This window comes from Seriola dumerili, unplaced genomic scaffold, assembly GCF_002260705.1.
Source record: "Seriola dumerili isolate Sdu_G_001 unplaced genomic scaffold, Sdu_1.0 BDQW01000998.1, whole genome shotgun sequence".
Classification (NCBI taxonomy): Eukaryota; Metazoa; Chordata; class Actinopteri; order Carangiformes; family Carangidae; genus Seriola; species Seriola dumerili.
Window position 1 is genome coordinate 144,927 of NW_019175253.1, and position 144,179 is coordinate 289,105.

Genomic DNA, 144,179 nt, shown 5'->3' on the forward strand with positions numbered 1-144,179 from the left:
TTCCTTTTACGTACCAGGTCACAGAAACATCTGAAAGTACCGGAGGGGTTCGGCAAATAGCCTGCGGTCAAATCTAGCCCTCCACTAAAACCATTTTCCTTTGCTCTAAAACATTAGCTGGACAGATGTAGCAGTGTAAATCACCGCAGTGTGGACAGCTCCTGGTGCTGAAATGAAATCTAGTAGGAGATGAAGAAGATAAATAAAATCACACAGCTTTTATTAAAAACACAGCATCATGTTAATTCAAAGACATCTGATTCAGCACTAGAGATCTCACACACATATGGTGGTAAGATTATAAGGTTAATCTTCATAATAAATAAATTCAATAAATTCACTTCACATACAAAAAATATGTAATAAAATATAGTTATATATATTTAATAGTTGTAGAGCCTTCTTCTTTCTGAGCTACATCATGCTTTCAACAAACACAGGGGTGTGTGTGCTATATACGGTGTGTGTGTGTGTGTGTGTGTGTGTGTCTGGCAAACGTCTGTGTACGTAGGCGTGTGCCTCCATTCATAACACAGTCGGTACAGCACTCAGACAGAGCGAGCCCTGTGATGTCTACATCCACAAAGATGAGAAGGAGGAGGAGTGGCAGAGGGGATAAATGTTAGCCACGTGAGTCATGAGACACACACACACTTTCTGTATGAGAATGAATGAGTTACTGTGGAGCCTTTTCAAAAGATGCTGCACCATGAATCATGGTAACATTCAAGCACCACATCACAATCAGCACCTTATGCTCGACATAACTGATGCATGCTAACGTCTACCTCGCTCATGTCGTTTTAATATTTTACAGAAGGTCTCTCCTAATACAACCCACCACTTCTGTGTGTTTACCTGTGCTGCGAGTTGTTGCTCCAGCTCGAACACACCTGATCCAATTAAGAGCCACGTTTTCCTGACAGTGTAATTGGACAGGGCGTGCAGGTGGTTGAGGAACACCGTGGCGTTCCTGACGCGCTGTGATTGGAGTCAGACTGACTGCTTTGATTGAGAGTGTCTGGGCTGGAGGACATCCTTTCATACCGCCTCTCTTACCACACGCCTCACTCTTTTTTGTTTTCATGTTCCAACACTTTTCTTTCCACTCCTCCTCCTCCCTCTTCCTCTTCTTCTTCTTCCTCTCCTCTCTGAACTTCCTTTCTTTAGAATGATTTGTTTACCCACAATTCCCCTGGGTAATTAGCGCTGTGATAATAACTGGTGTTGGAAACAAACACACCCACTCACTGAGCAGTGCACACAAACAGACACGCACGAACACACACACACACACACACACACACACACACACACACACGCACAGGGATGAAAAACAACCTCCTTGAGCTTCGTCGCTATAAGTAATGTTACAAGTAGAGCGACTGCACCAACATGTTTCATGAGGAGGAATAAATCCGAACGACACCTCTCCATATTTATGAATAATAAAACGTTGTCATTTTCAATACTCAAACACATCTTTATGTCGTTTTAACCTTAATTAAACGAACAGGAACGAACATAGTTGATCTTATTAAATATGAATTAAATATTAATATTGTTATGTTGATTTGATCCACATCACACAACCTTATAAAGATAAAACACTGCTTCAACACTGCAGATCTGATGATGAACTTCTTTGTAGAATGGCCCGCATCAAAAAACACAACTTCTGTCCAGGTTTAAAGCTGCAGCACCGATTGACATTATTTCAGGATTTTCACCAAAAAGAAATGTGATAAATATTCCATAAAGAATATAGATAAGGGGCGCCTTGTGGCTCAAATGGTAGAGCGCGTATTAGGACTCAGTCCTTACCACAGAGGCCTGACCCGTGGACCCTTCACCCCCAACCTACCTGTCTCTCTCTAACAACAGCATAAAAAGGCCAAAAAAATAAAATAAAAAAATGTATATATAGATAAATAATATGCCAAAAACATTATTATTTTGGCAGATATTGTGATATGCGATTTCACTTGGAATCGTTTTTGCATTTTCATTTTCACTGAAAAGCAATATAAAGATGATGATGTGACATGTTCCTTCACATCTGGAGAACAGGATTTGTAGGCTCTGTAGCACCACAACACTTATGGTGCAAACAATGCACAACAATGATGCGACACATTTTACCTTTATCAAAAAAAAATGGCAGCTCCTGCAGTTTGGATGTTGCACTTGGCCATATTGCGATTTTGATTATATTTCAAATAATTGTGCAGCCCTACTTATACACTGACTACTGGTGGTTTTGGACCATAGGCAGCAGCAGATGATGTGTTTTGTCATTAGGTTGTGAAGATTTTTGGGATCTTGTGATGCTGACCTTGTGGTTTCCATAGCCCTGTTGTGTAGCGACATTTTTTGAGGAGGTGCATGTCAGCAGTTAAGTATCAGTGTAGTTTGAGTCAGTCAGTTTAGCGCGTGAACCTGTGGAGTCAGACCTGTGGCATCAGTCATTCGGCAGCTGCCCCAGTCACCGGGTCACCATCCTGAACTCTCTGTCCTGACTTCACAGGATATTTGATGCCACTAATCCAGCTCCCTTTAACAAGACATGCTGCTGATTGCCTGTGGATTAAAGGCTTTGGTAAACTACAAAGACCCTGGAAACAGTTATTATTCACAATAGGTTATTGGTGCGCTGTGGATGGGATTTTACTGGGAAGCTCCCAGTGGCCAGCAGTCAAGTTGTGGCAGCACTGGGCAGCTGGTTGCCAAGTTTTGTTATTAGTGCAGCCGTGTGTTGTGCCAAGAGTTGAGATTGCTTTTCCCACTGTGTTTTTGAGTTCCATATTTTTAGGTCTTCAATGGACGAAAGACAAAGTGCCGCCTGTATCAACTGAGTCTGTTTTGGAGCAGGATATTTTACAAGCTCTTGTCCGTCTGATTACAGCCGTCTGAAAAGCTGCACCGATTCAGCGTGTATGTATGTGTGTGCAATTCGAAAAAGCACAAGCAACGCGCATGCATGTGTGCAGCGTGTTCACTTCCACGAAATCTCTGCAGAGCACAGAGAAATGACAGAGGGAGGGAAAAGAGGAGAGCGATGAGAGAAACACAAAGATAAGAGAAGGAAGAGAGGGAGAGAGAGAGAGAGAATCCCCTGCTGTTTTTCCAATCAGGAGGCGTCGTCCTCCTCACTGGGTGATTTATTCTCCCTTCTCTCCTTCGTGTCCCAATTTCTAAACCCCCTCCACCCCACCCTCCAATTCTTTCATTCATTCTTTCTCCCCGTCTTCTTTCTGTGGGCAGCTTGTGAACATGGCTGTTTAGATATGACGACAGAAACACATTCGGGCGGGGAGCGCCGTTAAAATGACTCACCTGTTAAAGGCTGTGAGATTTTCAACTAAAGTAACTCTCGGTTCACTTTTTCTCTCGGGGATAAACACTGCTTCTCCAGATGAGACATGAAGCATCTTTTTTATTTTAAAGGCAGCATTAAATGATGTATGACCTCGCTGACCAACATTAATAAGCCACGTCTGGCACCGGCCTCTGCACACCAGCAAAAATCATCCCCCTTAACAAATGAATAATGAATCTGGGGTGCAGGGTCAAGACTAAATATATGTATTATAAATTAATTTAAGCCGGGAATGAAAAATATTAAAACTCCACAGAGGAGAACGGTGCTGTTAATACAAATCGAAGCCATGGTTGCCAAAGGAGAAAATTTGATTTGCGGTGGTGTGTTTGTTTTCGTGTCACCGACATCGCCAATAAATAGAGCATTCATTCATTATCACCTGTCTTGTTTTGTTGCCAACCAATCATTTAGTCACATTTCATATCCCAGCAAGCCCTCCTGCACCTCCCTCCATTCATCCCCTGGAGCCACAAGTGTGTGTGTGTGTGTGTGTCCTACCTTTATTAAATGTCTTCCTATGTTAGCATGAGTGGATGTGGTGGAGCATGAGATATAGCACATTATGTTAAATAACCAATGCAAGTGTTTGCACTCCTCACTCCTCACACACACTCCTCACACACACACAGACATACGCACACACACACACACTGACCCCTCCCTCTCAGCGCTGGTTGGTTGCCACGGCTACAGTGTCGCCTCTCTTCCTCATGTTGCTATGAGACTCGGACCGACAGACCTGAGCTGAATGACAATGTGTCTGTGGCTCTGGCAAGAGGCCCTCAACAACCAATAAGAGACGGTCTAGACAAACACTTCCCAATCTGGGGTCTGGGGACCTTGGGGGTGATTGTTTGGGTTGGCAGGAGCCTCCGCAGCCATATGAGGACTGGTTTATTAACACTAGTGCTTTTCATTTCCTCAGCAGATGCCTCAATGAGGAAATGTGCACGTTATTGTATGCTAAAAGATTACAAGAGTTCCTTTATGAAATCTGTTCGATAAACATATTTCCCTACAGACAGGAAGATGCGGATACAGTAAATGCTCTGATTAGAACATTATAGCAGAAATCACAACAGGGTTACTTACAGTAAAGCCGCATTAATCAATATGTGTATATTACCAATCAATCAATTAGTGTCTGTAATGGGCAAGGTGTGAGGAATCCACAGAGATGCAGAGATTTCTGCCAAGCACCAATTCAAAGTGAAGACAAGATGAACCGATGAAAGAGAAGCTAAAAAGAAAAAAATGAATCATCCGGTTGAATGTTGCTCCGTTTCTGCCAGATGTGGAGGTTGCCATAACAACTTCATAAAGGTGATAATATGTTGAGAGATGTGTTTTCATCATGTTCTGTTGCCCCCGAAATGGTAAAAAAAAAAAAGAAAAAAAAAGGCAATCGATGTAGCTTTAAATAATGTTGAATCTTAACTATGTTTGGTGTCTTTGGGGACTGAGAACCCTGAGAACCCTGAGAACCCTAAGAACCCTGAGAACCCTGAGAACCCAGACCACGGTTTGAAAACCAGTGAACAAAGACAAAGTGCAGACGTAGATTTTCTGCAGTCATCTATTGCATATATACAAAGCTGTTTTACTTCACTCGTTATTGTGGTATAATGGCTGAAAAAGAATCCCATTTCCCTACAAGGCTTATTTAAGTTTAATTTAACTTGATCCAAATATTAAGAGAAAATAATAATGTACTGCACGTACTGTAAAAAGGGAAACTGCCTAATGAAGACACTTAAATGCTTAAAAGCTTAGGAAAAAAAAGTGCTCCCTTAACTGATTAGCTGAGAGACAGAAAATTAATCAACAACTACTATGATACTATGATAAGCAAAATATTTCCTTTTGTTCGGATTAAAATAAGATATTTTAATATGTCACCTCAAACAGTGGGAGATTTTTCTGATAATTTACTGACGGAAAGTGATGATGAAAAATAGTCGTTAGTTGCAGCCCGCATGAGAAAGCTTTTAGACGCGACTGTTGCTTGAGAAGCTGCGGCCGGAGTCCGACCTCCTCAAACGAAGAATGCTTTCTGTCAGATTGTACTTGCTGTGGCTCAGGAGTGCGAGCGGACACCGGGGGGAGAGACCGTTTTTTTTCTCCCAGTAAGAATAACACCTTGTTGTCAGGGTTTGAGGGGTAAGGCGGGACCCAAAATGCAGCCAACACTTGGGAGACGGTGCAAAAGGTTTATTTAACCGAAAGAGCTTACACAACACTGGTGAAGCACAGGGAAACACAGGAACTTAAACAAGAAACAGGAACAGGCAACATGAACAGACCGAGGACAACCAGACATGAACAGGCAACGTGAACCGATGCGGACAAACCTAGAAACCAACAGACAAAGGGGAGCACAAAGACTATATAGACACAAGGGAGGCCAGGGTGATTGAACACAGGTGAAACACATTAGGGCGGGGCAGACAATCACCACACAGAAACAGGACCAAGACGAGAAGCAAAAACACAGAGACACAAGGAAACCAATTACAAAACAATACAGGAAGTGAGAAAAGTCCAAACAAAACTAACAAAAAGTGTCTGCCATGGGAAAACCATGACACTTGTTTCTGTGCTGAAATATGCTCCGCTGGAGGCGCTGGGCTTCTGACACATAACAGCAGAGCAGATGTGGGTGGGAGGGTGAGATCGTCGGGGCTTTGTGTCACCAGAATCAATCAGATTTTTTTTTTTTTTTTGGTTTGTTATTGGTGTGTATACAGAGAGAGTGAAGGGGCCACCCCCCCTACATCATCCAATCAGAGTGATGCTGCTCCTCCTGGTCTGTAGCTGCTCAATATGCTTTCATTATTTTATTTATTTTTTATATCAGACCAGAGAAATTGCTCCAGTTCTACAGGTTTAATGGGTCAACTTCAATTATTTCAATAATATGACTGATTTCTTTTTGTCTCTGTGTGTGTCTCTCTCTCTCTCTCTCTCTCCCTCTCCAGGAACTGTTTACAGCAGAGTGTAAGTTTAAGGAGTCGGTGTTTGAGAACTACTATGTGATCTACAGCTCTATGCTCTACAGACAGAAGGAGTCGGGCCGGGCCTGGTTTCTGGGCCTCAATAAAGAGGGACAGGCCATGAAGGGCAACAGGGTTAAAAAGACCAAACCAGCTGCACACTTCCTGCCTAAACCTATAGAAGGTAACACACTCTACATGCATATACATATATATATGTATAAATACACAAACCAGGGTTTTATTTATGTATATTTTCAAATCATTTTCCCTCTTGTCTCCCTCCCTTCCTCCAGTTGCGATGTACCGAGAGCCTTCGTTGCACGATGTAGGGGAGGCGGTGCCCAAACTCGCGGGGGGCCCGCCGTCCAAAAGCACAACCAGCGAACCGGTGGTCATGAACGGCGGCAAACCAGTCAGCAAACCCGACAAGGAGGAGACATAACCCCCCCACCCCCACCCCTTTCTCCGCCCTCCTCTGGCCTGACCAGAGGCCAGGAAAAGTCAGAGACCCGCCCCACTGCTGCGCTCTCAAATAACAAATCTACAACTAAAAAAAAGGTAACAAAAACAAACAACAGCTCAAGTTCTGACTGGTCAGCAGTGGGGCCGCACGTCCCCGCCTCACCTCTCTCCCTATTGGACGGATCGGGTGTTGAGGGGCAGGGCCAGAGGGACAGAGCGCTGCAGCTGGCGGCTGGCGGTGGCGGGAGAAGAGAGGAGGAAGAAGAAGACGGGCCAGTGCCAGCCAGATGTTTTGAAACAGGGACAGTGGCATGCCCTCATATTGGAGACAAAATGACTTCTTAACAATATAAACAAAAAAAAACCAAAAAAAACAAAAAAAATGTCGTCTTCACCGGTATTTTTCTGTGACAATCTGTAAGAATGAGGCCCTTTTTTTTTCCCCCCTTCCTGTTTTCTGTTGTCAGGTATGCTTGCTCGCTAGTGGCCCCACACACACACACACACACACACACACACACACACACACACACACACACACACACACACACACACACGAAATCGACCACTTCAAAAAAAAAAAAACAGATTACAAACATCTGCAAACATCAGGCTGAAGAACACTCGAAACAGCAAACACTGATGGTTCAGCGGGATGCTTAGTCATTGATCAGTTCATTAAGATTTGGCATTGGACCGTCTGCACTAAGCGTACAATTTTCAGTGAATGAACACACCCACTGATCTGTCTCTAATTCTGATCATAAACTATATATCCGTTCTGAGACCACATAGCTTAGAGCATGTTTGTCTTTTCAGTATTCCTTTATTATCTATTCATTAGGTGTTTTATTATCCTGCACACACAAAGCACTAGTGATTATCCAGCTACGTTTGTTGTACAGACACAGAACAGATTTTTTCTTTTTCTACCTCTCCGTCTGACAATTTGTTTTTGTTTTTTTTTCTTTCCCCTTTATTACTGCTACGATTTCCACAGTCCGCGTGTCAAAACGAAGAGCTTTGGCATTTATATTAGCGTGTAGCCTAAACCAGAAAGACTTTCGCACATTCCCCGTTTGTAGCAGCATGGAAGAGAGCATGGGGAGGCATGCTGGCGTCCGAGCAGCATGGTAGCAGTCAGTGTTTACATGGAGCAGCAGATACTGTAGACGGAGGTGCATCAAACCTCAAGAAGGGTCAGAAACGCAGTGGGGCTTTCAGCTTCCGTTCCCTGCCGACTACTTGAAATGAAAAGGTGGGAATGAGGGTATTGGTTAACAGGGTAAATGGTTTTAAAGCCACTATGTGTAGGATTTCTGACTTTACTACGCAGTGGTGCTTTATATCTTTAAAAAAAAAAAAGCAACTGTGGTAGAAACATAGATCCGGCACTGGAGGGCTTCACTGGTCCAATTAGTTCCCAGGAAGCAAGACCCGGTCTAATCAGGTCGGGTAAGGTCCTGTTGTATTGCTGCAGGTCTAAGGCAGTGGTGGAAGAAGTATTTAGATCCTTTACTAAAGCAAAAGTACTTATACCACATTGTAAAACCACTCCCCTCCCTCTATCAGCTAAATATACTTCAAGTATCAAAAGTAAGAAGAGAGAAACAGCCCCTGAGACTGATATATTATCATATATGACTTTATTAGAGTTTAAAACTGATGCATCAATGTGCATGGACCATTTTAGTGCTGTAGCTGTTTGAGGTGGAGCCAGTTTTAACTCCTTTATATACACTGGGTAGTTTATTCCACTGGTTCCAAATCTATGGGCCCCTCCAAAGAGTCACAGGATCCGTCTGAGAGGTCAAAAACGTGACCTTATTGGGCCTCAGACAGTATTTAAATAAATGGTTAAGTCTTTAATAATGCATATTTGACAAGCTTATCATGTTTTTTTATGTAAAAAAGATTTCCCTCTGAAATGTAGACGTAGAAATATAAAAATCCGTCAGTAAAGTGCCTCAGAACGCCCTTGAGTGGGTATTTTCCACCGCTGGTCTCAGGTCTCTGTGGGTCAATACGTCTGATACTCGAGTAGATCCAGGCAGACTTGTTATCAGCTATCATAATCATCACAGGGTGTAAAATGTGAGAAGTGTGAAGTGCTGGGAAAATGACATGTATTTTTACACTGTTCGGCTGCGGCTGGATGGTCCATCACGCTGCTGCCAGTACTGCAGTTAACAGCGTTTGGGATTGGGTTTAATTATTCTTGGGTCTAAATGGATCAGGTTTTTTTTTTTTTATTAATTTATGCACAGTTTTCCGCAGGACAATGATTTGAATAATGCTGTAATCACATAAAAAGTCCTCACATAGTGGCTTTAAACTAGTCTGCACAATGGCCTATAGAATCACTCTAGGCTGCTTAAAAAAGTATTAGATGTGGTTCGCGTAGAAACTGGTGAAAACCACAAAAAAAAATAAATGGCACACATTGATTACAGTGTTACATGAAGCTGTCATCGAGTCAAACACACTGGGATATGGCTTTGTGCGAAACGGGAAGCGACGAGGCAGAAAATGAAATGAAATGAAACCAAACAGATTCCCACGCCTCGTGCTCTCAGTGTGACAGTCAACAACGACACCGATCCGTTACCAGACTCCACACCCAGGCCGTTCTGTTTCCGGTGTTTCCGGTCGAGACGCCAATTAACTCATAAAAAAAAATAAATAAAAAGTTAGAGCAGTGGTCGGTCATATCTCTGAGGAGATGTTAACACTGTGATCCCTCACTTCAGTGACAATGAGGCACTTTGAGTCGCTTCGAATCCCAATTTTTTTGGGCAAAATGACCTCTTTGCATTTTAACGAGATCTTTGAAACACTGTCTCGTTTGCTGGAGATGAATGATCTCCACTGACGACAGCAGAACTACAAAAACACCCGACAAAAAAAATCAAGGTTGTACAATTAAGTGTTCTGACATCAAACAAGCACCAGCCCAGATTGGCCTCAGTAACAGGCACCGTATGTGTGTGTGTGTGTGTGTGTCGCAGGTGAAACCCTGCACCGGAGCCACTCTGACGTGTTAAATGTTGTCCCGCTGTGCGGTACTCCAGGAGGATACAGAGACCGTGAAAAATACTAGACAGCTCGCGGCGTCTCTAATTGGCATTTCTCAGATTTCTTTCCTCACATCACGCTGCATTTTTTCCCCTCCTGTGATCTCGTTAGCCGTTAACTCGCCTCCGTCTTCAAATGCGTGTGGCCGACCGGCTCGCATTACACGAAACCTGCCCGGTCCAATGTGCTCACGCTGGTGTCATCTCCTGGCCTTTTCAACACTGATATGAAAGCGATTACAAGAGCTGTTTATTAATGTGGGGAAAAGATTCAAGAGGGATCAGAGTTTAACATTTTAAAATTTCGGTGACGCCGAAGTTTAATGTTGATCTAAAATCTACAAGTGCGTGTGAAATGTGTTGCTGCTGTTGGTTCATCGGAGAAGTGTTCTGTTTGCTGGATAGTAGTAGCTACTGTATGTGAGTGCCTCTCATCCCCAAGATGTGAGATCCTCAGCCTTCCTGGATTTCAGCAGAGTTTACACAAGATTTCTAAATTCTCAAAAGGTGTTTTAGCTTCAGCTTCTGTCTGATGTGACTTAAAGAGTGAAGTGAGATGGTGGTGGTGGAGAAGAAGATGTCTTTGGACCGGTGTTGTACTTGTCTTGCGTCAAAGAAATGTAGATGTAACATTTATCGACTATTTGTTGTGTTATTAGCAAAAAAAGAAAGAAAGAAAGAAAGAACCCTGACAATCAGGTCTGTAAACTTCTTTTTCATTTAACGCATCCTGTGTCGTCCCGACTGCCTGTGTCCAAGCAGGAGCTTCACGAGAAGCGGCTTTAACGACAGTATGGAGGAGGATGTTGTTGTGCTTGGCTGAGCAACCATTTCCAAACACAATGGGTAACAAGGACTCCAGGACGGCGGCTGCTTTTCCCTGAATGATTGTCAAGCAGCTCATTTGTGCCACACTGGCGGCGAGAGGAATAGGAACCCAAATCTTCCGTTGTGTTCAGAGCGACCCGGCTTGTTAGGTTGGCAGAGGGGTTCAAATCCTGTGAAAGCAGCTATTGAAGATCTGTGCTACATACTCAAGAATTAATTATGGCTGAGGCCAGTGGGGGGGTGGGGGGTGGGGGGGGTTTGGTGGCCTGGTTTCCTGGATACTGACCAAAGACACTGCAACAATAGTGTTTCCAGGCTTGTAATCACAGCTCCCGGTTCAAACAACGAAAGCGCAATTACTGTCAGCGTCTCCTGAGAGATTTCTATCCACCGGTGGTCAGCCAGGTAGCAAGGCTACAATTATGAGCCACGTAACAGCGGGCGCCCTGCACAGGAAGAGACCGGCTGATTTAATTAGAAGTGAGTAATCACGACAAAACACGGGTCACTTTGAATTCCCACATACAAGTACCACTCGTGTTTTTCTTGCGGCAGGTACACATGTAGCCGTCTTACTTTGTCCTGCATGAACTGTAGCTCTGAAATCAGACGGCACAAAATGGACATGAGACCAGACCTAATAGGACAAAAAAAAAAGGCTTTTGTGTCCTGAGAACAGCCGTGCAGGTGCACTTTAGAGACATGTAGTGGTGAGCGCTGTTCTCATGATGTAGCTCGTCTCCCTCAGGTTTTTCTTTGTCGTTTCTTTTTCCCGCTCCACTTTATTCCTCTTACAAAAGACTGCCTTATTACATCTGAATCTGAAAGGAGACAGTAAACGCGCTCTCCTCCCAGCTGTTTCTTTCTTTCTCCGAACACTCTCATCCCACACACACACACACACACACTCTCTCTCTCTCTCTTCATCCTATTTTACTTTTCAATTATCCTTTGATCCACAATCTTCTGTTCACTGTAACTATGCTAGCTTTCGCTCTCTGCTCGTTTTGTAATCATGCAGCCAGAGAACTTACTCCCACCTCCTCTTTTCTCTTCTGAAACCCCCCCCTCCCCACCCCCCACCCATCCACACCACCTCCACGCACCTCCTCCCCCTCCTCCTCCCCATCCTCCTCCTCCTCTCTCTGTTTGGACTGTTTCCCACTTGTTGCATGGTTTTTAAAAAGAGGAAAGATTGCGGGGGGCTAATGCATGTGGTAATGTAGGAAATGTGTTATCAAAAACAAAACAAACATATACAGCCTAGCACCAGTAAAACTTTGCCTCTGGCTCATTCCTCCTCACTGGTTCGTCACTGCCACAGACGCCAAAGCAGCTTTGGACATTTTATTATTCATGCATTTGTTTTCCATGTGGCACCAGAGACAACTCCCTAAGACATATTGTTTTTAAAGCATAATCCATCATTGTTATGACGGAGCAAAGGGAGAAGGAATCAAAATGACTTCATGTCACTAACATTGTTACGCTGATGCACGTGCAGAGCATCAGTGCGTCACTCTGGAGGCAGGAAAATGGACAATTATAAAAAAAAGAAATAAAAAAAAACACAGCAACATGTAATTGCTTGATAGTCTTTGCTTCTTCTTCTTTTAACAATGATGGATCAGAGCTGAGGAAGTTGTTCAGGGTGGAGTTATGTGCAGGTCAGTCATGTAACAGCCTTGGAAATATTACTTCACCGGATCGGGTGGCAATTTTCTTTGTGACATTTAAAGTGGAAGAAAAACAGTGTCAGGTCGACGTGAAGGAACAAAGAAGAAAGGTCTCGAGTCTCAAGCGTTAAAGACAATACAAAGATGGTGCAGACTTTCTTCGTCTTTTAAATGGAGTGCAGCTGGAGGTTCACTCCAGGAACAAATCAAGCACCATCTTTGGTTTTACACAGTTTCTTCGCTCAGAATAAATCATGTTTTTTTCTTTTTGTGTTTGTTTTTTCTGTTACTCTGCTGGACCTGACCTGATGACCACATACCATCCAGTCCAGTCGTTCCTGGAACAGAGCAAGTAGCAAACTCGCAGCCTGTTGCTCGTGCAAAACCGTGCGAGCTATGAGCCAAAGGCAAAACGGGACTGGCGCTAACTTTAAAAAGGAGATTTCTCTGTCTGTCAGTTAAATGTACAGTTACCTTTACGTACATATTATGCAAACAGTTTGTCTGCACTGTACAGTTTGTGTCCAATCCATTGTATACACACAGAAAACGATGATATTGAATAAAGGATTTATAGAAAGGAACTGTGGACTGGACTCATTCACTCTCATCCATTTATGTTCACATTAACTAAACATTATCTTTTTTTTTGCATTCATTGTACACTAGTATTCTCTTATTCCTAGCAATATCACACACACACACACACACACACACCTGATGGTCACTTCAATAAAGTCCATTCATCCTGGGTGTTGACTGAAGGGCAGGCTGCATTATGAGCCATCTCAGCAGCAGGGAAGCAGCACTAAGTGACCGACTTTGCCCAGACAAAAGGGACGGTAACTGTTCAGCTCCTTGTGCATTTGCATCAGCAACTGGTGCTACGTGCGTGACCCTATTCACCCCACAAGTCATCAATAAAGAACACGCAAAGCGCTGCGGTAGGTGAGAGTAAGGATATGAGAGAACGTCAGATATCATGGAAAATCAGAATACTTGAACGTACAGGATTATAATAACTAGAAATAATATGCAAGCGATACAAAGGTTATAAGCTCATTAGAGAAAAGTATTGCACAGAATGAATTCCTAGCATAGATAACATGCTCGTATATCATATGTAAACAATAGTGAAAAGATATTTTATAAGGATGGTATGTAAGGACTCTACGGATGTTGTCATGGTCTCATGCAGCTTAATTTCACACCACACGACCCAGAAGAGAGAGAGACAGACAGGATGGATTAACCAGCTAAAAGTCCCTGGGTAGAAATGAGCACTGTCTCCCCCATTCCAACTACCCTCAGTCCATTGTGTATGCATGCTGTTGCCTAGTATTAATCAGGTAGAGTGTGGCCTACCCAGCAGACTACACTCAAGGAGCCTTATTATATTTTGCCCAGAAACCAAACAGTGTGCTGCAATGCTAACCGCCCCCAGATGTTAGTTTTATTTTGAAATTCACAGCATAAAAGCATAACATCGACTGAATTAACAGAGGTAATGAAAGTGTACCAAGATGAAAGTGTGCATGTGTGTGTGTGTGTGTGCGCATGTGTGCATGCACTTCTCAATGTTTTATTCTCTTATTGTTTTCTTTTAAAACACAGCCTCCAGCACTGATGGTGGTGATCACCAGCTGGCAGTGTGTTTAAGGTAGACTCCGACCGTTTTCTCTTCCTGCCATTCGCCTTCATCCGAGGGCTTTTGTTGTGGCGGGTGACCCCAGCTAGCTTGATAATTGGGTGGATTGCAATTTCGTTTCACTCGATTCATCAGTTTGAAATCAGTGAACAAATTTGGAAATGTGGGCAGCTGTGCTCATGCCTCAGATGACTCACAAAATAAGAAAGGTGCAAAGCTGAGAAACGATGCCACGCTCGAGCTTCTGGGGGCTTCCCCCCCCTCGATCTGAAAATCTAAAAACCAAAACAAGTTTCACTGATCCAAATGCTCACGATCTAAGAGAAACAGAAGCACAGTTTTCATTATTTTATAATGAATCAAATAACCTCAAACTAACTGCTACACAATAAACAGAGGGCCTTCGGGGGCCCTTGGAGGTAGAGCCACAGGGAGAGAGAGAGAGAGAGAGAGAGAGAGAGAGTAACTGCAGCACCATAGAGGAGAGTATGATGAGGGATCAACAGACAGGTGGATCGGCAGGAAGAAACACACACACAAACACACACACACTGCATCGTCACCTGGCTACCTTTAAACGACAGATGAATCATCAAATACTGTAATTAGGTGAATGTAATTAAAATTCACATATGTAAATGTCATGTAAATGAGGTGTACTTTGAAGGGCAACATGGTGTTTAATTAGCAGGAAGTGTAACTTTAGTTATATCCAGTGAAATCCTGCATGATCCACCTTTTTTTTTTATTCTTGATAATGTATTAAGATTATAGGCTTGATTTATGAGTTATTTCTCCTTTGTCATCTTGATTGTGCGGCACAGTGACTACCAGACTTTGTCGTTTCTGTCGTGGTGAGATCAGAGGCCTCCTGCATAAATCTGGATTTTAACTTTCATACTTTGTCATTATACTGCACTTGCGTAATTCATCACTCCGCAGGCAAATCCAATTAGACGACTTTAATATGAGCAGAGTGATGTTCAGAACAGCTTCGGCTGCTCATCTGCAGTTCATCTATGTTCATGGAACTGATACAATTTAGATGCTGCATGTGCAGGATTTATTATGGAGATATTAGAAGCCATTATCCTACATTTCACTGTGTCTTTAACTCATGTGATCTCTCAGAACCATGTAACTGATCATGGATCAAGTCAGTGACAGGGTCTAGATCTGTGTCATCCTTCTATCCGCAGTTTCTATCCTTTATCCTCGGTTTCAGTAAATTGTACTGACAAAACAATCCCAACTCAAGGTCCATTTACCAGCTTTTTCGAAAGCTTTCAACTGTATCACATGGTCTTCATCAACAGACGGAGCTCCAAGTTTGCAGTAAAGGTGCATTAAAGTTCACTCTTGAATTTGGAAACAGTGAATCCATATGACATCTGAGCAAATTCCATCCTCCGATGGAAGACCACGTGATTTGATCAAAAGGCAACTTTTGAGTAGAGATTGTTTTGTCAAATTATATTTTTGCTCTCACAAGATGAAAAAAAATCCATCTTTGGGAACTGTTCTTCATATCTTATCGCCATGGAGATGTTTTCTACCACTGGAGAAAATAATTTATTTAAAGATTTTGACCAAAGATTCTTCATAAATTTGTTGTTGGTCTTGAATCCACCATGTTGCCTTTCTTTGTTTCTTTACCTTTGGACACCACTGAAGACACTGAGCTCATGTCCTTCATAATATATCTGGGAATTTCGGGGCTTTGATGACATAAGGAAGACTTCACCTTCTACATTACACATGTAGAGTAAGTCTTTACATCCCCAAGGGTAAATTTGGTTTGCAGGCAGTAGTTGACATTCATCAGACATCCTCACATTGACTCAGTGTATGAATATAAACATATAACCACAGAATAAAATCATAAATATGCACTTGAGAACTAATGATGTTGTGTTTTTAATGCTGATTCGGATCAATTTTATAACAGAAGCAAAATACTGAAAGGCCCATCTACTTTGCAGTGTAGACTTCAACATTAAGTGAATAAATGAAATGTGACTGTTGTTGTTGGAGCTCCAACAAGTGTAGCTCGACTCAACCAATGAGATCACTTTGGCCACCAGCTAAACTAAAACTCCATTATGCACAAAGCAAAATGGCTGAACAGTAATCTCTTATTAAAAAGCAGCCAATTATAGCCGGAGAGCAAAATGACATTTTGTTATCACGTAGCACGAAATGTTTCGATTTCCCGTCTTTTTGATTAATTTCATTAAAACAGCACCGAGTTGGGGTTTTTGGTCTCTTATCTGCCATAAATACACGCACACAGACACACACACACACACAAACAGACACACACAAACGCAGAGTACGCCCATGTTGAAGCAATGTGTTTGAGGTGGCACTGAGAGCTCACTTGAGAGCCACTTTCTATCTGCCTCATTATCATCAAAGACAACAGGCGCTCCAGTACATATACACACACACATACACACACACACACACACACGCTATCTTATATGCACTTACACACAAAAGGCGTGCGTCATGGAGCATGGCTTCCATGCTCATTACAGCCACTTCAAGCCCCAGCGTCCCTCACCTTGTATTTCCCGTGTTGCTTCCAGTTTGTCTACTGGTGTTTTTAAAACACTTTCAGGAACCAACATGTGACGGGAATTTCTCGAAAAAAGGAGCCGCTAAATTGAACAAACATGAAAATGGGCAATAACACGAGGTTGTTTTCACGCAACAATGACATGATGTGTCTGTGGTGTCATCATATTGCCATGGCAACCAGGCTGCTGTCAATCTCTCTGAAAGGTTAAGATCAAACCCCCTACTTTTTTATAATTACTGCTTTTTATGTCTCATTATCACCGTTTGACTGATGCAGAAAATCATTCAGTGTTTCTCCAGGATTTTTTTTTTCTTGTGAGGCTGTGAAACAAGATCTAGTTTATCACAGGCCATGAAGATGAAAAAAAATGATGTACTGCTGTCTGTTTGTCTGCAATGTGCTCCAAATGTCTCATTAGAATTCTAAATCAGGTCTCCAATGGCAACTTAAACTGCCACTGCCTTCACAGTAAAGGTCAGAGGTCAGACGTACATCACACTGTCGCCGTCTCTCATTCTTCTTCATCTTTTCTCTCTGCTAGCCATTCCCCTTTGACCCCCCCCACTCTCGCTTTCATTTGCTTCCCTTTTCCCCTCCTCATCCCTTCACTCTCTTCTTCTTCTTCTCATCTGTCATCACTACCCTCCCATCCACCCATCACTCCTCCCTCTCTCCTCCTCTTCTTCTTCTCCATGACGACAAGAAACGGGATGAGGATGAAAGAGAAACATGAAGGCAGGAGGAGAGAAAGGAATAATTCATCTCTCAGGTGATAAGTGACATTTGATGGACACACACATATACACTCTCTCTCTCTCTCTGTCTCTCTCACACACACACACACACACACACACACACACACACACACACTGAGGAGGGCAGAGCAGCACCCAGTCAAGCAAACACGCAGTCTGAATACTGATTAACCAATCAGAGCCCATTTCTGCCCGGCACCAGAGATACTCGTTGGCTGCCATGGTAACCAAGAAAGCATCATAGCTGAAACGAGAGGGAGAAAGTACTTTGGTGTGTGTGTGCATGTGTGTTTGTGTGTGTGCACTGATGTGGGATTGAGAGGCAACAAATCTGTCTCCTCCAGCTTGGAGAGAGGAAAATGACAAAACAGATCATATGTATTGTTGAATGTGTAACTAACACGGTTGCTATGGAAATCGAAAAGGCCTTATTAACCCGTTTGTTCGGCAGCCATCTTTCACACCAACTTAAAGCTGCACCAATCAATATTTTCCATTAGCAACTGATCAGATGACTGCGTGTGCTATGTGAAAGGTGTCACTTAGGAGGATTACAAACAATAATGTTGTTCTACCTGCAGGATGCGCGAGCTGGTAACTGTTTGCCAACACGTTCACCACTTTAACTTTATATGGTGATCATGTCAGTACTGGTGCTTATTTCTTATTGACATTTTCCTCCAGAGGCCTGTGATGATGATTCAGTGAAGCACTCCCTGCACAATTTTATGTTCCAAACAATTTTCGTTTTACCGTCTTTAAATGTCGCGTTTGATGCTTCTTTGGTTCATTCAGTTGAATTTAAAACCACTTGAATCTGTAATGTTGCTAACGCTGCTGTTTTTCTCAAATTTGGATTATTCACTCTCCGTGCAGCTTAATGGTGATGAACCAAAACTGCACATGCTGCTGTAAAACCAAAACAATGAGCCAAAACATGCTCAAATACAGGAGAGTTCACCGTCAGTGAACGCGGATGCACTCCAACAAGCTCTAAGTCGAAATGTGATCAAGCCTGTTGCTGCTTTTCCTCTGGACAGAGCTCCGGCAAACACTTTGAGGACTGTCAGATGTGTTATTATCAGAGAGGCACTGAAAGAGAGAAAAGAGAGCAAAATTAAAGAGAGAGAGAGAGAGAGAGCGCCTTTGTCTCGCCGCTTTGGTAATATTGTTCTCGACTGTCATGCAAATGAGGCGCACTGGACTGAGAAACGCAGAGAGAGGGATGGCGAGAACAGAAAGAGTCAATGAAAATCTGCTTTATTATTCCATATGGAGCCGAGAGCAAAGAGCGTTTCCTCAAATTCAACGTCCCGTTCCGCACGTGAAATCTCGACTTTCAGAAAATAAAGCTGAATTAGGTGACGTGCATCCACACTGCCCTGCATATATGAGACAATATGAGCAGAGACACTTTTCTCTGCATTAAGATGTCACATCCAGAGCATAGTGCAGCACAGAACTGCTTCACGTCAACCACACCAACACTTCTATTTACTCATATGATCCCCATGATTTAGGTTTCACCGAGCATCCCAACCCTGCTGCCAGTTCACACACACACACACACACACACACACACACACACACGCACGGCGCGCTCACAAAGCCATGACTCATAGGGTGGTTTTCACATAATCACGTCCACTTCAAAGCGCTGCGTCACTTATCGTCTCTGGAGCAGCGTTGTGCTCAGCTTGACCGCTGCACACAGGGATCAAACGGCAGGTTATTGAGCGCCATGACAACATCAGTGTGTGTGTCATCCCAGGTTTAACTATGAGCTGCAACGCGCCTTTATTTAAACTTTTGAATCAGCAATAAACGAAGGAGTGCCCTCACCGAAGAGACCGTGGCATCCATCCATATTATTTATTTACGGCTCGTACGGAAACAGGAAATTTTCTTTTAAATGACTAAACTGAGAGACCGGCTTTGCGTTTCAATATCTCTGTGGAAGTGATATTATTAGACAAATGAATGGGGAGAGCATGCGAAAAGGAGGAGTGGATTATTACAAGATTTTGAAGGGCACCTCAGCAGGTTTAATATTGAAGTTAGGAAGAAGCCTTCAATATCAGAATTCATAAATATTGCATTTCATATGAATATGATTTCCCCGGCTGGCTCTCATCTGACAAACACACACCAACAGCCCATAATAATTTGGGAGATTCAAGTCTTCCATTATTGAGCTGCCTCATCAGCGTCCAATAAGAGACTCAAACTAATTCGAGAGCGAGTGTGTTTCAGTCACGTTCTGCTCTTCATTTATGCATCTATAACATCTGGAACATGTGGATGTTCATGTCGTGATCCAGCAGGGAAGTTCTCAGCACACACTGCTTCTAGTTTTCAAAAAGTTGTAAATCAGGAACTTGGAGTTAAAATTAACAGCTAAACATCTGGGAACAGTTCATGTTTGATTGCGCTATAAATAGAGGATCATGGGTGTGAATGGAAAAGAAGAAGAAAAAGCCACAAATGGGTGAAAAGAACCGGCTCTCTGGGTCTAACAGGTAACCCAGCATGTTGGTTCATTCACAAAAACAGCCTCCACCATGCCAGGTAGGAGTCATATCAAGCCGTTTTTTATCCCCCCCACCCCCCCACCCCCCTCTCTCCATTTTTAGAGAGTGGCTTTGAAGTCACGGTGCTGCAGTTTGGGAGAAAGCGAGAGAGCACTTCCTTTGGAGAGTTCTGAGAATAGGCCGCTTTATTTCAGCCTGCCTCTTTGTGGGTATGGAAGGGGAAAAATGGACTGGAGCAGAGAGAAGGAGAAAAGTCGTGGCACACGGAGAGATCAATGCCCGACTGCGGCACAAAGAGCAAGAAAAAATAAAGTGTTTTTCTTTGCTTTTAGGCAGCACTAGGTGTGCAGGCTCGGTGACCTTGGCAACTGGCAATGGAGCAGAACATTTGGTTGGTGTGTGTGCATGTGAGTGTGTGTCACATGCAGGGGGAGGTCAAGATGTTCAAATGGAAAATCAATATGTTCTTTACTTACAGATGCACACTTAAGGAAAGGCAGTTTTTTTTTCAGAATAAAAGCTGCTTTGTCATCCTTATCAGCAGTTCGTTTATTCACACAATCAACCTTTTTGAGTAGAAGCTTTTTAGCCTGATGACTCAGACAGTTTTGTCAGTTGATCATAGTGTGAGACACGTCTGGCCTCCTAGCAATTTCACCCGTGGGTGCCGCTGCCACTCAGCCATTTTAGCCATTTCAGCCATTTCAGCGCTTGCAGCAGGTAATTGCCCAGGTGTGTGCCAGCAGCTGTTATGGCAATTACCCTAAATGGTGTGGGTGGGGTGGGGGGAATAAACTTTGTTAACCTGCTCTGGATGATGAGCAGACCTCGCTGTCATGACCGTGGAGATGAATCAGGACTACAGTGTGTGTCAGTGCACAAAAGCAGATGGGAGGCAATACATTAGGAGGCACATTTATCACATTACGACTCTCATTTTAATTTAGTTCTCTCATTTTTGTCTCTAGTCTGCAGCAGTCTTAGCGGAGCTACATGTGGCACTTTAACATCAATAAATGATCTTATTAATTTGAGGACATTGGTGTAATTACGGTTAACAAATGAAGCCACTGGAGAGACACGCAGCAGCCTCTGCTGGCCCGTACTGCAGATCTGGATGACTTGACTTGCACTTCTGCTTTTATTTTGTGTTCATGTCATTCTGGAAAAAGATCTGGCCCAAACAACTGAGTTCACTACGCTCCTGCCCTGCATTTTCTTGGTATTAAAACTCCTGAACTTCGTGAACTATACGACATCTTACCAAAACTATACGACACGAGTGCAGCAGAGATGCTAGCAGGCTGTCACAATGACGTGCTGGTTTGCAAGTAATGTTTGCACCGGTCCCCATCTTAGCTTAGCATTTGCTAATTAGCACTAAATAGAAAGTATTGCAGAGGCCGATGGGATTGTCATAAATGTGTTTGCAATGGAGACAAATGTGCCGATGCTTTGGTTCATGTTTATTATAACCCTACAGAGTGATGCAGCGCTCATTTTCTACTGCATGATAATGCACACACCTTTCTGAGTAAACTAATTACAAACCAAATTAATGCATATGCTTATTCCCAGAGAAAGTGCATTATTTAAAATGACGTGTTGCATTCTTTTTAATAATGTAATCTATATATAGACTGCAGTGGACTAGACAGTAGAGAAATAATGATGACATGCCGCCTTGTTTTCCTTTACCTAAAGTAAGAAAACGCTGCAATATTTCAATCAAACATTAGCAACACAAACAAGCACAAACAAACAAACCCACCCCTGTTTCCTCCCACGTCCCTCTGTCTGTCGATCTGGCTCCCCCCTCTGTTTTTGCTGTCTGTCAATAGAGGAGAGACGGTGGCATTTCCAGCCTGCAGACAGCTTCTCCCATCAGGCCTCATGACTGACGGCGGAACTCTTGTGCATGCGTATGAATACAAGTGTGCTAATAAACTATTCCTTGCTCGTCCTTTAATGTGTCCATCAATCCATTTGACCGTCTAAGCTGAATAAATATCTTTAAAAGAAGCCGGGGGGGGGGGGCTATGATGCAAAGACGTCACACTCAATAACTGAAATCACCCTGGTTTAACGGCGCGTCTACGGATGATGCGGATGAGCTGTTTGTTCCAGAGGAAGACAACTCGACAACCACTTCACAACACTGTCGTGAACATCGGTTTGGATTAGATAAGATGTTTATTCCAACTGAAACTGAATTATCTCATCATGAGACGCTGAGGCTTGTTTGTTTGGTGTGTTGTACCTGACACAGTGGGAACAAATTCTTCACACTTTCCCTGATTGTGCAGTGTGTTGCACAAAAAAACTGAAACTGAATATGTGTGGGTATTACACCTGGAGAGTTCAGAAGATGATTCGCCTCATGCACTTTTACTCTGGAATATTTAAACGGCAAAAACTGCACCGCTCCCATATGGGCACATGCACGAGGGGTGACAAACCGCAGGCAGGAAAAAGGGCGGCTACGCAGCTATGGAGGCCGCGGCAGTGAAAATGTCACACAGTGCGATTCCAGAGGAGGAAGAGGATTTGAAAAGGAAAAACAGAATTACCTGCTGACAAAGTCCAGTATCTGTAAACGCGTCAAGACATGTACTGAGGCAGGAGAGTGTCACTGTAATATCTCTAGACTTTTGAATCAATAAACTGATAAAACTGAAGATTTAACTATTACAAATTGGCTAATTGCTTTTTTTTAATGAGTTAATCAACAACATGTTGATATAGGTGCATATCATCTGTGCACAGAATTACAAAGCATGTCCTCTAAATTAAAAAAAACAACAAACAAAAGGAAGACAGACAGTATGAAGCGGAATAAACAGCCAGTTCTTCAAGATATACTGTAGTAGCTTGAATTTGAATCAGTAACAGCAGAGAAAAACAGTTCTCAGATCAGATTTGAATCTAGGATGTCAGGTTACTGGTACTGCATCTGTAATACTGGGATTAGATGACATGACATTTCTATCTTCCTGGATGGTGCTTTTACTGAGTATGTCATGCACGTTAGAAAACTTTGCAGAAACACTTCAAAAAAATATCACAACCAGCTGTAAAGTGTGTGTGTAACAGGATGTAAGATCCTTCTGACGTGATGTTTTAGGGATTTTATTCTGCTGACATGTTAGTCTGTTCCATTGGGACCAACTAACGCTCAGATGGAGACTACAGCCTATAGCCAAACCTCGCAGAGACACTCCACTGTAGCCATGAGCGTAATTAGAGACAACTTCCAGCCAAGACTGCGCCGTCATGTCCCTCTGCAGCACGTTGACGGGCAGCTCTGCGGTCCTGTGGACACCGAGGAGCTGCGGCACCACCCGCGCCTGAAAATCATTTGATCAGAGAGTGACGGCATGCTCAGCCAGACCTGTCGACATGTTGCCCGTCCCTCGTGTCGAATGCTCCCTCCCGCCTTGCACGCTGACCACCGTACTGACTTTTTCACCCCAATTTGAATGTGAGGGGGCAGCTGCCATTAAAGCTGAAAATGTGAAAGTTCTCCTACTGTGATATGAGAAAGATGATGTTGTAGTTAGAAGTAAAAATGCCAGATTTTCCTAATTCTGCACAAAGTGGTGTCCAGCTTTTCCATCCATGTCTACTGGCCTTACTAGTGTTATATTTACACAACACATTCTGGCTGAAAATAGCAAGAATCAGACAATGTTTCACTGATTCTTCCAAGTGACAGAGAGGTGGCTGAGACAGCCGAGACACCCATGTCTCAAAGAAGCCAGGAGTGCCAGTGGATGGTACGGGTGTGAGACTTGCTTAAAATTCAAAATAGGGAACTACAGAGCGAAGCTGTCAAGATGTAGATGTGCGGAGGAGTCAGGTAATGCAGGGGGAGAGAAGCAGAGAGGAGCCCGGAAAGAAAGAAGTAACCCTGCTGCAACATCAAGAAATCCAGACGAGCTGAAGTGAGCTCACCTGCCCACGTTTTTGAAGGCGGGAAGCGGCTGAGACGAGACTGAAGGATGGGGAGATCGGGACGTGCCGGCGAAGGACTTCTTTAAGACCTGACCCTCTCGTTGCGAGTTGTGTCTGTTGAGCTCCCCCCCCCCACTCTGTTTCCCCGTTTTCTCTCGAGTCATCCTTTCATGTTTTGTCTTTCAGTGTCTGTTCTCTAAAATGTCAATGTCATTCTTAATAGTTTCAGTTGTCAACAACTGCAAGAGTTGAGCTTACTGAGATGAAATCACTCAGATCCTGGGTGCTATCTATGTCTTAAGGTTAGTGGCCTGGTTACATATTCTATTCACCATATAATCTTTTCTTTCAGTTCACAAACTGCATACAGTAACTCTCATACAATTTTACAGTTTAAGTTTTAAAGATACACTGCCACGCAAGGAGAACATCCATCAGACATCTGGCCGACATTTATAGTGTCTAGGACAGTACATAATTATCACTTATCAAAAGTGTCTCTCACTTCTCAAAGCAATCAACCTGAAGATAAAAATAGAGTCCACAGAGAAGCCGTTCATTTCTAATAAAGACCTTTTTCCATCATCAATATATCATCAACATGTCCAAGAAGCAGCGCAAGTACAAATCTAAAGTATAAAGACATGCTCACATTCAAGAAATCGACATATTACAAACCAAATAAGTTGCACCTGACATGACAATTATCTGAACTTATTATTTCTGATCATATTTCACCCTCCTCTTACAGAACACATATCCAAATCTGACCCTAGTCCCTTTGCAGCTCAGGGTCAGCACCTTGAACTGCTAGGCCCTCCAGAGTGTGAGATTTAGTGATACATGGACAACATGTTTCATCTGCTCTCATTTTGGAAGACAAAACAGGATAATCAGAGGAAGACCGACAAGAAAAACTGCTCCCAGCGCCTCGGCTCATCTCATAACTAATTGGATGGACACAATAAATGAAACTCTAACCTGGGAAAGCACTTCAAAAGGTGAACGTTTTGGCCTGGCTGAGGAGACAATTACTATATTCACAGACGAGAGTAGTTTTCACACCTTGCTCCGTATCTGGGCTAAACTATCCGACTTAAATACAATCTGCTGGCCTAATTAGGCTCATTAAAATCCCACAAATGCAAATGTCCAATTAATGCAGCACATCTTATCCTCAAGACTCTTGTTAAAGGGAACCGAGAACAAAGGAGCCGCACGTCTCGAGCACAATGCAAAAGTTTTCAAATGGCGGCCTTCAAGGAGGAGTAATCAGAAGTTGTATCAGGTCCGTTGTGTTGTGTGCATGTTGAAGAGCGTCTGTATGAACTTGTGCTTTCTGCATTGTAGTCAAAACTGTGGGTCCAGCTGGCAGTCAACACCGAGACAAGAGGGATGGAAAGAAGGAACAAGAAATCCTCCTTTTGATAAGATTCTCTCAAATACACCTGCTGCCAGAAAATGCCATTAAATGTCAGCTGTCTGTTCCTGGTTGACAACACGCACGCACAGTTTTTTCTTTTTGTTTTTGTTCTCCGTCTCACCTTAAAACACTGTTGGAAGGTCGTACAAAAGGAGACGAGGGCTCGAGTCAGTCGCACGGAAACGAAGCAGCTTTCCTTAATGACATTTACAAAGAATATAACTGGGGAACATTGCTAGGACAGAAAGGATGGCACACTATTCTTCTTCCAGCTCGCACTCGTGCATTCGCAGCATGACTAATGCATGATGGGATATGACAGTTGATCTTGTTGCCTTGTTACTGTGGGTCAAACAGAGTTGAATAAAGTCTGCTGCTGCTGCTTCTGAAAACTAGTCTCCACATTTAACCGGCTGTCCTGTTTTCACTTAACAAGTTAATGAAGCTTCTTATTAATATGATAACTCCTGAGGGATAGTTTCATATTTTGTGTTACACTTAAGGGGACTGATACCACTCTTTACAGTAGATATGAAGCTACAGCCGACTGCCTTAGCTTAGCATATAAACAGAAAGCGGGGGAAATAGCTACCCTGGCTCTAACCAAAGGAAACAATAAATAAATAAATAAATAAACAGTTTGACGCACAAATAGTACCAACTGTGCCTATGTGAAGTCCGATGAAGTCTGTCTTTTCCTCGTGAAGTCCGATGAAGTCTGTTTTTTCCTCATGAAGTCCGATGAAGTCTGTTTTTTTCTCATGAAGTCTCTCTTTTCCTTGGTTATTTATGTTCCTTTTGTCTTCAAGCCTCCATCAATCAAAAGAATGAAAGGGGTTTTTCAAGTTCAAAGTTATGAATATTGTCCATTACAGACCAGCAGGCAGCTTCTTCTTCTTCTACTTCACTTCTTTCAACATGAAAGCCAATTTTTCATGTTCTGGCTGGGGGGTCTTTTGATATACTTGGTTTTCTCCGATCACTTTGCCATCTGTGCTGTGACTGCTGACTGACTGACTGAAGTCCTGATCTGCTAGATTCAAATCCTCAACAGAAAAGAGTGAAAGCCAGTTTGGTCTTGAGTCTTTGGGGAGGCCTCAAGCAGAGCCATGCTTCTGGCCTAGCACAATGATTGTTAGTCCCACCCACTATAAATCAAAATGTGATTGGTTCATTTACCTGCCCACACACACCCAGACCTTTGGTCCAATTAGTGAGCCTATTTATTTATTTCATTATTGTATCAGCCTAAAACAGATTACATTTAAATATACCGGATCTAAAATTACCCTTAAACATGTGAAACATTTCAACTGTAAAATGTAAATTCTCCTGAGGTTGCTAAAACCCCGACTTTTCCAGAGAAAATACCAAACACATGACCTCAGTGTCCTGGTTTTCACCTCTGTGACCACGAGCCCTGAGGCTGGTGAAAGTGCAGATGTGGCTGTTAGGGGCAGCTGGATCTCTTTCTCAGGTATTAGTGGAGGTTCACTGCACCAGGGCACTGACACACAGGACACACACACACACACAAAATCATTTACATTTTATCAAATGTTACAGAGGTTCTATGTGGTTTGATGGAGGCCCATAACTTTGGTCAGCTTATTTAGACAGGTTGTGGTGTATCTATTTAAATTAGTATTTTAATTTGACTATTTTAACAGTAATACAGAGTGGTTCTTAATACTTAAACTTACTTACTTACTTTGCTGCTGGAAGAGCCTGCATTGGCAGTAAGCCAACATATCCAAGGCTGTCAGAGACTCTCTGACACATGCAGAATGAACTGATACCAGGTCAGTTTGTCAGGAAGGTCTTGCTCAATATAAAGGTCAGCAGTGCAAAGCTATTTCTGTTGAGAAAAAAAATGACATGAGGGGCGTTGGGAATACTGGGAGAAATGTCTCCAGCGATCAGATACCAGTTCGATGTCACACTGACAAACACCTCTATACATATACACTTAGATGTAACACAAAGAGACACATGGAAAGGCCGGAAGAGAGAGAGAAGAAAGGAAGAAAAAAATGCAGGCAGTGTGTCGGTTCCAGCTCAGCAGTCAGGACTGTCTCTCTGGTGTGTTATCCACAAAAATAAGAAGCTGTTATATATATATATATATAGGCCTAAAGGGATGGCTCTCTGGACAAATAAACAGGTATTTACACGGGTGCACACAAACACAACACACACATATCCACAAACTGGAGAAAATCAAACGACTGAATGAGTGAATTGCTGAGAGAATTGGTTTCTGAGACAGAAATGAAAGCAGACAGAACTCATTTCTCTAGGAAAAATAGGCCACGCTGGAACTGTATGTGTGTAACACGCCTTTCACACTTCCCTCTCCTCCCTGCCTCCGTAACACCGACTGATCTGTGTTAACATCTTCTTTTCAAGCATCCGACAAGTTTTCATCCGTGAAAACACCTGAACTACAGAAGCTCTACGGGATTGTTAAATAACTTAGTGCCATCACAGAAAAAAACTGTGTCATGGTAATTTTTGATTGCAGGTCCTACACAGCAAAGAATCTAAAGCCAGGATGAGGAGACAAAGTCTGAAGGTGAAGGGGACAGACAATGGAAAAGAGAAGCTATTACTCCCTCTAGTGGTTCATTTCTTGCATAGGTCAGAATGTAATAGCAAAAAATGAGTGGGTGTGACTGTAAAATCCACTTTGTTATATTCATTTATTTAACGCTGATCACATTTGTAGCAAAACATGAATGAAAATGTTGTTTTTTCTTTGCTTAAAATGCAAATAGAACTGTTCTGAGTCTTTATCCTTTGTATTAAACTCAAATAGTCAAATATATTTTGAAAGCAATATACTGAATAAGAATATTTTATCTTAATTCAATTGTTCATACTTTTCAGGAAATGGCAATTACATAATACTTTCTTAATGATGTTCAGCTACATTACAACCATGTGGTTCCAAAATAATAAACTATTTCTAAATCCTACAAGATTACAGACATAATTGCTAATGGTGTTTATTTGCATATGAATCACTTTAATTTGATCTTTTAAGGCCTATTGATATTGATTTATGTGTTTACAAAGCAGGGGATGTCTACTCAAAAGAGGCTAGTGATTGCATTATGGGAAATGGGGGCTAGACCCTCTCTATGGATTGGAGGCCTGGATATTCAAACAATTAATTTAGTAATTACTTAAGTATTAATAGGTTTTGAGAAAATCTTTTCCAAGTCAGATAAGGGAAAGAGGATCTATAGTAAAATAAGTGTCCAACTACTAACATTCATTAGAGATTCTTCTGGAGAGATTACCTTGAAATAATCTTTATCTTTTCTTTTTTTTTTATCATCTTTTACTTATTGCCTGAGGGTGGAAGTAAGTCAAAGCAAATTCAAATCAACCCAGAGGCAAAGCTGCACAGAACCACCGATACTGCTTCAAGTAAAAAGTCAAACACAAACAAGAAGACACATTCATTTAAAAAAACAAAACAAAAAAACTTTATTAAAGAAGAAGCGGGATGGTTTGTTTCCCTATATTCTATACATTATGTGCTATACAATGCAGAGGACAGACGGACAGTGCAGGAGTGCTGACCCCGGTTCAGTTTGGTGTTAAAGTGGTGTTTTGCTTCACTCAGAATTATGTGTATGAAGGAAAGTCATTGTCAGAAAGCAGTTAACTGGTCTAGTGACCATATGCAGCACCGATTTGTTCCACTAATGATAAAAATACAGATCAGACGCTTCTCTGCACAACACACACACACACACACACACACACACACAGAGTGAGTCCAGGCCTGATGTTGGAGGACATCTGTGTATATGCTGCAGTGTGAAAAGATTTCCCCAAAACCTGAAATATAGTTGAAGTTATTAATCTGCAGGAGTAAACATTTCCCCATGAAACGCCAAACTCAACTTATAACTCAAACAAACTAACAAAAGTTTAGTAACTACTTCTGAATTATCGTATAGTTAAGTGTAGGGACAGATTGAAACATTGCGAGGAGGCATACAAAAGTCTTAAATTACATTTTGATGCAAGTTTGTTAGTAAGTTAACCATATCCTTTAAAATGCATATGCAGTTTTTTTTTTTTACTTTTAGAAACATCTGCTCCCTGACCCAGGATCAGAGCTCCTACAAGGTGAGATCAGCGCTCACAGCTGTTCATATGGAAATGATTGTATACCTTGATTAAAATGCTACTTGGCTTTTCAATCTCAACAAACAAGTTTTGCCATTTTCTACAGCGAAAAGCATTTGAATATGAACTACAAAAGGAAATCCAGCAAATGGTCGTGTCCTACCACAGCAATAAAGATTTTTGAGCAGAAGCAAAGGTAGAATTTTCACCTCACTCTTCAGTTTTGGGTCATAACAAGGGTTGATTGTAAGTGTGGATTTGTTTAATAGGCGTAAAAGCTGATGAAAGCTTGGACACATATTTTTGGGTTTGGGTCTGATTTAATTTTTCAGCCTGTGGTTGAAGAACTGCAACTACCATAACGACTGCTTCTCCTCATCTGTTTAACATTTTAAAAAAATATGATCAAATCCAAAGGGTTTTGATGGTCTTTAACTTACAAAATGAGCGAGTGATTCCAGTTTAACTAAACTACAATTTGGAGGCTGATCAACAGCAACTATGCTCTGGTATAATACTGTCAGTGTCTTCATCTCATATGCACATGAAGCCAACCTCACTCTATAACACTAACAAACACTCTTGTTTTTCTTATCTATAATGTGGGACTAGACTCGTTTCCGAAAATAAACTGTCCGAGTTAACATTTATAACCATTAAACTCTTTCTGATTTAGAAATATTTACAATATTTAAAGGAACTGAAATATTCCAACATCTATGGTTCGTATTGTTTATGCGGTGACAAGAAGTGAGGTTGTTGTGGTTGTTGCGAGGATTGTTTTCTTTTGACATGATCCATCTCTCACACAGACATAAAAGCACACACTGTACACTAAGCAGGGAAATGGAGGCAGAACACTTAAATACATAGTAAACCCTTAATAACATTCTTCATATCGGTCGCTGGTCAGACGCCAGATACTTTGTTTCCTATGTCTTATAAATTTAATGATAAACACAAAACTATCTGGTTAAAAAAAAAAACAAAAAAAAACACAGGTATTAATACAGGGTGTAAACAAAGGAGCTTTTTGTCTGCATGAGCCAGGTCTGTCTTCGTGTGTGTTGTGTATGTTTATGAGTGCACAGCTGACCTGACGTAATAAAAACCCTGGATTTTAAGGAGGAGAGTGGAGAGCTAGGGTTAGACTGATATAGCGGTGTGCCAATATTGACCATAAATATTAAATATTCAATATGCTGAAGGTTCCTGCCTGTCCACACAGTGTCAGTGCCTCATGCTTTGAGGAGAAAACTCCAGCAGAAACACTGTCTCCTGTGGAATAATTGCAGTAATAAATGATCCCAATTAATCATTTTAATAACTGCTACAAATACAAAATTGAAAAAGATATCAATATCGGACGCATATCCGTCGAACCCTAGTGAGAGGATGCAAAGCCGCGGGTGTTGACGTGAACAGACAAGTGCATATATACACACATACATACATTTTTGCATAAACTCTATGTACATACATTATGTGTGTTGGGACTAGATTTGGCAACCACGCTGAGAGAGACGGTTTTGTTTCTCCTCATTAATAAGGCATGCCATGAAAGGTGGCCCTGTGTGAGTCGGGGAGCTCAGTCTGTCTGACAGCAGCTTTTTGTTTCCGCCACACTCAGCCGGACAGTTTTTCACAAATTGACTCGACATTTTGCAGAATTCCCGCCGAGCGTCTGTTTTTAGGGTGTTTACTCTGCGTCGCCACAACGACCTCTTACAAGTTTGATTTACTGGACTTTATTCGTTTCTGATCGCACTCAGCTGACTTCACTGGAGCCCTCTGCTGTGATGTCATCACTTGGTGACCGCCGCCGCCGTTGCCAGAATATTCAGAACACCGCTGGATCGCTCCTCCAAGGCATGACATCATCTCGACAATGAAGCGCTTAAAAGTATGCTGGTCGGCCCATCTCTGTGATGTCATACCCCACGCTCCAATGACTGGAAGTGTTGCTCGTCAATGCCATTGTCTTCATGTCAGATATTTGACGGTCGTCGCCCTCTGGTGGCGCCTAGTGAAGCTCGCAGCCTCGGCTCTCTGGCCCTGTGCAGGGCATAATAATTGTGTAAGCTCTCAAAGACTGCTTTCCTACAGAATTTCACACTGACATTTACAATGTATTAACAATAAGAAATGTGGTTAACAGCTGATGGACCGGCTCTTGAAAGTGCAAGAACAGTGAGAGACACAGAGTAAACAACTGAATTCCTAATCAAGGTCATGAAGTCACAGTGTAGTCCTGACTCGTCCTTCCTCTGGAAATTTGTTCAAATCAGAAACTGTTTGAACGTGTGATGCTGAAGCCCCAAACTAAACTCACATGCACTTATGTTCATCATGACGTGTTAGATTTGGGCAAGTGGAAAAGCTGTTCAGGATTTTTTGTGCCATGTACCTGTAGTGTTCATTGAAGTCCAGTCTGAAGCTGAGGAAACGCAGACTCTCATCTGGACTGGTCATGAGCAGCACCAGGAACTGCTGGACGATGCTCTGAGAGAAGGGGAAGGGACAGAAACAAAAGAAAAGGAGAAGATATTATGACAGCTGGTTGCACTTACACGTGCATCAAATGCAACTGCCTGACAGCTGCTCCTGGAGGTGGCTCGGGCTGGTACCTGGTAGAAGTGGGTGAGAATGCGCAGCTGGGAGCGCATCTTTGGTATGGTTTCCTGGAACTCCTGAATCCTCTTCTTCTCCTCTGCTTCTTGTTCGGCCGTCACTCCCCACTGACCCTGAATCAGCAGGAGAAGACACGGGTTGGGTAAAAATATCACACCTTTCAGTGCTATTATGTTCCCACTCTTTTTCTCTCTTTACTGTAGCTCATCAGTGGCCCAGAAACCTCAATTCCTCCTCCGTTTCTCACCTCCTCTTCTCTCTGCTGCTTCTTCTCCTCATACTGCAGTCTGAGGGTGAGCTCCTCCAATGCAGAGCGGTAGAGGGAGTCCTGGGCACTCTGAAACTCTATGATCTGATCAAATATGGCCCTCAGCTGGTTCAAAAGAGACTGAAAGAGAATTCAAGGAAGGAAAACAAGGGTAAAAAAATCACGAACGTAATCTTCTTTCTTCCATTAGATTATTGTGTGTGTGTGTTTGTGTGTTACCCTGCTGTTATTGTCCAGCAGGCATCTGGAGATGATGGTGTCCAGGAAGACGTCATGGGCGGCGATGATGTGGTCGAGGTCCTGAGCCTGCTGCACTTTGTTCCACAGCTCGTCCCAGGAGCACTCCAACACCTGAGCACACACACAAAGACACACACACACACCTTACCAAAAGTGACTGGGAATGACATTAAACAAAAATCAGATATCATACGGTCAGTGTCGTCCACATTTGAAGTAATGGTGGCGCCTCCCTGACCGCAGTCAATATGTTTTTCTTATTATTATTCTTACACTTATTTTATCAATGTCTGAGCAGACAAATCTTTACATTACTTTCACTCATTGATTTTCAGCCTGACAACATCATTGGTCTGACTTTGAGTACAGTGTCAGCAGCTCATGCACTCAGTTGTTTGGCAATCGGTCTGGACTTGAACCAGCAACCTTCTAACCGACTTCAAAAGGATGCTGTAAATCTGAATCTCGCTGTGTTGCATTTAACAGACACAGCCGATCACCTCCTGCTGTAATTGCTGCTTTTCACGGACGGCTATATGGCCTTTACGATGGTTGCAGCGCTGCTTAATGGTCTGACCTCGAAGGTGATGTAGTACTGCATCTGGTGGATGAAGTGGACCATCTCAGAGGCCAGGATGTGACACTGGTGCAGCACGCCGGACAGCTCTGGAGGGAGAGAAGCACAACGCCAGGGTGACATCTCTACAAGCTGCAGACTCATTCAAAAAAACAAAACAACAACATCTGAACATCCATAAAAATCTATTTAACAAGTGTTAATGCCTGATTTAAATTGTATTATTTTAGGGGGAGCACACCTGATCTTAACCTGCCATTTACTGTATGTTAGGACAGATTATTACAGCATATGTATATGACAAAGTGCATGGAGACCAAAAATAGGATAATGCAGGGTTTGTGTACCAGGCATGGTTTTGAGCAGCTTGGCATTACACATCTGTCCCTTCCAGATGTCAGTCAGTGTGTACTCCATCCTCTTGGCCCTCCACAGGAAATTGAACACACGCAGGTAGTGGCCCATACATTCCCTCGTGAACACCTGAGGCGCGCACGCACACGCGCGCACACACAAACAAACACACACACACACACACACACACACAGATAGCACTCAATCGCAATACATGAACACTGACGATTTCCACATACACACAGCAGTTCTGCAGAGATAAGAATATGCGCAATATGTTGCAATATGTTGCAATGTGGAACTGTATGAGAGTGTATGAGAGGAGTGTGTGTGTGTGTGTTACCGTAGCAATGGGTCCATCAACATGGTAGTCCAGACTGAAAACGTCCCAGCCTGTGTCACCAGGAGACACCTGGAGCCAATAAATGACACGGTAAGGTAAGGACAGCGCCCTCCCACACACACAAACAAACAAACACACATACACCCATTACCTCCAGCAGGCGAACATCAAGCCTCTTGAGGATCTCTGCGTTGTCAAACTGGGCGTTGGTGGCTCTGACAGCCGTTTCTAAGATCCCAGTCAGGTTGTGTTGGTACAAAGTGGTGGCAGGACGCACCAACTCTGGTCTGGGACAAAATAATTAGGATATGGTAAAATGAGACTCGCAGGCTGATGTTCTGACCTGCATTCTGATGCTACATCTACACTTTACATGCACAAAGTAGCAGTAGTACTGAAGCTATAGTATATTGTTGCTAACTTGAGCAGGTCCATGAGGTGCCTGATGAAGTCTCCCTGGCCCAGCAGCAGGTATCTCCTCATGGCCTGCAGGTGTTCCAGCAGCAGGTAGTTGCAGTTGAGAACGTCCAGCAGGTATTTGCTGGTGTCGAAATAGGCAGCATCAATCTTCTCCTGAAAGGCCCCCTCCAGGTCTGACAGCAGCTCTGCAGCTACGAGAGCGTGGAGACAAGAGATGGACGGTTGTGATTACTGGCTTTTACAGGGGGTTTTTATCCATTATTACATTAACTGCTATGCAAGGATGTATTTGTCTGTTTCCCCCTTTTTTATTAGTTCAAAAACTAGACAACAAAATGTATGTATTTCTTAGTTAAGCATGGGTGATCAAAAAAATGGAGAAACTGTAAGTCAAGGTAAGAATGTGGTAAACGTTTGACCGGACTCTGGGTCAACCACACAAACATCCTCCCCCTGTTCCAACCAAGAAGTGAGCGTGATGTCCTTCAACAGATACAGTAAAAGCTGCACATCAGACTGGTCCGATGAAGTCCTACAGACCGAATCAATAGATTATGGCTAAGTATACTTCTTTCCACTTCACCGTCAGAAGGAGAGGAGGACAAGGCCGGCCAACGGTAAGAGCATCGATCTCTGACTGTCCATGTAACAATATCAATACGACGAGGACGAAATAAAAACAGGGGCTTCTTATTGGTCAATATCATTAGGCTTGATTCAATAATAACAGTGGAAAAAGCAAACACAACAATAAAGAGTGGAAATAAAGCCAGAAATACCATTCCAGTTTCAACATTAGCATTTTGTGTGTTATTGCTTCACCTTGATGTCATATGAACTTAAGCTGATATTTTCTACAGATAATGTCCCATTATGAAGTGTTGCAAAAAACTCTTTAAATCTGAATGATTCCCAGAAAGCAAGTCCAGACGTTAAGTGTTGCCAAACAGCAGCTGAGACTCTTACCATCTTTAGGCGTGTCTGCAGACTTGGATGCTGATGTGATTTTGCCCGGCGGCGTTCTGTCGTGACACACCTGATGCAGGAAGTTAATGGATTTACCGATCAGCAGAACCTGGAGAGGGCGAGATGAGAGTGAGCTGAGGGTGAAACTCTGGCTTACCTAGATGTGTATAGCCAATAACTCTGTGTGATAGTCTGTGTGTGTGTGTGTGGGTATACCTTGCGGGCCTGGTCCATGGTGATGAAGGAGGGGATCATAGACTTCCTGAGGGAGTACTTATCATGCCACAGACGATCGGTCTTCACGTTGGGATCTGATGCTACAAAGAACTACACACACACACACACACACACACACACACACACACACACACACACACACACACACACACACACACACACACACACACACACACACACACACACACACACACACACACACAATGACACACAGTTCAATAAACAGTGGAAGGTTTTTTTCCAGCTGGGGTCAGTGTGATGTACAACAGATCAGGTGTAGACACACATATGTCACACTTTAATTAATTACAGATTTATTTATTGTAGAACACTTTCCTACAGCCTTTTAGCTGGAATAAGAGTCGAGGAAGAAAACAATGTGGCGCATGTAATGTTTGTAATTCGCTTGGAAGCTTCACTTTAGACAACACCCTGTAATTTTGCACATAATCATATATCATCCTGACCATATGTAGAGGTGCTGTTTATTGCATCTGTTTTACAGACTGTGCAGGTGTGATTTACTTGGTCATTTCCCTCCTGAAAGGTGCAATAACTTTGTCTGTTTTCTTAAACACAGCACTTAAGAGCAGAGTCCAGTGATAACTAATGGTAAATGCTGGACACATAAATACTGAGTGAGAGAGAAAAGGAAAGAGTGAGTGGGGAGAAGTAAAGGAGAAACATCCATCACCAGGTTCTCCATTACACTCCTCTCATCAGTTCTCATTTGAGAAGCTGTCCTGCCTCACCTCTCTCTCTTTATTTCTCTCTCTCCTCCTCCTCCTCTCACTTATCTTCTCTCTCACTGGGGTCAAACGTCAGAGGAGTTAAACAGAACAATTTCCAGAACCGAGCAGTAAATTCCTGATGGCTTCTCTACAAAAACCCAGGAGCTTCACCCACACTGCGCTACATTTAGGATGATTATAACCACAGTTTTTAGTCTGGAGATTTTTCAAAAACACACATGCACTGCAAAGATGAGAAGGAGGTGTGTACCTCGTGGTAGGTGTCTTCCAGCTCTCCGTCATAGATCCACCTGTAGAGGAAGTTGAGGATGGGGTGCGACACCAGGCTGAGGATGTGTTGAACCAGCGCTCTCATCTGTGGGTCTCCTGTTTTCCCATAAGCGTGGACAGCTGAGGCCAGCTCGCCCCCCTTTCGACCTGAACACAACCACACAAACACATTAAAACACGCACTCCTATTCCTATTCACATCATGTGTTAAACCCACCGCCATCCAACGCATCCAACCTACCTTGGCAGAAGTCGACAAGGGCGGCTAACGTTTTGAGCCGGACTTTGGGGTCGTACATCCAAACCAGCAGCCTCCTGAGAGTCAGGCTGCTCTCTGTGCACACGGTCACGCCATGGTCGTCCTCTACCTGCAACTACAACACACACACACAGGTCAATTTCAGCCATTTCATTATCCACCATCTTTTCTATTAGATGAGCTTCTGAACATCATCCGTCTCTGTGAGTACCTGGGAGTGGAGGACAGACAGCAGCCTGTAGTACTCCTTCAGCTCCTGGTGGAGCGAGGCACAGAAGCTCTGAGGACGCAGAGGGGACAGACATAGATGGAAAGATATGAGTTAGTGGAGGATGAGCTTAAAATAAATAAATAAATAAAGAGCATATCCAGCGAGGATAATTAAAACACATGGCGAGCGCAGACACACCTGTCCAACCAGCCCGAAGGCGCGGTCGAGGCTCCTGGCGTCGGTGTACTTCCTGACTTTGTTGTGGAGCCAGCCCAGCTCGGCCAGTCTGCTGCTGGTGTCCCTCAGGGACTTGCACAGCACCACCTGGTGAGGCACAGCACACATCACAACACGTACACAACACAAGGCACTGCACTTGTATGAATTGCAATGACCCGTATGCACATGATTATCTTATGTGTCAACAACAGGATAATGACAGCCCTGATCCTGATCTGAGTCTGTTAATATTGGCCCATTCTGAGTATAATATTTGTATGATATTTATGATGAGTGACAGTACTTTAGAGTTATGACACTGATTATAATTATTCAATTGAAAAAGGAGCAATGAGGAACATCCTGCATGGACATACTGCAGCAAAGATGTTGATCTGCTGTGCAGCTTGTGCCGTTGTTGTTCTGGTAACATAATCATTGGTACAAAAGCCCTGATGGAGTTACGTCCTGGAGATTATCATAATTCACAAAATAAATTATAACTAGAACTGGCATGGCCTCCTCACAGAAAGGGATATGTTTTCCAGCTGGGCAAGAGTTCACATTTAATGATGCATTAAATTTTCATCTGTTTAACAAAACCTCTTTACAGAGAGGTTAAGTGGGAGAAGAAGAGTCCAAAGTATCTCCATCCTTGAGTCATTTATCTCTGGTCTCAGTGGCTCCCGGCTTGACCACAAGTCTATGTTTAGCACCACTGAGAGAATATGGGACAGGTTACGTCTCAGGCCTTCCTATCGATGATATGAGAGAGGGGAGTAAAAGAAAATTGACAGGAGAGAGGAGCGAAAAGAGAGCAGAGGGAGGTCGATGCGGCTCAGAGCCAAAGAGCTCCATATTGATCTGTTGAATCTTTCTTTTAAAGTCCAATCAACAACAACAGTCTTGATTTCGTATCATCTGCTCTGAATATATGAGGACGCTTAATCAGAAAGTCAGACAGTGAACAACTAGTATTAATGTGGCAGTCACAGTTTAACAGTACAACAGATCTGAGTCAGACAGCGTTAGCTTGTAGCATCATTCACGTGTGAAGCTTCGGGAAATCAGTCTAATGCTTCCTGCAGCAGCCACACGTTTCCCTCCGTTCACCCTGTCTGTATTGTAGCAGTTGTTCTGGGATGATGATGATGATGACCTGAACTGTACTCTTAGGTTACTCTGGATAATGTGTGCGATCCGCTGAACTGATTAGTCCATTAAAAGCTTTACAAGACTGGACGCAGGTTCAGGTACCTTGCTGTCTATTTTGTAGCAGTTCTCCTGGGCGCTCATCTTGATGAACTTGCCATCGATTCCCTGGAAGACATAGAGGATGTCTCGCACCAGCGCCGCCTCGCTCACCTCCCCTACACCAGCAGAGGACGAGAGGACGAACATTAAAAAATACATTATGTGCTCTCAGCTTGGAATAAAAACTTTCAAGTCACAGTGAAAGTTTGGGTTGTAATACAATTTGAATTTCTTAATAAAATAAGATTTGCGGAAAAATTTGAATAAGAACAAAATGAAACAACCAAAATAACACTTTCTTGAAACTATGAAATGAACGATGATGGATATTGTTTAGGGACATGATTTCTAGCTAACAGGTAAGACAAAAAAAATCTTTAAGAATAGTATCTGTGTTAACATGATGGACCCTTTCCGACCTGAACGACCCTCCAGACAATTAAAACACATTAACGATGTTCTGGTCAGCCTGTAACCGGCGCTGCTTACAGGCATTAACGTCATTCCGGGTTCACACATGCCACTCACCACCTGTGTCGCCGTCTCGGCGAGGACGGACCACTCTGGTAGACAGAGCTGGAGGTCCGAGGGGCAGCCGGGCACTGGGCGGGGCCAGAGCGGAGGAAGGGGAGGAGCTCACAGGAAGAGCCCAGGCCAGTCGAGAGCCCAGAGGCTGACCGCCGCCTGCAGACTGAGGGGGCTGACTAAAACACACAAACACACACACAAAAAGAGGCACCATTTAATATCTTTAAGGGTGTGGCATAACCTCTTTATATTAAAAGGTGACTTCAACAAACAAAACCAACACCTTGGCCCACATAACCCGCATGCTGGATGATACACTCAGAACAACAAAGCCCGTCTTTGCATAATTAAAGCACAGATACTGTAGTTTCTATAGTGTAAAATTACAATTCAAAGCCCTGAGACCTTCTTTGTTCTAAGTTTGGAGGCAGGAGTTGCCCTTTCACGATTAAAAGGTAAGCTCAGACAGCTCAATGGCCATTATGTAACTGTAGGCCTCCTGCATTATTAACGAGGATAAATGGAATTAAATGGCCTTCTGATGCCTCATAAGAGAGATTTAAACGAGGTCAGGCTGAGAGGAAGGTTCATTTGTTGGTGATAATTGATGCTTACAAGAAGAGCATCAGATAAGTAAGTAACCCCGTTCTCTCCACAGCCTTTCAGGTGACTCTGATTAAACACAGCTGAAAGGTGTGATTCAGGGATGAAGGTGTAATGACTTCATATTTTATAATGACTATAGGGCTGTTTTGTCATAAAAAAAAAAACAATACAGACATTATTTTGACCACCTCTATATGTATATAGAGCGGGTATAGGTATCATTTAAAGCATTATGTTGGTTTCAGGTTCACAGTTTGTTTAAGTGCATCTGGAGCTGAATAAAGTGTATGCAATAAAACTGACTGCAGAGCAGCAATGTTGATAGAAGATAAAACTCTTTCTTCGACCAGTGTGGTTGTGTGTGGAGGAAGTACAGAGATAAATGCGCACCCTGCCAGCAGTGACTGTGGCGTCGGCGTGGGTCCATTCAGCGTGTACACCCCCAGACTGGAGATGCCGCTGGTCCCCACACTGGCCGACAGCCCGCCGCTTCTCTCCCCGTAGCCCAGGGCCAGGCTCTGAGGCCGGGTGCAGTAGAACGGGGTGGAGTGGGCGTCCCTGGGGAGGGCCTGGGCAAACAGAGCCCCATAGTTGCCAACCTGGGAAGGACAGGGAGACAGTGAGGAGGTGAGGGTCTCAGGTCAGTATCAGACCCTCATACTTTTATGAGTGTGAGTGTGAGTGTGAGTGTCCCTCACCCTGCTGGATGGTTTCCGAGGGTCTTCAGATAGGCTGAGCAGCAGGTAGAGAACAGACCAGCGATGCTTCAGAACAGCCTGACAAACACAACATCCCATTAGCTAAAAATCATCATAATGTGCTGGGTGCACAACATAAAAATATCCTCCATCAATAAATAATGTCATTTATCATTCATGTAAAAATAAAATGATAAATTGAACACGTGAGAGTCATAGTCTATACTGATTTAAATGAGACACTTTGATCAGATTCCTGGAGTTAAGCGGGGGAATTTTCCCATGATGCTTCAGAAAGGTTTTCTGTGTTCATGAGAACAAAAAAACAAAACAAAAACAAAACACAAATACTAACCTGTGTCTGAAGTTTTCTGTGCAGCTCAGAGAACAGAGCAGCGTCTGCTTCTCTCCTCTGCTTCAGCACTGCAACAGCATCAAGACACACCGTCAGCTGGGATGTTTGACTCAAAGTCTCCTACAGCACTAACTCTACCTAACCCTGCAGGTTTGTCACTGGCTGATTTATAACCAACACACAGCCTATTAGGAAAATGAACATGGATGATGAAATATATTTTAAACTGCAGAGCACAACAAAAGTTGCTGAGGAACATGAACAGCCAACAGGATCCTGACTGCACATCTAGCTCTGTTCTGCAGCACAGGGAAACCTGTCATTACACTGTGAATAAAAAAAGATTTAAGAGACCTTCATCAAAATGACACATTTTAAAAGCTTTTCAGACCTGAACAATATCAGGTCTACGTGTTGCTGCATGACAGAAAACTAACTGTTAACAGAACAAAAACCAAACTTATCATCTGTATTAACATCTAACTACCAGCTCTGGTATGACACATCACAGTTGGGAGCAAGAGTTGCATAACAAAGGGTATTTCGATGGCTGTTTTTGTAGGTGTTACTGGATTACATTCTTTCATATGATTTAAGTTCAACTTGACTAAATCTGATTAAGTCACATCAGGAATCAATATCTAAATCCAATCAGCAGGTGTCCCTTTCCCCTGGATTATCATTTTTACTGCATCTCTGTGGTCTTAAAAAACACTTTAAATGTCCACCTTAAAACCTGGGATAAATATAACGTCCTCTGTACAGTAAGTGCTGAGCTATTTTTGTTTTATCTTGGATCAATGTTTTCCTACTAATGGTGCCACCTTGGCTACTATGAAAGTCCACTGAGGTTTGCTATTATGGTGCAATAAAGATTTTTGACTTTTTTGTGGATTGGCTCCAACATAAAAGGTAACCAAGGGAGGACACCACAAAACCACTTGGCAGCAGCAGAGGCGCACAGATTTAGTTTTGATATAGTAGAATACCACAAAGGCAAAACAGAGTAATTTATTGTAGGTTAATGATGGATAATGAGTTCCTCGTCTCTGTTACAGCAGTTCAGTGACCAACAGATTGATTGTGTTTGTCTAAATGTCACTCACATTCCTTCTTGATCTTCTCTGACACCAGGAACTCATCCCGTTCGATTGTGGGGGCGTAGTTACTGCCAATGACTCGCACTGCATACTGGAACTGGTGGGCAACTTCAGCTGGAGAAATAAATAACTATTAATGACTAAAGTTCATAGCAGTCCTGTAGAAATAATCATCAGTTATGAGTTTTTCTGCTGTTAGTCCACATTTTTCCCATTTCAAACAGTTGGAAATGCACAGTATAAATCTTTAAACTTACTACGTTACTGATGTGAATGGACTATTGCTTTGAAGAGTGGTTATGAATGGTGGAGGAAATAAGTTTGGCTAACACTCTGGTTTAGGATTACAAAATTACAGCTTCTATTCCTGTCAACACTGCCAAGCTCTAAGGCTTTGTTGTCTGATGATGGAGTTAAAGCTGCAATCACGTCAAAGTGAGTGAAAAACACAAGATTTTACTGATATTTTCGCCGCTATCTCTGATCAGACATGCTAACCTTCCTCTGAGATGCCTGCATCCAGCAGGGGCCTGCAGCTAACAGGACACAAGTGCATCCGATAACCATGCAAACAGTGTATTAGTCAGTGTGCGCGCTAGCTGGCTAGCAAGCTTATAGATAGCCGGAGTGAACAGCTAACCTGCTGATCAAACCAAAGCTAATATTGTGTTACAGTAACAGCTGGGAGTACCAGGAAGCTGTTAAGCGGGATGTGCTCGTAGCCAAACCCTTTGGCTGACAGCTACGCGGACCTAGCCCCGCTTACGTGCCGTATTCCAACACAGCTAAGTGAAAACAAACATATGCTCTATTTTTTCAATCAGTCTGATGTGTGCTAGTTCATAGCAAGGTCGTTTAGAAATTGAAAATATGCTCTCTTCAGTTCGGCATAAGTTCAACAGACCAAGCAGCGCTAATTTCAGTAAAACTTCAGCCGTTTTCTACAGCATCCCCTCGCAAAACATATCAGTTTAAGCTAGCGCCAGGAGTGTAAAAACTTTAATTATTAATACATTTATAACTGTGTTGTGTGGGAATTATACGCCGAATTTGTCAGTAGACGATAAAGACCAAGTCTACATATTTACCTTATAGGTAAAATATGTATTATTAGCACTGTGAAGAGCAACGACAAAGTGCCGAATTTTTGAATAAGGTTAGCTTCATACAAGAGTAGTGCACGTATCTGGACTAGCGCGGAGCAGGCTAACGTTAACTGATGTACCTTCGCTTTTCCCCGTGATTCTGCAGCAGAGGCTCTGGAGAAGCACGTTAGGTGATTTCTGATCCAGGGTCGCCATACTATCTGTGGCTTACGATTCGTGTGTTGTCCAGTAAAGGAATAAATGCCACTGAATAATATGAACTAGCTCCAGTCTCCCACTACAAGCAACGCCATTTTGACAAGTTGAGTCAAGCTACCACGAAGCAGGAAGAATATCACCGCAGCTGACGCCATGTTTCCTTCAAAGTAAAAGCATCGAATTTCTCACTCTTTTGGCATGAGAATCAGGAAGGTTGAATGAATGGGGATAAAATATCAGGATAAAATGAAGCACTCCCACATAAGACTAACTAAATATAAGTTAATTAATAGTAAAGTGCAAGGAATTTAAATTAACGGTAAAAGATACATTATTTCAGAAAAAAACTCATTTAAAAAGTTGATTTTACTATGTAGCCCATTAATAGTGTAGTTCAAATAAGGTTGGAAAAGGGAAAAATATACTACTCAGGAATTGGACTTTAATGCCTCTCAGAACCAGCTTTATACTTTTGATGGCAATACTATTGATTTGTCCCACAAAAGGTATGCAAAAATGACTATTCTACATCCCTGAATATTTACCTTGGTTTTTCCTCACATGGACCTACTGCAAAACATCAGTTCAGTTCAACTTCATTATGTCATTTTAATGGGGGTGAACAGAAACATATATACCTGTTCAAAGAACTGTTCCATGTTTATCACATATTTGGTCTATTCTGGCCTTAACAGCACCTCTGGTCTGAATTCAGCCTTGGTGTGGTTCCTTAGCAGGGCTGAAAAAGTAAATAATAATGTACCCAGCTATAATGCAATAGTGCCTAAGTAAAAGTATAACAAACTTAAAATATATACAAATGTTAAAATTATTCCAAAAAGCACGATACAAAGAATATGTCAATTAAAAAAAGATGTAACTGGTTTAAAAACAAAGAGACCTGAATGACTATTATTACATGATGTATTGTACATGGTGAAAGTCCAAGATAAAAACTTTAAATTTAAATTCTTTTTCAGTGCATTACTTGAAATACTATTTTAAAGAAAAAATGTTCACCTCGCTTCAGTCAGGCTTTTATTGTGAAGACTACAACCGGATATGTTGATTGTTATTGTAGTGACTTTGACTCTTGTGTTTCAACAGAACCCGCCGAAAAGCGTCTCCAGGAAACAGACGTTGGACAAATGAATGAAAACATTTCCCTCCGGAAACATAGGACCACGGATCGTGGTTCTGACCCATAATCTGACCTCCCCTAACCCTTAATTTGTAGATATTGATCACTTAATATTCAATATATATTCATTACGTTAAGTTTTTGCTGCGAAAAATTATATAATATCTACTAGATGAACAAAATTATTTAAACTCAACTAATTTGCTGTTCTAAGGAAAAAGTGGATGGTTGTATTACTTTTTAGTTTGCATTTCTTTTTAAAATAGTAGCAGATAATGATGTATAATGTCAAATAAGTTTGTCATGTGTTTCTGACAAATTCTGTCAGAAATTAAAAATGTTGGTTGGTACTGTCAGTAGTGTAGTATAGATCCCTATTTTATTTCATTTTCCTCTTCCTTTCTTCAATCTTCACCTGGGCACTAGAAGATTATTTAAGGGTGTCACTCCACTCATTCACTTTCTTTCACCTTCACATTGGGGCGGTAGTTTCTGAACCAGTAGCCCTTGAGTGTTTTCCCTTCCATGTTTAAGATAATTAGGTTATTTGAGAATAAACCCTTTCATGGCCATTCTTTCATCCTGCATCCTGACCATGGTGAAAGATAATGTTTTCTGAACCTCTTACCTCGCAGGTAGGTTGGCGTGTGGTTGGCACACACACACACACACACACACACACACACATACACACACACACACACACACACACACACACACACACACACACACACACACACACACATAAATATGTAATAGAAACTTTATGCACTGTCGACTTATTGCAGTTGTTCAGTTTCATTAAAGTTACTGTTCATTTGTCTTTGGTAATTTGTCTTTGGTACACAGCCCCCCATCCAAACGAACAAATCACTCTCCTAATTAACTGAAGCATACAATCAATTACAATCCAGAAGAGCACCACAGTGCGCATGCGTTCACCTCCAGTCACCACCACCTGGCTCCCCGTGACGTAGCTTTGTTGAAAGTAAAGCTCCTTTGGCCGCGGCGCGAGAGAAGAAGCTTACTGGTACACGCGCAAGGGGAGAGAGGGAGCTCGAGAGAGGCGGAGAGACTAGAAATTAGTTTCATCCCAGTGTTGAGGAGGAGCCGCGCACTTGTCTGTACCTGCAGGAACTGTCCTAAAACTGTGGTAAGAGCCGCACAGACAGAAAACCACTCCTCCTTCTTACTATAAAAGCCTGTTGTAAAGTCTCTTATAGGTGAGTACATTGTTTACATTTCTCTGGAGCAGCATTGTCGGACCAAACCCTTTTTTAATCCAGGAAGACGAGAAGACAGAAAGTCATGGACAGAGGAGGAGATTTAAAAAGAAGCTAGCGCCTACAGTGAAGTAACCGTCAGATAAAACGACTCAGTAAGAAGAGGAGTCCGGAGAGGAAGACAGGATGGGGATGGATTTCAGCACTCTTCGGACCCTCATCAGCAGATATGTAAGTTGTTACAGTCTCTCGTGTCCTCTCAAGTGCTCGCTTTATTTTGCTTACACCGGCTGCTTGTACCCTGCCAACCAAAGCGCTTTACAGTTTTCGACAATAAACAGAAAACGAGTGGAGCTTTTATCACTGCTGGTTTAAAATTCCGCCGAAGCGGCTACTCATCCGGATTAAGTTTCACTCACAAAAGGGAGTGAAAAGAAACTCACAGGAAAACGATTGGGGAAGTAAACCGTGACTCTTTTTTTTTTTATAGGAAGTTAATTGTACTGTTTCCTTACACAGTTTGAAGTTGCAATAAATCAGTAAAAGACTCAAAACCGTGTCCAAATATATAAATATATTTTCCATATTTCTACTTTTTAGTGAATTGCCCATCATTCATTTGTTCATTTTCAGTCTTAACACTGATGGGTTGTGAAACTATTTAAAAAGTAATTTTCTTAATGCAAGTGCTGTTTGGTGAAGGATTTGTTGAATTAAGTAGTGACTTAGATACTGGGACATGGTCTTGAGAGAAGTTCTGTATTTGTTGATGGCTAAGGATGTATTTTTGAATGAGATTTTGCACGCATAAATTATTATTTGGCATCGAAGATATTATTTGTGTTGTAGCTCATACGGATCTAACACACCAGCCTTCACCTTCAGTCAACAAACTGCATTGGAACTTTAATAAGTGAAAGGCGGAGTCAGTTAATGTTATTACCAGGTGGAATGCAGTGTTCTGGAGGCTATATGCATTCATGACAGAACATGCGAAGAGATGTATGCAGACAGAAATGATCATTCATCTTAAAATGTTGACAAATCATAATCTTGCAATGGAATCTTTTCTTTTTCTTTGGTGAAAGATCGTCATGAGTGTCACAAAAAAGGTGAAATCAATGCACTTCCTGGTTTCCAGTTCTTACATGTTTTGCATCAGATAAGATGATTTGATGGATGTTTTTATCCCATGTAGAAATGCTTAGCTGATTCATTTCCAATGTACATCTCCTGTGCCGCTCGCTCTCATTTATTATGCTGCCTCCTCCAGTTGAACATGATTACAAATGGAACAGTCAGTCACATGAATTATGTAATCCAGTTGTTTTCTCCCTGCTAGTCAAATCGATGGGCAGCAGTGGAGCAGCCGGCCTATATGGCTGTGGGTTGCATTAGTCTCCACAGTAATGTGTTTGACAATAATCCAGACAGAGCAAGCCCTGCTCACATGAGAGATAGTGAGGTTTATACCCAGGCTCCATGCTCAGTGGAGGCTTAGACATGGCCTCCCAACTGTTGCAAATGGCTGATTAAATAAAATCCCTGCTGTGTGGAGGGTGAAATGGAGCCTTAAAGTAAGGAGCGTGCAGAGACAAGGCTGTGACTGGTAGGATGTGGGATGCTGATGAGGTCTGCTGCTGTAATTGATCTGGATAACTGCTTTAGACAAATGGGTTAGGGTTAAATTGATTGTATTGCCGTTGCAGAAACCCGGATGCAAAGAGACTGCTGAATACTTGAGATTAGGGCTCGGAACATTTATCTGTTTGTCAGTACCGGGCTTTTTTTCTGAGCTGTGTGGTATGATGAAGGATTCTCCTTCTGACCATGTCTGTAAAATGAAACTAATCATTAATTCAGACTTTATTTAAAAGCCTAATATATCAATTTGCTGCGCTCTAAAAAAACTCGCATGATCATGTGAAATGTCAGTGATTTCTAGTCACCGTTAAGGAAAGGAAATATGCTTCCCACATCTAAGCATGTGACAGAGGAGGTCAATTAAAACAGCATCACTGTCCGTCAGTTTTCATTACAATTTTACATGTTCCTATGTGCAGCGCACCCTTTATTACATCCATGTCTATGTAATAAGAAACTAGACAGTGCTAAAAGGAAGGGATTGTCATTAAAGAAGAATAATTAAATAATTTTGTTTGATTTTCAACCAGCACATCCCTAATTTCCAAGATAATAACATTAACTGTTTCTCGTACCGTAGAAGCTTTCTAATGCTTTTTTTTTTAGTAGCAGCTATTATCTAGGAACCAGTCCGCTGCGTGGGCAGAGAGTCATGAAGCTTTGGGCATGTTGAGATTTGTAAACTCAAGAACAGATAACGGGTGTGATTCAAACACAAACAGATTTTATGGCCCGATAAATATCAAAGTAGTTGCATAATAACTGAACAATTAACAGAATTGAATCAAGCTGACTGTGTGAAAATACCTGAAGCTCTGAAAGTTCATTTATGTCTAATAAACCTGTGTCAGACACACACTGCAGTTATATTGCGTAGATCTAATCTTGAGTTTAATATCTAGATTAGCATCTTTACCATCAAGAAAATTTTGATTTGAATAAAAATAATGTAGACAATATTTAATTCTTACTTTTTTTCCAAAATAAAAGCTAATTTTCATTGCATATATGTAATTAAAGACAGTGACTTTTATGGAGTTGAAACACTGAGTCCATTGATCTATTAGTCAATCAAGATAAAATAATATTTTACCTCAGTAAAACAAACGGTGCTGTCAGTGTTGTCAGAGAGGGGTTAATTGCCATAATTACTTGTAACCATGTTGAAGATGTTACTCTAATTAAGTTTAGCTCAGGTCATGTTTGATACCAGTCGTACTGTTGCAGGGTTATTTGGTCTTTAAAGACAGTCTCTCTAGTTGCTGCCATCTCCGATCAAGTAAAAGGCAGAAGATGTTATATAAGCCTATAGCTCTCTTTTAAAGCGTAACATGTAGAGTTGTAATCTTTGTGGCTGTCACTCATGTCCAGGCTGAATGAGAACAAAATGTAATCACAGTGACGGGTTGGGGCACCGAGACCTAGTGTACTTGTACTGTATTCACTCTGCTGACTTGCTTCCCTTCCCTCGTTCTCCTCTCAGGCTCTGACAATTTTAAAAGTACCATTTATGGCGGTTGCTGCCCTTTTTTGTATTGTGCTTATTGATATGTTCAGTCAAAGGAAATTGGTGTTTTTGTTTTTTCATCTCGACTGTATTTTGGTTTTTAGAATTATTCCATTTTAGAAGATTTAGCTTCTCGAATCCTTTGGATACAGTTTCTTTTCTCTTTAATTTTTTTGTTATTCCCACTTGATTTTAACTTCTCCTCTCCTCTCCAGATTTTGCTCTTTATTTTCTTATTACTTACGAAGGGACTAAGTGAACATCTTAACTTTTACTGGTTTAGTATTGCATACCTATTTGATGGTGACAAATTCACTATGCAGACATATATACTGGCTGATTTAAAAGAAGTGAGGCAGAAATTAGGGGGTGCTGGTTTCGTGGTGGTTGCCCACATGCGTGTTAACAAAATGTCAGGGGTAAAATTAGTGTCAGTTTGTGCCTGTCATGTACTTTCATCACACCTGCATCACAGCACTAAACATCCATTTTTATGAAAAAGAAGGTCATTTAAGAACATTTACTGTTGTTCTGAAGTTATTTCCAGAATCATCAAAGACTTCCAATCATCTGAAAGAAAAACATCTCTCCACTGCTTGATTATTTTTAACCTGTTTCCCAAGCTGCATCTCTTGTTTCCTATCCAGGTCAGAACTGACGTATCTCCTTGCTCATTTTGTTTGACATACAAAAACTAAAAACTCACTCTTTTCATATGAAAATATAAAAAGCGTAGACCCTAACAAATTAATTATAATTAGTTCATGTCATACAAACATTGAATGTGATGTTACTACATGAGAGGCACAAACTGGGACTTGGGTAAAACAAGACCAGTTGACATAAAGCAAAACTAATACGTTTGCATTATATTTGCAGTGATGATTTGATTAATTTGGCCTTGATGGCTGTATCAAGAAATCAGTGACAGCCAGGGCAGAAGTGCACAGTAAATCTGGACGTACCTATACTGAATTTAACCTTTGTGCATGGTTTGAAAAAGTGACATTTTGATCTCTTTATTAAAATTAATTCTATTGAAATGTTCTTCTATCTTGAATAAATGGTTTTATGCAGAATCAACAGCTGCAGCACCAGTTTGCAGCTGTGAATGAAAGAAAGTGAAGATGTGTTATCTGTGTAGAGGCGCGTTAAAGCAGCCGGACAGCATTCCTCTGCTTCTGACTAATCTGGTTTCCCGGACAGGAAGTGCCTCCTCTTTCTCTCTCTCTGGCTTCCTGCCTTCACATAGTGGATTAAAGGGTTACTGGTGTTCACTATAGCTTCTCCCACTTAATCCACTTTGCAGCAATACTTTGAAATCTAAGCCAATCACTAATCCCCTACTGCTTATATTCTACCTGCTGTCATTTCTAATGGTGCATAGTTTTGGTGAGTGAAAAGGGGCTGGTGATCATGTCGTAGCCTGTGGTGTGTTACTGTTACTTCATGCAGGGTAGTAAGTGAGGAGGTGGAATAGAGTAGTAGCCAGGTGACGCAGAGGGCAGCGGATCACATGAACTCCTTGGCGCTATCTGGTTGTCAATAATTCATAAGCACACTGGCTGACAATGTGGACTGACGTTGATGTAGCTTGTTATGGAGTCTTCCACAGCCGCGCTGCTCACTGTAGGGGTCCAGGGACACCCAGGGGTGCTGGATATGATTCCAGGGGGACCCTTGCCAAATAAGGAATAGATAAATCTTATTGATATTAACTTATGTTGAAAATGCAGGAAAGTACAGGAGTTTCTCCAAGCCCCTACGGAGGTCCCAAGACTGTTTAGACCCTGTAGAGAGGGTGATGGGACAAGACAGAATGAATCAGTTATGACAGACAGATTAAACTGGTCACTAGTGTTAGAATAGCTCTCAGTTATTGTGATGGGCTTTTTCCTTAATTAAAGGAATTAATTAATAGTTTTTCATACTGATTGAAGACTTTTGTTTCTGCCGCTGATGCAGTCTTTTATTTTGAAAGAAAGTTGTATTGCTGTGAAGCTGTATAATGAAACATACCCATGTGTGTGTGACAGCAACAGCAGGTTTCCATCTTAGCCTCATTCTAATCATTTAACACCTGCCCCTCCATACTGTCCACAGTCCTCAGAGTACACCAGCGTTAACCTCTTTACCTGAAGGAATTACAGTCTCTCGCTGAGCCTCTCAGTCCTGGGATTGTCTGTTGTCACTTTTCAATCTCATTTAGCAATATGAATCATATTATTATAGGTTCAGAAAAAAAATAAGTCAATCAAGTTATTGGTCGTTAAAATACTAAGTTGATAACTGTAGATTTCACATAAGAAAATAGGAATATGTGTCATTCTATCACCTCTATAGCAAACATTACAAAAAAATATGATGTTTGTGCTCTGTGTAAATTGATTACTGATTACTCGGTCAGAAGAAAACTGAGGGCAACTATTTTGATTATCGATTAGATGAATTTTCAAGCAAAAATGTCAAATATTTGCAGTTTTCAGCTCCTCAAATGAAAAGATTTTCTGTTTTTCTCTATTTCATATCAGTATAACTTGAAAATTTGGGGTTTTGGGACATTTTTAGAGAAATGTATGATAAAAAACATTGTTTGTAGCATAAATGTCTGATGCTGCTTCTTCTCATACTTAAAAAAATGATTTGATAACCTGGGTATAAAATTCCTGTATCATTGCTTTTTACAATTGTTTATCTCCTCATCGCTACAGTACCTGCTGAAGAGTGCGAGCTCCATCAAGGGACAGTATCAGTGTTGTAGCAGTAACATTGACAGTGTATTACAGCCCATTGAACAAGGAGACAGATGATGGATAGCCCCGGGTTAATGGTGCATAGAGGCCTCTATCCAAAGAGAGACTGATGCAGAGAGAGAGAGATGTTGTTTGAACTTGGGCCATCATAATAACATTGCTCCAGGTTGCCCTGAAAGTGCTGAGGGGGGCAGGTACACCTTAATGTTCTCCCTGTCTGAGGGAATGATAGCTGGTCGACTCAGTGCTGGAACACACCATTCCCCACGGTCCTTATGTCAGAGCGGCAGGAAGAAAAGTGAAGTGAGAGCAAACACCCCCTCTTCCTACATGCTGATGGTGCACTCTGCAGACCTCACACCCCCGCACCCCCACCCCTTCCATTTAGCCTTAACATCACCCCTTTTCCCCTCTTTGCTTTGTTTGCTTGAGATTAGCCATTGATTATTTGGATTATTGGCTACTACCTCTAACTGTAAGTGAGGCTAAATTTTGCCTACTTGCAAGAAACTGATCACTTCTGCTCAATTCCTTCCTATTAGTCCCATTAAGATAGATGGTTTAATGGACATCTATCCATAATAAAGCAGATGATTATCTTCTTTTGTTAGTGCGGTATGAGTTGTCAGCAGTTCTTCAAATATCTTCTCCAAGGAATCAGCATGCTCTAAAGTTTTAGTTTAGATGTCAATGGTAGGAGTTGAAGGAAGGCAATTCTTTTTCTGTAAATATATATAAATGTATTATTCTTGGAGTTAATTGGCTTTTGTTTCATTATGTTGAACAGTACGATCCTTAGTGAATGCCTTCATGTCTGAGTGCTGTTTGCCTCCTTTTTCCTGACTTTTCACTGCTTCTGCTTTGTCAGTGTGTGTGTGTGTTCACTCTGAATCTGCAGTATGGAAATGATGAGATGACTTATACCCGTGAAAGTGGCCCCACACTGTGTCGTATGCACATACATCATGCTTTGATATTGGCCAGTGCACAGGCATATTTTGTCAGTTCTGTGGCATCTGATTTTACGTACAGTAGTTTAGTTTCTATTAGGACAGAACAGAAAATACTGAGGATTTGTAGTCAAGAGATCATAATTTTGACATTCATCTTAGCTTTGTTTTATGAGAATAACACTCACATTTGAGTGCGTTTTCTTTCCCAAATGGCTGATTTATTACGGAATATGGAGCTCCAGCAGAGGCACAGTTAAAAGCTTTTCAATGACACCCAAAGGAAGCACTTGTGAAGCCACATTTGCAGCTCAAAGCTCTGTAGCAAGCTGTAGTACAACAACATATAAAAGGTCCGGTTGCCTCTTCAATACACATCTTTATCATTGCCTGGAAGCACAGATGATAAATGGCAATAAGCTGCATGTGAAGGTTCAGTATTAAGTTGAAACTGCTGAGCACTAAAGTTTTTTCCATAGTTGAACAACTTGTGCACATGAAACGACATTGATTATACTGTAACATTATCAATGCTCTTTGGCAGCCACCACAACAGTGATGCTCTCTAACCACTCTGCCTGTCAGTCTGCCAGAGCAGAGCTGCACCGAGTGATATAATACTGAGCCTACACATCGCTGCACTTTGAAATGTCTCCAATAGAATTGAGATGGCATGTTGTCACATTAGAGCCAAAACAGGCTTTATAGATGTATTCATCTTTGGTTTGCACATGACTGGATGATGACAGGACTACACCCATTCAATTCAGGCTCTGGCATCAAATGATTTGGGTCAAAAAGTTGTTCTTCTGACTTACATGATGGATATGTAAAGCTGAAGATATCAAGAATAGAAGCTGCTCAGTACTGAACAGTTGTAAAGTTGTGCTTGGAAGTGGCTCTCAAAGATTTCTGTGAGAATTTGGTGGCAGGAACACAGCAGAGGACTACGCACAGACGAAGTAGAAGAAGTATTACACAGGAGAACAATATAAATAATGGAACTCTGGTTACATTAAATAAATTCCTCTGAGTGCAGCATTACTCAGGGTGAGCCCAAGTGACAGCACCTAATCGTTTAAAGGTGATATGTGTAGCATTTTAGCATGAATAAATAATCAGTGCATTAATATTTGAGTGTAATTGCCACAAACAAAAGAGGCCACCGCTAAATTTGCAACCCACCAGTACTTTTATTTCATTGTGTGCCGCCAGCTTGGATCAGATTTACAGCACAAAGGTCGACACAGAGGGCACAGACTCGGGAATGGAGACTAAACTAGACTAGACTAAAGCCACTTCAGCCAGTAGAGGCCGTAACACTTTACTGTACATAGCCATTTGGTGGGTTTGTTTTGTTTGCAAAGGACTCTTACTTTTAAAAGGAGGTGGCCGTGGTTTTGTAAATGCCGGACATGGTTCGTGCTGTTTTTTGTTTTCTGCATATTTGAGGGAGAGGACTTGTTGCTGTAAATTTCATCTGAAGTTTTAAGTGGAGTACAGTAAATACAAGGTGGCTACAGCAACATCTTAAAGGTAGTTGAGGCTAGCACTGGTGAGAGTGGTGGAGTGGATGTAATGCTCAGTGGACTGGACCTCTGCCAGGATTTGTGCATCAAACCAGCATGGTGTTCTGCCAACACCAGGGGTGAAGTGCATTTGTGTATTTTAACTGCTTTCTATTCAGTGAGTAATCTGACTTTGTTTCATAATCAATTATTTTGTCCTACAGCTGCAGCTGTATGAAACACTGAGTGCATTTAATGGCAATTTAAATAAAATCCTTCAGTCACAGGCAGTAAAAATGCAACTGTAATTGTGACTATGCAAGGAAGCACTGCACCATTTGTATTTCTTTTAACTTCACTAGCTGGAAAGTGTAAGGATCTTAGAAAGATCTCATAATTTTTAGGAATCCATTTCCACCATGATGCTTGGCCCCTGTCAGGTGACTGGTCTCATGGGGGCCACATGATGCCATTATGTTTCCCTCACCCCTCTCACTTGTCCTGTGACTTTTACTCCCAGTGAGATGTGATAATCACACAAATTGCAAAGCAGTTTCAGGACCATGTAATGACCAAATAACAATAAAGTTTTTTTTTTTACCTTAGAATAGCAAAGCTCTCAGTATTACACGGAGAGAGAGGCAGAGTCAGAAGGAGGAGATGAACAGTCAGACAAAAAGATTAAAAGGAGAGACAAAATCAAAAGAAAGGCAATTCAGACAGTGAGATAATAGAGTCAGTGGTAGACGTGAGAGCATGGGAAGAGGGAAATTGTTAATCTCATGGTTGTCTAGGAGATAATGAAGAACAAACTGACCATATAGTCATTTTCTCCTCCCTTGCACCTTCTCAGATTCACACCGAGTGTGTGTGAGTGTGTTTGTCTTCGTAGGTGACATGGAAGGGCAGCAGGATTCATGAGGACGTGACGATCTAACACCATGAATAGGACAGAACAGAACAGAGCAGTGAAGCTTAACAGACCTGAGCTGAACTGAAGGGAAATGAAATAAAGTGAAGTAAAAACGGCACAAAGCACAGGACGAATTATTGGCAGAATACGGTAGAAGAAGAGAAGGTAGAAATGCAACGTGATGCCTCTAAAGGAGGTTTTGGCACAAATATGCATAGTTGCAGCTTGTTGCATTGTGTTGTCTCGTTTACTAGGGTGCAATCTGACAGGCCCTCTACTCTTAATTGACACAAACATAACGGACCAATAAGCATGTGAACTTAACAGAACATACCAGGAAGTATCATGTAACATGAAATATTGTGACATAAAAGAGCAGAGCCCACTGGAGGAAAAGGAAAATGTTGCATAAAATCACAAAATCAGAACAGATTTAATTCAACAGAGTGCATTGTATCATGTAACGGTAACAGTGATGACTTCCCACTTGCAGAGATGGAATCAGGACAGAATTTGGAAAGATAACGGGCCTTAACAGACATTATAAACTATAAAAATTAGAACATCATTTCAGTATGTTTTTGAGTTTTTCAAAGTAAAATGTAAGTTTTATATCTGTATGGATGTTGTGCATGTGTTGTTTCATGAATAGGGTAAAGCTGTTGTAAATGTGCCCATTAGTTTGTGCTTTGCAAGGAGGAGGAAAGAGGAGTAACTGAAATGTTAGCTGAAACAAACATTCATTCATTGTCTCGTGGATGTTTTTTAACTGACAGCCTGTTAGGAAACGCTTTCAACACTAACAGTGTTTCAAAAGTTCTTTCAGACTGGAAGCTGAATGGAAACTGAGGGAGACTTGAATTAGGATTGGACTGCAGTTCTTTATCAGTTGATCATCATGTGATCGATTTTAAATCCCCGGAGCATGGACCAGCTAGACCAACGAGGAGGGTGGACTGGTTACTGAGGAGTCAGAGAGACTGGCAAACAGACAGAAAAGGAATGGAGATAGCGAGACAGAGAAAGGTCAGACAGACATGAATAATCAGACAGAGTAAGGCCTCATTAAAGCCAGCTCCTGGTAGCATAACCCAGACTACAACGTGGCTTCAGTTTCTGTCTGATAGGGAATGAATGGACTGCTAAGTCAATAACAATGAAGAGGCTGATTCAGGTAAAGCTTTCATTTCCTCATATATTTCACTGCCTCACTGTTTCGTGTTTTTGTTTCATCCAGTCTCTCTCTGTGTTGTTGCTTTTTTTATTTGGCCTCTCTCCACTGTGGCATAGTTTCACTAGGACAGCAGTTACCTAGAGAGCTAATGGTGCACTGTAAAGACATCTGATCACACCTCTCCTGAACCCAGCTCTAGGCACATTTACAATATGTTGTAGGTAGTTTGTGTTGATCAATTAATTTTGTGTAATTCCTATTTCACTTGTGCAATTAGCTGAACTTTCATACCTGTGAGGTGACGTCACTTAACTGCTCACATTATGCTCATGTTGACTGACGCAGTATTATGGGGGAAAAGTGAGATTAAAGAGACTATTATGTGTGGACACTCATGTAGTTTGCTACAGGAGAGTACATTTTAAGTTTGGCGTTCAGTTATGATAGCATTCGTACGTTTTTTAGACAGTCAGTTAATCAATAAGACAGGCAGTTTCAGCTTCTCAAATACAGACATTTGTTGCTTTTCTTTGTCATACATGTATAATTTTCAGATATTTTATTAACTGAGTGATAAATCAGTTAATTGAGAACACCAAAGATAATTGGAAGATCAGTGGTGAAAGAAAAAATTGGGAATTATGGCCATAATTTTATCGCTGAGTTGTGGAAATGCAATAGACACAGCTTTCATTTTTATATTTTTTTAGTGCGTGTGTGTGTATCATTACTTGGAATGATTACCAGCAACACAAATAGTGTAATGAACACCATTAAGCAGCTGTGTCCCTACAGGAAAAACATTAGGATCGAGAAGTGCTCCCATTAGCGACTATGAGAAAGAGAGGATGAAAAGTTGGGAAATAAACACATTGGCAGAAGATATAAAGTATTAAAAGCATTTTTGGTCGTTTTCTCTGAGCTCCTGAGAGGCAAGTAGACAGTATTACATTACAGCAGGAAGTGAAAGCACTAACGGAGTGAAGTAAAAACACGTCTACACTAGACCAACAGCTAATGGCACTGTCACCCTGAGGAAAATAAAAATGTCTGATAAACAGAAGATAATGAAACCCCACAGGACTGCAGGTAGTTACCAATTATATCAAAGCATTACGGCTTCTATCCTAAGTGTTTCATAGGTGGATGAGCCAACTCCGATATTGGCAAAAACAAAAATATTAAATATTAAAGAAAGGCAGCAAGCAGCTGATTCCATGTGGTCATTCACAGTTGACGAGCTCCACATGTTAGTGTGACAAGGAGATAACAACAAAATGCGAGCTAGAATATTGTTGTGGCAAAGAGAAGAAGTGGACACACAATAATTCCTGTCTTGACTGAATCATCACATTTAAAGGGACAGTTCAGTTATTAACACACTTAGACCGATTGACATGTCCTTGACTCTTCTGTTAACCAGGTCGTAGCTGGCAACTTTATGATACTGTTTTTTTTTTATATATGGATCAGGAAAAGCTATTGTCCAGATCATATTTTGCTGCATCCACTTAATATTTTCACATCTCTTCAACATACCTGTGAGGAGGGGGGTTTGATATCCCTGCAATAGTGAGTGGTGTTATCCACTCGTAACAGCCCACTGCCTTTGAATGGCAGCTCTGTAGTTATTTAAAGCCAGTTGAGTGTCCACAGATCAATGCAGGCACTTTGTGTGACCACTCTTACACAAACACGGACATATTTAACTGAAGTTTGCTGTGGGAAGGAGAAAAGTGTTATAGATGCATTTAAAATGCTCTTCAACGTTTCATTATGTGATTTTTTGATTGCATAGGAAAATAAAATCTCTGCACATTTTTGAGCTGAATCATTGGCATTTAGGAATATACTAACTGCTGAAGGGCAAAGAAGAAAATGGCTTCCTGTTGTGCTCCATTCATGAGTGATGCAAATTATTGTATTATTTTACAAACTTCCTACTTAACAGGACTGTCCACCTCACAACTGTCACCAGGTGATCAATAGGTGATCAACAGTAGCTTCCGAAGTGTAGATTTCAATTGTCAACTCTTTACGACATCTCCTCCCATGTGACCTGAAGGCAGCGTTAAAGTCTCGGGGGGATGATCATGTGACCATCAGCAGCACTCCCTTCTAGCCCCTCTCCTTCACATACACACACATGGTTGCAGACACAACAAAACAAGTATCAGCAGTGTGTAAGTTTATTCCCTTCTTCCCAAAGAATGACTGCTTATGTACAGGAAATCCACAACAATGGTCCTCTATGCAGCTCTGAGGAGCAGCACAGTAGTTGGTCTATTAGCCGGTCTGCCTCCCGCCTTGCATCAATCCTGCATTATCCTGCATCTACTTCATTAAGTGGAATAACTGCTTAAATCAGCTTAAAACTTACTTAAATCAGAGCCACTAGACTGTAGTGTTCAATGGAGGTGTGTATGACTGCTGCTACTCAGACATTGAGTATTTGTAATTTTGGGTCATCAAAGCTGTAAAATGCTAATCTAGTGCTAGACGTCCATACAGTGTGGAAAAGCAGGCATGTTATCCCAGTTCCCTACTTAGATCTGCTCTGTGAAAACCAGGCTAATGAATTTCTCTGTATAGCTGACAGAAGCACTGAGGTTACACCATTCCTGTTCTCTCCTCTCGCCCCATTTCTCTTTCAATAGTGTATCAAAGCAGGGAAACAGTGATTCAGCAGGAAGGGTTTGCTCTGTGGGAGTGGTGTGTGTACCTCTGTGAGACAGCGTCATGATGATCTCATGTTTTATGTATCTGTTGGAGATAAGATTAAGCTGTATTCATCCTCTCAAAAGATGAGTTTTGTTGTACCAACAAATATCAGAGATATAGTGCAGGCTGCAGCAGCCTTGTGGCTTATAATCATACACATAAGTGTTATGTACATAATTGATAATATTGTTCATACAATAGTTTTCAAAAACCGAGTTACACCGCTCTTTAAATGTTAAAACCACAAAACAAATCACACACACACAGCTGTATAGAGGTCTGCTGACCTGCAGCTACCAGCTGATTTCCAGAGATTCAGCATTTGTGTTATTCACCTCAGATACATTCAAATCTTTACTTCATTTTAATCATTACCGTCAGCATCTATACTTATGTGCTTTTTGTCCGTTTCAATCATTTTCAGAGAAAGTAAAGCCCAGATCATTGTCACGTTAATTCTGCATGAATGTGACAATAAATCAGATGCATTTTATCTATGACAAACACCAACTCTAGCCTCTCACCTTTTTACTTTACACTCCTGCAGATCCATGTCTTCCTGTGTCTGTCTTCTTCCTTTATGTTAATGCTTTGTTAGATCAGAGGGTGTCACAGTGTTATTTCATGCAGTCACTGAGTTCACTGAATTTCATTACTTTACATGACTCTTGTATTGGACTATTTTTCTGCATTTTCATGACAGGATTTTACCCTATTTATGTGTTTCACCTCACCATCTGGTGAAGTGAAAAAAGCTTACTCACTTTAAAGCCATACATCATCTAGTTGATCACTGCTGTCCACTGCACCTGCGGCCATGTCACTTTGATTTATTAATGCAAATAACCACATGAGCAATCAACCTCTGTTACATACATAAAAAATATGTTGGAAGGACTGGGAACCTTTATAATCATCGCTCCCACACCACATTAGGATTTTGTATTGTCATATATGATCCAGGTGTGTTGGCATGTAGTGTGTGTGTGTGTTAGGTTAGGTTTGGATCGACTACCTGTCACGTTGAGCGATGCCTTCACTCATTAATCACAGAGGAAGAGAGTCTGTGGAAGCTCAGGAGGTTCAAATCACTGCTTAGGACAGAGCTGCTGATTGAGAAGGTTCACTTCAGGTTTTATTGCACGGATGCGGATATTGCTGAATGGCCTGATTGTGCTCAGGTCAAGGCAGTACATGCAGGCTAATTAAACATGTTAGGAGTGATGGGAGGAGCATTGTTATGTTTTTAGTCGTGGCAACAAGAGGAGGAGGGATTGTAGTTGTTGTAACAGAGACAGAAGAATGGTATTACTAATTGTTGCAGCATCACTTGTGGTTATAATAGCACTCAAAGTATTAGTGTAGCAAGAAGTAGCAGTAGCCTAATGCAAAGATTTAGCAGGCGTAGTAATAGTGAAATGAAATAAAACGGCTGTAGTTGCAGTTGCAAAATAGGTAGCTGTAATGGTAGAAATCCTAGTTCAAATAACAGTAGAAAAATGGCTGTTTTGCAATTAATTACACTTGTGTTTTCAGTTGTGAAAAAGTTAGTTGTTATTTCACACATACACATACACACACACATGCACACCACACACACACACATGTACATATACAAATGCTGAATCGTAAAGTCCACCGCCTCTGATTAATACCAGCTGTGTGTGTGTGTGTGTGTGTGTGTGTGTGTGTGTGGATGGTTACAAAGCAGTGAGGACTAGAAGGGTCAGATCACTAAATCCCCCGGATACACACACACACATACACACACACGCTGACAGTTTGCTTTATAGACTAGCTTGGTTTTAACTGATTATTATTCTGTGGTCTCATCTCTGGTAATGCCACAGTGGCTTGCTGTTTTATCTCTGCACACACACACACACACACACACACACACACACACACACACACACACACACACACACACACACACACACACCAGTACCACAATCACAGATTTATTTAAACATGAGTAATTTCTCTTTTTATTTGTGCTTTGGCTTTTTGAAGCTGTTTTATCTCTTTGCTCCCCAGTCTGGCCTGTAGCTCCTCCTGCCAGCAAGATCATCAGCCTTCCTTACAGGCATTTGTTGGGACACTTAATCAAGGATCCCAGCATAAATCCCCAAGGTACAACTGCTGTACCAGTACTATCTCTGTACTACTGCTGGGGATTTATGTTTTTCTCTGCCCCTCCCCGTTCTGTCTGTTGACATCTGTGATCACTTTGTGATGAAAAGATCATAGAAATGTGCATCTGATGGTCTTCATCAGTGGATAAAGTTTGCTCAGTTGTCATGGAGATGGATCTGTTAAGACACCAGCATACATCTTGACTTTTCCTAGTCACTGAGCTCTAAACACATAAACACTTCATCATGGTTAAAGGTTACGGGGTGGTGTTTAAAAGTGCATGATGAGGATTTATCATTACCTTATTTGGTCTGGCCTGTTGGCTGAGGTGACGCTGAACGACATGGTGACAGATGGGGAGCACAGCTGGTATTTAATGGGTGACTCAGGTAACACACAAACACACACACACTCAGTTTATTGCCTCCCAGGTCTCCCGGCTGACGTACGGCGCAGGATCCGCACGTGCATATAAAACGCAAGATAGTACATGTTCGCTGCTATTTTCAACCTGCTCCAGTGCCATTTTTAAACTCTTAGCCCATCGGGAGCAGACGTGAAGAAAAGTGGTGACTTTGGAAAATGTTCTGGTCTAAATACTGAGAGTAACATCCTGAATTTTCCCCTTTTCACCCTTCTTGCCAAAACATTTACCACCCAGTCTTAAGTGCAGCAGTCAACAGGCACACTCACACACTGCATGTCTGTGTTTAATGCCTAGTGATTGAGGTAAGGGGATGGGATTTCTCTTATCTCCATAGCTCAGTGGCAGCAGAGAGATAACACACATTCATGAGGCACGTGTGCATGTGTTCGATCGTGTTTGCACATGCAACCCCCGATACAGGCCGCAGGATTTAGATGTGAACATGTGTGAAGGGCGCGCGTGTGTGTGTGTGTCTCTGTCAGCGGTATCGCAGGGAGCAGGTTGTCGTTTGTTGAGCCTCATTTTCAGCGCTGCCTGTTGCAGCAGGAGATAAATACTTTGGGATTGGTCATCAGTCGAACAAAAGCTCAGCCTTTAAAGCTTCAGAAAAACAAAAATCGTGTCTGTTGCAGTGATTTCTCTCTTCTGCTCGCAGTATCCGGTAATGTTATCTTTACTTTTCAGGCATCATACAGCAGCAACTCTGATGTTACTGCAGAGACTGAACACCATGTCAATAGATGTATGGTTGTTTGCTTGTGCAATAAACATCTAATACATCTGAGCACATCCACAGTAAGACAGTTTTTATGTCAAGAAAACTCTGGATGAATCTCAAAACGCCAGTTGCATGTTTTGGTGCGGACAGGTTAAATGTAGCCGATCCCAGAGGACAGGTGTTGTCAGTAAGCTGTATTGTCACGGTGGAGAGGAGGTCGTGTGGCTCAGGTCCTTTTTCTGTTGGCAGCACCTGGAAGTTGCTCGACGTCTTCCCAGATTGTCATCTTCATTAATGTTTAAAATCCATAATGTTGACATCCTGATTGTCCATAATGTAAACCGCACTAACCGGCTGACATCTGACGTACAGCTTTATAGTGCTTTATTGCATTCTGTGTACAGGAAATCTATGGCCTGCATGTCCATCCTGGAGGAGGGAACTCGCCTCTGTTACTCTTGCTGAAGTTTCTTCCATTTTTTTCCATTAAAGGCTTTTTTTGGGGGGAGCGTGGTAATGCTGTACAGATTGTTAACCTCCTTCAGGCAAATTTCTGATTTGTGATATTGGGCTTTATAGATAGAATTTGCCTTGACTTGACTATTCATGTTGGTTTTGTCCGACAGCTTCTCTCAGCACAGCAGCACAATAATTATCTGGTTAATATGTGGTTTCTATAGCCCACAGTCTGTTTTATGGTGGTTCAGTAAATATGCAACACTAACTCATCAGTTCAGCTGTATTAAAACACAGGCAGAGATGATGGAGAGCAGGAGGGCACTGAACGGAGGTTTAACTTGCTGAGACTCATCAGAGCAACATCTGGCGGGACAGATGTTGGCTCTGTTGCACTGTTTCCCTGTTGTAGAGATTTTGCTGTTTTCTTGTTCTGTCGTTTTTAAATGTAAACAACATTTTACATTTAACTTACATAAAAAATGCATTATAATGAGAAATTTTCTCCCATATTGAATCATAAAATCTTAATTTTCTGAATGTGCTCGTATGAATTTCTAAAATATATCAGAATTTAATAGTTTAAGTTCAGTGATCAGCTATTTTTGCTTCATCAGTTATTGTTGACAATTCTTGAAACACTTCATTAGATGTTTGTTTTATATTGTTCCAAAATAGTTTGAGATCACAAAAGACTAATAATATAATATAATATAATATAATATAAGACTGATCCAGTAACATCTGTGCTGCTAATAATCTTCAGTGCTTGGTTAATATATTTCTGGCCCAGTATTCCTGCTTTGCTTTGCTTCTGTGAGGATGTGTTGATGTCGTGTATCTGACATCTGATGATCATGTCAGTGTGGAAGTCATGTCTCAGTCATGTGCTGTGAAGTGATGGATTTCTATGGAGGTTGCGCTGCTTTGGAAATTAACTTCCTTCTTGAGCACAAACACAGAAGTGTGCATAATCTAATAGAAATGGTGAATCTTCAAAAGTTTTTTGTGCTTCTTTGATCAAAATGGCACCTCGTTTGTTGTTAATACTGGCAGAGACAACATCAGTTGACATTAGATATCTGCTCCTTTGTCTACCACACACACACACACACACACACACACACTCACGGCGATCCAAAGTTCCACATCTCATGTTCTCTCGTCTTTTCTCGTGTCTGAATCTCTTTCCTCTGTGTCTCTAGTGGACCGGGTGGGATTGAGGGTGGAGGGAGTTTGTTTCAGGAAGTGTGTGTGTGAGTGGGTGGGTCCAGCTCTTCCTGTTTACAATATGGTCTTCTGTTCCTGATCACAGTGGGAAAGTTTTCTGGCTGTAATGCTGTGTTCAGGTCATGTGGGAATAATGTATGTGATTGAGAATCACCGACTTGACACATTTAAATCAGCGTTTAGATGCAATCGTTGAAGCTTGTGCATTTTTCTAATTTTTAATTTAGCTTTCATTTTAAATTAGTGTGTAGCAACAATCCCATTTTATCCAATATTTTTCTCTCTTGTTGTTCTGTAGTCAGGGGGTTTAATCATCTTTTCCATGGAGTGTAGATAGTTGACGATGTCTATAAAAAGATGAGATAAAGTTGATTTTTCTGAAGCCAACATTTCTGTAACTGCGGCGATATTTACAGTCACTTACCTGCAGCCTTTAAGATCTTCAGGAGGTAAATATCACTTTTACAAAAACCTTTAGGCAAATCTTCAAAATACAGGGACAAATAAAATGACATCGTTGACAGTGAACGTCCCACTTTCTCCAAAAAACTGCAGGATGTAACATTTAGAATAACATTTCAGAGTTAGTTTCACTTCTTTAAAACACCCACACAGAGACACACAACTGTTCTATGCACCTGTGTTGACTTTAAAATACCCCATCTTTAATGTTCAAACACACAAAAACACACACACACACGACAAGAAGAATAGCAGAAGTGGGGCTTGTCTAAATATATCCTGTGGACCAGTGACTACAGAGGTTACATTGTGCGTCATTGTATTCGTGTATTACCGCTCTCATATACGTTTGATGTGGCAGGGATGGGTTTGCCTGTGTGTGTGTGTGTGTGTGTGTGTGTGTGTGTGTGATCCCTGTGTTTTCTACTAATGTGGCTTTAAGGAAAGTGGATGTGGGTGCTAAGTGAGACGGACAGAAACAAAGCCTGCGAGCTCTCTCCATCCTCCTCGCCTGACCACAAATGTTTCCCTTCCAACTATAAATACACTCCTGAAACCTGCCGCGTCCTGAAACATGAAACGCCGCTAACGGTGATGATCAGGGTCCAGAATAGCCCAAAGTCTCCAGTTACATTCGAAAGCTAAAGGCCCAAGGTAATACAGTTCAGTTTTATTTTATAAGCCCAGCTTTTATTTTGTAAAGATGCTATTTTATTCGATTAAACACACACAGGCCTCCATGTAAAAGCATGAATCTGGATGAAAGCTAAGCGTAATCGATAGGAGAGAGATCGCCGACTTAGAGGCCATGCAGGTTGTGGTGAGAGATGGAGAGGAAAGAGGTGAGAAAACCAATAAAGCTGCATTACGGGCAAAATGGAGGAGATGACAGTAAGAGAGGAGGCCCACTGATTCCCAGGCAGTACCATCTGTCTCCATTCACTGTATATGATCAACACAGACTCAAGCGATAATCATGACTTTCGTACAGATTCATTTTACTGTTATGTATACGATGCAGTAGTTATTGAGTTATGCAGTTTGAGGATAATCATTATGTCCTTTTGCATGTGTACTGCACATAGAAGGCTCACAAACTTTATTGTTCCTACCAGGTCTTAATCAGGTAAAAGGCTCACATGACAAATGACAAGGTGCGTATTTAATGCACATCGGGGTTTTTTTCCTCTGAGTCATTTAATGAATGAAAGTCAGCTGATGCTTGTTTTTAATATTGAAATGACTGGACTGACTGAAGAGAAACTTTGTGTTAATATATGTGCCTTTATTTTGTCCTTTATTTTACTTAGTCATGTGTAACAGTAAGCTTTGAGCCTCTCTGTACTGGTGATTGATTTAAAGGAATAGTTCAACGTTTTATGAAATACTCTTACTGAGAAGACTGATACCAATCAAGCTGCAGCCAGGATACGGTTAGCTTATCTTAGCATAAAGACTGGAAACGTAGGGAAGCAGCTAGCCTACAGCCTTCAAGCATCTCAGAATTTTACTAATGCAGACATTTTTGATTAAAATATAATGAAGTGAAATAAAATGGCAGTCCAGTCTGATTAACTAAGAGGATAGCTGTGCAGTATAAAGCCTTCAATGATGAACTTTAAACCACACCAGAATGCATCGCTCTCTAATGAGTGTTTTGTCAGTAGCAGCAGGAGACTGAAACCAGACACTACTTCTGTTATGAAAAAGTGATCCTCAAATCTGATGTGAGCGTTTTTCCTTATAGCACACCAGCCACTCTGCTGTGTGTATGTATGGTTCTGCTCCATATGCAGACAGCTCACGGGAGGTGTGTAAGAAATGTGTTAGGTGAAGCAGACGGAGCAGGCAGGTGGGCGCGAAGAGGAGGAACAGCAACACTGTGTGGGCGACAGAGTTGGCAAGCTGTCCGTGCGATCTGGTTTTCATCTCCTTTATTCGCTGTAAATCGGATATCAGCCAGTTACTGGGGTCCATCTCTAGTATGATGGATCTGATGCTGGTTTGATTATGTATTTATTTTTACAACTGGTTGTCAATAGGAAGCACATAACCTGAACTGATTATGTAATGACACTGAACTCAGCTGTTGACACAGCGTCAGTAAAGGCCTTCAGAAAGTCAAAGAGGGAAGTAGAGGTGGTGTACTGTGTGTATGTGTTGAAGATATCAGTTTTTATTCGTACATCAGTTTTCTTTTTCTCTCCATTTCCAGTCCTTTGCTCTCCCATAGATAATTGGAGGTCACAGGATATAAATAGCTCTCCATCTTAAACAAGGTAATCTTAGAGCAGTGAGTTAACAGGTTGTGTTAAGGTTGTGTGTGTGTGTGTGTGTGTGTGTGTGTGTGTGTGTGTGTGTGTGTAAGAGAGACAGAGAGAGAGAGTATAGAAACTGGGCCATGCGGCCTCTTGACACTCAATCTCATTGACCAGCCACAGATTACTGTCACCTACTGTTAGCCTGCGTGAATGCGTGTGTGTGTGTGTGTGTGTGTGTGTGTGTGCGTGTGTGTGTGTGTGTGTGTGTGTGCGTGTGTGTGTGTGTGTGTGTGTGTGTGTGTGTGTGTGTGTGTGTGTGTGTATATACACACTATATAGTGAGTGGCTAACACCATGTTTATTTGTTGTGATTGCCGTGATGGACGGCTGCCAGTGGACATGTATGGAATATGTCACCTGACTGAAAGAAAGAGACAGAGAGAGGGAACAGACAGAGAGAGAGAGGATTAGGTGTGTTCAGAGTCTAGCTGTCTCGCCCAGGCCTGTCCCTCATTCTGGCTGCTGTCGCTGAAAATGACCAGGTGCTTAAAGATGGCTGTGGCCTGCTATGACATGAATGCCCTTTGGACACAAGTTAAACTGTTGTTAGCTGTTAATGACTTCTCTCATTTTAAAACATTACAACCACCAATTTGCACATAAAAAATAAGTGGAAATGCCAGGAAAAAAAGGTTTTATGCTCGGCTGATTTGGGAAATATGATGTTTTGAAAAAGAGAAGATGATGCAATACAAAAAGTTCCCCGCTTGCATTTTTTTGTTGCTTTTGTTCAGTAAAACTGGGAACTGTGTTTTCAGTGGGCTGCATGGATTTAGTACTTCCAGCTGGTCATAAAGTGTGTGCATTACCCCTGCAAGTCCAGTCCTGCCTGAAATATTTTAAGCTTGAGTATTAGAATACTCTACAAACTCTCCAGTCTAATGTCTGTTTGTTCTTGTTTATATAACGGCTGGACTGTAAGCTCTCTGTTGGGATTAGTAGTTCTTAGTTAGATTTTATCAAAAAAATAAAAAGGTAACTGATATATTCTCTGGGTCCTTGTGGAGATATGATGATATGATGATGATGTTGTATGCAACAAATTGCAACAGGGAGCAGAAAAGGTGGTAAATGATTTTGTCAAAAGACAACAGATTTATTTATTTATAATTATATTTTGGCCAATCCCTCCCAGGGCTTTTTTTTAAGATTAAAGACTTAAAGACATCATATATGTAAGATATGTCACATGTGGCATTTTACATAATAGTTATTAGCACTTAAATTTGAGTCACTGGACTTTCCACAAACCAATCAGGCGTTACTAGGAAGCGATTTGAGCCTCCGCAGGCCTGTGCACTACATCTAGTAACATCCTGTCATGTAATGTAGTCATGGTTTAGTTAAAACCTCAGTGTCTGGCAAATGGAGAAAGACTGAGGGGGAAAAAAAATCACTTGTAATACGCTATCATCTTCATTAAAGTCATATATTTGAAAAGGTTTCAGAAACATCCCACCAGTTAAATCTTTGTGAGTTTAGTTTGTGAAGACAAGAAAAAAAAAAATACCAAAAGAACAAAAAAGGAGCATCAACACAGGGAGACCTCAGCCTTCAGGTGTCCTATCAAGTCAGTTTGTATATATCCAAATATGTGTGTGTGTGGGAGTGTGTGCGCATGTGTGTGTATTCCACATTCCAGTCTGAGTCACATGCAGGTCTGTGTATCCGTGGTAACAAAAGCACTCATTCATTGAGGAGAAATTACTCATTCATTGTAACCCTCTGTAAATGTCTGTGAATCCGTTTGTGTGTGTCACACAGTATTCTGTTGTTGGTGTTTGGGAGTGTATATGTGTGTGTGTGAATGTATAGGGTCATTACACATTTATCTATATGAACTTAGACATTAAATGAAAATGGAAAATGAAGTTGGATTGTACAGATGTTGGATGTTTTAATTCAGAAAATTAATTCATACCTTGGTCGTGTCAATGCAGAGATTCGTCCTGTGGTTTCTGCTGTAAATCAGCTACAGAATATAATGTAAAAAGACAACTGGCATTACATGAAGCACACATATCCTCACATACTTGTTTTTGTATTTTTTCCCTGCAGTGTGCTGGTGAGGAGAACTGGGTGGACAGCAGGACCATTTACATTGGACATAAGGAGCCTCCTCCTGGAACCGAGGCCTTCATACAACAAAGATTTCCAGACAACAGAATAGTCTCCTCCAAGGTCGGTGAAAACACACACACACACACAAAAAGATCAAACACACTTGATTAAGCTCGTACAGAAACATCGCTCAGGGTTAAAGATCTCTCTTTATTCTGTACTGCTCAAAATAAATTACTCTACTACTCTACCGTATTTAGGGTAAGAGAGCAGGTCACAGACAAAAGGACATGACAGGAAAGAACAGTTAGTGCTGCAGCACAGTTCAAGCTGCTCTTTCATTGTGTGGGTGATTTATTCTTGGTAATTGCACATTGTGTTGGGAAAGTGTTTTGGGAACAGTAGACCAGCTGATTTTATAAGAATGGATATTATCTTTTAAAGACATTGTAAAATGTCTATTGTTGATAATAGATCTACATTTGCACTGTGATGCTGGATTATATCTGAAGTCCTGCAGTTAAAAAAAAACTATTGATGTCCTCAGGCCCTGTTGGGATTTAATTTTTGTGTTTGTTGTACATAATACAAGCACTGTCCATTGAAACTGCATCCTGAAAACTACATGTGTTATTAGTCTATTTGTCTCTCTGTGTGTGCTGTTGTTTATTCAGGCCATTTGAAACAAACTAGAGTCTGTTTGGAAGTTCTTGCTCCCTCTGGATTTGACATGGATAGCTGTTGATAACAGACTGATTTTAACAACTTTTGTTTGTTTTGTTTGTATTTCAACAATCACTGTACTGTTTGACTGAGCATGATACTCTCTCATGTTTCCAGTACACATTTTGGAACTTCATCCCTAAGAATATGTTTGAGCAGTTCAGGAGAGTCGCCAACTTCTACTTTCTCATCATATTTCTGGTCCAGGTAAAAGCTTTTTTCTCCTCATTCTCATTTCTAATTCAATGCAAACTTTCAAAAGAAAGATCTTGTTTGTTCGTGTACTTACCTGCTTCTATTCTGCAGTTAAATGCTTCAAAATAATTTCTATCTGTATATTGCCTTCTCTTTGATAATGCCCATTTTGCTGTCTTGTTATGAATATTCAGTACTTGTGTGATGTGATTGATGACGGCTGCAACGGTATAGTTTTGCCAGAAAGGATCAATAGATGCCTTACATGTAGATTATTTTACTGTTACTCATTCTGTGCAGTATAATGGTGCTAAAAGGGAAACCATCACTCCAAAAGTTCTTTTAGTTTGTGTTGCTTTTATGTTTTTACTCTGATTGACCTGTCGCACACGCTCAATGTTTGTCACTTGACTCTTTCTTTTTTGGCCTTCTGCAGTCGCCTCTCCGGGGGCTGTAGTAGGATTAGTGAGTGTAGCTGTAAAGTTGTAATCAAAGGAGTCGTTATTTGTTTGAGTGTAGGAGGAGATGAGGTCCGTCAATATTCTTGTACTTCTCATTACCTCTCTGCAGAGGCCTGTAAAGGTCAGATATTACTTAGTGCCACTTTTACAACTGTCTGTCTACTTGATATATTCTTCTGCCCTAAATTCATCCTCACTCATTCAGCTCTGTGTGTGTGTGTGTGTGTGTGTGTCACCTCAGTTGATCATCGACACTCCCACCAGTCCGATCACTAGCGGGCTGCCGCTCTTCTTTGTCATCACCGTCACCGCCATTAAACAGGTGAGACCCAGAGTTTTTCCTGATCACTTTAATTTAACTTGATTTGCTTTTATTGGCGCTGACACTAAACACAACACCACGAGCAAAACCTGCACACACACCTTCTCACTTTTATACGCCCTCTCATCCTCTTCTGTGTCTCTCTCTCTCTCAGGGTTATGAGGACTGGTTGAGACACAAAGCAGACAACGCTGTCAACCAGTGTCCTGTCCACGTGGTGCAGCATGGGAAAGTGGTCCGCAAACAAAGTCGCAAGCTCAGGGTAAATCACTCTCACCCCAGCTTTGGTGCATTTGTTGTATTGGCTCAGGCCGAGGGATTTTCCTGCTGCTAAGCTGTGTTTGTGTGCGTTTGTGTGAGTGTGTAGGTCTACATTTGAGAGCAATTTAGCTTTTTTAAAATCTGTCACATTAATGTATGTTATGTAACACATTCATAGAGTGAAATACAAGTTAAAATAACAGATAGGGAGGATCTGTTACAGCATCAACAGTCCTGTGAGGAAAGAAAATATCTGACTGTTGGCTGAACTTGAGAAGCTTGCAGGTGGTGAAGCAGAAGGTTAGCTTGTTAGGCAAACTGTATTAGAAGAAAGTGCATTAGCAATACTAAAGGGATAAGTGCCATGTCGTCCTCAAAGACAGTGCGTTTTTCTTTTGGACCCTGTTGGAAAATCAGTAGATGTGGTGCATTTCTTTTCAGCTTTCATCTCATAATATGAGCCCTCAAGTCACTTTGTGATCTCAAATAAAAGAAGTGCTGGTGCTGTTCACAGCTGCAGAGAAAACAAATGGCAGAGATGAATTTGACCATGTCGTCTTGGTGGCCTGAAATAAATTTTAATGTGCAAACACTTCCAAATGCTCTCGTGTGACCTAAACAGATACACATCGTAATGAAAAACTTAACATGAAGAAAGTGGATCAAAGATTTAAAATAACTGTTTGCACGTGTTACAGTTTTATTCAGCACACTGTATATTTTAGGGATGAATACAGAAGGCCTCTGTCTGTCCGTCATTCTCAGGTCGGAGATGTTGTCTTTGTGAAAGAAGATGAAACTTTTCCGTGCGACCTCATACTTCTCTCCACGTCTCGAGATGACGGGACCTGCTACGTTACAACAGCCAGTCTGGATGGGGAGAGCAGCCACAAGGTGTGTGTGTGTGTGTCAAGGCTGCCAGTTGTAATTCACAAGGTCTTATTTGTTTATACCTATAATCATGTATCAGTTTTAATGATGGATGATTTAAAGCTGTAAATTGTTACTTCTCCTTGTAAGTGTCCCAGTATTCAAGCTGAAATGTTCTTTTTCAAAAAGCCCTTTCACTCTTTCTCTAATCATTTGTCATCCTCTGTTCCTCCATCCCCTTCACCCCCCATCATCATCTCACCACCTGTCCTTCCTACTTTCGCCTCTCATCGCCTACCTTCTCCTGCATTTCTCTCTTGTTCCTTACCCATCCATGCCTTGTATTTTCATCTTTGTCTTTCGATTCTACTTCCATCTTTTCCTTCCTCCCTCTTTGTCTGTCTTGATTTGTCAATTTTTGCTCACTTCCTCCCCTCCCAGACCTATTATGCAGTTCAGGACACCAAAGCTTACAACACAGAGGAGGAGGTGGACTCCATCCACGCCACAATAGAGTGTGAACAACCACAGCCGGACCTGTACAAGTCAGTGCAACTCAAACCCTCGCAGAGCTGAAAAACTCTCTCTTTCCGCATAAATATCTGAGTGTTTCCTCTCACATCCTCTGTCCTATACAGATTTGTGGGTCGTGTCAACATCTACATGGACAATGAGCCAGTGGCCAGGTAAACCCAGACCCTCACATACCACAGTATAATGACTCACTCTGCTAATTTTTGTAATGAATCACCTTAATGTAACAGTAATAAAAGAGAAATCTAACTTTGGTTATTAGGTGATTTCTCACGAACATAAGAAACGTTTTATCCTGATCAGCGTGTGCTCTAAATGTGATACCCGAGTTTTCACATTTATCTGCGATTTTTCATCAAGTTGTAAAGGTGCACTGGGAGAAACAAATACATCAATAACCCCATCACTATGACAGCGATGAAACCGTCTGAATGAGGTGTTTTCTGTGTGCAGGCCGTTAGGATCCGAGAACCTGCTGCTCCGAGGAGCCACACTCAAGAACACTCCGTACATCTATGGTAATATCACCTGAAATACACAAAAATACATTCACCTTTGTTTCACAGAAGACTATTAACTCAAAGTCCACTTACTAGCTTTCAACTGCATTTTGCTGTCTTCTTCAGTGGGTAAAGCTCGCTCAGTTGTCATCAAGTGATAAAAATGGAGCTTCAGTCTCTTATTAATAGGTGGATGTATATATCTCCATGACAACAGAGGAAGCTCCGCTGATTAATACTGCAAGATTTGATTGAAAGCTCTGGAAAAAGCTAATAAATGGACCTTAATTTGTCAAACTACTGATCAAGAATTACCTTCATCATTCACGCCTTCCTCCCTGTAGCGGTTGCCATCTACACAGGCATGGAAACCAAGATGGCTCTCAACTACCAGTCCAAGTCTCAGAAACGGTCTGCAGTAGAAAAGTAAGCTCTCTCTCTCGTAAGAGCATCTTCTCCTGCATCTCTGCAGTCGTCTGTCTACTTCTCCTCTTCGGTCTCCTACTCTCCCATCAACTACTCCAATCTCTCTCATCGCCTCTGCTACTTGCTGTTTCTTCCTCCTTCATTGTTGCGTTTATGGAGGAAAACCTTTTAGCATCAGTTCACTTTGGCATCATCCCTTTTTTCTCTATTATCATTGGCTTAGTTAATCATTTATATTTTTACCCATCCTTCCATCCATCTGTTCACTTTTCAAGTCTTCATTTATTCACTGACTGAGGATCCTTGTGTGTCTCTGGCTCGCTGCACTGACTGGATCACTTTCTTTCCATCTGGCTTTGACATGCGTCTTGTATCCAGATGGCTTGTAGATATGACCGACTGTAGGTGGATTACATTTACACTTGGTCACAGCGTGTGCCTGATTAACTCACTGGAATTATATTTGTATGTATGCCGTTTCTCAGCTGTTGTCTTTACACAAGAATCTATTCACATAAGTACGGTGTGTTACAATCCAAACCTCCAAACCAGTAGTACCTGTGCGACTACACTGAACTGTCTCTGTGAATCCTTTTGCTTTTGTTTGTGTAGTTTCTATCTGTGGATCAGATATTTTTTTGTGTTGATATGGCCAAATGCTTATCAGATAGATAGTTTGCATGATTACACCATCCTTTAATCATATTACTTATTCTATATGTGTTATTTTTCCACTAAATTAACAAAAGATACAGGGTACAAGAAAAAATCCTGCAAACCCTCAAGCAGCTGCTTGTTGTCTCCCCCTGCAGGTCGATGAATGCCTACCTGGTGGTCTACCTGTGCATTCTTATCAGCAAGGCCTTCATCAACACCGTGCTGAAGTACGTGTGGCAGGCGGATCCCAACAGAGACGAGCCGTGGTACAACGAGAGGACAGAAACGGAGAGACAGAGGCACATCGTGAGTCTGTTAATTACACTGCTTCACTTCGCTTCTTCATCGCCTGTTCACCTTCTTACACTCCCCATGCTCCTCCTCCTCCTCCTCAGTTGATCAGGGCGTTCACAGACTTCCTGGCCTTCATGGTTCTTTTCAACTACATCATTCCCGTCTCCATGTACGTCACCGTGGAGATGCAGAAGTTCCTGGGCTCCTACTTCATCATGTGGGATGATGAAATGTTCGATGAGGAGCTGGGGGAGAGAGCCGTGGTCAACACGTCTGACCTGAATGAGGAGCTGGGACAGGTAGTCAACCTCCCTCTGAGCAGACTAACGTAAAAGCAAATGTTACTGTGTTATACAAAGAGGATTTAGTAGAAAGTTTTCAAGAAATTCAGTATTAATTAAAAGACAAACACACATACAGGACACTTTGCTCTCTTTCCAGGTGGAGTATGTGTTTACAGACAAGACAGGGACTCTGACAGAGAACAATATGGAGTTTATAGAGTGCTGTGTGGACGGACATGTTTACGTGCCTCATGCCATCTGTAACGGACAGGTAACAACCTGATGGACGGGTCGATAGGTCTTCATCTTCATCATCCCGATCACTTTTTAGGCCTGGTGTTGGTATTTGTGATCTTGTGCCATTCAACTAATGTGAACACAGCAGTTGTCTTCTGTTGCTGTGGTTTTAATCTGATTTCCTCAATTCATGTTAATATGTCAGATACATTAACTGATTTGTGTTGTTGCTAGGTGATGCCTGGAGCAGCCGGTATGGACATGATCGATACATCGCCAGGTCCTGATGCCAGGGTGAGCATAGCCTATCTGTGTGTGTGTGTGTGTGTATCTGTGTGTGTGTGTGTGTGTGTGTGTGTGTGTGTGTGTGTGTGTGTGTGTGTGAGGGTAACACTGTGTTGGTCGTCCACCACAGGAGCACGAGGAGCTGTTCTTCCGGGCGCTGTGTTTGTGCCACACGGTGCAGGTGAAGGAGGAGGAGACGGTGGACGGGATCAAACACGGCATCCACCAGGGCAAGTCCACTTCCTTCTACATCTCCTCCTCTCCAGACGAGGTGGCGCTGGTGGAGGGAATGAAGAGGTGGAGCGCACACACACACACACACACACACACACACACACACACACACACACACACACACACAAAATGCCAGAGATAATCAGACTGTTGAATTGTTATTAAAGCCATCTGCACACACACACAGAACAATAATGGTGTGCTGCTCTTTGCCGCAGGCTCGGTTTCACCTACCTGAGACTGAAGGACAGTCACATGGAGATCTTGAATAGAGAGGATGAGATTGAGAGGTGAGCGTGTCCCTTTGAAACAATGTTGTTTATCTCTTTAACCGTCAGCAACAATTCTCTTATCAGCTTTTTATTTATTGTATAAGTTATTTATGGCCACTATTGTACTTCTTATCATTGTTCTACTTTTTCTTTTTTTTTTATCCCACTGGTAAAGTCCTAAAAATTACAACAAGGGCATTTTTAGGTTTGTTTGACATTTTGAGCTCAGTTTACAGTTTCGACATGTTTAGTTAATTCTTAATTTAGAGTGATTAGAGTTGATCTGAACTGCGTTTGTGATATTACGTCAGTGCTGCAACAAGTGTGAGTAGCCTAGTAACAGTTCAAACCTGCAGCCCTCCAGCCTTGATTATAAATTTAGATCGGTGGTGAACAGAGATTAGTATTGTTGCCTGAAATTCATGTTTAAGTTCATGAAGTAGGATTTTATAAAGGTTTTCATAGGATTTTAATGTAACTACAGAATATTTTCAGTGTTTTTTATATGATTTATTGAATTATTGTGATAATTATTATTATTTTTATTATTATCTTTTATCAGGTTTGAGCTGCTGGAGGTTTTGACATTTGACTCAGTCAGACGGAGGATGAGCGTCATTGTCAGGGCCAGCACTGGTAACACACAACAAACTGTTATATATAGAGTTATGTAGAGCATAGGTTTCCATGCATGGTTTCTATCTGACACATTTTCTCCTCCTTTCTTTTCGCCTGTGTGTGTGTGTGTGTGTGTGTGTGTGTGTGTGTGTGTGTGTGTGTGTGTGTGTGTGTGTGTGTGTGTGTGTGTGTGGTTGTTTGTTTGTGAGCAGGTGAGCTCTATCTGTTCTGCAAAGGTGCAGACTCCTCCATCTTCCCCAGGGTTATCTCAGGCAAGGTGGATCAGGTTAGAGCTCGGGTGGAGCACAACGCAGTGGTGAGAGCACACACACACACACACACACACACACACATACACAAACACACACACACACCCTTTCTCATTCTCTCATAGACCCATAAACTAACACAAAGTCATTTTCTCTGGGAACATTTCTGAGACTTCACTGGTTTCTACAGCTACAGCACATGACCACAGCTGTTCCTATGGTTACCATAGGAAGTAGATCAGTGGAGCATGGCCCGCATTTCTACCAAGCAGTTGCTCTGTAATTTTCCATAGCGGTTCCAGTGTGGCTTCTAATAGACAAAACTGCACTAGCAGTTTTCCCTTTCAGCTGTGATACAGGTTGTGATACAAGTTGACTGTGAAGCAAACTAGTGCTAAACTTTAGCAAAATAACCTACTTTAAAGAAATAACCCACCTTAACCAACTGGACAGGTTGTAGAGAAGTACATATAATAAAGCAGTAAACCTCAACATCTTATCACAAAATAACTCCCACAATGCAGAGCTGATTATCACAGAACAAGAGTATCTGAGGGCGGAGTTTGATGTTCAGTTCACTCATACAGATGAGCTAAATACAGTGAATGGAACCTGTAGTGGAAACCAGGTCACGCAGACCGCACTCGTCGAGGTTGCAGCTGCAGATAAATTGTTGTTTTCAGTGAGAGCAGAATGATCTGTAGTGGGTGTTGTACTGGTGAGGCTCAGATAGAAAGAGCGGTTGCTGCCCACACACTCACATTCAGAGACCTCTGAATGTTTGGATGTTGCTGTTTGTTTAGATGGATGGAAAGTGCATGTGTTCTTCTTCTCTAGAGATGAGCAGACTAACCCTGTTTGAATCTTCTGTCTCCTCCAGGAGGGTCTGAGGACACTTTGTGTTGCCTATAGGCCTCTGAGCCCTGAACAGTACCAGGAGGTTTGCCACCTGCTGAACGGTGCCAAGTTGGCACTACAGGACCGGGACAAACGACTGGCGGAGGCCTATGACCTCATAGAGAAGGATCTGATACTACTAGGAGCCACTGCTGTGGAGGACAGGTGGAGGATCTCTTTTAAAGAACAATTTTATTGTTTTATTGCTTTTGGTGTCTTATAGCAATTATGTCTGCACTTCAGACACTGCTAAGCTCTAACTCTTGAGTCTTTGCGTGCTGCTGCCATGACAAGTGCTGCCCCACTTCTAAGTGAGCCAAACTGAGCAAGACCAAGTGGCAGTTCAACCCTCCAATTACACACACTACTGAGACAGTTATAGTGCAGGCTTCAAAGGGATCTGTAACTCAGAGGACATTGGGAGTCTGCTCATCCTGTGCAAAGAGAGGCAGACAGAAAACAATGAAAATGTCTCTGTTGTTGCCTCTGAGCAATATTTTGAATATTTATTTTTGTGCAACTAAAACATCCACTTCCACACATTCTCTCTTCCCTCCACAACAGGCTGCAGGAAAAAGCGGCGGACACCATTGAGTCTCTGCACAAGGCCGGCATGAAGGTGTGGGTGCTGACCGGAGATAAGATGGAGACGGCGGCTGCGACCTGCTATGCCAGCAAGCTCTTCCGTCGCAACACCCAGATCCTGGAGCTGACCACCAAACGCACCGAGGAGCAGAGCCTGCACGATGTCCTGTTTGACCTGAGCCGCACCGTCCTGCGGCAGCACGGGGGCATGACCAGGGACACTTTCTCTGGGTGAGCGTCTGTGTTTGGAAGAGACAATGTGACTCCCTCAGTCTTGTATGGCAGCTAAGCAACCCTTTCCCTATTGACTGGTCTTGTGTTTGTGTAGTTTATCAGCTGACTGCACTGACTATGGTCTGATCATCGACGGAGCCACCCTCTCTGCAGTGCTGAGGCCCGGCCAGGAGGACTCCAACTCAGGGAACTACAAAGAGATCTTCCTAGAAATCTGCCGCAACTGCAGCGCGGTGCTGTGTTGTCGAATGGCGCCGCTCCAGAAAGCTCAGGTACAGAGACTTCTGATGGCGTCTGTGTTGTTTTTCACTCAGTAAGAGTTCCTAGCTATGATGTGACTTTTTCTTTCTAGATTGTGAAGCTGATCAAAGCTTCCAAGGAGCACCCGATCACACTGGCGATTGGAGATGGAGCTAATGATGTCAGCATGATCCTGGAGGCCCATGTTGGCATTGGTTAGTACTGTAGCAGTTTCACCCATCCTGCACCATCTGATCAACATGCAACTGTATGTTAAGTTACTTCAGACAATACATTGCAGCCTGCATCACACTGCAGTTACTGTACAAACATGTAGACTGCTACTTTAACCAAAAAATGTAGCATATAAATGTGTTCAGTCGCTACAGTTTTAATCCGAAATACCAGGAAGTGACAAACCTCTGTCCACCTTTCCAGGTATTATGGGTAAGGAGGGTCGTCAGGCAGTGAGGAACAGTGACTACGCCATCCCAAAGTTCAAACACCTCAAGAAGATGCTGCTCGTCCACGGACACTATTACTACATACGCATCTCTGAACTTGTGCAATATTTCTTCTATAAGGTAGAAGCAGTGTTTGTTTAAGACGTTTGTTTAGGAAAAACAACTCAGGGATGTTAATACTTTAATTCACAGTTTCAAATACTGACCTGCTGCCTGCTTCTTCTCTCACTTATTTGTGTCTTTTTGCAGAATGTATGTTTCATCTTCCCCCAGTTCCTCTACCAGTTCTTCTGTGGCTTCTCACAACAGGTACATACACACACACACACACACACACACATGCACACACACAAAATAAACAAACAATCATTGGGATTGAAAGTAAAACTGACTGAAATGCTGCTCTCTGTCTGTTTCCCCAGCCTCTGTATGATACAGCCTACTTGACTCTGTACAACATCAGCTTCACCTCGCTGCCCATCCTGCTTTACAGTCTCATAGAGCAGCACATTAACATGGACATCCTGAAGAAGGACCCTACACTCTATAGGTTAGTGTTGAAATCTTCCCAAACCATTTAAAACCTTCAGTGAATGCAGGGCAGCACAGCAGGTGTGAGAAGTCTACACCCATCGGCTCTCTAATATTTTAACTATATGTTTACTTCACCTTTATAAGCAGAAGAAACACATAAAGATTTAATATTCAGATTATTTGAGACATTCTCAGTCATAATACCTCCCACTGGATTGTTGGTCTACAAAGTAATGACACTGAGTTATTTCAAAAGCAGAAGGAAACTAACTCAATTTGGCTCTAATAAACTGCAGGCACCAACATTTCCCTACTGATTTTACATCCATGCAAAGGAGACATTTGTTGGATACATCCAGATCAGGCCTCCGCCTCCTTCTTCACTTCACTGATTCAGCTTAGTCACAGCTCCAACTTTTCCGAAGTGAAAACTCGAGGTTTCACATGATCATGTGAAGAATTTCTTCCTCTCAGGCTGAATTCTCCCTTGTCTCATCGTATGACCCTTGTCTCTTGTCACAAACAATGAGACTTCTGAAGAGAAATAAAAGGCCTTACATCATGTATTATTGTAGTGTTTATGAGGAGCCTGTACCTGTGATGTATTCATCAATCACTGCATATGAGGCCTGTGCTAAATCAAATCAAGATATCTCTTTTCATCAGTTTCTGGGTAAAGGAAAGGTCCCTAAGGCAGCTAATGTAGTACTGATCAATAACTGTGTCATCACTCATGTGGGAGGAGGGCAACATGAGTAATTCATGATGTTTACTGTTATGCTGTGTTTATCTTCAGGGATATTGCTAAGAACTCTTTGCTGCGGTGGCCCATCTTCATATATTGGACCATCCTGGGTGTGTACGACGCTATCGTGATGTTCTTTGGTGCTTACTTCCTGTTTGACAACACCACCTTCACCAGCAATGGACAGGTAACACCCATGTGTCTATGCCAACTCATAGACATTGTTTTAATTTTATTGTCAAAGACACAGTATCCACAGGCCGCTGAGTGAAGACATAACTGCTGCCTTTATCTCCACTTTTATATGTTAAATTTAAAGCCATGGATCCTGGATATTTACATTTATATTAAACCGTAGGCTGCATAATTTTATAGAAAATATTTTGCGTTTGATTTCCATGTTCGACAGGCACAGCCACATCTATGATTTGCTGCTTGTCATTTGTCTTTTTCTGTCTTTTTGGGATGTTTTCAGTTTATTAATAAACATAAATCAAAGAGATTTTTTCTCTTTTATTTCCCAGGTTTAAGGTGTATTAACTGCAGCCTTTATGACTGACACACAGTTGCTTTGATAGTAGATTTCTTACTATGAAGCATCAGAGAGATTTATTTTTGGCTTTTTATTTTTTACTCTGATTGTAGCTCTCAAAGTTAAAGGAGGTCTGCACTGCAGCTTCATTTTACAGTTGGCCAATCTCTGATATGTAGCTTGTTGTTGTGTCGTAAGCCCAAGTAGATATTTGCAGGTCATTTTTCAGGTTGTAGGTGGTGGAAACACCAGGTAAAACAGTTAATTGTCTTGCAGTTTTCCTCATAATGTCACCAGTTAATTACTAGAAATCACTTTGTACGGACAACACAATAACCCTCCTCTGTGCATTTCTGCAGCAGGCAGAAAAAGTTTGACGGCTGCTGGTCTAACGTGTTCCCCTGAGTAAAGAATGAGTTTAGTGGACTGACAGTTTTATGTATAAAAGATGACAGACATTCTTCCATCCACATCCAAGACTCGACAGCATGGCGGGTTTTCCACCATCTTCCTCTGTGTTCTCTTTCATTTTCAAGAAGCGTTACTCTCCCAGAAACCTCTTGGACTGCTTTGAGTTGCTTGATTTCACTTATTGTTTTGCATCTAATTTTAATTTATTTTTTCTTCTCCAGCCACAAAACTGTTGTTTATTTTATTATGATTTTCTTCTTCTGGCCTTCTCCTCTTCTTCTTCCTCTTCTCTTACCTTTCTGTTGCTTTTTCTTTTTGCTTCTCTTTCCTCCTCCCAGCTAATGACAACCAACACACAGATGGTAAGCCTGTCCCTGTCTCTCTGTCATCTCTCCCTAGTTTCACTTTTCAGTTTCCTGTTTCGTCCCGTCACACATCCTGATACCGAGCCACCCGTCATCTGTTCACCGTTCATCTCACGTCCAGCCCTTAGTGCCTGCTGTAGATGCAACAGCTGTAGGCCTCTGTGTAGTGACCTCCCTGTAGTGATCAAACACCTTAGGCTTACACTGTGTGTGCATTGTGTGTGTGTATGTGTGTGTGTGTGTGTGTGTGTGTGTGTTCGACTAGAAGCACAGGATACATAAATATGGAAAAAAGTTTGCACTCCTACTTCCATTACATGACATTCGAGCCATCTTTCTAATCTAATTCTCCTGCAGATGATGGTTCTCCTTTTAGATCACAAGAGCATTGTCACAACTGTGGTCACGCTCCAAACCATCAGGACTATTTATGGACTTATTTGTTGGGTGGAATGAAGTTAGCGCTGATGTTTTCATCCATCAGGACGCAAATCTGAGGCTTTTGAATTGTTACAAATAGTAAAAGGGGAAACCCAGAACATTGAAATATACCTTGAAATGTTATCTTTTGCAAGGTAGATGGATTATTTACACAAGGACATCTGTTTTAAGTGATGCTGTGTCACTTTTAACACGTTTTATTTGTTCTTTATTGTACCCTCTTAAAGAAAAAAAGCTTTCCTTCAGGGTTTCATCAGCCACAGTTGTTTTTAATTATATTTAGTAAAAGTAAAAAAAAAACAATCTTACTAGTTCATTCTGTTGAACATTATAATGGGTTCCTTTAATAATGGCAGCCACCAAATATTTTAAGGCTCACTGGCTTTGTCATGTCACAGCTCATGAATGTCATAATTTCATTGTCACTATAACGTCAGGCCGACTTTTTACATTATAATGCCTGTCTTTACTTTCTTTTTTTTCCTTTTTTTTATTCACATATCACACATTTTTATCATTTTTCATTGATTCAACACATTTGGGGAAACCTCAGCAAAAATAAAAAGGTTGTCTCATTATACTTTTTGCATGTTTGTGGCCACAGGATCCAAAGTTGAGTTAGGGTGAAAATCTAAATGACAAAAGTATGACATTGTTTTGATTTTGGCAAATAATCTTTATGACTATCATGAATTTTTAAGAAAGAGCGCATTCAAGCTTTGGTTTAAAAGATGGTCATGGACACTACAATCATTATCATAGGAATATTGTGGATAAAGTGTATTAATTATACTGTAGTCCTCTCGTACGCAGTATCAGTGAGGCTGTAACTTTCAGTCACAAAGAGACTCTAAGTTTTAAACTTACATGACTAATTACAATTTGTTCATTTGTAAATGATGCGTGTAGCACAATTACCATGCACATCACTTCTTCTCGTAACATTTAAACCATCATCGCACATCTTTCCCATACATCAGTCATTGATAATCTGAACTCCCTGCCATCTGTTTGATTGATTGATTCCTTACTGAATATGTGCACTTCAGTTTATCACTATGTAGCACATTAACACCAGGCCTCCAGAGAGATCTTGAATGAGCCAAGGGCAGTTACTTGAGAATTTTCCTGGATTACAGTCCTGTCACTCATGATGCATGTTAAAGGAGTATAGACAGTTTTTAAGCAAGTTCAGCAACAGTTGCTTTAAATCTGTCCAGTTTCCAGCTGAGTGTGTGACATTACACAATGAGTTGCAGCAACACTAGAGTGTGTACTCACTGATGTGACAGTATGTTTGAGATTCAGAGTGAATTGTAGTTCACATTAAATGTCCTGAACGTGTCGCTAACAGCAGCTGTTGTCCCTTTGCTTCTGTAGATGTTTGGAAACTGGACGTTTGGGACTCTGGTCTTCACTGTGTTAGTCTTCACTGTGACGTTCAAGGTAACCACGCATACCCACACAGTATGGACAGTATCTGCACTCACAGAAGCACTCAAGGAAGGCTGAATGAAGCCTCACTGGCATGATTAAAGTGAGCTGTATATGACATGTCTCCTGTCTCTCTTGTAGTTGGCTCTAGATACTCATTACTGGACTTGGATCAACCATTTTGTCATCTGGGGCTCACTGATATTCTTTGTGGTCTTCTCTCTGCTGTGGGGAGGAATCATCTGGTAGGTTTGGAAAACAGTTTTATATTTCATTTTTTGATTCTTAAAATAATGTTGGATGGATTTCTTAACTCCTCTCCTCTCCTCTCCTCTCCTCTCCTCTCCTCTCCTCTCCTCTCCTCCAGGCCCTTCCTCAACTACCAGAGGATGTACTATGTGTTCATGCAGATGTTGTCCAGTGGCCCGGCCTGGCTCAGTATAATCCTTCTGATAACGGCGAGTTTGTTGCCAGATGTGGTAAAGAAGGTGATCTGTAGGGCGCTGTGGCCGACAACTACTGAACGCATACAGGTGGGTACAGTGCACATAACAGTACATACACAATACATAAATATATTGTATTATTAACTTAAAAAAGTAATAAAATTTTAAATTGTACCGTTTTAAACCTAATTTTTGGTCCTGTCACAAACAGGATGTTGCGGCTTCATTTCTTCAGTAATATTAGCCTCTTTCTGTATTGTGAATATTAATCACTATGTAAACTCTAATGCAGTGTGTGAAATGTCTAACTGATGACTGTGGGTCAGCAGATGTATGCTGGCTTTGGCTATGTCCCTGCTCTGTTGGATGTAAGTCAGTAAGCTCCACTCTGTCTGTGTGCAGTGCTCCTTCATTTCTAAGTCTAAGACAATAGAGATGGTGTATATGTATTTTTTAGCAACTGACACTCGAAATATTTTATTAATGGAGAGTTAGTACTGCTGCAGAACCTGGGAGTGGGCGTTCTCCTGTGTAATGTACAGTAATGTTAATCGTCTGCAGGTTACAGTGTGGAAAGCATGCACTGAGTTTGCATGAGTAAAAACTATGAAGTTTGAATAATAGAGATTTGGTGTTGAAGAGCTGGGCCTTGATGTTAGAGATAAAGTGCAGTGAGTTTGTCGTTATTAAACAAAGCAAAGCTTCACTGTAAAGGATACTGTTTACAACACAGCCAGTCACAAGCAAGAAAACTTTATTCATGTTGATCCTTTTAAAACGAAAAAGAATTTATCGAGGGTGTCACATGAAGAAGAAAAGGAAAAGAGAAGGAGATGCAATAGACACAAAAGAGACAAAGAACAAAGAAAAAGAACGAATAGTTTTTCTAGATGTTTTTCTAGATGTTTTTCTAGATGTGCGCTGATTTGTCTTCTTTGCAATAACTGAAGACACTAATCATAAATTTTTAGATAATTAGATTAAAGACTAAACCACACCACTCCCAGGTTCTGGAATCTAGTCCGAGGAGCTTGTGATGAGCACAGCACTGATGTTATTTTTGGTGTAGATGCAGCACATGGGTAGCTAGGGACTTTCCTTCAGGCCGCTGTGATTGTTTCGATAGTTAGATCAGTTGCTGCAGTGTATGAAGGAAAGTCGATGTGTACAGTCTGTTGTGTTTGTTTTCTTACTGTTTGCAGTGAGGTCTGAACTTTTGCCTTCTAATGACCTTAAAGCCTTTTCATGTGTGTCTTCTTCCATGACCTAAATTTCTCCTTTTCCCATGATGAGATATTTCTGATGCACTGACACAGACTTTATCTCTCGTCTGTTTAAATGTGAACACTGTGTATAATTCAGCCTCTCTCTGGAAGCATCACAAGAACTTGTGCTTTCTGTTTTAAATCACACTGATCATGTAGCTCTTTAAAAGATCTGACTGATTCCCCTCTCCTCATTCACTCCTCCCTCTGACCGCCCTTATCCTCCTCTCCTGCCGTACCCCTCCCTCTGGTTCTCCTCCATGGCAGACTAAGCGTCGGTGCCTTGCCTCCGAGCCCTCCACCATCTTTATGCTGTCTCAGACCTCCAGCAGAATCAGTTTCTAACCCAGCCCTCCTGGAGGTGACCCTCTGCCTTTCCTCCTGTCTCTAACGCTCCCTCTTTCTCTCTGAATTTTCCTCTTTCTATATCCTCTTACTTTCTCTCTGCCCCTCGTTTGCATGAAGTGACTCTCTCGTCAGTCTGATTGCATGCCAGTGCATCTATGTCTTTGTTTTAGAAATCAGTTTCCTTTTAAAGGTTAGAATATGTGTATTTTTATCTTTAAGTGGGAGACCCTTCATGTGTTTGTGTCTGAATGTGTGTGTCTGTGTGTGTGTTTGTGTGTGTGTGTGTTTGCGTGTGTGTGTGTGCGTGTCCACAGTGTGTGAGAGATAAAGGGTTTGAGAGGGCCCTGGCCTACCAGAGTACTGACTCGTTACTAGATGGAGTAGCTGTCACAGAAACCTAAGAGGTCTTCAGCATGGTAAAAGACACACAGCCTTGCCAGTGTGTGTGTGTGTGTGTGTGTGTGTGTGATGGTTGGATTGGGTAATGGTGGTAATTTGGTAATGGATTAACATCCTGCAGTGATGGGGTTTACCTTGCTGTGGTGTGCGGTTCCCAGGTTTGACTTTTGGACATTGTACCTGACTAACACGTGAGTTGTGGTGTGTTTGTTTGTGTGTCTGTATGCGTTTGTGAACACCGAACGAGCTGACACTTCTCCAGGTATTGTATAATATACTTGCATCCCGTTGGGTAATTCTTTACATGGAGCTCTGGCGCCCTCTAGTGACACATTTCAGCATCGCTACAGAGGCAGAAGACTGTTTACTCACAGTGGGACTGAGCGTTCATGCATGTTTGTCACTTTTTCATTTGCATGGTTTGGTTTGGTTCTATAAAAGCAAGCTTATGGTGTTACATTGTGCTACAATATTTATTTATTTATTTATTTATTTTTTGTACTAATGTGTAATGTGCTCGGGTTGCATTGCTTGTGTCTAAAAAGAGCGCACAGGACATTATTATCACAGCTGGCCAATTAGATTAAAGGCACTGCAATATTTTATTAATTATATTATATAAACAAACAACTGAATAGTCTGGTAATGCAGAGTTAGGACAGGAAATTTTCTTGTCTTGTGCAGTGGCTCATTTAGAACTCGCTTCTTCAGCTGTAACCTTCCTCTAACTGAAGCTCGTGCTCTAATCTCTGCTCCAAAACATCAAGAGTAAAACCCCTGAGAGAGAAGAAGCCGTCCAAATACAAAGTCAGGCTCCAGTTCATCCCAGAGGTGTTGGATTGGGTTTTGGGTTGAGGTCAGGACTCTGCGCAGACCAGTCATGTTTTATCTCACCAAACTGGGAAAACTCTGGGAAAACAGCTCCAGACCATGCAAAAGTATGTGTCCACAATTTGTTAGTGAACCATATCACAGTGAATTTTGGCCAGCTGGGATAACAATGTCTCCTCAATGTATATCCTCCACCTGCTGTCTGAGAGCTCTCTGCAGTTCTCCACAAGTAACATGTTTCCTTGTCTATTTTTACTTTTTCCTCCCTCTCTCCCTCTGTCTCTCTCAATCTCTCTCCTGCACTGTCTCCTTCTCCTCCCTCTTTATACTCACGCAGAACGCTGATAAACTGTACAAGGGCCAGCTCTCCGAGTTCACCCCCCTGGCATCTCTCCATGCCCCATCCAAGGCTGGCAGCCACCGGCGAGGCTCGGCCCACCAAAGGAACGCCCCAAACCCTCGAAGGTCTGAACCCTTTACCAAGAAAGTCATGTTCACACGCTGGCAAAGAGCACCAGACTACTGCACCTTCACCCCGCTCCTCCGGTTCGCAGATGGGTCCCGCCACCCAAGACAGGGACACGCTTACAGTGGGGCGGGGCCTGAGACCTCAGTCTAATTTATTTTTTGTTTGTTGTTTTTCTATTCTTATATTCTGATATCAAATACAATGGCATCAGTTTGGAGTTGAACTGAAGAAAAAGGAGTGATTATGATAAATTGGTCCAGATGTGGATCAGGTCACTGCTATCAGAGCTGGGAAGTAAAGTCACCCAAAAGTAACTGAATTTGTTCATGTTACTGAGCTGGCGTAACCTTCATAACTGCTCCCAGGTCAGCAGCCGAGTATGGCACAAAGCACTGTGGGACGGCTCTGGGAAGGACTCCATCCACAGGGCCTCGCTCACCGCCACAACGTGCAAAGGGCTCAGTGTACCGATGTCACAATGAAATGAAAGTGATTTCATAAAGCACATTATGTCACACTAAAAATATGTGCACTGGCCCTTTAAATCCATCTGCCTCTGACAGCGGGCAGCTGAAGTGTACTTTTCTCTAATTAGTAGGATTTATATGACTTTTTAAAGACTGATCATGGTGTGTTGTGACTGGAATTGTGCTGCTGCTGCTGCTGCTGCTGCTGCTGCTGCTGCTGCTGATGATGATGATGATGATGAAGATAGTACAGGCACAGGCTTTCTCTGACCAAACATTTTCTTTTCTTTAATTCCTCTCTTTATTTCCTTCTTTCCATCTGTCTCTTCTGCCTCTTTATAGGACTAACTGGTGTTGCCTGTGTGCAAACCTGTTATCCCGAAATACTCCGTAGGACTCTGGGGTCAGATCCTACAGCATTGTAAGGAGGGGTGTGGTAGAGAAGTGAAGCTTGAGTGTTTGAAAAGTGGATCTGAGTCGGCCTTTTCTTCCTCTTTTATTACTTATTCTTTATTCTGTCTTAAAGAAAAAAAGACCAACTTTAGCTCCACGTCCAACACTTTAGCTTTTAAACTCACCTGTAGGTAGTGTAGAGTGTGTGGGGGGGTAGGTGTGTGCATCTGTGTGCTGATAGCTAGTGGTCGTCTTAGTGTTTGTGCTGTATTCATCTCTGCAGGATCTCCTTCTCTCTTATTGTCTTTGAAGCACTTTAACTATAGACATTCATCTTATATTTATCTATAATGCTGAGAGACTAATCTAAGTTTTTCTGCCTTGTTGATTTAGTGATAGAATCCAGTAGAAATGGCTGTGTGACGGCTTGCTAGCTGTTTCTTAATGCCTTAATGTCAGCTTGTAAATACCACAGAGATTATGAACCAAAGAACCTGAAGAAAGAAAAACCTGACCTCCTCAAGGCAACAACTGAGCGATATAATTAGATGTGTGGTCCGTAAGTCAGTTGTCGAGTTTGGGGAGGTTTGATTTTTGGTTGCATATCATTTCAGCACCTTAAAAATTTACAACCAATCATAACGCAAGGATTCTATCAAGTGCTCCAAACTACTTGATGCCTTAAATTAGTAGTTAATATTTCTGAGATTTGCTCATTGGTCATATAGACATTTATTCAGGAGAACACACATATAATCATAACTGTAACACTGTAATATACACTGATGGACACACAACCTCTATATAACAGACAGCGCAGGAAAAAAAGTATGAAATGAAACAAATATCTAATAATTAATTTAACTTATTTCCATTATATTTTATTAACATCATGCAGGTGCACAGGTCAGTGCACAGTCACTAAAACCTCTGCTCCTCCTGCAGCAGAAAACAATAGAAGTGTTTTCTAATGTGACTCATAAATTAGATTTAGACTCGCTTTCATGTTCTCAGTTTTGGCCGACGTCATGTTTGCCAGAGTGAGACGTTTACTCCCCTTCTTGCTGAGAGTCACAAGAGAAGATCGACCACCATTCCCATGCAGGTACCACCAGCGGCCAGTTAGCTTAGCTTAGCACAAAGACTGGCAACAGGGGGAAACATGTAGCCTGGCTTTGTGAAAATGTATCACACCTCTAAACCTCTAATGTATTATTAGAGAAGATGAATATTACTTTGTTAGGAAGCTGTAGAGGTGTTTGTTCAGAGGTAAAATAAATCCACCTGCCAGCTAAGCTAAGCTGAACGTCTCCTGGCTGTAGCTTCGTATTGATCATCCAAACATGAGAGTGGTATCAATATTCTGATCTGACTCTCTGCAAGAAAGCTGTTTATTTAACTGATTCATGAAAAATATTATTTCATTGTATTCAAGCTCACCTTGAAGTCTGCACCTTCGAAAGTAAGCCGTTTCTTGACTTAACTGAGCAGTAATATAAATGGAACAGCCAACACCTGTTATAGTAAAGGGCAGTGCCATGTTATAGAAGAAAATGTTTGTTTGTTACATGAACAAAAGTTGAAAAAAAAAATGTACAAAATGTGACAGAAAAGAAACATTTCAGGCATAGGACTGTCATCAATAGTAAATGGCACCTCAAGGTCTTTTTTTTTTGTGTGTGTGTGTGATTCAGATCCAAACTTTGACCTGTTCTGTTTGGTGAAATCACAGTCAGATGTGCCTGAGTGCAAAACTGAACGTTAGCGCGCTCGGTGGAGTTCGTCACTTAGCAGACGTTGTGAAAAGATTTCTCATATTTCTGTCTTTCATCATCAGTCAGCTTGTCGTTTATGAGCTGTAGGAAATTCAGGTATCAGACATTCATACTCATAACTCATACAGATGCTGTTCCACATTATGTTGTCAACAGAATACATTTGTGAGGTGTTTTAGTTTTGCGTGTTAGATTGATTATGGCATCTTATTGCTCAGCGCTCATGCTCTTCAAAGCCTTACGATGGTGTAACAAGAGTGTAATGAGATTATCTACCGTCAACTGTGCAGTCTATGAATTCTGTCTTACACTTTTCCTGTTTCAACTCTTACCCTCTCTCTGTCTTTCTAGCTCTCTCGCTCTCTCTATCTCTCTCTCTCTCTTTCTCTCTCTCTGCTGAAGTGATGTGGAAGTTTTCCTACCTCTGTGACAGCCGCCTCCACTCGTCCTCATCATCACCCTCTTCGTCTGTCTCGGCCATTCTTCCATAGGTCTGTCCATCCATCCATCTACGCATCCGTATGTGAGACAGAGTAGAAGTAACGTTTGTACTCTACTTTGAATAGTCTTTTGAACCAAAGCCTTGTTGCTGCTAGAGATACTTGTAGCTGCTTTACATTAGGTGCCTTGTGGTAGTTTCTCTGTCTGTGCTGAACTGTCTTTGCTTGCTTTTATGTTACATTTACGACTAATAATATTTGGCATTCGGATGGGAAAGCACTGCAGATGATGGATGTGAATGTAAAAGTTAATCTTATGCAGATTCTACTGTTCAAGAAGACTCATTTGGAACAAATACAGCACTGAAATATTATCATAAACACACAATCAATGAACAAATTAATCACCACTTGCACCAAAACATTCAACGACTTATTTTAATGTCTGTTTTTTATTCTTTTTATTCAAATTTTTTTTATATATGTCCAAGAGGGCATTTGTCTCTGAAATGTTATTTTTACTGTTTTCATTAATGTATAAAGTATAAAATTCCCATATACCACGTGAGGAGTGAGTGGTCTCACTCAGTGGTCAGAGCACACTGGAAAGATCTTTAATCTTTATTTTAAAGACATAGAAAACTTGAAGAGCTCCAGCTCTGCTTGATCGATCAACTGCAGTCGATCAATATTACAAACTGGGATTTTTTTTAGAAAATATTCAGTGTATGTTTCCTTTAATGTCTGACTTGAGATTCTGGTTTTCTACTTCAATATTTATATAAAAACAGTAATACTGTCGGATTCTGAGGTAAAATCCACTTGTCTCTGTGATTTGCTAATTAAAGGGTCAATTCGGCCAAATTACAAAAGGAAAAAGAAAAAGCATAAGATAATAATTTAAAATTACATGCTTGGTGTGGAAACAAATCTTAGGGATACATATCTCTATATTAAAAATAAAAACCAAAACTATATCTGCATGGCTTGATGTCACTAGAGGTAATTGAGAAAATACTGGGGTTTTTTTGTTGTTGTTGTTTTTTTGTAATTTGGGTGAACTGGCCCTTTAATATTCTCAGGCTTGTGAATGTAAAACATGTAATCAAGGATCCTGTTCTTCCTCCTGCTGTGTGTGAATTCAAATTGGGCTTTGATAGATACACACTCGTGAGGGGAGATGTTTGTCAACCATAACTGTGTGCCAGTATTCAGTATTGTAATATCTGACTGTTTTCCCACCTGAATCCATAAGTAATAAGAGAAATCAATACTGTACAAAACTGTTGACTAAGATCATCCCAGAGAGTAGCTGATGGCTCTTGCATAAAGAGAATCACCAGCACAGAAGCTTTTATTCTTTATTATTGGAGTTTTCTAATCAAGCCTGGCTGAATATTGGCATTTAGAGGCACCTGGGAGTCTTTCATATATAAATTATTGCCATACAGTCAGGCAACATCCTGTAACTGGGATCCATATAAATGAATGAATACGTTAGAAAATAAATCCTTCAGAGCTTTTTGTATGTATGTTAGAGGTCATGTGAGGCTTTGTTTGTCTTTTTTTTTTTACTTTCCGGAAACTGTATTTGTGTGTCTTATTTGTGTAGTAGAGTTTTCTAACAGCCGCACTGGGTTGTGACAAAACAACACTGGACATGTATGTATGCATAGCTTTAAAGACTTCACAAAAAAAAAAAGAAGAGATTTCTGTGGTGTTAGCTCAGATACACCCCTGCACTGAACCGTCTCGTCTGATGATTGACACTTTGCTGTAGAAATTTTCAAAGCCATTAATGGTGGATTTAAGGTCTTACTGTACCAATCACTCTTGTCCTCACTGTCCTGATCTTTCAAGACCACCTTAACTGACAGCCTTCAAACCGAATGTTATCTTTTCTCTTTTACAATGGATTACTGTATAGTGTTCTGTATTCATAACCAACAGTATCTATAATCGCTGTACACTCGGATACGGTATATACACATGTATACAATACATAAATGTAGTTATGTTAATTAATGTACAGTTTTGGGGTCTTTTTGTATACAGTTTTTAACAGAGTCATATGGAGATTTACTTGTGGATTTTTGCCAACCTTTCTGTAGCTATCAATAGCAAACAACTGTACATTTGCTTCAAAATAAAAGCCAGAAGTGGAAATGTGACACTAGAGATAATGTGGTTTCTTTTTTCATGAGTTATAGTAAGTGCACTTCCTGCATCAGCCACGGGGATGCAGTAGAGTATTTCTGATGTGTCAAGACCTTTTTTTTTTTGGAACCTTTTAAAGATCCGAGTTGACAAATCAAACGCGCCCGAAGAGTTTCTAAATACCTGAAACTGATGAAAGTATGTTTCATGAGAAGTCAGAGCATGTGCATCTAACTAACCTCTGTTCATACACACTGTGTTTTCTCCAATTAAACTACCAGCTGTGTTGAAAATGTTTTTTAAAAAAAAAGACAATTTTTAGATTTAATGTCTTCCCCAAAGTTGCTTCAGGGCTGCTGTCTGCACCATCTGAGGATGTCAACAAGATTAGGATGGAGGTTTTGGATCGATTGGATTCCCTTCATCCTTTTCACTTCTCATCTGCGCTGATCTCCACGTCCTCTCCTCCACAGCTGGCAGCCGCTGAGACCTGCTAGTGTGTCTGACAAGGATGGAGAAATAACTAGGGCACGACTGTCAGAGGTGAAATCACGGGAGGGGGGGTGGGGTGGGGGGGTGGCTGGGGGATTGCACATAAGAAAAGTAGATGTTGAAAAGTGGCAGTGCATTTTCTACCTTCGTCCCCAAGCTGATTTTTTTTTTTCAGGAGCTGTTCTTACCAAGTTAAAGTGTAGTGACTCATTCAGTCACTTTCAGAATGAGAGCAGAACGACTTAACAAACTCTTAAGGTTTTACCACCTATTTCATCAACTCCAACACCTCTAAAAACTTAAACTATAAATACATACTATGTCTACCTTTGATTTCATTTTAATGGTGTATTACTTAAAATACACAGACAGGTGGGAGGTGTAATTTAAGGTGCAATAAGTCCTTTAGAACCTCTTCACCATCTGTTTAGACTTCCTTCACGTCAAACTGCCTGAGGCTGAATCGCTTGAAGCACATTAGTGAGACATAATAACACACTTTTTTTTTTTAAGGTAGGTGTTATGTGTGTCAGTAAGTAGCTGTAACAAAGAATGTTAGATTAAGATGAATTCACACCCCCAGTCACACGGATATACTCAGTGTGTCGAGTAGATCCACAGAATGACATGGTGGAAACGGAAAGGGGACTGGCAGAGAAATGTCTCGGGATCATCGGCTCATTTTTCCATCAGGCCGAGAGTCAGACTTATCCGTCTGAAGCTGCAGCGAGCAACCGTGCAGCAACAGGTGACTTTAAAATATCTGCACACAAAGCCAAGAACGCAGAAACTTCTCTGCAACCACAACAGATTCAAAAACCATGACATGTGGCTACTTTTCCCAGTGTTGATGCTAAACTAAGCCAACAGCTCCAGCTCCTTATTAACCATTCAGAAACGAGAGGAGGTGTAAATCTTCTCATCTAACTCCAGCAGGAAAGCGAACAAGTGATGTGGGCAAAACAAGCTGCACCAGCTGTTCTAATTTTGCATTTTTGGAGACTCCAAAAAGAAATCAACAGTTAATTATTTTAAAGTTAACTCAGTTTCTTCACTTAAATTCAGCTCAAACTGATGTGTTGGACGTTTCCGGGATGATAAATAAAGTCATGACAGATAATAGATCACATGCTGTGTGTTATCATTAAGCACTCTGGCTATGTTGACCTGCTTTAGGGGGATTTAAAGGGAATCGATTTGTTAATTTGATTACTAATTATCAATCAGCTCTCAATTACAGACATTTTGACACCTGCAGTAATAGCAGTGAGTGCGTGTGTGTGTGTGTGTGTGTGTGTGTGTGTGTGAGTGTGAGTGTTGTTGCACATTTCTATGCCCAGCAGTAGGTCTGACAGTCAAACTAGCTTTAAATTATTAGACCTACCCACCACACACACACACACACACACACACACACAGACTCTTGTCTCATGGTTGTAATGTCAGTGTGTGTCTCTATTCACGGTATTAAATGGAGGGAGGTGATGGAAGCAGCCACACGTGAAATCTACGAATTAGCTGTGAAATTGCTGTTATTTGCCACCGATTGTTTATGACTCAGTACACAGTGTGTTGTTTTTTTTTTTTGTTTTTTTTTGGGGGGGTGGGGGGGATTTCTCTTTTGTCTGTACAAAGGGCTTTCTCATTATTATGTCCTGGCTTTTAAGGGAGTTGTTTGAGGATGGATGCACACATACACACACACGCTCTCACCAACAGGGAAGTTCACAAATTGAGTGTGTGTTCGGTGAGCTTTAACACAAACAATCTTAAAGGAAATTTTAAAATTGAACATGTAACATTTGAACAAAATTTTCTGTTGTTTCTGGAAATGAAACTGTGATTGGCTCCTTCTTTCTCCACCTCAGCTTTTTCTCCTCCTAGATTTTCTATCACCTTCAGCCTCGGCATCTCAGCTTCTCGGGGGAAATTGTGCAGAAACTTTATTCCATCGGTCCTCTCGTCTTGTCATGTCTTTGTCACTCTCGTCAATGTCCTGGCACACAATAAAGTCAAATACAATACGAGACAATGAGCCTTAAAGACTTTGAGTTAGCTGAATGCTGAGGGGGCTGTAGATGTCATCTGGTGCTGTATGCACACCATGATGCACACACAGTTACATGACAGTCTATATAGACTATATATATGTATGTATAGGTACCATTTAATAAGACTACCCATATAAATGGGTTATAATTAGGCTATTAATTTGGTTGTTAACACTTTAAAATCTTTGTTCAATAAATCTTTGTAGACAATTGTAAACAAGTTATAACAGTATTCATACATTGATGCAGGCTCACTACTTGGCAAGATCAAGTTAATGCTTACTACTCATTAATCTTACTAATGAGTTAGTCTTATAGTAACTCATTAATAAATGGTGATGTGTTTCACACGTCACATTAAGGCTCCCTCTTACCAGTTAAAAATGGTAGTAAGATTAATGAGAATATGAAAACAGTGTTATAACTTGTTTAGAATTGTTTATTTATGATTTATAAAGTGTTAACAAGCTAATTAATGAACTAGTTATAAATCATCTATAAATCCCTTCAAAGGGTAGTCTTATTGTAAAGTCATACATACAGAATAGACTGATATATGTATGGGCTTACTGATGACCGATGGGTTGGGCCTTTATGGGATGATAAATAAAGCTGAAAAAAAATGGAAGTCATGACATAATATATAACATGCTGTGTGTACAAATGTACATATAAATATATATAAATATATATACCATTTTTTATGATTTCTTTGAAAACAGGTGAAACAGCGCCCCTCTGGGTCTGTGTGGTCAAAAGGGGGCGTTACACCCACATTAACCGAAGTGACGCCAGGTGAAAGTTCATGTCACTTAATTGAAAAGCAATTAAGCGTCAAACGGTGAAAAACGGCCGTTACAGCGCTGAGAAACGTCGCTCTGAAGTGAAACCTGTCGAGAAACCACAGGAGAAACAAAGGAAAGCCAACAAACAAAAGAAATGTAAGACAATTTAAAGGAAACCACGGCGAGAGTTAGCTAACAGTAATGTAGCGTTAATGATGTCGGTTAATTAGCTTTATGATTGACTGTTCAGCCAGCAGAGACAGAGAGAGGAGAGGAGCACCTGCCAACAAACAGGTGGACATTTAACATGAGGGACACTTCGTCTTCATGAGAGACAGGAGAGAGGACTTATACTTCAAATGTGAGTCAAATACACACTCTGTCTGTATGTTTGTTTGTTTTTCTCCGGATGTTTAAACTTCCCTCCAGGACTTCCTGTTTCCTGTTTATTTAACTCTTTGCTGTGGTTTTGCTGATGGTTTGTTATGCTTGCTATGGTGTTTGCCTAAACACTGGAGCTGTTTTGTTGTTGTTGGTGCAGAGGCTTTTAAAAATATTTTATTCCTCCAGTTTTGCATGTGCTGGTTGCTCAGACACCTGTTGACTGTGATTTGAGACTGTGCAGAGGCTCTGCTACTTCCTCATGTCTGGTTTTTAAGCTGTGTTGTGGGTGGAGTAATGACCTTTATTAACCCTCCAAGGTCATCAGGGTGTTTCTGTTAACATCTTCGCTATAAAACAAACATAGACATGTGGTGTAAATGTTGTTTCTAGACTCCAGTCTCCGGCTCATACTGTTGCCAGATCATATGTGACTCATAGCTGGAGCTGGAAGGCCAATAATCAGGCCTCTAACATTTGGTTCATTTTAGGCATTTATTATACATTTATCTACAGTCCTGTAGGTCTTGTGTGCCTGTCACGTAGATATAAGCGGGTTAGTCATTCAGCATCTTTGAATATATGTTTGTATTATTCAGCACCAATCTGTTCCTGGATCAGAGCATATGCTTTGTGGTATTGTTTGTATTTTTGTATGAGGATACACATGATATTTGCATTATTTCTTTGTGATGTGAACCTAAATCTGTTGCCTTAGATTTAGTTAATCTAGTCTCAGTCTGACCCCTTGTGGTTTTAAATTGGCCAGAACCACCACTAAACAGAAAAGAGGTGATAGCCTGATTCATGTTGATGGAGGCTAAATATGGGACGCAGGCTGCATCACGCCGATGACTGTCGCCTCTTACAAGTGCAGAAACAAACTAATCTGATTAGTGTGCATCCCCCTTATCAATGCTGAATGGAGTCCAAGTACCAGAGGCAGAAAGATGACATTTTCCTGCTGTTTTCTGCTATGAACTCATTTCCCTTTTCTTCACCAATAACGAAATCACAAGTAGTGATTCAGACACTGAATTATGTCTTGAAGTGTTTGTAAACTGTCACAGCCTGCTCTCCTCAGTAATCCCTTTCTCCTCTCTCCATCCCATCTATCAAACCTCCAATCTCCTCCTTTTTTAAAAATCTTTTTATATTTAGCCCAACGACTTCCTCTCCAGCCCTCTGTCTGTACTGTCCTCCTCCCTCGCTGTTGTCTACCAATCAGGTTGATTGATTTTTATGCCTCTTCATATCGAGCGGAGCAGCCGTTGTCAAATAAAGGTCGCCTGTCCCCGCACAGACACACACACACACACGCACACACATATTGACACACACGGCAGCACAATTCAGCCTCGGTTTTCTGTTTATCATATTGCTTTTCTCTCTTTATTAATCTTGACTCGTGTTGTCTGATCAAACACAACTCGGTAGTACTAAGGTGTAATGATTATAGAGAATAGGTATCTGTCAATCAAGAGGTCAATCAGTCACATTAACGTATTGGTACTTTGACTTTGACTAAGTGATCATTGAAGATTTTGGATTCTGAAGCCTCCGCCTTGTTCCTTTGAGCACTCACTCAGTTTCTTAGCTGTGTTTCCTTCCGAACATCAGCAGTAGTCGGTCACTTCTGCTGGTTATCACTCTTTACTGTGAAAGCTACATGCTGTAACGTTGCATGCATGCAACACATTGGTAGTTTTTTGGTAAAAAAAAAAAAAAATACAAATAAGACGTAGCCACATACTGGCGCAGTGTTTTAAAGCAGCAGATGAATCCAGTTGTTGAATTGCACCTGAGGCTCTGCTCGTCTTTAGAAAAACCAGCTAAGGCCATTTTTTGCTCTTTCTGCTTGACTGTCGTATAAATGAGTTCAGATGTTTTAGCTTTTGAAAATGTGCCCAAATATGTGCCCCCCCCACCCCCCACCCCACCCCTCCTCCAGTGTCTTTTCCTAAATTTCACACATCCACAGACGGAAAAGAACATCATTCAGTTTTTGTGGATGCTGGTGGTAGCTTTTCAAAAGGGAAAAAAAAAATGGCATTTTCAAAAATATTTCACAGAGAAAAAGAGTAGCACGCAGAGAACAAGCCACCAAGCTGGAGCGTATATAGAAAGAACAACCTTGTTTGTGCTCTTACTTCCTAAAATACCTTTTGTCTGTCTAAGAAAGTTGGTCATGAATTTAAATATAAAACATAATTTCACTGATGAAATGAGTTAGCACGTTTTCATATTGTCAGGGATCACAGAAGTTTCTTTTTTTTTTTTTACCTTTTTAACGACCTTGACTATTAAAGCACTTCCTTTTTAAAAGTTAATTTGTTAGCCCTAGCTGCAGTGTCACCGCACAGTTACTGTCAAACATACCAATGATAAATAGACCAAGACACTAGAGCGTGACACAAGAGACGCACTGTATCTCTGTCCATGTGTGATCACTCTGTGTTTGTGTGTGTGTGTGTGTGTGTGTGTGTGTGTGTGTGTGTGTGTGTGTGTTTTAGTGTAGTTACTATCAATCTCATATAATCGCTATGACCCTGCCTCGCTATTCAAAGGCCTGAGCTGTCGCAGGCCTGCTCATGGACGTGTGGTTTATCCTTCATTTAAAAAAAACAAAGCTGTCCTTTAGCTAGGATACTAAATATATTGTACTGTATTTTGGACCATTAATATTTTTTTTCTTTTGTCTCAGTATTAAGAGCTGAATGTATGCTGCACCCATAATTCTTGCATAGGCTACAATACAAGCAAAAAAAATGAAAGATTTAAATTACCGTCTTATAGAAGCATATGTGCACATGAACTCCTTTTGTTGGACAGACTGTACCCTTTGTATTCTGTGATATTGTGTATAGCCAGGTTGTTTCTACTGTGAATACAAGGCGGGGTCGAGTTTAATTAGTGGGTGAAATTCGTTCCCTGCCATCACTTCTTTCAACAGGAGGCTTTCTGGTCTTCTGTGGGAATAGGGAGGCCCAGTTTGTGTGTGTGTGTGTGTGTGTGTGTGTGTGTGTGTGTGTGTGTGTGTGTGTGTGTGTGTGTGTGTGTGCCTGAGACAGAGGGAGATCCCCTTTCCCCCCAGGGTTGTATCATTACATGGATAATTAGGCTGGGTCAGCCTGAGAAAGAAGAAAGCAAGGGAGCAATTCCACTGAATTCAAGAGGACCTCTGTCTGAATCATACAGGTTTTGAAAAACTTTTATTTCACACACACATGGGGCACACACTCAAGAGAATAACCTCGGTTTTAAGTGAAAGAGATGAGCCCCTTTCAGTTTGGTCTAGTGTCACTGTTTGGGTTCATAAGTGTGACTGAAGAGATGCTTCTCATCCTCCTCTCTGTTGCAGTGACTTTGGATATAACAGAAAATACAGTTACAGTATAAAGTCATGGTGACAAAATCACGCACGCTCACTAAATATAATTTATTACAATAATCTTTCAAAACCAAACTCTTTGGTCAACGTGACAAATGATAAATCGTGTGTCACTAAATCATCATCTAAAATGCGTGACTGCTCCTGGAGGCTCTCCTGACTTCTAAAAAGATTTCTGTCAATTGTTGCATGATGTTTGTCCTGCATTATGATGATGAACGCTACAAGATAAAAGTTGAAGTCATGTACTGGTGATCTCAGTGGTGATCATTGGAGGACCAGTGAGTTCAGCATTCAGGATGCTGTTTAGTGATCTGAACAGAAAGCACTAAACTAATTGTTAATATTTTATTAATCTACAATGCCGGTTTACTGTTGCATCTTAAATGTTACACAGCCGCCCGTCACTAGTTTTGGTAGCAGCCCCCACTCTTCCTGCGCTGATGCTCGGAAGTTGAAGTAAGGTGGAAAGAAGGACAGATGGCATCTCGTAAAATCTTGTGTCGTTCGTTTTGCAGATAGTTTTGCAGATACTTTATGCTTCTGGCCGTATCTTTGGGGCCGCGGTCATGCTGCAGAATGAATTTGGGATACCAAATTTCATAATGGATCAGAATCTAAACAAATTAAGTGCCTAAAACTTTTGAATACTGTTGTCAGAAGTCAAACTTGTGACCTTCATGACTGGCAGTAGGCTGTTCTTTGGACATGTTCTGAAATTCGTAGCATTAAAGAGAGGAAATCGTGTTTCAGATGTTTTTAGTCGAACTTCCTTTAATTGACCACAGCTTCATGTTTTTAAATGGCCAAGAAGAGGTCGAACCAAGAGCTAAGTTTCTAGACGTTTTTGTACTGCAAAAGCGCCTGATTGATAAAATTGGTTTTATGAATTCTTTTATGGCGCTTGGACGAGGAAGAACATCCAGTGAATACCATTTCTCAACCTCTTTTTTCACAATGATCTGACAAGGAAATAAGCCATCATACTGTGCTAGAAAAAGAGAAGACGTGAAGGAGCAAGGACGTACAAAACGGATAATAGAGGATTGTTGGTTTGTCAGTCTGTCTGTCTACCTTAGATAATATTTCACTCTTACAGTAGCTTACCTTGCATGTAATCAATTGGTTTGGACTGAGGGTTCATATTTCTCCTCGTCCTTCCATTTAACTCTGTTCACTTAAAGATACAAACCAACACTGAGTCAATTCAAACTCCTACACTCTCACTCATACAACTTAACTCCACCCACACACACACACACACTATCTAACATGTTTACCTCTCTTCACATTCCTCGGTCCCTACTGAATTGCTCAAATCTGAGCAGCCTTGGTAACTGCATTCACTTTTGTTAGCATTTGTTCTTGTCTTCCTTCTTCATCTCTCTCTTTTTCTCCACTCTCAACCGCTGTGTTTCTTTTTCCTCCAACCTTGGATGCCTGAGAGACGCTATTCTCAAGGTGGAGCGGTTGACAATAGGATATATCTGGGAAGCCGTAGTAACCGTAGTTACATTTTTTTAATCTTCTGGAGGTTTTCAAGGATTGTGGAGCTGAATACAGTATTAGTGCAGGCTGGGCTGATACTCAGCCCAATTGGTGTCATTCACTTCTTTATCGCAGAACTTCATCCCTGACCACAGCTGTAAATTTACTATTACCTATCTGTATGAGCATGTAATGTAAGGTTAAACTGACTGCAGTAAAGGTGAGAGCAGTAATTGCAATGGCCATAAATGATTTAACATTAGCTTCTCCAAACACGTGTACTGTTTCCCAACTCCTCCACCATTACTTTTACAGATGGTTGGTGAAGTGAGCCTGAACACACACACAGTACTCTCTGATACGCTGCCATGCGGGGCCAGTAAAGAGACTCATCGGCCCAACGATGTGGTGGGATTTCTCACAGAGCCAGGATGGTGTCGATTAACTTTGAAAACAATTTGGGTGATAAGCACTGCTTTGGTGTTTTAATATGGTGTGTTAATTTTCGGACATGCACTGTAGTCAGTAATGACCTCAGTAATGAAAAATTTGTGTAGACCCATCTCCAGTAGTTCAGTAGTCAGACTATAGAAGCTACTTGTCAGTGTCAGTTTTAATTGGACGAAGAATTGAATTATTTTCAATACTACAAGGATGCATCACTTCCTCTAATGATCTTTCCCTTCATCCTGTCCTGCCTGAAGTCTTTGTTGATCACATTCAAACCATTAAAAGCTGCCAAGAAACACGGTTAGGCATATACATGGCCAAGAAATCATTAACGAAATGACTTGGTCAAGCCGAGGGAAAGATTGCTCAAAGGAAACATTTTATGTTGGTAGGAGACAGGATGCACACATTGGTGTACCCAACAGTCTGCCTCAAACTAAGATTTTTTTGTTGCATAAAAATAAAATGTTGATAACAGTTGATTTTTCCTGTAAAAAAGATCCGTCTCTACTGTAGGTGCCCAGAACAACAAATGTAATGTAGCTTTTATTGTAGCTCTGACTGGTCGAATCATTATTATGTTGAATGAATCCGTATTAGTAAGTATTATTATTATTACTGACTTCACGAAATGAACCAAACAGATGTTGAACGTGGGCTAAAAGCCTTCCTGTGTGTGTGTGTTTTATGGGATGGTTTCTCTCAATAGTAGTTAAAGGATTAGCGGTGTCCATGTGTTCCCATGGCCTCTCTCTCTCTCTCTCTCTCTCTCTGTCTCACACACACACACACACACACGCACACACACAAACACTTGGTGGTTTTATCAGCCCATCGACTTCTAGTCAACCTGAGCTGCTTGAAGTCAGAGCTTAGTAGTGTCGCTGGTTGATTCCACACACACACACTGACTCACACACACATACACACACAGATCCCCAAGAGACTGAACTTGATCCCCGGCTCTACTGGCTTGTCATTCACTTGTGGGATTGACTTACGGATAACTGACAGTTGTTGGAGCCGGTCCCGGCGGCAGGTAAAGAACGCTGGAAGAGCTCGACAGGTGAGAGCTCCAGTGGGTGTGTTTGTGTGGACACGGCTTGGGTACAATGCAGGGCGGTGTTATCTGATGATCAATCTTAGAGGAGAGTGCTTTTGTTTCTGTAGTGTTTCTATGAATGAATAGGAACCAAGCTTTAATCTACAGTCATTTTGATTTAAGAGCATCTTAAGTGAAGCTGGCAAAACTGCAGAGGAAGTAAAGAGCCACAATAACAAAAACAAGGAATTTCCTCCAGAGAGTGTCTGTTTATTCCCTACAGCAGGAGTGTGTCAGGGGGCGCTCTGATTCTCTGACTCGTGGCTCCTCAAACAGGTGACTATCATCTCTTTTGCATCCAAGCAAGTCCAAGTTCTTAAAAGGTTTCCCAAATCAACACTACATCCCAACCAGCATTATTGTAAGGCAAGTACACGTGACATCACCTGACTATTACAGGCAGCTAAAAGAGGACGTTTGTCAGGTCTGAAAGTCGAGCAACCAGTGATGGAGAGGATCAGAGACAGAGTGAAAGACGAGGGGTCAAGGCAAAGTTATTCAGGTGACAAGTCATTAGGAGTGTTTCTCGCAAAGCCGCCATTTATGCGATTTATTCATTTATTTCTTTTAACGTCACTTCTGGAAAGACATTTTAAACTTGTAGAAAAATGATAGTTTGTGTATTTCAGATATTATTAGATCAAACCAACGACAGAAGAAATCACATCACACGTTTTAAAAACATAGTCCTTTTGGACGTTGTGGCAGTGAATTTGTAAATGTGACTAGTGGGATTCATTAGAACTCCTTATATGTTACTAATAGAAAGTGTTTGCTTGAGCCAATTGAAGGTGTGGTGCACGTTATCAAGATGGTACAATCTCTGCTTCTTTTTGAGTCAGGAAAAACCCTTTGTGTGTGTGTGTGTGTGTGTGTGTGTGTGTGTGTGCCAAGGTCGTCTAATCCTTTTCAAAAATATTATTTCTTTCTTCTCAAAACCTTCTTTTCAAATCCTTTGCAAATCGTACCAACTATTTAAAGCTGTAACCTGCAGTTCATCGTTATTGTCTTTTAAGTTCATAGAAATGTTGATATATAACTGAAGACTCATTTATTTTTTATTATTGTGGATGTCAGTGCAAAGGTTTCTTTTTTTAAATGTTAATTTTACCTCTTGAAGGCAGGTAAAGCAAGTATTGTTGCCTTGTAGTTTGGCATCAGGCCTTTTGTGTTGGCGTCGTTTTTGTCATTCTTTAAAAAAAAAACGTATATTAAGTCAAAGAGTAGGAGATGGCCTAGTACTTATTCAAATTGGAAGCTTTTTCAACAACTCAAAAGCCTTTGCCAGTTGTGTAGCTGTCTGGTTTGTATGAGCAGTGATTAGTCTAAATAGGTGAACATATCAGAACTATAGAAACTATACATAGAATATAGAATATCATAGATAATCTTGATGTTGCTGCTCAGAGGAGGGCAAGTGCAAAGAAAAACAAGCAGAAAAGCAGAATTCGGGGCCAAAAAATGCTGCTATTGAGTCACCACAATCAATAAAACCAAAAATCTTGACAGTAGTCACCTTGTATCTGATTTTCAAGTCCTTTAACCTGTAGAAAAAGGTGAGGATATAAAGATTAACTCAAGAAATTGTACTGTGTGAACCCAGCTGACTGTTGAATTTCAGCATTGAGAATGTAGAGCTGAACACGTCGGTAACGACTTACTGTTACTCTTGGAAGACTTTTTGTTATTGATTGCTAGAAAGCACAGTAAGACCCTCACCAATTTCTTTTCTTTTTCTCTGTCTCTCCCTCCCTACTCCTACTCTCTTGCTCAGCTATCTTCAAAGCAGCAGCATACATTACTGTCAGTGTGTGAGTGTTTCCAGCAGCTTCTGGAGGAAACACTGCACGTGTGTGTGTGTGTGTGTGTGTGTGTGTGTGTGTGTGTGTGAGAGAGAGAGAGAGAGATGCAGCATAGAGACATTTTCTTAACAGCCTCAGTACACAAATTATCTCATCCCAGAAACAAAACTGGAAATGTCTTCATCAACAGATCACTGCTGAGTGTTGTTTTGTGTTTGCTGCTCTCCCAGGAGTCTTGAAAGAAGACACAATATTGTATTATATATGTAATATTCAGGAAGTAAGCAATTTACACGTAGACAATAAGTGTGTTTATTACGTTGAAAACCTTTTACCTTTTTATTATTTTAAAAATCGCACAACTTGGCAGTTAGGTGAGGAGGTGCAGGTGACTGGTGTCTATTGCAGCTGTCTAAAAACCTAGAAATATGATTACAGTAAGCACTGCTGTCATGCAGAACACACTGGCGCAATGCCCACATCCTGGCTTCTGGCAACGTCTGCTCACAATGTGCAGCCTGTGTGTGTGTATCACAATGTAATGAACATTTGACATTGTCATTGTCAGAGCAGTGGTTCTTAAAGTGGGGCTTGGTTATCAAATATTCTGGTTCTGATTTTGGTTGGTCATGGTGTTTCAAAGAACCGTCAAAAAAACTCAGAAATTTCCTTCAGCAATTGTATTTAGTTTAGTTAAATCACTTAGTGCAACATGGATCCCTTAAACTCGGGTACGACGTTAAGTTTGATGTATGTAGACAGTAGGATACACCCACTGAATCGTAGGTCAATATACAAGAATAAAATGTCATCAGTGTGCACCATCCACCTGCGCCGCTCTAGTTGTCAATAATGAAGCAAAACAAGAATCAAATGTATGTAGAGCTGAGTTACATTTGTAAATCAATCTGTTTTGAGTTGTCCTGCTTAATGAAACATATTTTAAGTGGTAAAACATACCAGCTTTTAAAGTAATCTGTCTGTGATTCTGTAGCAGTGTAGGGATGGGGATGTGGGGGTAGGAGGAGGTTCTTCTGAAGAAGTAAAGCTCAGAGCAGCTCTTAAAAAAAAAAAAAAAATGAAAAAATTGATGTGCAGTAGTTCACAGTAGTTCACTTTTTGGACTTTGAACTTCCTTCAAAAGAACTTGATCTAGTTTATTTTAATCAGTTTGAACTGGCACTTGCACAACGCTGGCTCAGCGGTGTTTGTGAGATACAGAACCAGCAAATCAAACTATTTCAGGGAAGTTACATGCAGGTTTTTTGTTGCTATACAATGGATGCTACAGTATAGAAAATTCTGTGATAGTTTAAGTTTAAAGAAATATTTTCTGTTACTGTATAGAAACTGTGCTCTGTCTTTTTTCCCCCCTGAATGTTGCCCTCCTCTATTCATTCTCCTCTAATCTTCCCTCTTTCCCTCTCATTGTCCATCTCCCTCCGTCTCACTCCTCCATCTCTCTCTTCTCCTCCTTCAGTGACAGTAAACAGCCCTCCTGCTGTGTGTCTCCTATTACAGCCTCCTTCCTGATTCTCTGTCTTTCTTCCGTCCTTTCTCCTTTTTTTTTTTTTTTATCCCCTTTTCTCTCTAACCATCAGCCGCTCAGCCTAAAAGCTAAAGGCCCTCTCCAGACACTGTCTAAAAAGATACAAGAGGTCCAGAACAATCAAAGGCCCTAAAGAGGAAAGTGATGACGAGGTCAGGATGATGAAGGGGACGACAACAGCAGTGATGATGATGAGACAGACAATAAAGCTTCTGGTGATCATGATGGCAGAGAAAAACCTCTGATATTTAACATGACAAATAAGCAATATTATAAAGATTAGTTGCACTGATGATGAAGTGGTTATATATTTTAATTTTACATTTCTTCACATTTTTAACTAAATGAAACAGTTACACCTAAAAAAATCTAAAAGGGAATCTGAAAATATTTCTAAATTTTAAATCCACTGCATCAGAAACTGATTTTGAGTATTTGTTACAGTCTAACAAAAATGGTATTAAGTTCACCTCGACAAGATGAGAAAAATGGCAAGCTAAGCTACACACCACACTGTAAGACCTCTAGGATTAGCCCATTTAAAAAGGAAGAAGAGCAAAAATAAACCAATCATCATACTTCATTCTCTAAGACACAGCAGCACATGGGATACGTCTGCCTGTTTGGCAAACATAAAAACAGATGCCCTGCTACTCCATGCAGTTTGGTGAGGAAGCTATATGCCAACCTCACCTGGCTGTAGCATTTAGATTAGGTAGCTGTAATTGGTGCTGCCTAGAAATTTATTACGGCAAAGCCAGTCCTGTACATCATTCTTCATGACATCTGAATCGCTCTTCTGTATAACTGCTCACTTTGGATTACTGCACCATGATTTCCACATCAAACTCTGTGTGTATTAGGAAGTGATTGATGGTTAACGCTCCCTGTTAATTTTGCACTGACTGGTCTTTATCCTGGAAATTAAACTGGAATTTTGGCAAAGGAAGGAAGGCTTTCCATAGAAGCTGCAGTCTGCTTGAACCAACACAAAGATTTGACCTGATGAACCACACATGCTTTTCCCACTGCAGCAGTGTGCTTGACTAAACTGTACTGTAACAGCACAGGATGCGTCCATTCTTTTCTAATCATAGCTCTCCAATACAACCTCCTGTTTTTTTTAAATCTTATCTTGCTTTCAGGACTGTCATTATCACCACACAAATGACGTTTAAAGCTCGGGATCAAGGGTCAAGTGCACCCATCATTTCAAGCATTAAAGTGGTGTTAAAACAAACTGATATTTTCAGGACAATGTTCCTTGGCGTTCTACTTTTCTTCAAAGGCTGTAGTGTCCTTTTCTTGAAGGACAGCAGCTGCATTCAGCTTGGATTCACATCAGGTACAATGGCTTTCAGTGACGAACCAGAGTCAAAGCAGAAAGAAAGCAAAAGATTATATCAAAACTTAACTGGATGGAGGAACATCATTCTTCCAAAAGATATTCCTTGCCTTAGTGTTTTATTCAGGCTGTTCCTTTCATCAGTCACCTCTGCGTACATAACATACTGATCAACAGTGGAGAAGCGGATCATGCTGAATGAGTAATTCAAGAAGTCTCTATGAATTTTTTGAAGCCAACTGCAGTATGAACAGTAAGGATGTGTGTTATTAGTTGACTAAACGATTATACATTGCTACCCAAGCTGTTCGATATCAGAAATACTAGTCGCTTGAAGTAACTATTAATATTTTATTATTGTACGATATGAATTAACTGATGTTACACAGGCGCGCGCCCACAGACAGCAGGCCCCCTCTCCCGCTGCTAATGCTCGGATGTTGTAGACAAGCAAGGAGGAAAGTGAGACAGATGACATTTTGTAAAACCAGCGCGGTTTGACCGTATCTTGATCTATAAAATAAAAATAAGACATGTGGATGTTAACCTGCAAGGAAAGAAGGCTGCTGGTGCTAGCACTGCTATGACATTGTTTACCTGCAGATGCTATGATCCAGATGAATCTGTTTTCTGATTGTTTTCTTACTGTGAGACCAGTCGAGTAGTTTAACTTTAAATTTCTGCTTAATCGACAGGGAAATTAGTCCTTAGGAAAATCCTGAATGAAGCCTGAAATACTGAAACCATAATGAACATCATCACAGTCACAATGAACAATAAAAATTCTGCTGTCTCACCTCCCATGACCGATCAGTATGATGTTGATTAACTACTGATCGTTATGCATAATTATTTCAAAATAAGACATAAAACCCCTCAGTGGGTGGCAGTATTTGGTGTTTATATTGCAGAATATTTTTGTTCAGGAGTGAATGATGGGGTTAACTCATACCAGGCTTATGTATGTGCAAATGCAAGTGTATGCAGTACAAACTGTAACATGTGTGACATTGCTCCTCAGTGGGTGAAAATAGTCAGGACTCAGGAAAAATTACTCTTAATTCTCCTCATCTCACACTCAGTGGGGCTGGAAGACATCCCGCAGGGCTCATGTACACACACACACACACACACACACACACACACACACACACACACACACACACACACACACACACACACACACACACACCGCATCACGCATGCACGGCCAGGTCAAAGCCCTGAAGTTTCTGCGGCAACTTTGAGGGCCAGAATAATGACTTCTATAATGTCTCCCTACAGCGAAGGAGAGTGAGAGAGAGTTAGTGAGGGAAAAAGTGAGAGAGAGGAGAGAGAGCACTTTTCTTTCCTTGGCTGTAGTAGTCCTATTGTTGCTCGCCCTGCGGGAGCTTTTAGTCCTCAGCTCCAACTTATCGGCTGTCCAACCATGTGGGGTGGGTGGCTGAGAGGGCATGGGAGTGGGGGGGAGATTGATACAGTAAAATGTCCTGCTGTGCAGGGCTCTAGGGCTTTTTTTTTTTTTTTAATTCTGAGGAAGGAGGGCTTTGTGTGCGCTGAGAGGTCAAAGCTACAGTCGATCGCCCTCCCTCTCTCTTTCTCCCTTTCTCTTCATCGCTTTTTTCCCTCTCTCCCATCGCTGTGATTGATCTATTTTTCTGTTCTCTTGCTGTCGCGTGGTTACTGCAGTTCAATATGTGATTTTTTAATATACCTGGCAATTGAGCATCATGCTGGAGAGACAATCACACCTCTTTAAGTCACTGAAAATGAAATTATATGAATCATTTTCTGCTTTTTGTGCCGTGAATATAACGAACAGGGAGGTGAAGGATGTTTTCATGAGGCTTTCAGAGCACGGCCAACAGACAGCTGAAATACATCTTCATTTACAGTGACTTCAGAACATATTCAGTTATTGCACTTTGTCTTGTATTTTAAATGGATAAAATTTGTGCTCATCAATATACCATCAATAATCCATAATAGGAACGTGAAGACATCTTTGAAGAAATTGTGGCAAATTTATTAAAACATAGTTACAAACTCACTTGAGTGCTGACCAGGTTTATCTGGGTTCAAGCAGCACAGGCAGCAACTGACTGACATCTTCATGCGCTCACTTCTGAGATCATGTAGAACAGCAAACCTGTATACTCGACTCTGCTTTGAGTTATACCACCTTCCACAGAGACTGGCTGCTGTCCACGCTTCTGTTACATGTGGAACTACCGTTGAAGAGAGCCGTGTGAGGCTTTGAGGCTCACCAGAATCCTTCATGTACGAGTATGTACTACTACCTCTTATCCTTTGAGGGTTGCAGAGGCCTGGAGCCAGAGAGAGGTGGGGTACACCCAGGACTGTGGGAGGAAACCCATGCAGACGCGGGGAGAACATGACTGGTCGGCAGCACCTTGTTGCTGTGAGGCCACTGTGCACAACTAGTGTGTGTGTGCATCTCGTCTTCACTGTATGGAGAGAGGCTGTGCTTCTATGCATATATCGCATCTTTGTGTGTGTGTGTGTGTGTGTGTGCGCGTGTGTTCGCGCTCGCATGATTAGATGATTATTTCTAGACGAGATAAGTGGGTGAAATAGAGACTCTGTTGACTGTTCAGGTAATCAACACACACACACACACACACATATATATGCGTGCACGCGCACACATACACACAAGTCATGCCACGCCATGCCAGATTGCATTACCTGTCCCTTTTCATTGGCACATAATGAGATCATGGAAACCCTAAACGGATGGATGGAGGGAGGAACGAAAGACAGACAGAGCAGCACAGAAGGATGTAGTGAGAGAGAAAGAGGGAAGAAATTATAGAACAATTATGAAAAGTTTTGTTAACATTTATTCTCCTGAATCCAGGTGAAAAAAGAGAAACAATTTCTATGAAAGTATTGAGCCAAATAAAAATGTAAAACATCTAAAAAAAATATCATTATATTCTCATTTCTTCATTGATAAAAATAGTTTTTGTGAGATTTTACCTCTATATAGATCATGAGATTGAACGTGAGTGGTAAATAGAAAAAGGGAGAGATGAAGATGAACAGAGGGAAATCTGGCTGCCTGTCAGCTCGGCTCACTGTATCAATTTGTCCAAACAGAGGAGGCTCAGGTTGCAGTGGAGGGCCAGGTAACAGGAGAGCTAACAGACCACACCTGTGCAACAGGTATAAGCCTTATCCCCCTGCTTCACATGCACACACTTCCAAACACACTGAATGTATGGACACCTCCATCTGAGTTCATTTAAACAGACAAATCAAAATATTTTAGAGGAACGGTGAGTGTTGTCTGCACTGACCTCATCTATGTACGTCAATCATAAACAAGCTCAGACCAGCCAGATGGAAAATGACAAACTTCATCAGATTTATCCTGAGGTGGAAAAAGCCCCAAAAAATATTTGAATTGTTCAGACTAGAGATGAAAATGCATCTGCCGGTTAGATAATGACCTCATCTTGATTCTGCATCATTAGACAGGAGATGAAAAGTGGCCTCTGACTTGTGGCCTCTGATGTTGCATAGGAAATATTGGATGTGACACTCAGGGTATAAAATACTACAAAAAATTATCATCACAAACAAAGCATTAATTATTTATATTTAATAATCAGAGGGGGAGAAACAGTTGAGTGACATGTTGTGTCTGTTGTGTATCGACCATTAGTTTTATTCAGGGGATGCCGACGGGAAACTAAGTTCACTCTGATCACTGAGATCATGGTCTGTGGCCACAGGACTATGGCTAGCGTGCACACTTTTTATATCTTTTGACCGTGTGGATGCAGATGATAATCGAAGGACAGTCCCAGAAACTGAACAGAAAATCCAAGGAGGACGTCAGAAGCGTCGCCCACGCCGCATGACTGACGGATGATCTCTGGGAAGTGGAGTGCAGAATCACACCAAAAAAAAAAAAAGCAGGATGTTGAAGATTAGCAGTTTCATCTGCGTGCGTGTCTTTAATCTTCAGTGTGGTGCGAACCTGCCAGACTGCTGCTCCGATGGATTTTCAAACATCACAGCAGAGGAGACAAGGTGGCTTCCTGGACACATTTCTACAGCTGCCTCCACGCTTCATTATGCAGCTTATTCTCATCATATTGCCCTCGGTTAACAGGCTGACGCAACAGTCAGCAAGCTCACTCCTTTACTCCCCTTCTCTTCCTTCTTTCTTCCCACTCTTTCCTCTCTTCCTCCTCCATTCTTCTTCTCCTTTTTCCTCCCCTCCTTCATCCCCCTTTCTCCCCACTCTTCATCTCTCCTCTCAATCCCACACTGTAAATCATTTCTCTTCATTAGCTTCATTTTACCCTTCTTTCCTTCTCTCCTTCATCCCCCCTTTTCTCTCTCTCATTCATTCTCTCTACCTCTTCCCGTCTTATACAAATCAATTTGTTGCTCTTGATTTCTATTGTTCACTCTGCTTTCTTTTATTTTTTCCTTTTTCTTTTATTCCCCTTGTTTCCTGTTGTCTTCTTCCCTTCCTTCTCTCCTTCTTTCTGTCAGTCTTTCAAATCCCTCTTTCCCTCCTTTCTTTTTTGCTTTCTTTCTTCATTTGTTTCTTCTTTCATTCTTTTTTATCACTGTTTCCACCCTTTCATTCCTCCCTTAGTTTGCTTCTTTCTCTTTTCAGTATTTCCTTCATTTCTTTCCTTCCTTCCTCCCTTAACTGTTTTCTTTTTTCCTATCCCCCTTCACCTCCCTTTCTTATTTTTTTTTTTGCTTCATTCCTTCCTTCATCTCTTTTTGGTCACTCTTTCCTCTCTTGCTTTCTTCCTTTTAATTCTTCCTCTATCTCCCTCTTTCTCTGCGCACTTTTTTTCTCTTATGGAATGTGTGATGAGCCTCCAGCTAATCCCATCCCTAAAGCACCTTAGCAACGCTCGCTAAGGGAATTTGGAGGGAGCTACAAAAAAAAGGAAAAAAAAAAAAAAAAATCACATACACACACGCACACAGACATACACCAAGCCCAACAAGCAGCCCCCTATTGGCAGCAAGTGGATTCAGGGATGCACTAATACATCTTCAAATGTGCTTTTTAAAGCGTTTGGAAAGGCTCTGTCGTCGGGCGATAACTCCCCACTGGTTAAAGGATGGATGCTCCCGTTGTGTTTTAGCACTGCTCTTCCCTCCCTCTGTTTTTTCTCATCCTTCCACATCCTTCGCCATCACTCCCTCCTTCCCGTTCTCCTCTCCACTGACCAAGTTGTCTACTTTAAAAAACAAGAAAAACTTTGTCTTAACAGCAGCTGCATTGTGTAGCGTTTCCTCCTGAGGATGTTTGACATGAGTATAGAGCCTGCACGCTCACAGCTTGTCCTGCTGTCTCCAGGTGGTCCAGAAATAACATTGCTGTAAAGGATAACTGGTTTATTACAATTTGGGTCTTATTTATTTTTACACTTATGTCCATGGTTTCTATCAGTGTGTTCAACGTCCTGTAAGTGCTGTGACAGAGCTTAAAAGAAGTCAGATGGGGCAGGAAACATGAGCAGATCTTTAATAAAAGGACAATATCAGGCCCATATAGTCATTTAATGAAAGATGCAGTGGTAAGAGACTCAGTTCTGTCAATATAGTTTGCAAATATTCAGTAACGCAACAGAGAAGAGGCTATGACACAAGCAGCACCGTACAGCACAGGGCTGAATAATCCCTTGTCAACACCACAGTTTTTTGGATTTTGCACAGTATAATCTAAACTAGACTAAACTTGGTAACACTTTGGTTTACTTTACTGTTCATGCTGAGACATCACGATGTACATTAGAACTCTAAAGTCGTAAATGTGATCCTGTTTACAGCTCAATATGTGCAGAGGTGGATGAGTTCACACACGTGCATTTGGCACACATGTACCTGGCAGCCATAGGCTATTTACGTCACTCAGACCCTCGCAGCCACACGGACACGAACACGAACACGAACACTATAATTTGAGCCGAGGAATGAGGTGAAGGAAGAATAAAAATTAACTCTCATTCAAAGAGAAATTCTGAATTTAAATGAAAGTAATTGAGCTTCTCCTATTCAACTGAACCAGATTTATTTAAGTTGATTTGAGTAAGAAAAATGAAAGTGGATAAATTAAAGAACACAGGTCAGATGAGGTTTAAGCATTACACAGGAATGAGACGTATAGTAGAAACAGGAATGTGACTGGGCATGACATAGTTATCATCATAATTAACAATATCATGTCATAGATAAGTATTATCATTATGTGTTTGCCTTCTAATTTTAGCCTTATGCACATTTAACTTCAAGCAAAACAACCCAGGTTAAAGTAAAAGAAATGTTACATTCAAATTTGGTCTAATCATAGTAAACAGATTAAGCTATATAGGTGATAAGATTAGTGTGTGTGCGTGCGTGTGCATGCGTGCGTGTGTGCGTGCACACAGATTCTGAGGCTATAATGAGAATCTGTAAATACCCTCAGACTGAATCCCTCTCCATGTTTAATCTGAGTCCACAACTACTGGCTGCCAACACAGATCATCCTCCTGTACACACACACACACACACACACACACACACACACACACACACATACACACACACACACACACAAACCAAGCACAGAGACATCAGTAGTCAATATGCAGCATCTGCAAATGACACAGAAACAGGAAAAGCATGTATAGATGAAACCATATATTCTGACAGATCAGTCATTTACACACACACACACACACACACACACACACAAACAAGAAGGCCTATATAAGTGGATCAGGGTGGTGGGTGTGTGTAGGAATCTTCAGCCAGGCTATCGCTAACAAGCATGCTCCTCTCTCTCTCCTTTATACAGCAAATCCCTCCACTCCACGTCGGAGATTAGCATATTGTTTTACCCAAATGCACAGACACATACACACAAACACACACTCTACTACGCAGAGCTGGAGTAAGGATGGTCACTGGTGGGAACTGAGGGAAACATAGTCCATCTTTAAACTCACTTGCGTTTATTTATTTTTTCTTCTTTTCTTCTGTCCTTTTCGTAGACTCGCTGCTGGGTCAGGAAACATTCTGATGCAGTTTACTGAAGTTCTGGGTAGCCAGCTTCTTAACCTTTTGAGCAATTACCTCTGGCTGCCATTTGGGACTGCCAGTGTGCCAAGTCAACACAGTTTTGAAAGGATAATTCCATATTTTTACAACTTGGCCTTACTTTTATATTTCTGGCCATCAATTCTGGGAGGAATAATAACATTGTGCTCACCAAGTTAGTTGCTGAGATCTGGGAAAGCAGCGACACTGACTAAACAGAAGTCTGACGGACCAACCACAATGAGTCAGGCTAGCCAAAATTATCACCCAGACTGTCCGATACAAACACACATCTCAGTTTATTGACTGATGTTCTGGTTCAGCTCTGACCTATTAGTTGTGCACACACAGTTTTCCTGTGTGATGAAGAATGAAGGACATTGCTGATGTGCTTATTTTCAGTTTAATTTATTAGAACCGGCTCAGGTGATCTAGGTAAACTGTCCGCTTGTTTCCACGTGTCTGATGGTCTGACTGTTCATGTTCGGTGGTGATGTGGTCATGTTCAACAGGACACTTTTTGACACATGAACATGTTTTCTGTTTTCACTGCAGTGAAAATGTCGGCATTTAGCACTGCAGCTGTTTCCACTGTAAACACACTTAAAACCAGAGTTTTTCATTTTAACGTACAAACGAACGAACACCGATGACATACTTGGGAAGGATTACTGATGTAGTGAGGTTTGCTACAGTTTGCCTCTTTCTTTTCTCTGTAACACACACACACACACACTCACACTCCACTGACAGACAACATAAGTAGTGTGACTAATGGCTCTCTGCCCTGTGCCTTGCCTTGGCTACCGTGGGTCAACATGTTATAATGTGTAAGTGAACTTCCTGCAGAGGCTGCACAATCACCTACACACAGGCGAGCACACACTCGTACTATTGCCAGGCCAGCTTTGAGCCTTGACTCTATTTGGGGCTGATTTGGATGTTTTATGAAAGGAACATGCAGGGCATTGTTGTTTGTGTTAGTATTGTGTATGTAGCACAAATCACAGATGTTCAAATTTCTTCCAACGTGGTAGAAAAAAATCAACTTGTAGAGGCGTGAAAATTTCTTAAAGGTGCCCTCCAGATAAAAATATTCTGCAGTGAATAATAATTCATGTCTCATCTGTATTTTCCACAAAAAAGTAGAATCACCTTGTTCTCAAAATTCCATCTATTCCTTCTCCCTCATAGAAAAATCCATAATCTTCTGCATAGTCCACCACATTTGGCTTCCAAATAGTTGTGGTGTCAGAAAACCATATGGTACATGTTAACACTTTTCCTCTTCAGCTTGAATGTGACGACAGCCTTGTAGTTTCAAACTCTGCACATACCATCATCTTGCACAGTGAAGGTCAAACGTCCAGGTGAAGTTACAATAAGCGATAACTGTTGGAGGCGTGGCTACATAGTGTGTGACATAATAGGGAAGACGCAAGGGAGACTGACTGACCACTGCTGAGTGTAGCTGCGACAGGAGGACATGGAGCTAACCAGCCAATGAGAAGCTGTTGTCAGTCTCTGTCTCTGCTGGCCCTTTGAGAGAGTCGCTGTGTGGATACCTGTGTTGTAGCTGAGCTGGCAGCGCTCCTCCAAGAGGCTCGCTGGTGTGTGTGTCCATGTGGAGCCGTAGCGCTGCTGTTTATCAGTTAATCTTACCGTTTATCGGCCGCAAATATCTTGCTCAGCTCTGAATACAGCACAGTTATTGTCGCGCTGGGTTTACCGCCACTGCAGAAGAATAAATCTCGTTCATCATTTTCCGGCGCTTATCTGGCTCGCTCATGCTAACACCACCAGCACCATGTGTGAGAGACATGAACTGAGGCAGGGAGGGTCCACGGGGTTCAGACCAATTAAATGTCTGAAATATGAGAGTTAAGTAATGTCACTAATGATGAATGTAGGTCACGGCATGTTTGGTCCATAAAAAGGAGCTGCAGACAAACTCTGATTGTCTTTAATAACTAATTTTTTGCTTGTTTCACTTCTAACCCAAAATTCAGCTTTGTATGTGTGGTGGGAGCGAAGCTGCCAACCCTAAAGATTTTCCCTGATCTGGGTTTCAGTAGAGGGTTGATCTAAACGTTGAGATGTTTCTATAAATGAGAGAAGCATATAACACATAGGACTTTCACTCTTTAAATTAAAAACATAATTTAAAAGCAGTTAATTCTGTTTCAACCCAGAAACTACCTGCATTTTCTGTTAAAAACCCAGATCTGTGAAAACACACATACACAGGTCTCCCCATGTCAAACATCACTAAATAATTACGGCACCTTATCCAATGATTGGCAGTAATTGACCAGTGTTTTTTGCGGTCGGACCGGTGGGAGGTTGGAGAAACGTGAACCTGATCTCACCTGCAATCTGCAAATGACAGAGTTCCCCTCAACAGAGGTGAAAGGGAGAGAGTGGTTCACTGGCCTCTGAGCTGGCAGGAGACCTTTTAACTTCAGTGATTACCTGAGCCTGAGCTACAGTTGTAATCATGTTAGTGTTTTCTGTTCACTTCCTTTTCTTCCTCTTCTCTCTCCCTCTCTTTCATTCTTTCTTTTCCAAAGTGCAATAGCCCTCCTTGAAAAGTACCATGGTGTTTTAGGTAATTGGCTTGAGGACACCCCACTTTTGCTTCTACATGTATGATTACTTTAAAAGTAGAAACACTAGAACTTTTCTTGCTTTCCATTGTCCAGTATTAGGTTTTCTTCTTGGTAGAGTACCTGCTGCTACATTCATGAAACATAAAACAGCCAACTGTTTATATTTGGTGTCTATATTCAATATCTCTACATTGATCAATATCTAAATATTGTCATTTTCTTTGGAAGAAGACATTAATTACCTTAAGGATAAATTATTCCAAAACAACTCAATAATGGGACATTAAATCTCTGTTGTGCTGTTTAAAGACGCATTTATTCCTTAAACATACTAACATTTTAAGAAATTAGGGGAAATATATGTAAAAAAAAAAAAAACAACTAAAAAACATTATTATAAACACATAATTTTATTGGGACTTAATGTAAAGTTGTTTAAAGACAGAGTGAATGACATTCTGTGAGATCCACAGTAAAATTATGTCATTTCAGCATCTGGGCAGCTCCTGGTGAAGCACCTTTTAACTCTGTGTTTTATCAGTTTTTCAAAGATATACAATCCTGAAAAGGTATAATTCCCGCCTTCATCAGTGACATGTAGGTAAGATCTATGGGTCTTCACTGCTGAGCTGAGTGACAGTGATGGTGCTTGGGGAGAGGAGAGAGGTGTGTTTGGACAACAGCTGTACATTTTTGCTGTGAAACACAACCCTGTACATCAGTGGCTGACTGTTTGCTGACTGTGAGGTATGGGGGCTCTCTTGGTCCTATAGTTGATATATGATGGTGGCGGTGAGGTGGGGCTCAGCATAGCGACAATGCTTCAGTCATGATTATGAGAAGCTTCATTGACAAAGCTGTTAAATATGCCGATACTTCAGTTGCAGACATAGTGAGCATCTGTTCATGTTAGATGGAAATACATGGAAATCTTTGGAGGCCGGGCTACTTAAGTGGAAGTAAAAACGCTTATTTCAAGAAGAGCTTTCCTCAGATGTGATTCAGTGCCGTGAAAATTCAAACCACTTTTGCTATTACACCTACCTTGAGTACAAATTGGGCCCAAATGTTTTTGGCTTGAGCAAAGAGAGTTATTTTATCTGTTACACACATGATAAAGTGTCCAATATTTCACAATAAAAGAGGAAATGTGTGTAGCAGAACATTATTTTTCTTCCTTCCTGTCCTATTTGTGACCCCTCACATGTTATTGCAACTCCTTGGTTGGTAACCATTGTTAACCTTTGAACCGTCTGTGGAGAGTACAAAGATAAAGAATCGCCTACATTTAAAGCATATTGATTTATTGAATATTTATTAATCATATAGTTACACACAAATACTGATGTCTTTGCAGAAAGTGTCATCATCCATTACAAACAGTTACATAATGTAGTGGCTCTCACTGTGGACTGCAGGTTCCTTGAGGGAGTTCCTCATCAACCTGAGGAATGGCATTAATGAAATATGAGACAAAACCAGAAGAGAAGCCTTTCCTGGATGTCTCCACAAAGACTTCATCTGCTCTGGAGTGAGCTAACTGTCTCTAATCAGAGAAAAATGAGGAGGATTATGATTTTGTTAGATTTTTCTTTTTTTTTTTGGCACAAATCAACAGCTAATATGATGCAACAGTCCTCCTCTGCTGTCACTGTAATAGATAATGAAATCCCATGTAAAATTAGAATCTGTTTCCAGTACATTTCATTTTAGCTGTTACTATTAACCTAAATCATACAGTTGCTCTTTCATTGTAAGTGATACATTTTAATATCTCTGTAAATCGTAGGGTTGGTTGAGACTTAAATGGCTTAATTCAAACAGACTTTCTCAGACGGGGTTTGAAAAGTCGTAGATTTACAGCAGCCTCATTTTCTCTCTCTGCTCTGTTTGCATGTCTCTGACCTCCATCTACATGTTTAATTCAACTCATTTTTTTCCCCTTTTTTTTACATCAGTCTTTTGAAGGAGAAGGAACCCCACACTGGGACCCAATGAGTTTCAGAAAGACGCTTTTAAGGCAACAGGAAACTGGTCAGTGGTGGAATAAGTATTTTTTCTTCTTAGTAATTAAGTATTAATGATTCCAAAAATACTACATTTACAAGTTAAAGCATTCATAATTTTACTTTTGTAGAAGTACAGATTATATCAGCAAAATGTACTTAAAATAGCAAACATAAGACTATACTACAACTATATGCCAAACACAATAGTGGTGCAGCTATGTTAACTGAATTACAACAAACAGATTAGATGAAGACAGGTCAAAAGACTGAGATATCCTGAATTTTAGTTGCTATTATGGATGGATCTTATCCTGCATTTCCCATAATGCATCCAACATCTTTTCATTATAGATTAGTCGTCTGCAAACCTGACATCATCAGGATTATTGTGCCAGACTTGACAAAGCTCCTCCAGTGTCACAGAAAAGATTATTTCACTGTCCTTACAGGATGCTTACTGTAGTGCTCTCCATCACTAGTCAACCGATAAATACTTTTGAGCAGTAAGTACATCATGTATTTTGTAAGTAAATTCCTAATTTGTAGTAATGAGAGCTGTCAACTAAATGGTAAAATGTAGAGGAGTAGAGGTGTAAAAGAACAGTGCAAGTACCTCAAAGCTGCATTTAAGTATCATAAATGTACTTTGTTACTCTCCACCACTGCGGCCCGTACTGTACCAGTCTTGTTGTACATGAAACCTAAAGGGATCATAGTTACCTAAATATTACAGCATCAAACAAGTTCAGATGCACTGCAAAAAAAGCATTTAGCAATCTACATAAAGTATTCTACAGATCAGTGTGGTTTCATGCGCTCAGTCATTCTGTACTTTAACCTCTGGATGTGATTACCGGCTGGAAGAATCATCACACAGCCGAAAGCATCGAGAGGACCAGTAAAGACAGTAAAGCCGTAATATGCAGGAAAATCTGCATTTAACACAGAGCCACTGAGGGGAAAAAGAACATCATCTGGAGTAAAATGCCTTGAAATAAACCACAAACTGTCTCTTCATGGCTCCCAGTGGCCCCGTTATGTTGCACAGAAGCGTCCTTGCTACTGGTGGGCGGGGCTCCCCAGTGCCCGTCTGAGCAGACGGTGTGTGATGATTATAGGCCCCTGGGGAGATCCAGGGGGTACTCCCTAATTGATTGTCATGAAAGACTCTAATTGAATTGAAAAGCGCGGTGGAACAACACACCATGCAGCCTGTTTGATGCCTGCTGAGACTGTTAAAAAACAGAAGGCAGTGGCTTCATGGAGATTCACATGGAAAAAAAAAAAAGTTCATTTAAGTTCTTACATCAGCTGTAACTAAAGCAGAACTATAAGTTATCATTGACTTTTATTTGCTGCTAACAGAAACCACAGCATTAGAAAACAAATGCACCATAGTGAAGCCAGTGCATCACAATGCTGAATACTGCATTGTCATTCGCTTTGCCTGGTTCTGTTTCTAGTCTCTGAGCAGTTATCAGTAATCAGAGTGGGTGAGGACATAGTAGATATTATGCTACGTGGTGTCTGGTAGGTCAGTCTACTACATATTTCTGTTTTCATTGTGTCCACAGTTGCCCTGTATACTCAGTATGTATATGCAGTGGTGGAGTGGTCCACTCTTCTGTTGTTGTTGGTGCAACTGAACAACACAGCTGTTAAACAAGTGGCTGTTTGTCACTCGTAGCACGCTCCGTTATCAAGAGATGTGACTGGCTGTTTATGAGGCAGGGAGGGAGCGTTTGTTCATGCAACCGTGAAACTATCAGACTTTCTATCCTACAATTTTCATATCGCTATTGATGAAGTCGTGTAGAAATCTGGTGGACAGCATGGCTGCCGCTACCAGAGGAGGCTGAGATTGTGTCCATGTATTTTTTTCTGCATGTGTGGGGATTTTATCAAACTGAGGGGAGTTAAGACTAATAAAATTTCCATGTGGTGAAGAGGCCAATTCCACAATTTTTAGAATATTCATTTTAGTCTGAAAGTCTGAGCCATTGTCGCATTCAAGTAAATGGAAAAGTGGTCCCAGACTTTTACCCATATTTCAATTTGACCACTTTTAGACCAACAAAAATGAATAAATGATTCAGTAATTCTCCACCAGAAATGTAGTTGTAGTAGTCTGAAGATGATTTTCAAAACATAATTACAGAAAATATAATTTAACAGTTAACTGAATAAATCAAATATTAAAATATAAAAAATAATAGGAAATATTACGTGAGGAGGGAAACACCTGGACTCATGCTCTCAGTTTTTACATTTGCCGTTTAAGTACCCCAGACCACATCCCCAGACCACATAATATACACTCAGTATTCTGAAATAGTGTTTTATCAAGTCATAAACAGTATTCAAATTAATACAAAAAGTTTTTATTCCTATATTTATATTTGCTTTTACATCACTGCATTCTCCTTTTATTCTTGTGCAGTTATTTTTGTGTAATCTTTTTTATTTAGCCCTCATATTTTACTGATCTTGTAGAAGACTTAATGACTAAACTTTCAATATTTTTTTCACTAATTTAGCTTCCAAAGTTTTTGAAATAGAGACAACCATGAACAACTCTATATTTTTCCTTTTTAAATGTTTAGAAATATTAACAGAGGCTGATGAAGAGAGAAGAGAGAGGAGGCAGAGTTTGCAGACAGCAGCAGAGTGATGGAGAGAGTCAGACAGAGCAGCGAGGCTCCCTCAGCACCAATAGGTCTGCTTTTGGAAAGACAAGGGGGAGGGAAGGGGAGGAGGGGGGCCCTCGGATTAAGAGGCTGAAAAATGGTTAAAACGTGTCAACGTGTAATTGCACGATAAGGCCCCCTCGCGAGGAATCCGTTGGCCCCGTTGCTATTTTCTATGGCGTCCCGGCTAATCTCCTCGCGCCACATTCGGTGTTGTGCAATCGGTCCCCCGTAATCTCCCATGACAGAACCGGGTCCAACGACGGAGGTGAGGGTTTTTATAGGAGGAGAGGGAGCGAAATATGCGGAGGCGTGATAAACTGACGCCGATTAGGCACGTTTAGGACACCGGGAGCACGCGGGATGGGAGGCGTGGGGGTGCACGGGGTTACGGAGTGGGAAGTGCCAGAGCAGCGGTGTCCAAGCATGTGCCAAGCAGAACATGAGGAGAGGATGAAAACCTGCAGACACATGGCTGCGGATGGGTTCAGCCTCCAGCCTCAGTGATGGGCCTGCAGGAGCATCCAGGGCCACTGGGTGTGCAGGCTGTATGGAGACTGTGTTTTCAGTCTGAACAGTGAGTCTCCACCTAGGTGCTGTAGCTATTCATCATTTGGGTATATCTCTTATTACCTGAGGTTCAGTGAAGGTAAATGTGATGCAGCCATCATCAAATCACACCAGAACCTGATGATGATAAACCTGATTATTTGATTCATCACACGTCTCAGATTATAATAAATTATTCACTCAGTTTCTCCACATGGGTTCCAGGTTCATTTGATTTTATTTAATTTATTAATCTCTTGTCAAACCTTGAGGCTGAGTGACTTGATGCTCCTCAGAATAGTTGCAGTACAGTTTGTGTATATGTGACAGAATCTGAGTGTTTGATCCTTCAGTTTTATGTCCTCATATTAAGGCAGTATTTAGTGACAATGACACCAGCTTTATCATACTGAATATATAATAAAAGCCACTAGAAACTAAGTTTGTAATGAACGTTATTGAAAAGGTCAAATACCTTTTTGTCTCTTTTTTCCATTTTCATTTTTTCTTGTTCTGTCATAAATATATTCATATTTAAAATCAAATTTCCTCCCATAAAAACTGAAGTTTATAAATGAAAACCTTCAAAAAGTGAAGAGAGATGATCTGTGAACATCTCTGCTTCTTTCTCTTTCACTTTTGGGTTAAACGTAGCATTTTACAAATATTATCTGATGCTCTGTTTTATGTCAGTTTATGTAGTGAACAACAAACCTTTTACAGCCTCTTGGTCTGGCCGTGAATTTCCTCAAATCCATGTCCAATTAATCAATTATTGGTCAGTGTAAACTCAGAATTCAGTTTGTGATTTATAAACAGCCACAATTCTGACTGCCATTAAGTTTCCTCTTTAAAATAGCCCAGTAAGATGCCTTTGGAGACACTTTAATTTTAAAGCAAAATCATCTAAAATGATGCGAAAACAAGGATTCACATTTATTGTCATCAGTCATGCAGTAGTAAAATGCAGTCGTAGTTAAAAAAGGTGGTCACTGTAAATATTTCTTTTCTTACCATCCACCATATATTGGAAAAACATTTCTGCATTATTCCTTTTAAAATGACTTCCTCCTCATATTAATACAGGTTTGTTGGGTTTTTCATTAGGCCTTTAAATATTGTAAGTCATAAAAAGATAGATCAACCCTTCACATATGAATCCAAATTTCAACAGTTTTTACCAAAGAGCAAAGACAAAAAGAAATTTAAAGCAAACTGACATAAAATTTAACTTCAAAAAATACATAAGAAAGCAATCAGGATAAGGTTGTGTGTAGTAAATACCTTCAGTTTAAACCCCTGACGTCCCTGGAAACAGCTTCATTTTATGTGATTTTCATCCACGTTGGCCTCTTGTTTTAAAGTCCAGACCCGAGTGGGAATTAGCCTGATAAAACCAGGGGTGTTGTTTGCCAGGCTTTTTGTCAGGGGTGACCCCCGGGCTGCCCCAGCTTACACCAGGACTAATCCCCATTCTCCTCCAACACAAAAACCTCCTCTCTTCGCCTTCTCCCTCCTCCTCCTCCTCCTCCTCTCTGCTCTTTCATTCCTCCCTCCCTACCCCGGGGCCTCCAGTGATTCAGCCATTAAATTTAAAGAAGGAAAATAATTTAACCACCTGGAGAATTACACACACAGATGCAGTCATTTGATGTCGAGGGTCAGGAGTGGGGTAAGGTTTGAGGAGCTGTGTTGGAGAGACCCAGGTGGAGGCGGGGTTGAAGTGGGCCCAATTGAGGCTAGTTGCAGAATTAGTAGTTCATTGACCACCGGATACTCTTGTTGTCGGATTTACTTTTGCATGAGATCTAGATTAGTTAGGTCATGACCTTGCAGGAACGTAAAAAAGAGAAACTTTGCTTTGCTTGGCCTGTGACTGCAATAATAAACCAACAGATACTCAGGGTTAGACACTAAAGCTGAAATGATGCATGTTCAAGTTCACCAAAATAGTAATAATTGTGCCAGAATTCGAGGAAAGCAAAACTATAAACTGTGATAAGATGACAGAATCATCATCAGGGCGAGAACATATTTCTAGCTGCAGGTGATTCCATCATAATGTAAACAGTAAGACTAAGCTCATGGGAAAAGCATTTAGCCTTTGAAAATATCCTGCATGCATTTTTACAACTTGCAAGAAAGAAAAAGAGAGAGTAAATAAGAAATCAACATTAACACAACATATTTCAAGAGAAAGGAATAATGAAAATAAAGTAGTAGTATTTAACACTGACAATAAAGCAGGAGAGTTATAGAGGAAGTGGCCCTATTTCAAAATAGAAATGTAGACGGATGGGAAATGAGGACATATTAGGCTCATATTTTGTACAGTCTTTTCCTGTAAAGAAAATCCTCAACAAGTGTTTGCTGCAACCTTTCACTTACAGGATGTCAGACTGTATTAACCATCATGATGCAGTTAGAGACCAGAAATTTCCCAGGGCAGGAAAACTTGAATGTAAACCAAGAAAAAAATGTTGTGATTTCAGGAGAAAAATAGATCATCATAGCCTATTAATTTTCGCATTAAAATATCCTTCTCAATTACCCCCATCACCTCAATATGGCACCTGACCCATTGTAATGTCCAACACGAATTTCTACTGATGAAATTTATATTATCAAGCTTGATACCAGCTGAAAAGATGGCTAGTTAAAAGGTTTAAATGTTTCTTTGATCGATCAGAATGAAAAGCAAAATATGATCATGTTTCCATCATTTTCAATCCTAAGAGAAAAAAATCAATTAACAGCCCGAATTAAAAATATTATCCTCTTTTCAAGGGCATCAGTGAGATGAAAGAACATGTCTCTGTAATGTTTTAATTATTCTTTTTGTTGTCATTTGCATTTTTGACTACATTTTAATTAAACCCGGAACGACAGAATGGGTTTGACAATATTTTAAATATATTTCAGATATGGAATAAATGTAAACGAGCAGCAGATACATGAGTTTGCCTGAATCAACTGCAAAAAATAAATATCCCACAAACAAATCTAACACTTTTCTCCAAGATAAAACTAGTGGAAAATGTATTAAACTCGGCGCAAAATTGTTTTGTTTTCAACCCGAATATGGGCGCGTGTTATTCTGTAAATTATGTACAATTGCATAAAAGCGTTTTCAGTAGGCCTATTTATTCACAATTTACAAGATTTTACAACAACAAAAACAAATTCAAATTACACCGACTGACTCACATGTTTACAAGCATTAAAACTGGAAATCAATTTAAATTGCAGCCAAGAAACTTTTTTTTTAAACACATCTTCCACACCGCCCTCCATTTATTATACGGTTCCCTCTTTGAACAGGTTTTCAGGATCCCTCAAACACACAGCTGGTGCCTTTAATTCCACAGAAAAAGTCGGAAAAAAATAACCTTCAAAATGCACCAGCCTTCACGGATTATAATTTAAATCGTGTCAAAACTTGGCATGCTCTGTTCCAGAGAGCAGAAGTAAATCAGATGCGCTTTCCTTTAGCTCGGACAGACAAAAATCCATCACTGAAAGAAAATAAAAATAATAACAATAAAAAAGTTTGTTCAAAGTGATTGCATTTTTATGGCTATAACCGCCTATAATTTACAATTCATCAGCAGCCTGCGCCCACATCTAGAGTTTAAATATTTGGTTGTGGTTTGTAGTGCTTATAGTACATTTAGAGAATTTAAATATGAGTCAGAGGAACCGTCCCGTTTACCGGAGTGGAGCCGCTGCTCTGGTAGTGCTGCGGGTGGAGCACGTGCAGTCTGCTCTGAACGGAGGAGTCTCCAGCCGCCTCGCCGGTCGGCAGATACATGCTGATCATATCCCGCAGGTCCCCCGTAGGGCACGGCGGCGGTGCGCGCGCCGTGGAAACCGGGGGGCTCACGCTAGGCTCAGATTTCACAAGGGACCCCAAAGTCCCTCCGATCGCCCCGGACACCGGGGAGACACCGGAGCTCTGGTGCTGGTGAGTGTAGCCGGTGATCCCGCCGTAGCCCGGCGGAGAGGCGCTCATGTAGCTCTGAGAGTTTGAGATGGGGCTGTAAGATAAGGCGCTCATGTCGTACCTGTGCACGGGCTGCGGGTTGTGCGGATGGTGGTGCGGGTGATGGTGCGGATGCGGGTGGTGCGGGTGAGCTCCGGTGCCCGGGTGTTGCGTGTACGCCAGCTGCGCCTCCTGCATCATCGCGTGAGCCGCCGCCGCTGCAGCCGCCACCTGGCCAGAGTACGTGCCATTTGCCCAGCCGTTCACGTGCGAAGCGTAGCCCGCATTCGCCCCTGGGTGGCCCCCTCCGGGACTCTCCAGCCGCTGCCCGCCGCCCATCCCTACGCCCGCAGAGGAGCCGAGGAGCCCGCCGGCCAGCGAGTACTTGTCCTTCTTCAGCAGCGTCTTGGTCTTCCTCCGCGGCCGGTACTTGTAGTCCGGGTGTTCCTTCATGTGCATGGCCCGGAGCCGTTTCGCCTCGTCGATGAACGGTCTCTTCTCCGCCTCGGTCATCACCTTCCACTCCGCCCCCAGCCGCTTGCTGATCTCCGAGTTGTGCATCTTGGGGTTTTCCTGTGCCATTTTCCTCCGCTGGCCCCGGGACCAGACCATGAAGGCGTTCATGGGTCTCTTGATTCTCTCCTGGGGGACTTTACCCCCGGCCCCCCCGCCTCCTCCGGCGTGTCCCCCCGGGTTGGATGGGTTGGTCTGGGGCACCACGGGGGAATGTAAGTCCGTTTCCATCATGATGCTGTACATTCACCTCGTCTTGGTAGGACAAAACTTCTCAGTCAAACACACAGAAACATTCAGGCTGGCCCGCGCGCAGCTAAACCTCCGAGGAAGAGGGAGATAAGGAGTGACAGACAGAGCGAGAGATGAAAAGGTGCAGTAGTCTCAAGGTGAAATCCAGTCAGATGTAAACTTGCTCCGCACTTCCCCTTTTCGCCCTTTTTCCTGTCATTCGCCTGCGCTGAGAAGAATAGAAGCCGGTTGTTTGAGCTTTACTTTGGTTGAAGCTGAACTGGGAAAAGTTACCGGAGCGTGCCCGGGCCGCGCGCTTTGACAGCAGCTAAATGAGAGAGAGACGGCCAATGGAGAGGCTCGAGCGCAGACGTGATTTGCATGCAGGGGCTCGAGGTTCTGGTGACGTCGGAGCGCGAGACCTAAAAATTACTCCCTCTGTCATCTGTTTGTGTGTGTAGCTAAAAAACACACAACATGTAAACGGTTTAATTCCCATCATTTCGCGCATGCCTTCTCCTCCAGACAGCGGAGTCTGGGCTCTATAATATTTTCATATTTAGAATTAATAGAAAAAAAAATATTTACAGCACATTACAGTAAATAAAAGGTTAATAAAATGAAATGAGTTATTTTCAGAAACAGATACATGTAGTCTGTGTCACAGCAAAGAAAATTGGGCTGGAATTCAAAATGAGCAGCTATTTAAAATATCCAAATATCTTAAATTATTATCATCACCATAAACATGAACCGATCTGGGTAAACTGTATTTGAAATTTTAAAATAGGCTACTGCCTATATTCACAATGAATTATACTTTTATATCTAATGTAGGAGCTTCACAACTTAAAATAATGAAGCAGCCTGTTAATCTTATAAACATGAGCTAAATAAACCACATTAAGATGTCATATTCTATATAATTTTAAGAATTATTCAGGTATTATTACTCTTTTATACATTATGACCTGTGTAGCTCATAAAAAAGGCTATATTTTTCAATTTGTCCCTGGTTTTTGGTCAAACTAAGCACCACACTGCCTTCTATTCAGAGCCACAGGTGCTTTTTTGTTGTGCCCGTTGCTAGGAAACAGGTGACTGACGCCTGGAGCACGTGCCATTCAAAGCGCCCCTTTTGTTTGTTTCACCAGCACTGTGTGGCGGGCAAGAGAGAAAGAGGGAGAGATTTAACCCCCACACAAAAACTATTACAGTAATGCTACAGTACATGTTAGAAATATTATAGGTTTTTAATGAGCACATTTTAATAAACTAATGAAGTATAAGGCGGCCACTGTAACCCGCTGCAGGCCTGCTGCAATAGGCCCGGTGCTGCTTGCATGCTCCTGTTTTTATTATAAGGATCAAGGACAATTCACCTGAAAGATGTAATTTTATGTGAGTCTGTCATGAAAGGCAAAGGAGAAGCAGCTGTTTTTAAAAAAACAATAACCGAAATATAATATTTATTTTATTCTATCTGGGTTTGTGTTATAAAATTGTCAAATAGGCCTATAAATCTGCTACCACTCTTAAAAACAATAATACACATAAACCATATATTACCAGGGCTGCAACTAATCTTCATTGATTAATCTGCAGATAATTTTCTTGCTTTTGTTTTTTCAGTAAACTGTGATTGAAAACTGAAAAAAGTGACATACTAAAATCACTTTTACCCATCTGACAGTCCAAAAATGTTAAGTCCTTCAGTTAGCTATCATACAAGACAAAGAACTGCAGAAATCGAAGCATGTAAGTATCTGAAAGCTGCGAATCTTTGAAAAATTTCTCAAGCAAAGAAATGCCAAAGGCTTAATTGAGAATCAAAATAGTTATGGATTATTTTCTTGTCTGTCGACTAATCTTTGCAGATTCACATTTTACATTGTCATTTAAAAGATGCTTTGATAAATATTTAATTTAACATTGAAATATGCTGTTGGGTGTTCCGGTCTCCTCCTGAATCACTGGCTTCCCGTCATGTGGAGGATCTTTTCAGCCCTGTGGGATTATGGTCCTAAAGTGGCATCTGTCAGGTGCTGCCCGCCTCTCAGCGAGCCGTTAAACTCTATTGGCGTGCTGGCATGGCTGGATTTTCCTCTCGCTCCCTTGTACCAGTTTGCTATAGTGCTGTTAAGTGGCTTGTATGATCTGTTTTGCGCACACTGTGACAATCTCCTCTCTCTCTCTGCCTCTTTGCATCCAGCACAGAAACACATGGACTCACAGAGACGAGTGCTTTGTATCTTTCAAATGCAGGGAATACAGTAGCAGGAAAATCAAGCAGAGTCATTTTTTGAGGTCGGAATCAAATCAGAAAAAGTGACAAATATTTCACATTGACCGACTAATAACATCTAAACTCTTTGCTCCATTTTCAGATGTAGTGTCTATTCATCGATTGAACAGTAGAGAGACTAATAAGGAGAATCAGACCAGAGCCATTCTTTTTCAGGGACAGTTGGATGATTTCACTTACAATACTGCCTTGAGTTGATGCCTGTGTGTGGCTTTGTGTGATAGGTGAATAGAAAGAGAAGGCCTCCCATCCTGTCTGTTATACCATCGTCAGCGCTGTCAGATCATAAATCTTTGTGTTTTATTTTCTTGGTGTGCATGTGATGCTATTTGCCTTGCTGTGTGTATCTATATTTGAATGTGTACCAGCAGGCGCTTCACTACAAACATAATCATTCAAAACATTGAAGATGAATTTTCTTTTGGACAGTCTTGACCATAACCATGCGGTGTTTCAGGAAGAGGACTGCACAATTAAAGCTTGTATTCATGCATATGAAAAGAGCAATGATGAAATGACTGAGTCAATAATGCAGATAAATAATATTCAGTAAAACACAAGCACTCTTATTTTAATACCATAAAGTTAAGACATATAAACCCTTTTGTGACATATTTTTTAAAAAGTGTTTTCTTCAGTTTGCGCTGGGTTGAGTGAATCTGTCTTGTGCTTTGTCCATTTTCACCTCTGTTTTGTTTTGGCTATGAGGCTTTAAGACAGTATTTGTCAACCACAAACTGCATGAGAGATGAATGAAGGTCTTTCCTTGTCGTTGACAGAATAACAATCACAGCAGGAAAAATAAAGTGGCTTCTTCAATTTCTCTTTGGAGGACTGTGCTGTGCCTTTTCAAAAAGCTGCAGTTAGTTATGCATCCACGATGGGAGCATGAGCAATAAGTACTCTGTGGTTTTGTGCACATGAAACTGGTTGTTGGTTGTTGCTATTCTGCACAGAGTTTGTTCATTCGGTGTCCCCGTCTTTGTCAGGAAATGCAGGGTGTCACATGCAGCTCCATTTGAGATTGTGTCCACTCTAGATCAATAACAGTGTGCAGGGCCCATTGTGGCCAAGAATTTCCATAATGCTGTGCAGCTGGGGGTGCAATCTTCTTTCCATAGAGTTTCCCAACATAAGCACTTCAAGCAGAGATTTCCACATCTGCAATAAACAAACAATATTTCTGGTAAAGCAGATTGTAACATTTGAGAGAGACGGAATAGGAAGCAACAAAATAATTACACTGAGACAGCAGAATTTGGATACTGAATTTAATGACAAACCCAACTATGCAGGTCATTAAATGGCACTTTGTATGTGTCTCATTAAACCATATAATATACAATGATACAGCACAGTAAATACATATGATAACACCTGATACCCCTTCAAACCTTAAATAAGATCAATAGTGGATAATGTCACTAAATGAGGTCTGAACTTCAGCTGAATTAAAGCCAAAAGTAACAGTGGTTTCTACAAATTTGTATGTACTTTTAATGCCGTGCAGCCAACATTTTTGTAGATTTGTGTTGTAGTGTTGAGGGAGTCTGGCCCAACTGGAAATACCCAGAGAGTACTGTAACAAGCATTGTTAGGTCAGCGGCAGTGGACCAATGGGACACTGCTGGAAACGTTACAGACATCCACATCTGTACGCAGAATTCAGGGTGAGTGAGTTACAGCTAACTTTATATTAACAACATGTCGTCCTCTCTGTTATTGTTTGTGAATTGCGAAAGCTGGCATCTGTTGTAGCAATACTCCACGCACAACGTTCACAAAGGCTAACGTTAGCATGTTTAGCTCATGGTGTGACTATATGGAGGTGTGTGCATGTGTGTGCAGCAGCTTCTGCTTTGTGTTTTTTGTGGTATCGAATTTGGTATCAAGAATTGTGAAATTTCATTGGTATTGGTACTGACTACCAAATCCCTAATCTGGACACAGCAGAAGATCAAAGAGTGCACAGCAGTGAGGATGTTCTTCACATCTTCACTCTGCTATTAGGCCCAAAATCTCTAAGCCAACAGGCCGTGAACACACACACACACACACACACACACACACACACACACACACACACACACACACACACACACACACAGGCGAAAATGGAATCAAAGGCATTTCTCCTGTGCAGCAGCCGACCCAGTTTGTTTAAGGCTCTCTGTCACAGCAAGCTGTCAGCTCCACTGGAGCTCAGCAGCACTGAAAGAGCAGACAGCACACAAACACACACATACAGTATGCATATACAACATTAATCTATGATAAATGTCATGTTATATGTTCAGAAAAACTGCTACTACAGCCCTCTCAACTCTGGATAGGATGAACAGTCATCTGCAATAAGACAAGTATGAACTTCCAGACCTCCGTTGCACAGCACACTCACTGCAACTTGTGGTGAATGATGATCTGTCAAGTCAAAGAGCTGTCACAGATATGATTGCCATGCTAAGGGAGTGTGCCACCCATTTCCACCACTTGATTTCTTGCCAAGCAGCATTTAAGGGACATTCAGACTAATCCAGACTGTCTCAACAACTGTCCCGATAGAGGAAAAGAATTCATTCACATTTTGCATCATTCCCTGTCTGACTTGTCACTCCAGGACCACATTTTGTCATGATACCATGATATGATGACCAACAACATATATTGTAATTTCTGTTCAATTTTAAGCATTAAAATGCAACAACTCATAAACTTTTCCTTAAAGATGCTATCATTTGTTTACAATGTGCTTTAGCTATTTCAGAGTAATATACAAACATTTAAAATCAGCCTCTTCATCCTCGTGAACCTGAATCACATGAGCAGCTTGGAGAATGAACGGAAGCATATTCATTGTTGTAGTTCTCCGTGTGTCACAGATCCCAAACTTGGTCCTGGCATTTCTTTGCTGGAAAGAGTCGGCCTACTAAACGCCTACTGATACTTTGAGTCTTGTAACAGGAACAAAATGAGAATTTCCTAAATTAAGCGTAATTTAACAATGATTACTGAGAGCCAACGCCAGCACTCTAAATTCCCTTTGCTCCAGCAGCACCAGGAGAAGCTTTGACTTGAAGGTTTTTGAAATTCACTTTCTTTAATAACTTTCATGAATATATTAACCAGTTGCAGCCTTCTTCATGGAAACTAATGTCATTTTTCCTCCATCCATTTTCCCCCATTTTCAAGTGTCAGAGTAAAGTGGCCTGGTGTACCGAACACTGTTAAGCATTTGCACTCATCATTTAATCATCACACCTCGTCCTTTGATTGATGCCTAATGAATGACCGGGGTCTCGGTTTACAAGACGATCGCTAACACACCCTTGCTAATGGGTTTTGCCTGTCTGCCAGACAACCCAGGCTTCAGACAGAGAAGCGTGCGTTCATTTCTCATACAGTCAGAACATACTTGGAGCTTTCTTAACAGGCAAAACCAAAAATACATGTTCTGAGCTCTCCTGTAATTAGATGGACGGCACAAAATGTTCACATCTGTTCCATGTATGTGGAAAAATGAAAGATTCAGCATTGAGCCCATAGTATAAACCAGGCCTCCAGTTTTATTCAACAACATCTCCCCCTGAGTACTTTCACAATTAGTGGCCACATCACTTGTCACTAATAGGCCCCAGTAATGGTCTGACACTAGTGGGAGACAGATGAGCTTTATGTCTCAAATATTGCAGAGATGTTTTTGAATGCTGCATATTACACTGTGCATTTTTCCTACGCTGTGGGTCACAGAGGAGGGGAGCTTCCTTCAAGACAACACTCGGAGAGGCTGCCAGTCCATCACGGATCTGTGCACCGTATATTTACTGTGAATTAGTAGTGATAGCGCTACGTACCAGCGATAGACACTTTAACAATAGCTATAAAAGAATTGTTGGATAGAAAGTCCAGCAGTTTCACGGTTGCATGAACAAACGCTCGTGCCCTGGCTCATAAACAGCCAATCATATCCCTTGATAATGGATCAAGCTACAGGTGACAAACAGCCAGACATTTATATTAACTACCATTTATTTGCCATAATGACCCTCTTATGTTTAGATCTGGTATCTCTAGAGGAACTATTGTCTTCTATCATAATTTATTATTATTATAATGACTGTTTTTATCACCCTGTCTTAAATTCAACACGTGATCCGAGGCACGTTTTGTATATATTTGTATGTATGTATTTATGTACTTCTGTGCATGAGCATTGTGACGTCCTAGTGTTATCTGATGCAGTGGCTTGTAGTCTGAGCCAAGTTTACCATCTGGGACAATAAAGTATACCTGAGCTTACCCTTTCCTGAACTCAGTCACACTGTAGTCGCCATGCACAGATATTTTTCTGCAGAATTATCACATCTGGACATTCCTGTGTGGTTTGTAGGGATTAAACTACAGAGGTGAGACAGTGTCACCAGCAAAGAGAATTTAGGCTCCGAGAAGCTTTTACATTTGCTGTTTTAAACACTTGGCTCTCTCCTGTGGACAGGAAATTTCTGGGGAAAAAGACATGATAAACATAACGACAAGTGATGTTTGAGAAAAGTCGTGCAAGAAGAGATGAAAAAGATGATGTAATGCAGCAGCAATGATCAGCATCCCTCTTTGACCTTTCACACGTTCAGCTGAGCTCTCCACAGCAAACCTTTTTGTTTGTTATCATTCTTCCATCTGCTACAGGCAGGTCAAACAGTGTTGATGCTGCAGCTACATTTTATTTGTACACCCTCCCCTCCCTCATCACACCCCATACACACACACATTTAATTTAATTAGAGCATGTGCGGCCTCCCTCTCTGCCAGTATTGTCAAGGCGCTCGGGAGCAGCCAACACTATCACTGATTGCTTCTAGATAGGAAGAAATATGATTAGACCACGTGTTTGAGTTCGCCTGTTTGTGCGTGTGTGTGTGTAGAAGTGGGAAGACATCTGATTGTGGATTTGTTAGTAGCGAGAGCAGAGGTAAGCTGAAGGCTTGAAAAGGATGAGGAGATGATTGGATGGAGGGATAGAAGAGGAGAGGGAAGGTGGAAGAGGGAGGAGGGAGCTGATACATCAATTTGTTGATAGATACTGTCATTTTTGGCATTGTGTTTTTACCAAAGCAATAATCAATCAATTTTAAAGGAATACTTCAAATGGGAATTGTGCCTTGTTTCTACTTAATGCTAAGCTAACAACAGTATGAAACGCTCCGAGCAGCAGCATGTAGCCATAGCTTCACTTGGTCTACTTCTTTTGAGTCCAGGATGTGTCTGAAATCAGTCCTTGTTCACTAACGTTCCCTTGCATTCAGGCTTAATGCTAAGCTAGGCTAATAACATCCTGACTCCAGCTCTGTGCTTGAAGCACAGACATGAGATTGATATCAACCTTCTCACCTCACTCTCTAAAAGAAAGCAAATCAGCATATTTCGTTAACAACTACAAGAAACTGGTATTGGTTAAATTGTCAGAGGTGAGGAAGAGGACAGAGCAGATAGAGGGAGGAGGGAAGAAAATGGTGAAGAGGAAGATCCCTAATCTCTGATTATTAGTTTGATTTTCAAATGGACAGGAAGTAAACATGAAAGCTTTGATTCTCTGTGTAATAAGATTAGTGTTATTAAAGCAAGAAGGGCAGATAGGGAAGGAGAGAGGAAAATATGGTGAAGGAGAAAAGAAAGGAGTGGTAAGGAAAGAGGGGGGAAACCCTGCTGAGGAGTGGTGAAAAGGAAAAAAGAGAGGGAGGTGAAATAGAGGGAAGGTAGAGAAAGAGAAGGGGGGGTGAAAAAGGGAGGCAGGGAGGGCTGGGCTGGAGTGACCCCGGCGAAAACAGATTAGTCGACCATGAAGAGGATTACCAGCAATGATAGTCCCTCTGAGGGCCAGAGTCAGTCACAGCCAACACACACACACACACACACACACACACACACACACACACACACACACACACACACACACACACACACCATTGCACACACAATGAACACATCAAAGCGATCAGCATCAGTCCAACCTGTCTGGCTAATACAAACACACACATAACTGTCAAAATACACAAAGTACATGTACTCCATCCAGCACACACACAGGTGGCTCTCTATGGGAGCCCCTTGAAAAACCTCCAGTATTTTTATTTTTCAACTACATGGCCTCAATCGCTGAGCAAGTGATGTTTTTCTCTAGTCCCACTCGTAGCTGTAGTACCACTTAGATTGGGTTTCTGAAGCACGTCAGCTTCCCCCCCTACAGATGAGACAGGAAGTAGTCACATTAAATGCCACAATAAAAGAAATCTAATAGTCCACCTCTCCTGAAACTATCTGTGCTCCAGTTCTGTCTATCTTTTACAATCCTCTAGATTAAAAAACGCTAAACATTTCTGATCTGACACCTGTATCAGCAGGATGGCAAATCTGTCTGTGCCATTCAAAAGCGTTTTCAAATCACTGGTGCAAAAATAAAAGGTTTCAGCTCTGACACTGCTACATCGAGGTTTGTTTCGATTTAGATACAAACAAGAGAAAGCTCTCAACAAAAGGCTCGCCACAGCACCAGAATTCAAAACACATGAACCTGCTGTCACTACAACAAGTTGATTGATTGTCTTTCCACTTGCAGTTACTATACAAACACGATTACTACGCAAATGCTGAAGGGCTCAACACAGACCTGAAGAAAACGACTTTGCAAAAAGCAAACATCAAACATATAGCAGCTTCATATATCAGAGATCCCACCAGTGTTTTGCTTAAACACTCAGCACTTTTCTTAACAGTTACAAAATATACACACACTGTAGGTTCAGCTGCCAACTGGAACAAACGGAAAACAGGAAGACATCACATCATCAACATATCATGCAACCCTAACTTCATTTAAGCTTCATTTTACTTTTACTATGTTTCTATGTTTTTTTAAAACTATTTAGTAATGTTTGCTTGACTGGGAGGATGTGCATGTGCTTCTGTCTCTCAAACACACACACACACACACACACACACACACACACACACACACACACACACACACACACACAAAACTACAATTCTGCCAATTTTGCACAACAGCAGAGAAAACAGCTGACTGTCAACAGCGCAGAAACCTCTGTGTGTAGTTAGCGTCAGTGGCCAAGAACAGCTAATCCTGCTCAACCCCCACCGTCACCGTCATGGCTGATTTTAACTGACACATCTGAAAAGACAGAAACTTTTGTCTGCTGAGACTACAATCGATCAAAACCTGAAAACAGACACACCAGCAATAAATAATGACATGGTTTTTACTAACTTTCTGACTTGACACAAGTGGTCTTGCAGAGAAAGAAGTGATGAATAATTTCTGCATAGATCCATTAAGATCTGAGCTTGACAAATTGACCACATCTGAACTGGAACCCACACTCGTTCAGATTCTGTTTGGACTCTTGTGAAATGTGAAAATACTCCATTACAAGTAAAAGTACACAAGTATTATGAGTACAATGTATTTAAAGTATCAAAAGTAAAAGTGCTCCTTATGCAGCAAAATGGCCCTTGTCTATTGGATGATTATTATTGATGCATAAACATGTACTTCATACAGCATTTTAATATTGTAGTTGGTAGTGGTGGAGCTTTATATGTTTACTTTGAGATCTACACAGCTTAGAGAATATTCTGCACATGACTTGTATGTATTAGGTTTGACATAGATCAGTAAAAAACAATAGGCTCCTTAATTTTTAATCCAAGCCGCAACATCACAAAATGCAGTAAAAGGTCAAATGGGTTGATTACGAGCTTTGCACACACAAATCAATAACCAAATAGAATGATAAAAGACACTAAACCTTTCCTTCTTGCTGACATTTCTGTCTATCCCACTGAGGGAAAGTTTTGATATCAAGACCCCCCTCAGAGGAGGACAGGGGTCCTCTCTCTCTGCCTCCTCCACTCAACCTAAATGAGGGCTTTTTCCTCGTTTTTTTAGCTGCCGGTAGTGGTGGGGGGTGTCAGGCTCTGGGAAGAATGAGGACTTCCTGTGGAGGGCCTTTCAGTGTGGGGCTGAGGAGTCTCTCTCTCTCTCTCTCTCTCTCTGTCTCTCTGTGTCTCTCTCTTTCCTTTACAGTTCCTCTCTAGGTCTCTCACTCATCCTAAATGGGGTCAAGCTTCCAGCCGGGACCTGCTGCTTTCAAACACCCCAAAGAGCAACTCTCCTCCACCTGCCCTTTCCTCCTCTCCCTCAGCAACCTTTTCTTCTTCTTCCCCTCCTTTTGCCTTTTCATTCCTGTCCCTCACTTCATCTTCCTCTCCCCTTCCTCCCTTCTACCCCTTTCTTCTTCTCTGTCCTGCAGATGCAGTGTTCCTCTCTGTCTACCTACAGTAGTGTCCATCTCTCCATCCATTCATCTAGAGGTGTAATACTTCTTTTTCTGCTCTTCACTTCATAATTAACACTTGAGCTGTGTGAACTGATTTTATGATCTGCAGGTCGAAAGATATCCAGGTGAAAACTTGGTGGAAAAGTGAAACTTTTGAACTTTCTTTTAGACATCTGGGTTGCATATAATTATTGTTCCAACAGCACGTCAGAAACTACAGTTACAAGCTGCTTCTCGTAGAAAAACAATCTGAAATGCTGTTCAAACACACACACACGCACGGGTGGCAAGCTAAATCTGAGGGATTGTAAAATGATTAGCAAGATAGGAAAGATTTTGATACACAAAATGAAATTTGTCTTTTCTGCTTTTTCTCAAATGCAGTGAGTTTTTGCTCTTGAGCACTACACCCTATTAAAATGAAGTAATCTGACAACTCTGTCTGAACAGCTCATAGACATACGAAACTTGTGACAAGGGGTCACAAGTAGGCATGGCCTGGCTGGGGGGTCAGAGGCAAAAAGAGGTTGGGAATCTCGTGTAGTGAGTAATGTTAAAAATGTAGATTATCGTGGGATATTAAAAATCTTCAGTGAAACCAGAATAAAGACACTTATTGGGATATTAAAACTATTCAAGCACTCTTGTGGGGAAAGAGCTTCGTGAAGGCAGCGAGTTGTAAAGCAGCTCTGTGAAAAGCCCCGATGTCGAAAGTGGATGTAGTTGTTAGTACTAAACTACCAGTATTCAAATATTGTGGAAGTCTTTTTATAGTTACATGTAGTTAAGTCACTGCTGTGTCAGCGTCAAACAAAAACTCATCAGCCTTTTCGAGAGCACACCGTCTGATTTCTTAGGTTTATCCTTTTGATTTTAAGACCTAACATAAAAAGATGATTTACATTAAATGCAACTGAACTTGAGTCAGTGGCACTCAGCCACCTGTCTAAAACACACAGACACACAAAGGGCCCTCCCTCTTTCAGAATCACCAACATACCTTCCCTCCTTTTACCAGGCGACCATCTATCCATGGGAGAAAGCAGTAGATAGGCAGGTTGAGGACTTTGTTCTCTGTATATCCATCTATCCATCCAGGGTTAGGTGAGCTCAGTCGTTTCTACACTTTTTAAAAGGAGCGGGAGAAGAGCACGGAGGAGATAGAAATTAAAGTTCCACTTATTCTTCCCAAGTTCTTATTGTTCCTAGATGCAGATATTTTTCAATACTTTTCCATCAGAATGCTCAACGGCCTAGCAATGACAGAGATGGTCCCACAGCATCGCATCTTTGAATTCCTGCAGAAGCCAATGTGTCCATCAACAGCAGAAACTGGAGCCCTGAAGATGGGGAGAGTTCAGTTGCTCCTGATGCAGCAGGAGCAGCTGAACTCTCCCTACCTTTACCATTCACATCTTTTTCTTCTACCTCACTCCTTTTTTTCTGCTTCCTTCCACCTAGGCCTGTCTGAAGCCTTCCTGCAAACCTCCTCTGGCTCTCCCTTGTATCCATTCCTCAGGCCTGCCCACCTCTCCCTTCCCTCCATGGCGTTCCTCCCATCCCTGACTCTTTCCAACTCCACCGCCGATGGCCAGCGTGTCTCTCCGCTCCCCTCCGACCCATACTGGGTTTTATTTAATTTGTCCGTATAATAGACGTGAATGAACCCCGGGGTTTAGAGCTACACAGGCAGAGAAAGCGACAGAGGAGGGAGGGGCAGGCCGCTCAGCAATGTGTGTTAAAAGAGAAACAATAAGTGCCATTATTTTTGATTGGCTTCCCCTTTTTGAAAATTACTTCCAAAGTGTGATGTCCCATTGTGGGAGCAGAATAACGCTGAACAATGCAGCAGGGGGCAGGGGGGTAGTCTTATATATCCAGGCTAATATTCAAGGGGGCTTTGGCCAATGCTGGCTGGCCTGCACTGGATAACCCTGCAGCGCAGCGACTGGGCCTGGGGTTAGGCTCATAATGGGAGGCATTGGGAGGCCTTTAGTTCCCATTGTGGCGGCTGTGTCAACAGAGAGGCCGCTGGGAGTTGCCTGGCATGTGGAAGGGAGAAAAGGTCCTTTATCCCCTTCTTTTTAGAGAGAGAGATAGAGAGAGAGATAGAGAGAGAGAGAGTCCCTGTTTACCCAGTAAGGGTTGTTGGTAAATTGTCTAAAGGGAACAAAATGTGCAGAAACTGAGTCATTAGTTACTGTAATGAATGCAAACTAACTCGTTCTCATTCCCTGTGTGCAATGAGTGATGCAGCGACTGTTAACGATGTGCCAACCAAGTGTTTTTGTCCCCACTGTCCTGATCAGACTCCTTCATCCAGAGTCCAATCTGATTTTTATATTTACCTTAATGCTGGTTAAATGTGTATTTGACGTGCTCAAATCACAGCTGCAGACCACTACATCTGACTCAAATAAAGTTTACCAAAAGTTACTAAATATTTCACAGAAAAGAATGTGACTCCTGAAACGAACGTGACGCAATCTGCTGGAGAGACGATGTATCACTCGTTTGGACTTGTTGCAGTTGCACCGTTTTGTCACGAACCAGAAAAAAGTCACGTTGATTTTTGCCCTGCCATGAAGTTACTCACAGAAATGATTCATTAAAATATATTAGTGACCGCTGATATGAGCTGCTGCCACACCTCATCATATTCACCAGTGAAAGTGAACTTCTGCTTTTCACATTCAAACACTCTCAACTCATAGTGTATGCAGTTGAAAGCTGCACTGCAGAGTAGCAGTCAATAAGGAAAAGCAGCACTGCTGTAGCAGGATGAGGTGAATGCCCAGTTATCCTCTCGTGTCGGGCTAGCATTACCCATGGTGCACCATTGACTCTCTTTCATTTTAATTTCGTTTTAAGTTAATCTGGACAGAGCAGCTTCATGTCAGATCACACGGTGTAGAAACAAACCACCAGGTTAGCCAGACTGTTGTAAATATCCATCACATTTTACAGACCCACTTCCCGGCCTAAATTTGACCTGGTTCACTCGTGTACCACGGCTGAGCACGCACAATCTTCCCTCCAAATAAAGCAGTTTTAGATGATCCATCTTATTTGCGACCTGTCTGACTGTGCTCCTTATAGTGTTCTCAGATCTGATCTACTACTGAGTACAGTATGTTATCATACTATCATACTGGTGGACATGATGGCCAGAACTAAACTATGAAATTAAGACCCAAGTTGTATTTAACTGGAATAATCGTACATGTCGGCTAAACTACTGACATGTTAACTTGCATGTTAAGTGACTTTTTCAGATCAATTCAGCAGTTTTTTTACATTCTATGTGCAGTGTTCTTAAGTGTCTTGTTGTGCTGACCGGGCTGTTTGTTTAAGTAATCCCACGGACAGGAAGAAAGGTGAGGTGGTTTAACTGTTGTCTCAGGTCAGACAGGAAGGACAGAACGTTTCATGCTATAGTCGATTACTCTGCAGCCGCTTGACCAGTCACTCAAATGTCTCTGTGGTAAAACTCGATTTCTGATAAACTTTGAAACAAACATTCACTATCTTTTGAACTTTAATAACACACCTAAAGTGTTCGTAATTGGCAGGTTCAATCCTGGAGAAAGATTTAGTTTGACAACTCTTGCCAATGAAAAATAAAAAAAAAAGAAATGTGTACAAGCTAAATTGTTGGTCCTCTTAAATCCCTCTCCCTTCCTGCTGTTTTAGAACAGAGCACCCGCACACACACGTACACACATACACTCATATACACACACACACACACACACACACACACACACACACACACACACACACACACACACACACACACGTGGTTGGCTTGTCAATATCACTGTCGGCCTATTCATTCAACTCCACCTGGGAAAGAGACGGACACGTGTGTTTATTCTAGATTCTGTTCCCCCAGAGACACACACACACACACACACACACACACACACACACACACACACACACACACACACACACACACACACACACACACACACACACACCCTCCACTATTATACTTGTCTCCTGGCTGCGATGAGCCAACCTTGAGAAAGCAGGCGAAGCTGAACAAATAACGGCATCCAAACCACACACGCAAGGATGCACACACACACACGCAGGCGTACACATGTATGTAAATACACACATGCAGAACACCAACACCTAAACAAACAAGCCCAGCAATGGCAGCAGCAGACGCCAAGCAGCTCTCATTACCAGCCAGCGCAATGAGCTGATGTCCAGACACACACACACACACACACACACACACACACACACACACACACACACACACACACACACACACACAAAACCAGAAGAGCTACTCAGTCAATACCCAGCGAGAGTTTTGTTCCACAGTAAACTGGAGGGACAGGCCAATGAGCTATTCGGCACACACACTTTTTTTTCCAAAGAGCATGTACATGAGATTCATTTCAATATAGCTTTGTTTTTCATTTTCTAAGATGGTTCAAATTCATGCTTAATCACCAGCTTTTTATTTCTTTAAACATCATACACGCTCACTGGAGAAATGAACATCCAAACTGAACCAGCGCAGCAGAGAGAGCATGGTGGCGAATAATAAACTGGGAGGCTGGTGGACAGCTCTGGACGCTGTTTGTTTACTGCAACCAAAACAGCATCAGCAGTTTGCTATTGGTGCCTATTGTTCGTCTGACATAGATAAACCACGAGAGCGAGAGACAGAGCGACTGGTCAGCATAGAAGGCAACAGAAAGAGGGGAAACGTCTGGCAGTGTTACACCAAGCCCTAACTATGAATATCTCCATTTCTGTGGCATTTTAAATTTGAGAAGAGTCTTTTTTTTTTTTTCAATCATTCCTTTCCACTATGTGTGTTCATGTGCTGCTCTTCTTCTCCTGACCCTGGCGTCCTGTGACGTCTTCTGCACTGATTAAGGTTAAGTTTGAGTTACTGTAGGTGGCGCTCTGTTTCTGTCTGTTCATGCTCATCAAATGAACAGACAGGTGAATATAATATCAATATATGTCACAACACTATCACTGTGACCTCTGTCATGAACAAACAGTTGAATTAACACCTCTCTGCTGTTGTCAACAAAACCTTATAATAAACATTATAATCTTCCTTAACGTAGAATTTGTGGCAGACCTGTTGTATTGGGTTACATGAGATCTTTTAGGTGTACCTAATAATCTGGCCACTGAGGAAATGTCTTTGCCATAGGGTTTCTCAGAAGTATATTCTTCCACTTATTTTGCACAAACTCGTACATCATTTAATTTCTTTACATTCGTACGCTTTTACTTTCACTGCTTTGTTCTCCTGCTCCTTTTCCCTTTCTGCTGCGATTTCCTCACAGTGATCATTAAAGTACCTTATTATCTTGTGTACACATGTGCACACTCCCGGCTAATGACAAGCCCTCCAGCTGACCTGCTGACCCTCATCAGAGCAACAAAGAGGCGGATAGCAGTGGCAGGACAATAAGATGGAGAGGTTGCTTAGGGTGACGAGATAAAAGCAGTGACACGACAGCGATGGAGGGATCAAGAGCATGACAGGAGGACAACGGGAGGAGTAAGGGGGCGGGGGGTGGCGGGAGGTGGGGATGGAGTGATGGCATTAAACTCATCTTGGCGTGACTCTATCCATGTTGAAAGTGAAATGTTAAGGAGACAGTTAGAAATCAAAGGTAGTGCCTTTAAAAACACGGGGGTTAGCACTAGACAGACGATTCATTCAGAAAATTTCAATTTCAGGTTTGTTACAGCAGCTTCACAAGTGTTTATCAGACAGTCCCTTTGCTCAAGGGAGCAAAGTAAAGAGTAATTCAGCTATTTAGTATTTAAAAATGAATAGTCAGAACAACAGCAGAGGCAAGATATCCTGACTTTAATCTCCAGAGTGGGTCAAAAAGTCAAAAGCACTCCATCATACACGTCCTGCAATGACCCTTGATAACATCTTTTAGTTTGACACGATAAGTACCTTTCAACAAGACTGAAATTATTAACTCAATTATCCAAATAGTAGCTGATTCGTTTTCTGACAATCGACTAATCAATAATTGTTTCAGCTCTAGAGAATTCATACAAAACTTATTCCGGCTTAATGTAATCCACGACTTTTCCCCTTCAAGCATGTCCGTTTTCACTTTGATATAATATACCAAGACACGTTTTTAATTTCTTGCCGCGGTAACTCTGTTTTGCCACATCAGCCCTCCCTCCAGGTGTATGTCAGGCAGGGATTCAGGTGGACTGCGAGGCTGCCGGGTGAAGACGCAGCGCCAGAGCGTCGCTGCTCAGTCGAACTGGACAGATGAGCAGGATAAGAGCGGGAAACAGCCGTGTCCATCATTCTGTCTGTCTCTAGCATGAACAACATACATTATCATCTCATCACTGTGCTGTCAGCAGTCTATTCCCTCTGGGCCACACACACACACACACACACACACACACACACACACACACACACACACACATTGTAGTAGTACATACTGTCAGGCTGCACTGATAAGATGTCCATTACGCTTCTTTCAGTCTGATAGACAACATAAGTGTATTTTTAGGAACAAAATCGCGCAGTGACTGCTTTAGTGCCGCTGTGTTGGCAGACCTGCCTGTTGTTACACACTTGAACTGGACCATGGACCTACTAAACAGAACAGTTACACTTGCATCTTATTGAATGGTATAATCCTTGCTCTTGAACTGCTGTTTTCTGATCACAGCACAAAGTTAAATATTCTTTTGGATTATCAAAATAACAAAAAAACATTGTGTGGTTATGTAACTAGTGCGGCAACTGGGTTCTTTTTTTTTCATTATTATTATTTCTTCTCTAAATTCCAAGGTTTAACGTTCAATAATGTGTGTTTTCTGTTCAGTGTGCAATCAACGCACAGAAGAAAATCTGCAAAGCTTCAAAAGTGAGAAGCTGGGACTACAAAGTATTTGGCATTTTTGCTTAAAATTTGACTAAATCATTATCAGACTAAATAGTTTATCAATTACCAGGCAACATGATCTTTTTTTATCCATTCAATGCTTCATCAAAAGAAGTGACACATTTAACTGCCAGTCACATAGTAAGATGGAAAAAAAAAACCTTTATGCCAAGTTGTTGTTATCTTGTTTTTGTGCTGAAACCATAGATGATTAATCAATTAGTTGATTGACACAAATGGGCAACTATATCAAGTAAAAAGGGCCAAACATTTGTTGCTTCTCCATTGTAAGGATTTGCTGGTTTTCTATGTCGATGGAAGATTTAAAAATCTAAACAAGCGATATTTTTGCAAAAATTCCGCAACATTTTATACCCCGAACAATCAA

The 144,179-nt window shown here is 41.4% G+C and overlaps 4 protein-coding genes across 6 annotated transcripts in view; 2 read left to right on the plus strand and 2 right to left on the minus strand.

Annotated features, from left to right (window-relative positions):
- LOC111237548 (fibroblast growth factor 14-like) overlaps positions 1-6,820 on the plus strand; it is a 40,782-nt gene extending 33,962 nt beyond the window's left edge. Inside the window, exons 4-5 of the mRNA XM_022766682.1 lie at positions 6,361-6,559; positions 6,672-6,820. Coding sequence (XP_022622403.1) covers positions 6,361-6,559; positions 6,672-6,820 — 348 coding nt within the window. The remainder of the gene's footprint in view (positions 1-6,360; positions 6,560-6,671) is intronic.
- Positions 6,821-28,828: 22,008 nt separating this feature from the next.
- tubgcp3 (tubulin gamma complex associated protein 3) lies at positions 28,829-43,142 on the minus strand. Its single transcript, XM_022766685.1, has 23 exons — positions 42,973-43,142; positions 41,754-41,861; positions 40,648-40,715; positions 40,293-40,370; positions 39,985-40,193; positions 38,989-39,164; positions 38,464-38,576; positions 37,186-37,311; positions 36,988-37,056; positions 36,759-36,891; positions 36,498-36,664; positions 35,475-35,585; positions 35,259-35,367; positions 34,294-34,483; positions 34,024-34,159; positions 33,873-33,941; positions 33,523-33,658; positions 33,176-33,264; positions 32,578-32,709; positions 32,338-32,478; positions 32,087-32,203; positions 31,867-31,961; positions 28,829-31,514 (listed from the first exon to the last, which is right to left on the minus strand). Exons 1-23 carry the CDS (start codon positions 43,046-43,048, stop codon positions 31,448-31,450), a joined length of 2,715 nt encoding a protein of 904 aa, XP_022622406.1. The 5' UTR covers positions 43,049-43,142; the 3' UTR covers positions 28,829-31,447.
- A 2,120-nt stretch (positions 43,143-45,262) lies between these two features.
- Positions 45,263-88,231, plus strand: atp11a (ATPase phospholipid transporting 11A). 3 transcript variants are annotated; one of them, XM_022766679.1, is made up of 32 exons: positions 45,263-45,345; positions 45,479-45,646; positions 68,394-68,516; positions 69,237-69,326; positions 70,017-70,097; positions 70,252-70,359; positions 71,124-71,252; positions 71,670-71,773; positions 71,867-71,914; positions 72,216-72,280; positions 72,607-72,688; positions 73,501-73,651; positions 73,741-73,938; positions 74,081-74,194; positions 74,395-74,454; positions 74,576-74,742; positions 74,898-74,969; positions 75,514-75,587; positions 75,782-75,885; positions 76,719-76,900; positions 77,300-77,551; positions 77,649-77,826; positions 77,907-78,009; positions 78,233-78,378; positions 78,508-78,567; positions 78,681-78,808; positions 79,589-79,724; positions 80,819-80,842; positions 82,667-82,732; positions 82,862-82,965; positions 83,088-83,253; positions 86,347-88,231. In XM_022766679.1, the coding sequence occupies exons 2-32, from the start codon at positions 45,602-45,604 to the stop codon at positions 86,626-86,628; spliced, it is 3,642 nt and encodes a 1,213-aa protein (XP_022622400.1). In that variant the 5' UTR covers positions 45,263-45,345; positions 45,479-45,601; the 3' UTR covers positions 86,629-88,231. The 3 variants fall into 3 exon arrangements, with proteins under 3 accessions (XP_022622400.1, XP_022622401.1, XP_022622402.1); XM_022766680.1 differs by lacking the exon at positions 80,819-80,842; XM_022766681.1 differs by lacking the exons at positions 80,819-80,842; positions 86,347-88,231 and adding an exon at positions 84,699-84,776.
- Positions 88,232-125,165: 36,934 nt separating this feature from the next.
- LOC111237549 (transcription factor Sox-1a-like) lies at positions 125,166-126,227 on the minus strand. Its single transcript, XM_022766683.1, has one exon. It carries the CDS (start codon positions 126,225-126,227, stop codon positions 125,166-125,168), a length of 1,062 nt encoding a protein of 353 aa, XP_022622404.1.
- Between the last annotated feature and the right edge of the window lie 17,952 nt (positions 126,228-144,179).

What these genes read in the sequence shown, in the direction of transcription:
- tubgcp3 (XM_022766685.1), bottom strand. Translation starts at nt 43,048, where the DNA reads ATGGCGACCCTGGATCAGAAATCACCTAACGTGCTTCTCCAGAGCCTC. An exon ending in TGTCTGTCCTCCACTCCCAG is followed by an intron (nt 36,892 to 36,987) that starts GTACTCACAGAG and finishes TGTGTGTTGTAG; the next exon opens with TTGCAGGTAGAGGACGACCA. An exon ending in AGCAGCAGAGAGAAGAGGAG is followed by an intron (nt 32,204 to 32,337) that starts GTGAGAAACGGA and finishes CTGCTGATTCAG; the next exon opens with GGTCAGTGGGGAGTGACGGC.
- atp11a (XM_022766679.1), top strand. Translation starts at nt 45,602, where the DNA reads ATGGGGATGGATTTCAGCACTCTTCGGACCCTCATCAGCAGATAT. An exon ending in AAACGGTCTGCAGTAGAAAA is followed by an intron (nt 72,689 to 73,500) that starts GTAAGCTCTCTC and finishes CTCCCCCTGCAG; the next exon opens with GTCGATGAATGCCTACCTGG. An exon ending in TCTTCACTGTGACGTTCAAG is followed by an intron (nt 82,733 to 82,861) that starts GTAACCACGCAT and finishes TCTCTCTTGTAG; the next exon opens with TTGGCTCTAGATACTCATTA.
- LOC111237549 (XM_022766683.1), bottom strand. Translation starts at nt 126,227, where the DNA reads ATGTACAGCATCATGATGGAAACGGACTTACATTCCCCCGTGGTGCCC.